At 35.7% G+C, this 134,532-nt stretch overlaps 1 protein-coding gene and 1 pseudogene across 2 annotated transcripts; one reads left to right on the top strand and one right to left on the bottom strand.

Annotated features, from left to right (window-relative positions):
* Positions 1-21,877: 21,877 nt before the first annotated feature.
* LOC145673773 (influenza virus NS1A-binding protein homolog) lies at positions 21,878-131,112 on the top strand. Of its 2 annotated transcripts, none has more exons than XM_081743530.1 (13): positions 21,878-22,115; positions 78,660-78,822; positions 95,871-96,058; positions 96,823-97,021; positions 99,669-99,851; positions 102,882-103,016; positions 105,167-105,287; positions 105,692-105,913; positions 114,648-114,893; positions 123,052-123,177; positions 123,920-124,093; positions 125,355-125,525; positions 127,092-131,112. In XM_081743530.1, the coding sequence occupies exons 2-13, from the start codon at positions 78,691-78,693 to the stop codon at positions 127,286-127,288; spliced, it is 2,094 nt and encodes a 697-aa protein (XP_081599656.1). In that variant the 5' UTR covers positions 21,878-22,115; positions 78,660-78,690; the 3' UTR covers positions 127,289-131,112. The 2 variants fall into 2 exon arrangements, with proteins under 2 accessions (XP_081599656.1, XP_081599663.1); XM_081743537.1 differs by lacking the exon at positions 21,878-22,115 and adding an exon at positions 59,158-59,309.
* LOC145679095 (protein GVQW3 pseudogene) lies at positions 48,322-48,807 on the bottom strand (annotated as a pseudogene).
* Positions 131,113-134,532: the final 3,420 nt, after the last annotated feature.

Here is a 134,532-nt window from a genome sequence, read left to right as displayed (position 1 = left end):
ACCATTTTTTCTAACGCATAGGAATAAGCACGAGTCAAGATTAAACTCGACTCGACTCGAATTCAAGTCGAGTTTCGAGTCAAGTCAAAGATAATATTCTCGAGTCGAGTTCCGAGCCGATTCAGTATTTCGCGTCGAGTTTCGAGTCCAGTCGAGCTTGATAAATGACTCATTCGTTTTAACTCGTCTTTAAATCATGGCCTGATTACACTGGAAAGCGAAAGCCATAAGAAATGTAAGCTAAGCGGTAATATGGAATACTTTTAGCGTTGCTCACTAGAGGGAACACCGCTCGCATCTCGTTTCGTCTCGATAGCGAGACCACAAGAGATTTTTTATAACAAGCTCAGTTCAGCTCGACTTAACTGAGAAGATGGCTCGAGCCGGCTCGCTTGGGGTGAACCATCGACTCGAGTTGGCTTGGTTGGAATGAGCCATCTGCTCGGTTCGGCTCAAATGAGCCGAGGACTCTAGCCGAGTCGGTTGGGTGAGCTGTTGGCTCGGCTCACTTCTCGGTTCGGGTCGATAGTGAATGAACTGTGAGCCGAGCTGCTCGAGTCGTTGACAATTCGAAACCCGGGCCGAGCAGTTTTGAAGATATTTGGCCAGTGCTCTATAACTTTTAACAGTGTTTGGCTCGAGCTCGAATACTCAACCTAGATCCTCAACCCAAATTCAGAAGCTCGTGAACAATGTCCTTGAATCCTAGACTTCACGACTACGGAGGTTGGCAATCAACTAGTTTCTTAGTATTCAAATACAAACCGCCTATCTTCCACGTTTATATACAGTGTTGTTATAATTATTATTATTATTATTATTATTATTATTATTATTAATAATAATAATAATAATAAAAGTTGCAGTAGTAGTAGTGTCATTGATAATAATTATATTGTCTATGTAATATACTTGAAGAGAGTACTAGAAACTACACACCGGATTTGGCACGACTCGACTCCAAACTCGACCGCAATTCGAGTCAAGTTGGAGGAAGTCTTTCGAGTCGAGTTCTCGGGTCAAGTTCAAAGATGAGCTCGAACTCGCTCCTGCCCATCCCTACGTGTAAGGCAGTATGGCATTTTATCAATGTTACATTATATAAAAATATTCGTATAACAAGTAAAAATTTGTCCTTGCAATTACATAAAGCCATTCAGAAGTGCAATAATAATAATAATAATAATAATAATAATAATAATAATAATAATAATAATAATAATAATAATACCGGTAGTAATAGTACTACGGAAAATTGAAGTATTTTTTTTCAAATATTTAAAGTTTCGGACCTAAAAGTAACGCGTTAGTAACGCGTTACTTTCGAAGTAAAGTAACAGTTATTTTTTGGGGGGGAAGTAACGCGTTACTAACGCGTTACATTTTAAGAGAAAGTAAAGTAACTTGTAACGCGTTACATTTTTACAAGTAACTTACCCAACACTGTTGAGCATCCACAATGAACAAGCTTAATTGTATGCGCCTTTAAACAGTTTAATGAAACACCTGTCAATGGGTTGAGTCTTATGAGTGGTATGAAAGGAGTACTGAGCAGTGAATACTGTAATCCTTCACATATTGAAACATTTTGAGTTCTTTATGGCTGCCATGCTCATAAACAATTAGCAAACTGAGTTCTGAGGGAAAGGATGACAGAACTTCACAAGCGTTGCAACCAAGTTAAAAAAGTATCACACGTTATCCAACCAGTACTTTCTGCTACAGTAATATTCTCGGGTGGAGCATCAACCATGTCTCTCACTCATTTTCTGATGCGGAAATATAAAGAGGGGTGGTACAAACTGACAGGGTAGCACTCATGTAGAACATCAACGTTATATTTCGACCTCTTTCACCTGACGTCAACTTGCCCACAACTCGTTTAACTTTTTCACGTATCACTTTGGGATGATACGACGATACACCAGTCTCATTCACTAAAATGTTTGTGATTGTGGAAATGAATATTTCTCCATCAGTGTGCACTAATTCGAAAAAAACTTTGCAACTTCTTCATTATTGAAAGTTGTTGTTCTCAATATACTTGTAGACACTGGAGTTCTAAGAAACAAATTTGGATGTCACTTCATAAACTCGAAGTAAAAATCTTTCACAGAACTTTGTTAATCTTTGTTGAACCTGTGATTCATTTTTAGTTATTCGGCTAAGTCAAACTAGCTTCAGGTATTATTTTCGTGATAATGGCATTAAGCAATCAGCTGTTTCACATGGCATTTCAGCTCTTCTTCATACATATCGGAAAAAATATTTTCGAATCTCCTAACTTACGTGCAACACGTAATTTCATTCCTTGCTTTCACTGTGACAGTCTGTCTTGCACTATACCTGGGACGGGCGGTCTGATAGTAGCAATTCAACAACAAATAAGAGACGTAGATGCCAAACCGTAGAATTTAACGAAAAGTGTCTCCTGTAAAAGTTGTTTCTTTTTCAATATTGCTTCCAAAGAAATCTAAATTGATACCACTTTCCATTTGAAATTTTAGAGTTGACCCCCCGTAGTAGTATTCCCGCTATGCCACTGGATATGGAAGCATCACCATTTGATTCTTCACATACGATTTGGTAATTCAATTTTTTGTTTGAAATGTCTACCTGCACTACGAGTCGAGAAAAATGCCTGGTACGGGTAGTCTGATACACCCTGTATATAGACATATGTACACAAGCTATATGTATAACAATGATTTGCAATTAGTTTTTCCAAATATGTTTATTGCTCTTTGTCTGTATTTAACACACCATATTTTTAGTTGTGAGGCTGAAAGAACATTCTCAAAATTGTCACTCACCAAAACCCCACTACGAACTGCGTTAAAGGAAGATAAATTAACCATTCTATTGTCAGAACATATGTAACTAGAGAACTCGAATTTTCTGAAACAATTTCAAAATTTAGTGCACTCTAAGCAAGGAAAAGCAATTCAGTGTATGAAAGTAGGCTTATTTTAACATACTTCTTCCTAAACTGAATGCAAGTTTTCCTATAACATGTAATTAGTGGTTCCAGATTTTTTTCTCGAAAAGACATTGGTTTATGGAAATGGAAGCGAAATGCCAGCAACTATGTTAGAGTTAATTTTAATGTGTACTGTATGTAATAAAAATGAATAAATCAAGGAAGATGAGTAATTCTCAATAGAAACAATAATATGACATGTCTCCTGTTCATGGAAACTAGGATAAGGTACGTTTATATTATATTATATTATATTATTATTATTATTATTATTATTATTATTATTATTATTATTATTATTATTATTATTATTATTATTACAAATGCGACTTTCCCTTCTATTATTTGTATTTTAAATGCAACCTAATATACAAACTAGAGTATACCTAGGTACTAGAGTTAGGTATTATATATCGTCGTCGGCATTGCATTACCCTATGTGGCATTTTTTCACTTTTTGATGTTTTGGTACCAGTTTATAGGTTTGTATATTGCGCGTACTTTAGAAAAGGCGTTATGTGGAATTAATTTTTATTTTTTGAGATATGACAATTTTTCAATACCAGTTATGTGATACAAGAACCATTTTGTGACACATAGCGGATTTTGCACTTTAATTTCATGAATGGCATCCTGATAAAAATTCATCACATAGGGTGTTTTGAAGCGGCATTTTTTATGCGGTTTCTCTATGAAACGTCTACTAGTGCAGTTTAACAATGTCTGTGCTGCTTAGCTCGTCCATAAGGTAAGAAAAATACTTACGCAACAATAACCTATAATATAGTAAAAGGAAATTGAACATTTTTAGCCTTAAGAACGGCTACACAGTTCGCAGTTTTTATCACGAGACTTCCAGAAATTGAAAGGAAATAAAGCTGCATTGTCATTTATCGTATTAAATTGTGTGTATATCAGGGATAAGGCCAGAGCCGTAGCTAAGGGGGGGCCAGAGCAAGGGGCGCCGAACGAACAAGGAGAAAGAAAAAGCAGTGTTCTACATGAGTAAGATGAGTCGCCCCCAGAAAGTATTGGCGCCCTATTAGATCAATATTGCTGTCAGTTATCGATGAAATACGTAGATTTCTTAAAAATTTTCTTGCTCGCTTCGCTCGCAATCCAAGAATTTAAATAAGTCAGAACAAGTTTTTACTTATTACTTAAAGAGTTATTATACATTATTTCTTAATGATATGTGGTATACAAGGTGCCGAATAATGACATAGTGTACGCAGGAGCATTTTTAAAATCAGAAACGAGCAAAGTCGTGTTCGGCGTTTGGACAGTGATGAGTTTGCTCAGTTCGAAACGTTTTCCTACCCAATCAGATTAATCACGACGCACAGTGGGGCCAAAGCACTGAATTCTTGGAAAAAATAAGAATTCGCATTATGAAGCAGAAAATTGAAAGAAAGCCAATTAGTTCGGTGTATGCAGTGCCTACAATAATGTTACTTCGACATTATTTCATCAAAAACATAGAGTTTTACATCATAAAAGGAAATATTGATTATATTCGCGCGTAAATTATATAACAGATTACATGATTGTCATAAACAAACGCGTGGGTAATATGCTTTGATTTGTCAATTTACGATTGGCTTACATTCTAACGCATGAAAGGAAAAAGTGTACTTATTCATTTTACAACTGAGGAGTAATAAAATTGAAGAAAAGTTTTTGCTTCTCAAAATTATTTCAAAGTTGTGGAGGATTCGTTATGACAATGAAGGTGCAAGGACGCTTCAATATAAAAATTATCTCATTGCAAGTTCTCGATATGAATATATTATCAGATATATTAAACATATTATCATTTACAAACATCAGTAACCTGTTCAGGTTGTTTCATATATTGCATTACGTGAGCTCATTTCAGTTGATTCCAAAGTCACTTCTGTGCACGAGTCCCAAAAAACACAATACTGAATTGATCAACACCATTTTTAATATGGTTCTACCTTATGGTCCATAGATTGTTTAGCAAACATTGGCATTTCAAAATGTGGCCACCATTAATCAAATATTTTTGACAAAAGTTTAGATCTATTGGTGAATGCCAGAGAAGTATGACTAGATATTGGAAACGAGATGGGTCCTGGGGACGAAGCCCCCAACGAGGCCTGGGGACAAAATTCCCAGAATCGACCTATATTCAACTTTGTCACTGCGTGCATGAGGATCACACGTCTAATAACCTAACACTTGTTCTCACACTCATCCCAGCTCAATTCAAAAGCAGCATTGTATCCAAAATGCGGTTTTCCTCAAACATTTTCATGCGCTATATTTCCCAAAAGTGCAAATATGTGTAGGGTTTCCCTTTGCATACTGTAAGAGAACAATGTTTCCGCTACGACATATTAAAAAATCACAGACATATTATGCTATATTTTCTACTAAAATGCCATTCTATCATTTGACCATAGTTATATGCTTTCAGTACCACAGCATTTTCCAAATATGATATTAAATAGGGGATTATCATAGGAATCTGATAGCTATTAGCATCATTTCAAATATGATTATTGACTACACATCACATCAACATTCTAAATATACAAAACGATACATATATATCGATTGTGTCACCATTTTTACCAGCCACTGAATATCTACACGTACTGTAGGAATAGTCGCATTCAAAGTCAATTTCCTATCTTCTGTCACTAAGCAGCGCCTCTCCGACTTCAGCGGATAACCAAATTTACACGTTCAATGAGCTCATTGTAAACTGCTATCACTTCTTTTCCTGCACACTATCTTATGTGTACACTACTAAGGTTTCTTTATAACAAATTATATCTAGTCAATCTTTTACTTCATTTCTCGAGTTTTTGCTAAGAATTGTCTGGTTTGGCCCCACTGTGCGACGATGCGAATGAAGGCATGAACGTGAGAAGAGTGAAGACACATATTCAACCTGCTGTTTGCGTGGGAATATTAAAAATGAAGATAAACGAGGGGAACAATAACATTTTTGAACTTCAAGCAGTTGTAGAATAGGGGCTTTAGGGATCAGAACTTAGCCCAACACAGTTCGACTTTTTCAGACACTAATCACTACCAATGATTTACTTTTACATTCCATTGACATATCAAATGCTTCCAATTTGGAGGAATTTGTTGGAGTCATTTTTCATCAACTTTTTGTATCGCCAGCATATTATTTTGTGCATACGTGTCTAGTTGTGCGACGTTTTTATCTAACTACATACATACAAAACATATGTTCACACAATCTTTATAGATGTACGTGTTAGTACATTTTAGTATGTTAATAAATAATAACTAACTTAAATTCAGAACTTTCATTCATTAAGAAATTAAGTAATTATTATAATTTCAGACATATATAGTAACCAAAGTATATTTTGGATTTTAAGTACAAACATTGAACATACTCTTCAACTCCATCGATCAATATTTAGAAATTCACAAAGAAGGCTCCTTCTGAATTTCCATTGCATTTCATAAAATATTTCTTACCGTAAAAAGATCTAAATTAAAATGCTATTGATGTGGTCACATACAGAATAAAATTAAAAATTTACAATCATTACTGGAAATTAATGCTGTCACCCATCTCGAACAATTTAAAGGCACATAGTTTCTAATATATTGAAATTTCATTTCTTATCGATAGTATGAAACGTAAACAGTTATAACTTTCCATAACCGTTCTCCTAGTGCATCTGTATACAACCTTAGGTGGTTATGTCAAATTTAACAAAAAAGTCCAAAATAAGATTCTTGAAAACAGCTCTTATTTGAAAAAGGATACATAATGATCGTTTTTAGTTGTTGCAATGGTCTTCCAAAAAAATTAATAAAAATTCAGCGTAGCATAACAACAAAAGCTTCTTTTCTTTTATATTATACGAGAATATATACATTATTAGTAAGGTGAGTGTAGGGGGCGCCGAATTCTACTTCGCCCCGGGCGCCAAAATCTCTAGCTACGGCTCTGGATAAGGCATAATATGGACAGTATTAAGCTACTGTATCTTTGCTGCTTTGACTTGTAGCTACTATAACAGAATGGAAGAAGGGTTATCAACCCAAGAAATACTTGCGTATTTACTTGAAGAGCATGACGATAACAGGGAAGATAGTGAAGTGCATGTTTCTGTTGAACTGCCAGTTATTTCTCAAAACCAGTTGTCATCTTTGATCAATGAATCCAGCCTTCCAGTGAAAGTATTTGAGACTGTATCTTCGCCCACCCTAGATGTTTGTGAAGTTGAGACGATCGCAGATCAAAGTGCTAAGATTATAAACAATGGTCGGACACCATTGAAAATGCGAGTGTTCCAGTGGAAGATTCTGAGTTTGTTGGTTTACTGTCTGAAAATGCAGAGAATTATTCGTATTATTAAACTAAGTAATACAGTGAAACCTCTCAAACGGACATCGGTGGAACAGTGGTAGAGCGTTCACCTCCAGTGCTTGGGGTTCCTGGTTCGATCCCAGCTCGCGCCGTGTGGACTTTTTCGTGGACAAACACTGTGCTCGTGAGTTTTCTCGGGGTTCTTCCGTTTCCTCCCACTTTCTTCATTCCACAATTTCATTCATTTCTCATAATCACCGTCTCCTTTAGCCTAATCGGCATAAAAGTGGGATGTAAACCTTAAAGATTTCATTTCATTTTCTCTCATAACACCACACCATACATACTTATGGCATGGAAGAATAAGAAAGTATGTCCTCTTACGAAGGTGTCCACTATTGAGAGATGCCCGTTAAGAGAAGTTTTACTGTATTAGAAATTAACCACCACTATTTTACCCAGCAATTACATATGAATTGATTACATACGAATTATTGTAATCTTTTGCAAAATTATGTCATTATTTCAATTTATTCACCCCCAGCAAGTTTTAGTGGGTGATTTTTTTTCAAGATATTAATTGGGAAAAAAATCCCTCGTCCCATGCTGAAATCACATTCGTTTAGTAATTAATACTGTACATAGTTGCAATTTCATTATTTTAATATTCTAACCCTGTTGTTAACGTTAATTGTTGTAATATTATTTGATCCCTTAATTTCCGCTCCTGGCCCTTCCTGGTTACGTTATTGGCTCTGAATATCTTTCATAAGAAAATTATTCATTGATTTGTTTTCCAGAAAGACAGTTTTTCAATTTACAAATATTTTATATCTTTCTGTTTTGTCTTTTTTAATGTAGCCTGATTTTAATAATTCACTCAATGAATTTACGTGAATATACAAAAAATTAAGCTAGCGAGAAATGCGTTCCTGCATAACACTAGACAGTCTAAAATAATAATTCTTACTTTGATCGATCTCTTCATTTCTAAAAACGTTTTGACTACACACTTCTAACTTCCGTCCGTTGATACACCACTTGATGAGTAGCACTTACCAACTTATTCTGATACAGGCTTATTACTATATTGTCATATTTTTCCTTATTGAGGAGGAGGTAGGTGAATGACAGTAGTAGTCCCCCCCGTTGGCGCGAATGACTCATCCTCACTCTCTTTTACGACCGGGATTTTTGAAATTCGTTCCCTTTTACGGCTAAGATGAGTGCTTTGGTACCTCGATTCTGATTGGCTGAGAGAGGTCACGTGACGTTAGGCCCCGCCCACGCGGGAAATTCAAACTTTCCAGGTCACGTGGTATGACGTCATGAGTCACCCGCAGGGAAAATCCCTCACCCGGGATTTTTAATGTTCGTTTCCTTTTACGGGTAAGATGTGTGTTTCTGATTGGTTGATAGCTGTCACGTGATTTTAGACCCTACGATATTTGAAATTCGTTCCCTTTTACGGATAAGATGAGTGTTTATGATTGGCTGATAGAGGTCACGTGATCTTAGACCATGCGATATTTGAAATTCGTTCCCTTTTTATGGGTAAGATGAATCCTTTGGTACCACGATGATAGAGGTCACGTGATCTTAAGCCCTGTGACTTTTGAAATTCGTTTCCTTTTTTACGAGTAAGATGAGTGCTTTGGTACCTCGATTCTGATTGGCCGACAGAGGTCACATGATCTTAGACCCACCACACACCCCATGAGTGAAATATAGAGCGATATGTCGGTGATCACCCTAGACCTGTATTTTAGAATTTTGTTCCCTTTTTATGGTTATCCTTAAAGTTCCCATGAAGGGTTCAACCTCCTCCTTAAATAACCCTTTTTGGTATCATGATATTGTACTGAAGTTTACATTAAATATTATCGTTCTCTTTGACAGATAAGATGATTACCAGCTTTCTTACCTTGATGGAGATCCTGTTCTTGAATTAGTAGCCTATGTATTTCAAGTGAACAATGGTGAAAAGGGCCCATTCTTGTCTCTTGTAGATTTCTTATAACACATTGTTGTGAGTTTAAGCGATTTATTGCTCAGTAAGCGATTCATTAATGGAAACAGTGTTGCCAGATTTGTCTTACCGAAACTGCTCCGATTCTTTTCGAAACGGTTCCGCAGAGTGCAAGAAATTTTAAACTAAAAATTTTTCGAACTAAAAAAAATTTCAAAACTAAAAAATTTTAAACAAAAATTTTCAAACAAAAAATTTTCGAACTAAAAATTTTGAAACAAAAAAAAGTTTCAAACAAAAAATTTTCGAACCCAAAAAAAAATTTCGAACTAAAATAATTGAAACAAAATTTTGTCGAACTAAAACATTTTTTAAAAACAAAAGTTTCGAACTAAAGATGTAAATCACATCTAAAAATTTTCAAATCAAACTTTTTATCGAACTAAACTTTTAAAATTTTCGAACTAGAAATTTAAACCAAGTTTTAGAAAAATCCTAAGAAATGTTTCTCCAGGAATCGAACTCAGGTCTTTCAAACCAAAGATGTGTATGCTAACCGCTTAAATGAATTCGGTTTTAATCGTGCTTGGTGGGTTTCGAACCATGGTTCTTGAAAATGTTAAATTTAACGTCCCCAGCGAAAAACGATGGTGATGGGAAATGATAGGACGAAACAGGAGAAAACATGTTCCCTTTTAGAGGTACAAAATTGCCAAATTTTAGTACAACCACATGTTTGGTTTTTGGCTCATTTTATTCCCTTGGATGAGGTCCTATTACCTTATATAGTTATATGGACGTATACAGTTGTTCATTACCTTTCATAAGATATGGGTATATTTGTGCACCCCTTTAAATTTGGGTGGAGTACTTTGGCCCACCCCTTCAAGTTTGGAAATTGCCCAATTTAAACATTTGGTAGAAAGTTTTAAAATCAAAATTTGAAACAAGTTTCGAATTTAAAATATTTTCGAACTACAATTATCAAACTCAAACTTTTCGAAAATCTTAACAGAGATTGAAAGTGATCACTCGTTTCGCGAGCCGTAACTTTTAGTAATGTAACATAGTTTACGGTTTAAGATTTATATTGTCTTGAGAACGATTGAGTTCGTTTATGTAATGAACCCGTTGGCCAGCCATAGCCTGATTTCACATCGTAGCTCATGAAAGCAATCTTGTTGTAGTTGTGTAGCCGTGACCATTTTTTCTGGACATAGCCTGTATGATCACCAGGAATGAAATACTACTTAGTTTAGCGATCATTAAGACGTGATTTAATAAATATTAGCCACATTAACACTTGAACTTGTATGAAACGGATAACAGCTTACTGATCAAAGCACAGAGCGAAAAAATGCTAAGATGGACAGAATTTCATTCATGTGACGTCAAGCACAGAAGTATTTTCTTACCTCTCATTCCTCTCACTTGAAGGTCAAGGTGCTAATCAGCATTTTCTAGGTTGAATGCATTACAATAAAAAAAATCTTTCCTTAAGACCATTTGAGATTTCAGAGGCTAAGTCCAGGTTCGATTTTTGGCGTTATTATTACGGGTTTAAGTACACAACCCACAGAAGTACGTTCAAGTCTTATACAGCCTAAGGTCATAAACGCTTTCCATCTTATACGTAAAATAGAAACAAATATTTGGTGTTTATAGCTACATTTATGATGATTCGAATTTCACTTTGAACTGTAGGTCCACGTCCTATACAGCCTCGATATTGTTAAGACAACATAAAACATGTATGGTGGTTCAAATTTTATCGTTCACGTCTTATGCAGTCTAGGAACACAAGATTTACGTCCTCGGTACTGTCAAGAGAACAAAAAACACTCGTGGTGATTCAGAGAAATGAAATTAAATCTTTGAGTTTTACGTCTTACGGTTATGTTAACTAGGCTAAAGAAGACGATGATGGATTAAATATAGTGGGAAGAACCCTGAGAAAACTCACGCACACGGCTTTTTTTTTTGATCACTACAAAGCAACTTGACGTTAGCTAAGATCGAAATAAAATTAAATGAAATCTTTGTTTTACGTCCCACGGTTATGCCTGTTAGGCAAAAGGAGACGGTTATAATGAGAAATGAGTGAAATGTTGGAATGAAGGAAGTGGAAAACTCCAAGAAAAGTCCACACGGCGCAAGCTGGGATCGAAACAGGGGCCCCCAAGCACCGGAGGTGAACGCTCTACCACTGAACCACCGCGCTCCTAGCTAAGATCGAACCAACGAACTTACACACTTCTGTCATTGAGTCATCACGACGTAAAAAACAGATAATGATATACTTAACATGAAACAAGCAAGGTCACTGAGTTGAGGAAGATCATTTTTGCAGGCCTCAGCTTTTCTCGGGGAGCAGATACCACAACAATAATTTAAAACCATTCATGAAAAAAGACTGTTGTTTTAGACTAACATCATGCACACACACACACACACACACACACACACACACACACACACACACACACACACACACACACACACACACACACACACAAGTACAGACCATTCATTGATATGAATCAAGCAAAAAGTCGATCAGCTGAAAGGATTAGTTACAAGTTTCAGTATATTCTTTAAGTTATTTCTGATTACTGTTCAACATTAGATCATTGTTGTGTAGCAGATTACTAGATTTAGAGAATCAAGTTCATAACTTCGTAATAGAAATAAACATTAACATTTAAAGTAAATCGTGATTTATTTATAAATAAACCGTATATTTTATAAATGAAACAAATAAAGGTACCCACTTAAAATTCAGAAAACACCCAGATTTAGAAAGCACTAACACAGTACACTGTATTATAATACATTACACTATATTTAAGACACTTAATTTCATTCACTTGTACATTATGAGTTTTCTTTACAGTTTGTGCTAATTTCTTGAAGCAGATGGATGTTGCTTAAAATTTAGTCTATGAGTGCCATTAACGAGGCCTTCGTAATATAATGTCACATCACTAGCGTTAAAAAACTTTAATAACTCTTCTTGCTTCGACGTATCTTCTGGGAAGAATCGTTTAGGTAAAATGATGTTTACATTTCTTTCCATGTGTAGTAAGAAACGTTCTCCAAACTTTGTTTTTATCTTTTCAGCATACAAAATCATATATGGTATGTGTGTCTCCAGATCACCAATTTTCGTAAATTTTAATGTATTCTTGCTATTTAAAAACTGTAAGCATGAAGCCATTTTGATACTTGTATGTATAGTTATTGATGTAGCTGTTGATGATGATGCTTTTGTAATGCTTTAAAGATGTTTGAAGTAAGTATTTATATTAAATCATAGGCATATTCATTTACTTAATTTATTGGATAAACTTAATTTCACAATGTATGACATCATTCTTAATCAATAAATCGTAAACTTGACAAATATATTACTGACGCATTAAGTTTATTTCCTCACAATGAAGTAATATAAATTCTGAACTTTGATATGAATAATGTAAGTGACTATTATTTATGTCATCACTATATCAGATAAAAAATATTGAAATTTGTTTGTCAGTACAATAAGAAATTCCTTTTATATGATTAAATCAATAAATATGCTAACTTCTTAACAAAGTAACTCATGTTTATAGGTAATCATTAATGAAAATTTCGTTTTCGTTTATTAAGGATTTTTTAAGCATAGCATTCACATATTTTAATTTGTCATAATTACAATAATGTTGATTTACACATAAATTGGTTGTAAGCACATATTTTGTTAGGACAGATAATGAATTCTTTAATTATGAGCTATTTACTAAAATATGCTAATTTGTACGAAATGTATGCATTAAAATGAAATATTGGCAAATATTTCTTAATCTAATATTTGAGTGTTACTGTTAAACGAAACTTTAATTTCGTAAAAGTATAAATCAGCATTAACATATAAGAAGCTTATACGATACTCATTATTCAACACATAGCTTGAAACTTCAAAAGGATGTTTTATATAAAATTTCAACGATAATCAGCATTTAGATCTGCTCAATACACAGTTTATTAAATTCATACAAAGGAAATACAGGATCCAATTACATGATTATAGAAAGCAAATTAATCATAAGCAGTGAACATGTCATCATATTTTCTTACCTTTAATGATAAAATTTCAAGAATGCCTGAAATTAGCATGATAGTCGAATAATCAGCTATTTGTTGTTTCATCTAAATTTAACATACGACACCGGATATTAGGTAAAATTAATTTTAATTAACTTATCTTTTAGTGTAATTTCATTTACAATATGTCGTGCCATGTGTATGATACATGTGTTTTAATCGCAAAAGCTAGTGAAAACGTAAGAGTGAAAAAATTTAAGAAGCATCGTTTTTTTAACTTCGAACAAATATTACCAAAGTGTGCACAAGGAAAAACAATTGTATATCACAGTTTTGATAGGAAATTAAAAAAAAAAGAGGTCCTGAAAGAATTTTAATTGGAAACAACGGTCATTACTATTACACTAGCGACCATTATAAAACATTCCATCTTCTGTATCCATCAAAACATTGTGTATTTTGTCATCAAAAATGTTATATGTTCAAAAAGTTTGAAAGCGAAATTAGAAAATAAGTAAGTATCCTAATTAAAATTTTTATTTATTTACTTTTAACATAACATTCGAAATAATAAAAAAAAGTTATTTTATTATGTTCTATAAGAATATAATATACTTTATAAGATTTTTTTCAAATTGAAAAGTTTGTTTTCAAAAAAATTCGGTTTGAAATCTTGAGTTTGAACATTTTTAAGTTTATAAGTTTAATTCGAAAAAGTTGTTTAACTTTCCAAAATATGATTAATTTTTTGATTAAATTTTCTTTCTAGTTTGAAAGTTTAAAACTTTAGTTTGAAAAAAAAATTTTTCGTTTCAAATCTTTTGAAAATTTTAGTTCGAATTTTTTTGAAAAGTTTAAATTTTGTTTGTTTAAAAATTTTTAGTTTTCAAAATTTTTAGTTTTGAAAATTCTTAAACTCAGTGGAACCGTTTCAAAAAGAATCGGAGCAATTTAGATTTTCAAAATCTGGCAACATCGGTTCCATCAATGAAGCGCTTACTGATCAACAAACGCAGAGCGTTTAAAAATCGCTCGAACAATGAACTAATCAGATTTAAGCAAAGAGTCATCTTTTTATTTAATCCATGAACGGAAACGAAAAGATACTAATTAGGTCCAAAATCACATCATCCCATCCCTTTTATTCATCTCAAAATAAATATATCCTTTCAATGTAAACCATTGGCAATTAAATACTGTATATGTTCAATATGCAATGATACTGACAACGAACACGTAAGCACATGTAACACAATATAGCTGACGTTTGCTTCTAAACATATGATTATAAGCCAATGCACGAAGAAGCTTTTTTTTTTCATCATTTTTATTTAATCTGCGAACAAAAACGATATAAATTAATGTTATTAACCAGACCCGAAATCGTTCCTCCTTTACACCTTTTAGAGATATTCAATAAACGAACTGACATTATACTCTTCGTAAAAGCAGATTCTGCAAGTTCACAACAATTCGTATGCGTAACAACGACCAGAAAAAGTGTTTAATGTAACATAACATGTCCATGTTTCTTTTCATAGGTAAAATTGTTCGCATTGAATGGAGTACGGCGGCTCAGTGCTTGTCTCTAACGAATGAGGTTCCTGCTTCAATCCACAACGAAGTAAGTTCATGTTTTCCTCCTACGTTTCAAGGGACGTTAACATTTCCTGAAACTAACACCAAGAATCAAACTCGGGACCATTGCATAGTAATCAACACACGTGTACGGTCGCTTAGCGCTTGTCTCTACTGTATGAGGTCCCTGCTTCAATCCTCAGTCAAGTAAGTTCATCTTTCGTCCTATCATTTCTCATCGTTTTCGCGGGGACGTTAAATTCAACATTTCCAAGAATCAAACTCGGGACGATTCCAAGGTATCCATGTTCACCCCTAAAGCGGAATAAAAAATGCCCCTAAAAGGGAACGAGGTGGACCACTGTATCCACGTTCACCCCTAAAGCGAAACAAAATGGCCCCTAAAAGGGAACAAGGTGAACCACCCAAATTTATAGTAATATATATTAGGGTCCAGTACTATGATACCAAATGTTTAAATTTGGCAATTTCTAAAACTTAAGGGGCGGGCCAAGGTACCATTCCCGGGGTTGCACATATGTACTTATGTTTCATAATAGGGAATGGACTCCTATACATGGCCATATAACCATATAAGGTAATAGGATCTCATCCAAGGAAATGAATTAGGTCAAAACCAAACACGTGGTACAACGTATTGCTTACGTTTATATTTTGGCAATTTTTATACACCTAAAAGGGAACGAAATAGACCACCGAAATTTTGTAGTAATATATATTAGGGTTCTATACTATTATACCAAATGTTTAAATTGGGCAATTTCCAAAATTTAAGGGGTGGGCCAAGGCACTCCTGCCGGGGTGCACAAATGTACCTATGTCTTACAATAGGAAATAAACACCTGTATACACCCATATAACTATATAAGGTAATAGGACCTCATCCAAGGGAATAAAATGAGCCAAAAACCCAAACATGTGGCTGTACTAAAATTTGGCAATTTTGTACCCCTAAAAGGGAACGAAGTGAACCACCCAAATTTATAGTAATACATACTAGGGTTCTATACTATTATACCAAAATGTTTAAATTGGGCAATTTCCAAAATTTAAGGGATGGGCCAAGGCACTCCTGCCAAATTTTTTAAAGGGGTGTACAAATGTACCTATGTCTTACAATAGGAAATAAACACCTGTATACGTCCATATAACTATATAAGGTAATAGGACCTCATCCAAGGGAATAAAATGAGCCAAAAACCAAACATGTGGTTGTACTAAAATTTGGCAATTTTGTACCTCTAAAAGGGAACATGTTTTCTCCTGTTTCGTCCTATCATTTCCCATCACCATCGTTTTTCGCTGGGGGACGTTAAATTTAACATTTTCAAGAACCATGGTTCGAAACCCACCAAGCACGATTAAAACCGAATTCATTTAAGCGGTTAGCATACACATCTTTGGTTTGAAAGACCTGAGTTCGATTCCTGGAGAAACATTTCTTAGGATTTTTCTAAAACTTGGTTTAAATTTCTAGTTCGAAAATTTTAAAAGTTTAGTTCGATAAAAAGTTTGATTTGAAAATTTTTAGATGTGATTTACATCTTTAGTTCGAAACTTTTGTTTTTAAAAATGTTTTAGTTCGACAAAATTTTGTTTCAATTATTTTAGTTCGAAATTTTTTTTGGGTTCGAAAATTTTTTGTTTGAAACTTTTTTTTTGTTTCAAAATTTTTAGTTCGAAAATTTTTTGTTTGAAAATTTTTGTTTAAAATTTTTTAGTTTTGAAATTTTTTTTAGTTCGAAAAATTTTTAGTTTAAAATTTCTTGCACTCTGCGGAACCGTTTCGAAAAGAATCGGAGCAGTTTAGGTAAGAAAAAAATCTGGCAACACTGTTTCCATTAATGAATCGCTTACTGAGCAATAAATCGCTTAAACTCACAACAATGTGTTATAAGAAATCTACAAGAGACACCTCTCTTTCACCATTGTTCACTTGAGAGACATAGGCTACTAATTCAAGAACAGGATCTCCATACGTAAACATATAAGGTCTCTCCATCAATGTAAGAAAGCGGGTAATCATCTTATCTGCCAAAGAGAACGATAATATTTAATGTAAACTTCAGTACAATATCATGATACCAAAAAGGTTATTTAAGAGGAGGTTGAACCCTTCATGGGAACTTTAAGGACCCATAACCATAACCCTAACATAACCATAAAAGAGAACAAAATTCTAAAATCCCGGTCGAGGGTGGATCGTCGTCATAGCACTCTGAATGTCTAGCATTGGGGTGGGGTGTAAGATTATGCGATTTCTATCAACCAATCAACATCGCGGTACCAAAACATTCATCTTACCCGTAAAATGAAACAAATGAGTGAGGGGTTTTCCCACGTATTCTGTTCACCGTGTGTCGGGTCTAAGATCATGTGACCTCTGTCGGTCAATCAGAATCGAGGTACCAAAGCACTCATCTTACTCGTAAAAAGGGAACGAATTTCAAAAGTCACAGGGCTTAAGATCACGTGACAAGTCACAGGGCTTAAGATCACGTGACCTCTATCAGCCAATCAGCATTGGGGTACCAAAAGGATTCATCTTACCCGTAAAAGGGAACGAATTTCAAATATCGCAGGGTCTAAAATCACGTGACAGCTATCAACCAATCAGAAACACACATCTTACCCGTAAAAGGGAACAAATTTCAAAAATCCAGGGTGAGGTCGGGGTGACTCATGACGTCATACCACGTGACCTGGAAAGTTTGAATTTCCCGCGTGGGCGGGGCCTAACGTCACGTGACTTCTCTCAGCCAATCAGAATCGAGGTACCAAAGCACTCATCTTAGCCGTAAAAGGGAACGAATTTCAAAAATCCCGGTCGTAAAAGAGAGTGAGGATGAGTCATTCGCGCCAACGGGGGGGACTACTACTATGACCGATCAAGACGTCGCCAATTTCAGTCATCCGCATCTGTCCATCAATCTCTTTTCTCGGAAACGGCCGCGGAGCCTAGGAGGGTAGGTATAAAGCGGGTCTGTTTTGTCAATTGTTTTGATCGAAACACCGCCCGAAAAATGAAGTCATGTGGTTATCGAATCCATACATGAGAACGAGGTCGCTTCGTATTTTGAAGCGAAATAAATAAGTAAGAATATTGCCTTCTTTCCTAAACGCTAAACCTTTTTTAACTTGATGAAATACTATATGATACTGATTGATATAATTGGATTTGGGGGAGTATTCCTTTCCCATCCAGGGTGTGTGTAAAGAAATTTGGGGGTGTAGATTACTCCCTGAAGGCCATGACTGCAATTTAAAGAATGACGAAGGAGTGAAAATCTTCGTGTGCCGTCAGTTCTTCTTACAAACTTTGGGAATCAAGAAGGACATGTTTCAGCATTGGGTACGGGATGAAACTGCATGAGAAAGTAGGTAACGAAAATGAAGATTTGAATGAAGAAAGTGAGAAAACATCGAAAAATGAAGCGACCTTAGCAAAGTATAAAAGCTCAGCCGTAAAAATATCTACTCTGGAAAAATGGTTGAATTTGCTTCCGAAAGTGCAGAGTCATTATTGCCGTTCTTTCTCAACAAAGGCCTATGTTGAAAGTACCTTTTACAGCATAGCACACATGTATAGAACGTATTGTCAATGATGTTTGGATACTATTAATAACAATGCAGCATGCAGTATTCGGATGTTTGGAAAAGTGCTGAACAATAAAAGCATTGCTATTTTTTAACCTAGAAAAGATCTCTGTGACACTTGCTACCAATATGAAGCGGAAATATGCCCCAAAAGGAATACGATGATCACAGACACAAGAAGGAAGAGGCTCAGGCAGCAAAAAAGAAACAAGCAAAGGAGTCTGCAAGTGAAAGTAAAATCGTCATTGAAGTTGATCTTGAAGCAACTCTTCTACGTCCTAGGTTGAAAGTCAGTGCTCAATATTATAAACAAAAGCTGCAGCTCCACAATTTTACAATTTACAGACTAAATTATAAGGCAGTTAATCTCTATGTATGGCATGAGGGAAATGGAGGAGTGACGAGTAACGAATTCACAAGTTGCCTTTATGATTATATTACTACACTTCCTGAGACGTGCAAACATCTGGTGATTATTTCAGATGGTTGCAACTACCAAAATCGCAATAAAACTCTTTTAAGTATGTTGTCTGAGTTGGCACAAAAGAGATCAATGAAAATAGAGCAATTATTTTTGGAAAAAGGACATACGTATATGGGAATAGATTCCGTTCATTCTTCTCTAAAGTATTACTTCCAGCCACCAGTTCTATCACCCAGTGATTACGTGTTCAGGATGAGATGATCAAGATTTGGGGGAAAATCATTCAGTCATCAAAAGCTTAGATTATACCTTCTTCAAAGATTTTGACTCTCTATCTTCTCTGCAGTCCATACGACCTGGCCGAAAATCAGGGGATCCAGTCGTGACAGAGTTAAGAGGTATTCTGTATGAAGTAGATGGTTCCATAAACTACAAACTTCGACACACCGACGACTGGGAGAGCCTTCCACAAAGAAAAATCCAGCCTAAGACATGACAACTAGCACAGTTGCACGTCAAACCAATTCCAATTTCACAAGGCAAATATCAGCAGCTACGGGAATTATGTGCTTCTCTTGATGATCAGGATATCCGGAATTTTATCAGACCTTTCCTTAGCACACTGACTTGTAAATTATTGTTGCATAAGTTTTGGAGGGAGACCAAAATGTACACAGTACACTAGTATACACTTTTATTGACAGTTTTAATTTTTGTGCATTTTGCTCATTTACTGGTGGTTATCTCAATATTCAAATCATTAATACCTTGATAAATAACGAGTTGATTCTGACCGCTGGACTCCCAAAGTTATGCAGTTGGATTAGGAAAGAATCAGTGTGAAGTAGTGTGATGACAAGTGGCATAAGACATAAAAAATCTCAACAGTTAATTACTACACTATTAATGATTTCGATATTGAGACAACACAAGTAACTAAGCAAATCGCACAACAAATTACACTGTTAATCAAAGTGTATACTGCTAGCAATGTTGCTACGCACTTTCCGATTATTGCGATTTAAATTCATCAATGTTTCGTTCCAAGGAGGATTAATTTTACTCTGAGCAATAACGAAGACAGAACAATCGGTTTGTTTACTATTTCATTACATCAGTGTCATTTTTATTGTATCTGGATAATAAAATTTCACATTAATCTTTCTTTAAAAATTCTTGATGTCACTGTTGCTTCAAAAAATCACTTTTTCATAATAAAATTCTGAAATATTGTAAATCACAATTTTTTTTTATTTAGAACAGTGGATCAGTTTTATTATGGTTATAAGAATACTGCCATTTCTTACAATGGTAAAGGGCTGTATCAAAACCAGCTATGTGGGACATTTCATAACCCACTAAGTGGCTTCCAGCATTTTATTTCATTTTTCCTTAATAAGAAAACTAATTGACTCTGTTGTGATTAGTCACGAAAAAAAACTTCTGAGCAGTTAATATTAGTGGCCCAAAATTGAATTTGTCAGAGCTAAATGGAAATCTTGTTCTTCCTGAAAAATTCACATTTTACCACATAGGAGGTAGTGCAATTCCAACGACGATATGTTTGTGTACCTATTATATGATCTTCGTGTTTTCCACATGACTATTCACAAAGGGCCCCCTTATCAGATTTCAGCCCCCCAGCCCTTAGTGCTCTTAAACGGGCCCTGCTTGTATGCATGCCGCTTTCTGGGCCCACGACATGGCTAATTTTAGTGTCACCACACAATGATTTTAGTTCGTTTTGTACAAAGCAACGTCGGACAGAGATGAAAGCTTTCAGTTTTACGTCCCACGATTATGCCTGCTAGGTCAAGTGAGACGGATAATTATGGCAAACGATGATGGAAGAGTTGGTGGAATGAAAATATGGGAGGAAATGGATGTACAGCGAAAAAACTCATGGACATGTTGTTGTCCACCACAAGCTTATTTGGGTGGGAATCGTACCGGGGGCCCTACGCACTAGAGGTAGGAACTCTAGGCTTTAGAGATTGGTGTATGTTTAACATACATGAGGTGAACGTGCCACATAGCTTTCAGTTAATCTAACGTGAATTTGGATAGTGTTGACGGCAGACTTCGCTCGGTGTGAAGCACGGCCTTAAGGACATAGCAGAGACATCTACTTGTAGATTTGTTATGCAGCGTTGCCAGATGTACGGTCCTGACCGTACAAATACGGTAATTTGATCTCGTACGGCACCGGTCCAAGTTCTTGACCGTACGTATTATGACGGTCATACTGAAATTTTGTATCAATATTTTATTTTTAAACAAAAATTGTAATTTTCTGTCATGTTTTCTACCTCTCAACGCCTATTGGTCCATGACTCATTGCAACACCCTTTCATCATTCAGTAAAATAAATTTAATGAAAGTAAAAAACAAAAACAAATTTATTACTTAAAAAGTATATGCATGTTTTGAAGATAGTCATTATGCGTAAATTTACATATGTATGACAGGTTGACACAAAAATAAGTTAAACTGCATGACAGGTTGCTTTCTTTATTGTTCGAGCACAAAGCTGCATCGTACAAAAAGTGATGACATTTCTTTTGAGGATGATGATAACTTCAGTTTTGACAATTAACAATTGATGAGATGTGTTTTCTGTGTGCTATTTTGCCATGCTGCAAATTAACATTAATATTATATTTCAAATTAATTTGCATGATGCTCAATTACGTTTAGTGCTTTATTACGCATAATTTCAAAATAATAAAATAAACGTGTCTGGATACAGTTAAAAAAAAAGCAACGTGTTTAAAAAGTTGCGATTTTATAACAAATGTTAGTGTAGGGTCATCCGGAGGATAAACTGGTCGATTCTTTTCTTGCTTACGGTTTTTACGTTTTGTGTGTCTGGCAACTCTGTTGAAATGTTAAGTCTTATGTAAACGACAGCGCGTGGCAGAACGATAGCTATATCGATCAATACAGACCACGAATTCTGGAGAGATCTGGTACAGCTCAAGGTGAGAGGAGGATATGTGAAGTGGGGGACTTATTGCGAGATACTGCTTTGAGGAGTTTAGAGGAGATAAACAACCGGTTGGCATCATGCATGTGATTGTGATAGACGCGTAACACATGGACTAGGGCAGCTCACATTCCGAGGTTCAGGGTAAGTGCATTGTTTATATTTGTTTACTAATTTGAGTTTTTAAAATTTTATTGTTGAAATTGCTGTATGGTAACTAAATTGATAAACAATTAATGAGACATGAAATACTATAGAGTGTTATTTTTAAAAAACGATACTTTCGGCTCAATAATAATAATTAAAAAGATACAAATGTTGCATGGCAAGCTTAAAGCGTAGGGCATTTTTATTCCATCGCTGTCATTAAAATTTCCGTGTATTACGTGCTTGTATAGTTGTGAGTGTGAACTCGGATAAATTGATGTGGTTATCTTAAGCACCGTGTGAAATTATGTATGTTGTGTTGTGATTTGATTAATAGTGGTTAATGTTAGCGGTTGCGACTCTTCTACGATAGATCAATATATGCGTACCGGTGTCAATTGTAGGCGTTAAGATCGAAATAGGTCTACCGACTTACGATGCAATATTAATATGAATGGAGGAGCATTAGTAGCATCAACACACATCAAATATTGCTTTACATAGTGTAAACTACGTTGAAAATTTGAAAAATAATATAAATTTTAGAGAATTTCTCGTTTTTACCTATCAATTCTACTTAATGGCTTAAATGACTTATAGATGTGAGTAGTGTCTAATTGTCTACAACTAAAAGGGGAAGTGATTTAGTAGTTTACCCTGGCGATCTTCAATTTTGGTAGCAAGGTAGGCTAACATAGAACGCGGAACAAGAATTGCAGCAACAATCCTCACTATATGAAGTCATTCACCACGACATTCAAAGGCAGTGTCTTAAAACAATCACCACCTACGTCGTAGGTTTGTTGTGAACAGACCTTTTACCTAGTGCCGTACCGTTCGAGGGGATGACACTTTAATATAAAATTTTTGTACTGTAGATCAGTGGTTCTCAACCGATGCATCGCGACACAGTCGTATGTCACGCACTCCCCTAACAGTTTAGAACTTAAAAGTCATGAAGAATTGAATAATTAGTTAAAATCGAGACGGACTGTACCAGTCAACAGCTCCAGCGGTAGCAATAATGCTCACTGCTATATAAAGTCACTATAAAAACTAATTGGCTTCACTATTATAATAAATATTATTATTATTTATAATAATAATAATAACAAACAAGTATATCACGATGTCCTGCACGTTGAGTAACGTGTGTCGTCAATCAAAAAAAAAAAAAAGGTTGAAAACCACTGCTCTAGATGATACTATACGAAAAATATATAGCCTTTGTGAGTGTAAATAAAGTATGGGTTGGGTTCATTACATTAAGAGAAAAAAAATGATCTGGGCCCATTTCGGTATTTTTTTTTTTTTTTTTTTTTTACTATTAGAACATCAAGAAAAAAATATATTTAACGTGTTCGCTTTAACTTGTGAAACATGGAATGGACTTACTGTACCACTTCCTAAAGAATGCTACTTAATCATCTGAGCAAAATATATTTCTCTAAGATGAGGGATAAACGTAATCTGGACCGTACTTTGCTAATTGGAGACCCTGAGAAACAATAAAAATGTTTATTAAGGTTTTAAATTCAAGAGCGGCACAAATACATGCTTTTGTGGGGACCAAATGTCAATACTTCGCTCTGTGAATAGTTCAAAGTTACGGCGCTGGCCCGGTATTTCAACCCCATCCAGAAGGAATATTTCATGTTACCGGAACTTCAGTTCTGTAGAGATGTGATTTTTTTGGGGGGAGGGGGAGTGGGAGATATTTATGGCAGTACATGTTTATTGCTTATCCATGTTTGAAAATCTTTGGAACAACAACACTTCTCTGAATCAGGGTTTTTTTCTTCTTTTCTCTTTCTCTCGGAAGTTTGAAATTGCGTGAATTTAAATGATATTGAGATTGATAATCAATGTTTATATCATAATGTTGCCTCTTATGGGATTGACTATGAATATTTGAAAGCAATTGAATTCAATCATGACAAAGGGTAAGTCAGTCACTATTCTTAAGACCAACTTCATTTGATTTTATTGTGTTCGTGCTTCTGCGTCCTTATGCAACATCTTCCTGTTGAGGTGAAATCGGAAATTTGAACTTTCTGCGCTAGTTTAATCTCACAGTAGGGCAGCGCATTCGATATTGTAAAACTTCTTTGTCCTTTAGGAGCGGAATTTTCAAACACTGCAACTTACATGTCATATATATTGATTATTTACTGAATTTCAGAGCTTTGAAGTTAAAAAGGAATCCTCACAATCGACATTTTTCTGAATTAAAAGATCTGAAAAGTAGACCCTTTGAGAGCGCAATTTTCGAAAGCACTTACACGTATTCCGTTATTCTGGTTTTACTTCCACAGACAGATCTACCAAATAGAAAATTTCAAGATGGAATTGGGTATTTGTGTGATTATTCAGCAAAGTGGGACGGAAATGTAAGTTTGTGTAGAAAATAGGAGTGTGTGTTAGTAAATATAGAAAGACCGTCCTACTCAAATCTAACCCAACCTAGCAACCAGCCATATTGTAGTAGTCAACAAGATAAAAATTTAGAGGAAATGATACATAACCTAACCTAAACTTAGTGAATGTATTCCAGCCAACATGTTAAAAAGGAAAATTTGGGCCGTAATCGGTAGAATTGTCAATGGAGGTAGTGCCCTTATTTTTAATTAGGAGTTTATATACAGAATTTTACACCTCCAACTTGAGTGAATCTTCACATTAGAGATTTTACAAATAAGGAATCCGAAATTGTACTATTATAAAGAATTGCCTTCTTTCTTTCCCCGTTTAGGAGAGGAATTTTCGAACTTGCTGAAACATGTATTTTCATATTTTTAATTAGGAGTTTATAAACTGAGTTTCCCAACCGATTTAACGGAATTTTTACATTAGTTTTTTTCTTTTCTGAGTAAAGAATCTAAATTCGAATATTGTAAGAATATTTTCCCTATAGGAACGGGATTTTCCAAAACCCAGAAACACATTTTCTTCCAGTTTTAGTTAAGAATTTATATACACCAGATTTGGCACCACCAAGTTAAGCGATTCTTAACATTGGATATTTTGCTGAATAAAGAATAGGAAATAATAATATTAAAAATTCTATACGTCACGAAAACTGACAGTGCGATCTCGATTCACTAAAAAAGAATTCGAGTTGTACGTGTAAGGGTAAAAGGTCATATTTCCGCCCGATTATATAAGCTTTCCATGACTCCTACGTGTCTCGAAACAGTCGACTTTGTTTTGAGTGCAATAATTTGTTGTATCATTTGTGTGCCTGCATGTTTGTTCCGTCTTGAGTTCATATGTCAGGTAGAGGAGCAAGAAGAAGGCGAAATGAAGTACTCTTAACAAGGTGAACGCGAAGCGTTATAAAAAAAAAAAAAAAAAAAAAAATCACATTGATCATACCAAATAAAAAGAGTGCTTGTTTTAAAGATACTTTACGCAAGAAATATGCTGATGTTACTTTTTTTAAAGTGCTCGTATTATACGTATGGAAATATTTGTAAAATAAATAAGGAAGTTATAATATGTATCTAGCAGCAAAAGGAGCCGAAGTATACTTAGTAAGTTACTATCCTGTGATAGATTACAGATTCAATTTCCCGTAAGAAGAAAGTATTAAACAAAAGCTTGAGTCCAAATCTACTCGTCCTAAACATTTTCTATTCGAATCTTATTGTAAAAATATTCACAATTGTTTTATATGGAAATATTTCGAAGTCTTTATCATGACAAATTGACATAGGAACATATACCCTCCATTTCAAAAGAAACCGAACTTTTGAAAACAAATAGTACCACTAGTATCATCTGTTGTAATATTTTACCGGTAGATGGCGTAGTCCCTCATTGACAACTGGTATGAATGTCATGACATTTGGATGCACGGCAACAAAGTTATTGCGTTTCAACTGTCAGTGTGTTGTGTACATCGGTTGGAAAATGAGTTTCAAATAACGAGTTGCAATTGAGTTTTGTGTTAAACTGGGTAAAACTTTTAGTGAAACGCACCAAATGCTACAAAATGCATATGGTGATGAGTGTCTATCCCGTACGCAAGTTTACGAGTGGTTCAGGCGATTCAAATCGGGTAGAGAGACGCTCGGATTATCGGAAGAAAACATCGAAAAAGTGCGTGAATTCATCAAACATAACAAAAAATCGTCGGTGAAAGTTATTAAAATGGAATTAGGCATTCCTCAAACAACCGCATACCGCATTTTGACCGAAGTTTTGGGCCTTAAGAAGGTTAATTCGCGGTTTGTACCACACAAGCTCACCGAAGACCAAAAAGTTGATCGAATTTCGCGTTGCAAAGACATCGTTAAAAGTGCTCGGCAGGATCGAAACTTCTTGAAATCGATTGTAACTGGTGACGAGACGTGGTGTTTTGAATATGAGCCCGAAACAAAGCGGCAAAGTGCTGAATGGAGAGCGCCGGATGAAGGAGCACCCAAAAAAAGTCGCTTGGTGAAGTCAAAAGTTAAGGTGATGCTGATTTGTTTTTACGATTCAAAAGGAATTATCCACAAAGAATTTGTTCAGCCCGGCCAGACAGTCACTGGAGAGTTTTACTTGGGCGTCATGAAGCGTTTGCTGGCAAGAATTCGTCGTATTCGGCCCGAATATCGCGAAATCGGCAGTTGGACTCTTTTGGACGATAATGCACCGTCACATCGTTCGCGACTTGTAACTGAATTTTTGGTCAAAAATCACATTATTCGGTTGCATCATCCGCCCTATTCACCAGATCTCGCTCCGTGCGATTTCTATCTGTTCCCGAAACTGCATTTGGCGATGAAAGGAAAGTGGCACGTATCGATTGATGCCATTGAGAAGGCGACGACCGCCGTTCTAAAGACCATTCCAATAAAGGACATGGAGAAGTCGTTTGACAACTTGTTGGAGCGTGCAAATATGTGTATCGATGCAGAAGGGGAATACATTGATTAATAAAAATGATTTGTTCCAAACTGTACAGTGCTTTTTTGTTTTTTTAAAACGTTCGGTTTCTTTTGGAATGGAGGGTGTATTGATAATTCATTTTTCCATTTACTAAAAAGAGCACTTAATATAGTATTACGACATTTCTAGGTAGCGCGTCTAATATTGACAGCTTTCATAGTAGTACGAAAAGTCAATATACCTATATCCTATCGCTTGCCGCAAATTGACGGTGGGGTGCTGACTGCCACGAGCCTGAGAGAAAGTTGCTAGACGTAACATCACCGGACGCCAAGAAGCATGAAAGAAACGTGATGAACCTTAGGATCGTGTTGTTCAGACCTGCTCCTAACAAAGGTAAACAGGTCTCTGTATATGCAGTACTTTCAGTTTTGTCAGGTAACGGTGCGTACAAAATTGGTACGATTTATGTGTCCTCACTTGAACTCCCCATGTCAGCATGAACTGTGTACAGTTGCGCAAATTGTTTCGAGCAGCTCTTGAAAGTTCCATCAAAAAAGCACTGCTGGCTGTCCCTGACAAGAGAAGTTCAGGAGAAAGCACTCGCCTGTAGAGAAACTAATCATGCCATTTGAAGCCCCAAGTCATGCTGATTACAACAAGCTAATAAAATTCCTGTACGGTTGAGAACGGTTCGAGATTTTCAACTTAAAGTTTATATGAGAAAATGAGGATATGCGCATTTATACGCGTTAAGTTCAACATAATTAGTAACGAATATTGACATACGAATTGAAAGCTACTGGGAGTAACAGAAAAGAAAGTGTTTCGCAATAACTAACGGGTTTGTTAGATACAATTAGTCATTACATTGTTCACAATAATCATAGGTTAGAGATGAAAATAGATCATTGTTGTTTTTCTATTTTATGAAGAAATGACGCAGGCAAAGGCTCCCTTGCACCATGAACATTTTATATGTGCAATTGCGTTGCATCCGTCAAGGGAACAGTTCGCAGAACCAAAGCAAAAAGCAAATTCGACAAGTGATTCAAAAGTTATAGGCCTATAATTTGTTCGTAACCTGCCTTGTAGAACGCAAACTGAAACAATCCAATGTATCGCGGTGATCGGGACACGAACTTTATTTGATTGGTTCGTTGGTACATTATAATTCCGGATGAAGAAGTTTCATACTATGTACAAATCTCCTGCCATAATCTTTGATTGATCGGAATCAAAACACATCAAATGGTTGCACAAATCGTGTGCAATTCTTTGGTATCTTCTCAACCATTACGTACGTCTTGCAACTTGTAATGGACAATTTGTCTGTGAATAAACCCCAGTGATCAAGCAATAGCAAGTTCAAACCATCAGGCTTCGCCATGGGAGAGAATACTTAATGCGTTGAAACGTGCATCCACTCATTTTCTCATAAACTTCCAAGCTGAATATCTCGAACAGCTCTCAACGTACTGGAGTTTTATTACCTGTTGTAATCAGCATGAATTCTGTGGGTGCATGCAAGAACCTGATATGACATTTTTGTGAAAAGTGAGTTATCGCCATTCATGAAGGCTCCAGAGGTCATTCAACTTTCTGTAAAAAATTCAGAGTTGTGGGTAGTTTACAAGTCCACCAAAAGCTGGTGTGCACATCATATTAGGAATTGGAATTAACGCTTGTAGCGTGCAAGAACCTGATACGTTCTCACCTCATTCTACTCTTTCCACTCTTGATACAAACGACATTGTAGTGGACTTTAATGATGTACAACACAATTTTTTCCGTTCCCTTGTCGTACTTTCCTATATTGTGACAGGAAGTTCGGAATTATTGAAAAGGAGAGGTCTACAGCAACAGTATATACTCCACATAAGAGTGTCGACATTATTAGAACATCAAAAAGAGCCAAACTTTTCCAAGTAACAAGTTCAAAGAACGTGTTCAAGGTGAATCAGTTACAGAAAGCTTCCAAAATTAGAAGTACCAAGGAGTAATCTAGTATTGTCCATATCGCTTACTCTGCGATATAAATAAGTGGCAAACAATCAACATCGCCGTGCGTGGCCAGCACCCACATCTCTATGAATTGCGTGCTCTGTTCTTCGGATGAAGAAACTTGTCTACTGCGAAAGTAAAGGATTTGCGAAAGCTTCTTTCTTATATTTCACCAGAATTGCGAGACTACTACGAATGTAAAATCAGCGCAACCAAATCATCTTCACAAGGCCTAAAAGGAAGCTTAACACCATTAAAGTAAGTCACATGTTTCCTTATTACATAAGAGAGATAAATCAACAAGTACTTTTAGTTGAGGATGATCTTTCGAATGAGGTGGTGGGAAAGAAGCAATGTTGCAATTCGATACATTAGGAAAATATAAATTTTTATGGTATAAGTTTAGCGATGGCAACAGCCCGTTCTATAGATATTACTCGTGCCGTTTATGGTTATTTATGAGCAGTTAGGATAAATGTTCTACTTGAGTGCAAAGGAAGTGTAAAAGAAACGAGAAAGGCATAGCAAGTGCGAGCAGATCTGTAAAGGAGAAATTAAAGTTTGTGGAATCGAGTTTTGACTTCAAAACTTTTGTCTATTTCGTACGGGAAAATGTGAAGAATTTGAGAAGTTTCGTATGAGAAGCCATAGGAAAATTCTTTCAGTTTAACGTACCCGTGATTATGCCTGTTAGGCTAGGCGGATTTAGACAAGTGAGTGATTGATGATGGAAAACGTAGGAAAATGTGGAAATTTAGTACTTGTAACGTTTGTAGAAAACTGCTGAGAGAAGTTGTTCTCTGATGGCAATAAAGGAACTTTTGATACATTTAAAAGAATAAGAAAATTATTTACAAAACAAAGCAAATAAATACAGATGAAAGACGAGAACAGATACGGAAATCGCATAATTGTAATGAAAGTACCTTTTAAAAGTCATGAACTAAGCTTGAAATTGTTAATCATTTTTAATAATGTCAGGTAGTTAAATCATAAGACATCAGCCTCAATAGGGGCACCGCAAAATGTGTCCACCTTATTATGCAGGAAGACTCAACTCTTACTTCACATTATTTTTTTAAGGGTGATTATTCAGTGACTTTTAGGCGCAGTATAAATCTCGATGCATCGAAGCACTTTCTTCCCATTGCTGAAAACTCTCCTCAAAGCAGTAACTAATTTTATTCCCGTAAGCGATTGTTTCACGGAAAGAAGCGAATCGGAATTGTTTTATATGAACCATGTGCATATACAGAATTTATTTGAATAGAGAAGGAGCCAATGTCGTCCGTAGGATATCTTTGAGGGAATCATATCTGAACTTTATGTACTAACTTAAATAGAGAGTACTATTTCTATCGTTGCGTGTGTGATAATGATTGCTGTATAGTAATCGTGGTGGCGTGACATGTCTAAATAATTACATTGCATGAGCCCTTGTCCTCTTTTTGTACACAACAGTGATATTAATGATAACACTACACAAACATTTTAAAAAGCTACATAAGCAAAATTTGTATTTTCACTTAGAAAACAGAAAGAAAGAAAGATAGACATATAACTATAGCTCTAGTAGTAGAGGTGGTTCGAGTGGAAAGGATGCGATTTCTTCAGTCGTCAAAAAACAAGAAATATTATAAAATTCATTCTTGAAAACATGTTTGAAGCTGAACAATGATCAGTAATTCATACAATATTTCGATTTTCCGGTAAAAGTGAGAAGTATCATGTAATTTGTTTTTAATTTTAAGGAAACTGAAAATAATTTCTGGAAAATGAGAAATCTTTATAGAAGTCTGACGCTGTTCGGTGGAAGATTTTCTGCTCTTTTAACCCTACAATGCATGATTTTGTAAAAAATTTTCTGTGAGAAAATAGTTTTACAAGAGAAAACAAGAATGAGTAGCGGAAGTACCGGTACGCTTAATAGTGTAATATATGCAGAAACTGTGGAATTACAACTAGGTTCGAACGTTCCGAATTTGGTTCAACATGCATTAGCAACTACACACCGATATATGTAGGAAAGAATAGATTATTTACCACTATGACCTATATCTGTCCCACTATGTATTGTATTGTTAAGTAAGTCTTTTTTAAAGAAAATAATCCTTTTTTGACAAAACAATTAAAAATATAACTGAAGGTGACGCACCATCTGCAATTTTTTTTCAAAACGGCATAGCACACATCGGTTAAGTAAAGACTTTTAGTATGTTGATGAGGAAGACACTTACAATAATCTTGTAAAGTATTTAAAAAAAATACTAATTACGTTCACGATCGACACCTAATTTGGCTGGCGTAATATATTTCATGATGTACGCATACACAAAAATATTGATCTGAAACGGGATGAAATTAATGGAAGTTTAATTTTGTCAGAGAACTTCATTTCAGCTTGCCTAGAAGTGGAATGAATTTTGAAAAACATTTTTTGTTTTTGAATATTTTTTTGTGTATTTCTGCTATATTCTTTCTTGTTAGTCACATCTGTTATTCTTATCACAAGTCGTGGGAGCGCAGATGTTGATATGTAATGACATTCTGGATAGAAATAGGCAAACAAGCATTGTTTTTGAAGGACTATGCATAATCTTCTTTTGTCCAAAGCATGGAGTTCTTTTAGTTTGTTCTTGATCCATATCTCTTCGCAGCACCTTGGACGAAAAATATTCTTATCAAGGTTATGTATCAACGTGAGGGGGGAAAACATTGTGAAAGCCTGAACAAGCGGAATATATACTTGTCTGATGGCTTGAAGACTGCTGTTATGTTCTCTGCATGCTTATCCCTCTTGTCTTTCCTCGTAATTCTATAGAAGACTTACATGATTGTGAAAGTAAATATTGTAGTGCTCTCCCATCGGGAATCGAATCGAGGACTACGTATACCAAAGACTCATGGTCTAGTCACTAGACAATCGGAGAGAGCAGCTATGAATGGATGCCCTTCTATTTGACCACCTAGAATATTAATAAAAGGAAAGAAAGATTCTGACCAAGGTATATGACTAATAAATAATATCGTTTCAGTTTCGGTGAAGTATCTTTGCAGGAACTGTAAAGATATTATTTATTAAATACCCACGTTTGGGGCGTTCAAAGCAAGATAATCAAGTCACAGTGCCAAAGTTGTGAGAAAACACATAAAGTTAATACTGAATGTATAATTACATGGAAAAGTTTATACCTATATATGTATATACCTTATAAGAGATATTTACGATATCTGGACATAAAAGGAGCTTCAGATCGAGATCTGAAAGATGAAATATGTCCGGAATGACGAAAAAGTAAAGTTGATATAGGGTTCCCAACTGGCCGGTTTTTCACTGACCTGACCGGAAATACTGTTATTTTGATTAAAGCCACTGACCGGTACAAACTTCTTACCATCCCTTTGTGACCGTTTTTTTTTTTTTTTTTCAAATTTGTATCTAGTTCGAAGTATAGTTTAAAAAGTAACTTTCATTCTGTAAATCCAAAACTGTGACCTTTCACCATCTATCAACGATTAATATATTTTGTTCATCTGTTTAGATTATTTTAGAGATGACAGGGACTGTATCAGGGAAAATTTGAAATTTACTTGTAAGGACTTTCTACATTTATTGAGAATGAAAAAGGACTTCTGAAAGCAATTTCCTGTAGTTGAAGTATGTGTTTAAAGAATAAATTTCATTTTCCAAATTCAGAATTGTCACGTAAAGATTAATATACTTTTGTTCATCTGTTTCGATAATTTTAAAGAAGTGGCAGTTACTGGTAAATACAATAAAATGATCAATGCCGATTTCAGTTTCTCACTTATAGCACAATATATCTATTAAGCTTATTAGTGAACGTACTAAGGATATGCAGAATACAAGTACTAATGCACTTTTGTTCACGATAGTATATTTCCTTCCCATGGATGGGTCCGAACAGAGATACTTCACACTTTAGACCTATATCACAGGGAATGTTGAAGGAGTGCCGGTTTATTTATTTTTTTTATTTTCCAGAGTTGACAACCCTAAGTTGATTCCCTTGTGCACATTTCCAACCATACGCCATAGGATTTGTGTATTTTTCTATGGTTTTTCGAGGATTGCAACGCGAAAAGGTTCGAGTCGATTTTAACATGCCTTTCAGCAGCGAGAGTATATGAGATGGGATTAACGTGCAATTCGAACCACATGAGCGCCCGCGGGAGTTAGGTTGATTTTATTTTGAGTTTAACGTCCCTTTCAGCAGCGAGGCTATATGAGACGGGACCTACTGATTAACGTGGAATCCGAACCGCATGAGTTCTCGACGGGAATCGAACCCGGGTCTCCCTCGCTAAAGCGCGTACGGCAACACGAAAAGAGTTTCCCTGTAAATGCTGCGAAAAATAGCGGAAATAAGAAAGTTGTTTATACAAGGTGAGTGTCCCTCTTCAGCACCAAGACTGTATGAGACGTGGACCTACAGTTTAAGATAAAATCCGAACCATCATAATGCGTTCAGTACTTGAAGCTGGGATCACATATACTGAAAACGTGCACGCTAGCCACGAGACTAACGTGGCGGAATAAGAAAAATGAGCCGGGCTTAGATTATATGGACCGTAAAAAAAAAAAAAAATGAGTCATCAATCTTTATTCTGTTTATCGTTATTCCTGATTTTATTTTTCAGCGTCAGTTCACAAGCGTCTCATTTATGGACTATAATTTTCTTCATTGTAATTCCAGTTGGCCTATGTCGGACGAAGTGAAATTCTAGTTTTACGTTTCACATTATGCCCTTTAGAATAAAGGAGGTGGATGATTAATAAATGTGAACGATTGTGAAAAAATAGAATGAGAATGTGAAAGAGCCCTGAAAAAATCCGTGAATACAGTGTTGTCTACCACAAACTCATGTGACATAGGATCTAACCATGGTTCCTTGCACCAGAGGTGAGCGCTCTAGCACTGAGTCACAATTCCCCCAAGTGTCAGTGGAATCTCAAGATATAAATAATATAGGAAAGACCTCGCACTAATTTGCATAAAACAATGAAGTAGTAGTTATGCGAATATTGGTAATCTCTGATCCCCTTGATGCGTGCTTGAGAGTATCTATGCCTCAGAGCAGAAGAAGAACAATTTTACCGAAGAGAGAATTACAGATTTGGAGTTGTTGAATTCCTTCAAGGGATACTCATGTCCAAAATGATTGTCGCATATCTATAACTGTCTTCTTGTAAGAATATAATTTTATAATGATTCTGCATGGTACTTTTAATACTGATACTATGTATATAATCGGGAAATGTATATTTATAGTAAATTTCATAGGAAAAGAATTATAAATACGAAAATTAGAATGAGTAAAACAAAATGCTGCTAAATGGACAAGAAAGTTTTATTTTCGTTTTATTATTCTTATTTACTGCCCTTTTGACACGAAATTTGCCACATTCATGTCTTTGCCGATTATACACATACTAACATTATAAGAAATACCGGGCGAATTCGTTATCAAATTATATTCGTACAATAACATATTTATAGTCATGCGACAATAATTTTGGACATGTGTGTACATCATTATTTCCTCTTCGAAGTGAGGCAGAGCAATTTTGCTTAGGTTCCACATGTGTCTGCATGAATCCAGTGTCGTGCATTCAACAATATATATCCAATATTCGTTGAGGATCAAGTTACTTCAATTGCTTGACTTGTAATACTATGAGCACACAATGAATTCTCTTCATTCCTGCGTGCCACATATTCCAAAGATAGGCCAATTTCGTATACACGTGTTAAATATAGAGAAATGATAGTTACGTAATAGTTCGGCTACATAGAATGGGTGTAGTAAAATTATATGGTTTGTTGAAGTTATAGCGTCCTTTTTCAGCACCGAGGCCATATGAGATATGGACCTACAGTTTGAGGAGGAATCTGAACCACCGTAATGCGCTCAAATTTAAATCCTCTCGCCGGGTTTGAGCCCGGGACAATAAAATTTGATAAGTGTTTTGAATATCTAAATAGAATATCTAGATGCAATTACGGAGAAGAGACCCCGTCAAAGTATAAAACAGCTCCTCCAGGGGAGAGGAAAAGTTTTAAAATTTCCATGTTGACCACCAATCTATGATTTAGGTGAGAAAAAAGAGGTGTTTTGAAGATAAACTTATATATAGCAGAAGTAGATCAAATGGGTTGAATTCTGACTTCCCCTGATTGAGAAAGCACAGGAAATAGGGATTTCCGCAGTAAGTGAGTATATATATATATATATATTGGTGATTCCACGAAAAAGGGAAATTTTCTGTCACAGGCATTTCTTCAAACTACTACTAAAGAGAATCACCTCATTTTTATTTTGTTTGGTAGTAACCGTCACAAAGTAGGTATGCCATGTATAACAGTTTGCAAATATAACACGAAACATACGTAAAAAATTAATTATTACCCAATTTCTCAACACCGTGGGCTGTCACAGACTACAGTTGACTGATTTTACTCAATAAATTACAACTGAAGTCGCAAATCAAACATCATTTAATGGTAATTAAATAGAAGAGAACACTTCAAAGTTTCGGTTTTGTGGAAAGTAAACCTTTATAACGATTATTTTCGAAAGCTTGACTATGCGTCGTTTCTGTCACCTCTATTTGGTCTCAACTCCATGGCATGAAAAAAAATTGTCATTGCTCTCAACAGATAGTATGGTCGTCCACATTGACAACACCCACAAGAAGACAAGGCAGATATGTTTAACTGAAGAACAGAAAAAGTTGTGTGCATGTGTTAAAAGCTATAGGAAAAATATTTTTGTGTGTGGAAAGCAGGTGCGTATATTAATTGATACTCAACACCATGGTATTTATTACTGAATGTATTTGTATGGTATATACCTTCTTTCCCTTGAGGAACCTGCGCCTTAAGGTAGGAAATTCGTACACAATTACTCACATGTACTGGTTAAAAAGTGGGCCGGTAAAGATAAATTATATTCGATTTTCTCAACTCCGTGTCCATCTGAAAACTAAGGAATCCACGGTGTTGAGACAAGTTCACGGAGTTGATAATCCTATAGTGTTTGTTATTCTCATGCTCTTCCAAATATTTGTTCTTTCAATATATTGATAGAAATAAAGCTCGTTCATGGTCTAGTGACTAGTATGCTCGCCTTTCGTGCGTGGTTCTGTGTTTGTTTCCCGGTGGAAGCTCAAAAATTAATGGTGTTTACTTCGCACAGTGAGGCAATTGAAAAACTCATTTGAGTAGAGATGTACTGAAACCTGATCGCGCAGACCATCGCAACGGTCGTAGGAGTCGACACGCTGACCACGTGTCATTCACACTCAAAGGCCGGCTGGTGGGTCCTAGCCCATTTAAGGAGTGTTTCGCGGAAGTTCAAATTTGGTGCTGTAAGGTAACCGGAGGTAAAACTTCAGTCAAGTCAAGATGGATGGTATCTGTTTTTAACTTATTGACGTCTCAATCTTATGATCAGCTAATTGTTTTCTTTTCAGGGATTGTCGAAGACTCTGAGAGCAATGTAATGTACGGACAGTCAATTTTATGACGCGGATCGGGAGGAATTTCTCCTGGCCTACTAAACCTGACGTTTAAAAAGCGTTGGCAGTTGTCATTCTGTGTAGACTAGAACAGCCCCTGCCTGTTTCCTCAATACATTTCCTTCATTGGAGTGGAAAATGAGGGCTACTTAACAAAGAACATCGAATTATCCAAAGAAAACAGAAATGATGAGTGCCTTACACTGTCATTTAGTGTGCATTATACAGGGCGTTTCAAAACAATACCGACAACGTTTGGGAGGTAATTCCTAACACCAACTGCACGGTGATTCCTAACACCAACGGTATTGCACTTTCGACGTGTTGACTTGATCACACAGAGAAGACAGACGGTTTACATAAGCTCAGAAAACAAATGAAGTAGACAATAAACAGGTTTAGTGACTACTTCATCTGTTTCGTAAGCTTATGTGAAAAGTTTGTCCTCTCCATATGATAGTCAACATATTGAAAGCGCAATAATTTTTCAATATTCGATAAGTGTATGTGTATTTCTTTTTTTCTTATTTACGTCACATATTCATATATATATGGGTGATTCCACGAAAAAGGGAAATTTTCACTTGGAAAATTTTTGTTCCGTTGATGGTCGCCTATTTCAATAAAAATATCACATGCACTTACTACTACTACTAAGTACATGTTAATTACGTGTTCAGCAGAGCTGAATCGTTATTGGTGTAGTAAATAAAAAATAATAAACTTTTCAGCACCCACGGAGTTGAGACCATAGGTCACGGAGTTGAGATTAGTTAACACGGAGTTGAAAATTGCTGTGGAGTTGAGAAACGTGATACATCTGGGTGATAAGTTTTGGTTTATAAGTGATTAAGCTTATAATTTACATAAAAATTGAAATAATTTTCCAATAGTTTTTGTAAGTTAGAATTATTCTCCTTATGTTGAATAAAATTCTAACAAACTAGATGACACGTAATTTGTTATACAAAAATACTCCAGAAAATACTGCAAACATATGAAAATATATCTCATGAAGGTTCCAAGATTGAGTACATATATATAATGTGACGTAAATAAGAAAAAAAGAAATACACATACACTTATCGAATATTGAAAAATTATTGCGCTTTCAATATGTTGACTATCATATGGAGAGGACAAACTTTTCACATAAGCTAAACCTGTCACTAAACCTGTCTATTGTCTACTTCATTTGTTTTTTGAGCTTATGTAAACCGTCTGTCTTCTCTGTGTGATCAAGTCAACACGTCGAAAGTGCAATACTTTTTCAACATTTGGTAAGTGTATTTGTATATTTGGTATATATACAAGGTGTTTCAAAACAATACACACATCCTTTGGGAGCTGATTCCTGACCCCAAGATAAGACGAAAAGTATAGACAACTGGGTGCACAAATGCTTCCTTTCGGAGTTACAGGATGCCGAAAACATGAAAAAAATGAACTTTAAAGGTCCATAGCTCCAAAACTATGAGACCTGCCGTAGTCGGGTCACGACTTCACTTAGGAACTAATATTTGCACTATCCAAAAATATGTTTCAGAATCCTGAGGTACTCACGAAGCAATTTTTATAGAGGGAGTTTGGCTACGGGCGTATAATCTGAAGTACTCACCAACTACTTCTATAAAAGTTGTTGTGGAAGTACCGCAAGATTCTTAAACGTGGATATTTGGATAGCGCACATACTAATTCCTAAGTGAAGTCTGACCCGACTACAGTAGGTCCCATAGTTTTATGCTATGGACCTTTAAAGTTCATTTTTTTCATGTTTTCGGCAGCCTATAACTGCGAAAGGAAGCATTTGTGCACCCAGATTGGTCTATACTTTTTATCTTATCTTGGTGTTAGGAATCACCTCGCAAACGTTGTCGGTATTGTTTTGAAACGCCCTGTATAATGCACACTAAATGACAGTGTAAGGCACTCATCATTTCTATTTCCTTTGGATAATTCGATGTTCTTTGTTAAGTAGCCCTCATTTTCCACTCCAATGAAGGAAATGTCTTGAGGAGACAGAGAAGGGCTGTTCTAGTCTACACAGAATGACAACTGCCAACGCTTTTTAAACGTCAGGTTTAGTAGGCCAGGAGAAATTCCTCCCGATCCGCGTCATAAAATTGACTGTCCGTACATTGCCCTAAGACTCTTCGACAATCCCTGAAAAGAAAACAATTAGCTGATCATAAGATTGAGACGTCAATAGGTTAAAAACAGATACCATCCATTTTGACTTGACTGAAGTTTTACCTCCGGCTACCTGACAGCTCCAAATCTGAACTTCCGCGAAACACTCCTTAAATTGGCTAGGACCCACCAGCCGGGTCCTAGAATGACACGTGGTCAGCGTGTCGGCTCCTACGGCCGTTGTGATGGTCTGCGCGATCAGGTTTCAGTACATCTCTACTTAAATGAGTTTTTCAATTGCCTTACTGTGCGAAGTAACCACCATTAATTTTTGAGCTTCCACCGGGAAACAAACCCAGAACCACGCACGAAAGGCGAGAATACTAGTCACTAGACAATAAACGAGCTTTATTTCTATCAATATATTGAAAGAACAAATATTTGAAAGAGCATGAGCATAACAAACACTATAGGATTATCAACTCCGTGAACTTGTCTCAACACCGTGGATTCCTTAATTTTCAGATAGACATGGAGTTGAGAACCATGGAGTTGAGAAAATCGAATATAATTTATCTTTACCGGCCCACTTTTTAACCAGTACATGTGAGTAATTGTGTCCGAATTTTCTACGTTAAGGCGTAGGTTCCTCAAGGGAAAGAAGGTATATACCATACAAATACAGTCAGTAATAAATACCATGGTGTTGAGTATCAATTAATATACGCACCTGTTTTCCACACACAAAAATATTTTTCCTATAGCTTTTAACACATGCACACAACTTTTTCTGTTCTTCAGTCAAACATGTCTGCCTTGTCTTCTTGTGGGTGTTGCCAATGTGGACGACCATGCTATCTGTTGAGAGCAATGATAATTTTTTCTATTGCCATGGAGTTGAGACGAAATAGAGGTGACAGAAACGAAGCATAGTCAAGCTTTCCAAAATAATCGTTATAAAGGTTTACTTTCCAAAAAACCGAAACATTGTAGTGTTCTCTTCCATTTAATTACCATTAAATGATGTTTGATTTGCGACTTCAGTTGTAATTTATTGATTAAAATCAGTCAACTGTAGTCTGTGACAGCCCACGGTGTTGAGAAATTGGGTAATAATTAATTTTTTATGTATGTTTCGTGTTATATTTGCAAACTGTTATACATGGCATACCTACTTTGTGACTGTTACTACCAAACAAAATAAAAATGAGGTGATTCTTTCTAGTAGTAGTTTGAAGAAATGCCCGTGACAGAAAATTTCCCTTTTTCGTGGAATCACCCATATATATATATATATATATATATATATATATATATATATATATATATATACTCAATTTTGGAACCTTCATTAGATATATTTTCATATGTTTGCAGTATTGTCTGGAGTATTTTTGTAAAACAAATTACGTGTCATCTAGTTTGTTAGAATTTTATTCAGCATAAGGAGAATAATTCTAACTTACAAAAACTATTGGAAAATTATTTAAATTTTTATGTAAATTATAAGCTTAATCACTTATAAACTAAAAGTTATCACCCAGATGTATCACGTTTCTCAACTCCACAGCAGTTTTCAACTCCGTGTTAACTAATCTCAACTCCGTGACCTATGGTCTCAACTCCGTGGCTGCTGAAAAGTTTATTATTTTTTATTTACTAGACCAATAACGATTCAGCTCTGCTGAATACCTAATTAACATGTACTTAGTAGTAGTAGTAAGTGCATGTGATATTTTTATTGAAATAGGCGACCATCAACGGAACAAAAATTTTCCAAGTGAAAATTTCCCTTTTTCGTGGAATCACCCATATATATATATATATATATATATATATATATATATATATATATATATATATATATATATATATATATATATATAAGCACTGCATTGTAATTCCTATATAGTTTCCGTGTGGATTATCATACTCTTCTTACTCTTAAAATATTTGTGCCGTATGGAGAGAAAAAGATAACCTGCATTAGGGTCGAGTCGAGAACTTGGTAACGGCTAGATCTATCTGATCTTTTTCTGTCAGTTGGTGCTTTGCTTCGCACATTTTACATTTATCGTTATCAAATTTGTGAAGCTAGTACTGGTAGAAAACACGGAGAGAATTAAGTTTAATAAACACTACTTTACACTCTCACGTGCAGAGGTGACCACTTTGACCTGACCTCACGCTCACAAACTCATTGCGACCTCACGCTCACCTCACCAGTCTGACCGCACGCTCATTCAACCTCACGCTTACCTCACTAGTCTGACTTCACACTCACTCAACCTTACGCTCACTTCGTGAGGTTGAGGTCGAGTGAGCGTGAGTTCCGAACTCATGAGCACCGATTTCGTGAGTTTGGGCACAGCTCCTCCCGCTAGCCTATTGGCTAGCACGCGAACCTTTGGTGCACAGAGTCGTGGGTAGGACTTGGCGATATTTCGATGTATCGATCGATAGTTTGAAATGTCGAGATTTTTCGATGTCGATTTTTCGATTGTTTTCAGTATTTGGATAGTTTTCGATGTTTTCTTGTTTTCAGTATCAAGGTATACCGGTACCACTTTCTCAACATAACGAAAACTATTCATATAACACGACCTAGACTTTCAATACTTCAACGTTCTCTGTTCCACAGGATTACTACCTAATACAGCCAAATATGACAAACACACGTCGATTTATCAGGATCACCCAAGTGGGATTTACAATATTGTAATATTAGTTCGTACGCCTGTACAATATTGTAATATTAGTTTTGCTTCACACGCGAACTACTATTGAATTCCGTCTCCTGGGATCGATAGCAAAAATAATTATTTCGAAAAGTTCGTTAATGAAGATGATTTACCAATGGGTAGAGGTAAGAATTAACCATTTTCGGTTTAACATTGATTACTATAGGGCAAAGACAGTGACATATAGCGAGACATGGTTTCTTGCAATTGATCCAGCGTCCCAAGAAGACCTTTCATCTCCATCTTTAACGATGTACTAAAATCGGAAGTGATATAAATTACTACAACTTCCAGTCTCAGTATTGATCTACATAGATCAAAAACTATATATATAAAAAAAGATAGTGAGTTAAAAAAAAGAATCGATTTAATTTTCTAAGAAAAGTTCTCACATTCACTCTTAACCTTCTATTCAAACCGAAAATGGCAAAAATCAACCACGTCCGGTTCTAACGTTGATCACTATAAAGTAAAAACTGTAATAGAGATAAGTTTTGCAATTAATTAAACATCCCAAGAATACCTTTAGTTATCATCCTTATCTTTCCACCGAAATCGGAAATGATGGAAGTACATTACAACTTGCGGATTCAATACATATTGAAAAAAAAAAAGTAAGAACTAGCGAGAAGTAGGTTTTGGAATCTGGTTAGGCATCTGAGAATAGTTGTCATCTCTCGTAATCCTTCATTCTAAATAAAATCTTTGAGTTTAACGTCCCACGGTTACGCCGGTTAGGCCAAAGGAGACGGTGATCATGAAATAATGGATGAAATAGTGGGAGAACCCAGAGAAAACTCACGTACACGATATTTTACCATCACAAAGTCCACTTGGCGGGGGCGAGGGCTGGGATCGAACCCAGGACCCCAAGCACCAGAGGTGAACGCTCTACCACTGAGCCACCGCGGCCCCCAAAATGTCAAAGTTTAATAATAATAATAATAATAATTAATTAAATAAAAAAGTAAAAATGAATCTCTCCAAGAAATAATTGATTTTGCAAATCTGGCATGAATCATTGGTCGAGGTTAAGTGAAATTTTAACCTTATACTTGCAGTAGACATTTGCAAAGAGGCCGGTCCGTATGATGCGCTTTGCCCCTTTCCCTAAGTTCTCTTTCGCATGTGACCCTCGACACTGCCACCTTACCAATCTCTATCTAGATAAATTTCAACAGTCCAAACAGTTATTCTGGTCATTTTAGGGACATTCTTGGTAGTTTCAATATTAAAACTATTACGTACAGTCGAAAATTCGAAACGAATTTCTTGTATTATTGAACTAGCTCGTATTGTAAAACTCAAATTAATCATTCTCTGTAAATTTACTTTAAAAAATGGATTTGTAACAATTCAAATCTTTCTTTACAGATTACAAAGTGAAAATGCATTAAAATTTCTACAAAAACAAAGATATTTATAAAAATAAGTTTTTTTCTATATGATTATTTTGTATTGTTAAAATTTTGTACATCGACGGAGGAAGGAGTGCTTTTGGGCCTAGGGGCGGCAAAACATTAAATGCGGCTCTGGTCGAACACTAAAAATAAATCAATCATCGGTGTTTGTCCCGACTAATGTTACATAAATGGTATAAGTTATCTCAGTTTTGAATAAAATATAGGTGAATTATAGCTTTAGGAACACACGTGAGTTAGTTGCATCCTCCTAAGTTGTCCCCTTCTCTGAACAACAATTATAGGATTATACGAAAATGAGTTAAGTGGTCGAAGACTGGCACATTTACCCTAGTAGTACAAAACGTTTATTTATGGCTGTTCTGCGTAGTTATATTTATACAAAAACAACTACTTGCTAACTATATGAATTTTATTTCCAAGTAAATAATAGATGTAAATGAAATTCTATATACTTATCAAGATGTAATAATGTCTCTGAAATACTCGCCCAAAAAATATGTAAATTCTATTTTCTGTTTGGAGCAGGCAGGGGTGTCCATAGGCTGGTTTTAGGGCGTTGGTTGCACCCATTAGACTTTTTATTTTGGGGTTAAGGGCATATTTTCTTTCAAAATGACAGAATTGACTTTTAATTATACTATAATTTTTCTTTTAAGAACGGCAACTGTGAAGGTGAATGAATGTATTCTCTGTGGCTTGAAAGGATAAAATTATGACGGAAGGTGGAAGAAAATACTGTATAGGCTGATCCTGTTTAGAAAGAATGGACAAGGGCTACTAAGTGATGTAGCCTGCAGTGTATTCGACATGCAAACCAGTGTGGAGACTCATTGGGGAGGGGGAATCTCGCTAAGAATTTAAGCACTCTGTTTTGGGGTGAAGAGTATATTTAGGAATGCACGCGAGACGCGAGAAGTCTCGTCTCGTCTCGCATTTGCGAGACGAGACACTAAACGAGAGTGAACATTTTATGCGAGACGCGAGATGAGACTCGGTTAAGTTTCGCACGAGAAGTCTCGCGAGACTTCTCGCAGTCTCGTAACATTTATGAATTACATGTAATTGTATATTTAGTGATTTTACATTTATTGAGTTTTCTAATTTGAGCGTTAATGCCTACAGGAACAAAAAAAAAAAAAAAAAGATTGGGGCAATAGACATTTTATGAGATTTATTATTATTCAAGGTTGATTTTCAGAACTAAAGCCTTCTTTAGTTTCTAAACGTCATTAAAAAAGAAAAGCTTTGTAAATTGGAAATTTATTACAGCATCGATTTAGGACTTTATTTTGCGACACAAACATACACGCGGGCGCGCACGAATACATGAACTTCTGTTTTTGGTCTGAAAAGCGAATAAGACTCCCTATTGCTGCAAAATGTGATATTTCTGTTTGTCTTTTTCACATTACTACTAGCGATTAATGTTGGGGGATGGCGGGGAAATCCCCTCTCGTCAAAAGTTTATCCCCGGCCCGGGTCGCAGAAATAACATATTTTTACATGGAATAAGTATTTTCTTTCTATATATTTATCAAAAACATCTCCCTTTAGTTCGGAAGTTTAATTCAAACACTGGTTTGTTAGGATGGCCCTGTAAGTTTGGTGCGAGATCGTAGGAATGGCCTATATCTGTCAGTAATTTTATTTTCTAGATCTGGCAACACTATAAGTTGAAAACGAAAGTTGATAAAATGCGATAATGCAGCATTGCTACAAGCACCATTGTCTGGATGCTTTCAACTACCGGCATATAATATTCTGATGGACTGCAGGGTATTCCTGCTTTCTGTTGATTGAATTGCACAAAATTAAAATGCAGGAATTCGGGCATTTTTACTTAGACGCATACCAGTGTCCATAAAATATTCTGGCTACATGTCTTGTTAACCGTGGCGACGCTAGAAGGGGCGAGAATGCAGGTGCCCCAGTCATGTTATATTGTAATGTAGGTGAAGTAATTTAAAACTGTTACTTTTTGGTATACTATAAACTAGTTTTCCCTCAAATTTCTGCCCCTCAACTTGCCCCGTCCCCAGGAACTTAAAAGCTTGCGCCGTCACTGCTTATTAATATCATACGAAAGCTTATATTTAAGAGTGTAGATATATACGTCTTAAGAAATATATCTGTGCATTCGTCTATTTTCATGCCTGAATGGATAGGAAGCCGAACTAATTCGCACAGTCAAATTACTTCAGCGTAACGATTTACAGTGTATATTTGGTCGCAGAGAACCCAAACAATTCAAAACATTATTGGAAGTGAGGGTTAAATTAAAACTATGAGCGAACATATACAGTGGAAGGTTGGTTCCGAAAATTCTGTCTTACATGACTTAAGGTTGAAGAATAAGGGAGATCAGTAGTGTCGTTCGATTAATGGGGACTATGAGTTAACGCTGATCCTCAAAGCAGATTGGAAAAAGTCACGAAAGATTGCAGAGAACTTAGACATTAATCATTCGGCTGTAGCACGGCATTTGGAGAAACTAGAAAAGGCGGAAAGATTAACAAATTGACGAAGAACCAAAGAAATCGACACTTTGAATCTGTTCTACACTGCTGCTACTTCCACGCTATGAAAGTGATCCATTTTTCGAACATTTTCCCATGCACAAAGAAAACTTAATCTTGCATCCCAACCGACTTATTGTATGTGTTTGGATGAAGTCATACTTACATGACCAGTAGACTTTCATTTGGGGTTACCAATTCTCCATAAACTTTTTTTCTGTCTTAGAGACTATACTACGTAGTAATCTGTAAATGTTGCGTATTTCAAGTTACAAATTTATATCAGTTTTACAGTGCTATTATTCAAATTACTTCTCGTGTCTATCCACTGAACATTTAACCGAATTCTATAAGTAATTATTTTTGAACTTGCATTTACAATTCAGGTATAATTACACATATTAAATATTCGAAAAAAAAAATATTCTGACCTAGGCGTCAGTTCTGAAAACAAAGCGTCATAATAATACAAATCAAATTTTATATTGACCTACATGTTGTGGCTGCGCTCGTCATGGCGACCTAGCACCCGGGAGTTTTCGAGCCCTGGTTCCAACACCAACGCAAATAACATTTTGTTAATTCACAAGCAAGGAAATGTCATTCTACTCCTACTAGAAACTGAGCTCCCTCGTGGCAAAGTAGTTAGTGTATGTGTCTTTGACGTGGGAGATCCGGGTTCGATTCCTAGTGGGAGCTCATGTGGTTCGGATTCCATGTTGCGCTGTAGGCTCATGTCTCATATAGCCTCGCTGCTGAAAGGGATGCTAGACTAAAAATCAAATCAAATCAATCCTACTAATAACTCATATGTACTTACGGTACAGATGTAATGTAGCGCACGTAACGACTGTAGTCGTAGTGCAGAACTGAAGAAACGAATATTTTTTTCAGGCGATCAATTATAGATTAAACAGTATATTCAATCATATTAGGGGGCTGCGATTGCTCAGTGGTAGAGCGTTCACATCTGGTGCGTGGGGTCCCTGGTTCAATCTCAGATTGCGCCAAGTACGCTTTGTGATGGACAAACACCGTGTGCGTGGGTTTTCTCAGGGTTCAACAGTTTCCTCCCACTTTCTTCATTCCTCGATTTCATTCACATCTCATGATCACTGTCTCCCTTTAGCCTCGGTGCATAATCGTGAGACGTTAAACTAAATATTTTATTTAATTTCAATCATATTAGGGGGAGAAAGAAACTTAACAAGCAAAATATTTACGTATTTTTCTTCTGTTCATTGGATATTCGATTAGTTTCGAAATTCTAAATAGCGTTGTCGTGTTGTGTCTAGTGTACAGACCAATTTTTGAATTTAAAAAATGATATATATATTTTTTTGTTAAGAATCTAGACTATATATATATATATATATATATATATATATATATATATACACTTCACTCAGCATCGTTCGTAGTCAGCACAACGAAGTTGTCCCGCGTAGCGTAGTCTCTTATGCTCTCGCCTTTGGTGTGAGCGATCCCGGTTTTGGTTCCTGCTAAGGGCACTCAGTCCAAAAAGTGTTAAAGCTTTTTCAGGTCAGCCTTTCTGACTAAGGATTTCCTGAGCTTTCCTTATTCACACAGGCAAATGCCGGGATGGTTCCTAACATAATGGTCCCAAGCCACCTCCTTCCTTCCTCTGCAGTTCCCCGGATAGTGTGATCTGTCATGTGTGACGGGCTAACATGGGCTTAGATGGTGAAAGCCCAGAAATCTAAGTCCTAATCCTTTTCCACACCGAAATTCTGTGAACCAATTTATACAATTTTAGAGAAAGAAATATTTAAGTGATGTATGTAGGGCTCCCAGAAATTACTCTAAAAACTGGAACACCCTATGAAAATTTGTGGTCATAGTTATGGACTTGTTTTTCTGATGAAATATCAGAATTAGTGAACTCAATATTTACCAAAAGTGAGTGAGAAAGAGTACCACACTTAACTTTATACTTGGAGGATTCCTCTTGTTGCTTCCGAGTTTCGAAAAAAAAAAAAAAAAAAGAAAGAAAAAAATCTTGTCTATGCAACAATTGTGATGCTAATCATACGGATTGCATTTTCACGATAATTATTTTTCATTCCTCTTCTGTTAAATTGTCGGCCCAGTGGCGTCGCCTTTTGCAGTTTATAAGATCCCTTGAACCACCAAATGTGCATTTTTATGTTCCTTAAAATTTATATATACTATTTAGAATATTATATTATTGTGTCGTTTATCCAGAAATTACAGGAAGGAAAAAAGAATAAATGAGAAAGGATACAAAAATATAGTATTTTAAATAGTATTATATAAATCTTAAGGAACATAAAAATGCACGATATTTGGTGGTACGATATATACGAGGTTTGTCCGGAAAATACGTATAAAAGTTGAATAAGAACTTTCTTTTACAATTATTCAGGTATTACGAGATGGTCTCCTTCAAAGTACTCTCCCTTAGACAAGATACACTTCTGCCAACGCCGTTTCCACTGTTGATAACATTGCTGAAACTCTTCAGTTGGGATTCTGTTCAGTTGCCGTGTCGTTTCATCTCCCAAGTGCCGCCCCCGAAGCACCATTTTGCATTTCGGGAATAGAAAGAAGTCACAAGAGGCTAAATCGGGTGAATAAGGCGGGTGGTCTCACGGTGATTGAGCTTTGGGCCAAAAACTCACGCACAACGAGCGACGTGTCAGTGGGTGCATTGTCGTGATGAAGGATTTACCTGCCCCCTTGTGCCAAATCCGGTCGAAATCGGGCCACACGAGCTCTGAGACGTCTCAAAACTTCCACGTAAAACTGCCCGTTCACACACTGGCCGGGAGGGACAAATTCCTTGTGAACAATGCCCCTAGAATCAAAGAAAACAATCAACATTGTCTTCACATTGGATCTTGCTTTTCGCGACTTTTTTGTTCTCGGTTCTCCTGGTAGCTTCCATTCCTTGCTTTGAGACTTGAGCTCCACATCGAATTCGTAAAATCAGTACTCGTCTCCAGTGATGACTCGGTTCAGAAAGTCCCCTCTTTCCTCTGCTTCCAACCAATCCTCACAGCACTCAACCTTCTTTGCTTTCTGTTCTGGAGTCAAGAGCTTCGGTACGATTTTCGCACACAATTTCTTCATTTCAAGTTTTTGTGTCAGAATTTCGTGAACGATTGTTTTGGGAATTGACAGCTCGTCAGCAATCATTCTGACTGTCAATCTACGGTCTTTAAGAACACAAGTCCAAATTCGTTCAACATTTTCATCAGAACTCGATGTCGACGGGCGTCCTGGGCGAGGGTCTCCTTTCACGTCTTCTCGGCCTTCCCGAAACCTTTTTAACCAGTTGTTCACGGTTGGTTCCTTCAGAGAATTATCTCCGTACACTTGTTTCAAACACTCAAGAATCTCACGGCCATTCTTACCTAGCTTTGCAAGAAACTTGATGTTGATGCGCTGTTCCTCAATCAGAGAGAGCTCCATGCCGACGGCAGGTGAAACAGGGTAACTTTCAACAAGCAGCCACACACTCCTACTGACACGCAGAGCGCTCTGACTCGAACTGAGCGTTGATGGGATTGGCTACAGCAGTAGTGCCACCTGGCGGTGACTGCAACCTGTAAAGTTATTATTCAACATTTATACGTATTTTCCGGACAAACCTCGTATACTAGCTGAATCTGCGCTCTCTACACAGCGCATGATTTACTTGAGCATGAATTTCCTTGTCATTCCTAACAACATCTGTACATGTCCCTTTACAGACACAAGTGAAACACGTCTTGATAAAAATCGGCAAGGGGTACCATAAAGGGGAGATTTTTTTTTTCGATTAATTTTTCAATATCTCGCACCGTGCGCAAGATTGAGCCTACTTCCAGTTGAAGTTTCTAATTCATGTATGATCAGTGTTTTCTTTCTTCTTGCATGCAGTATGTAATACGCAAATACATTACATACACGATTAATTATGTCAGTGATAGATTCATCTTAGACTGGAGAAGTGGTCATCCTTCGTTTTTCATTATTATTTGGCCATGAAACAAACGGCTGAGAGAATTACAGCCCCTTTATACAACTATGTTGTGTTGGAATGTATAACTCGAAGGATATAATTTATCTTTTTTTAAATTTCAACACTTCTATTGTATCTCTAAAAATGTGGTAAAGAAATAATGGACACTTTTTTTTAAATGTTCAATTAGAACTGGACAATCTACACAAAATTTGGAATCGACCAGCGAAAACGTCACGTTTCTAGCACTTGTAGTTTTCGAGATCTCATTGTCGAAAGGATTGGAGACAAACATAAACTTTTCTTTGGGGACAAACATATAAACCTAGCATTTTAATATAAAAGCACTAGCTGAACCTGCACCATCTACTCAGGGCATCGTTCTGTTATGACCATGAATCTCCTACCCACTGTGCATATCTCCCTAGTCACACAAGTAAAGGATAGGAGACTGAAAAAGTAAAAAAATTGCTGTGTGTAGATGTTGGAGTGAGTTTGTAGCAAATTTGTAGAAGTAACATGATATCAGAATGGATTTTTTTTTTTCTAAGAAATCCATATCCGTCCGAGTACGCCTCATTTTGTCTCTTGAAGCCTTTAATGTTGCCAGCATGCAATAGGTTTTGCCATTCAGATTTAAGCAAAGCGCCTGCAATGTCCGTCAACCTGCCATATGTAACTTCTCTACTGGTTGCCTAACACCGTAGTTTCGACCTGCAACAATGTTAATCTTATGGGCTCAAAACGGCCCCTAAAATGTTGAATAGAGCAATAACAACACGGTTTTTGAAAATTTGATTGAGAACTGGACAAACTACATAAAATTTGCAGGGTGTCTACTGGTCATGAAAGTCATGAAAAAGTCATATTTTGCTTAGTGGTCATGAAAGCCATGAAAAAGTCCTTTATTTACCCAACTGGTCATGAAAATCTGAAATCTCAGAGTATATTTTTATACTTCATACTTTTATACCTCATACTGCATGTACTGAAACAGTTGTATCAGGTCAGTAATTGTGAGAATTTCCCCCACCAGTTAGTGCTGGCTGACTGGTACTTTACTGTCTTCCTAGCTGCTCCCCATTTCATCTTCTAGTCTCTGTAATATAGTAACAACTTTTTACTGTCCAACTTTCTGATCTGCTATTTCTTTACTTCTAAGAAATGTAAATTGTGTATTTTTGGGCCTTTAGACTTATGCAAATAATATTATTCGTTTGAGTTTGCAGATTTTAAATTTGATGATCAATTTTTTTAAAACGAATTTCTTTTATAATTTGTTTTGTCTTTGGGCAGTTCTCTATGTGCTTAATTTCAGACAAATTTCTGCTAGATGGATAATTATACTCAGAATTAAAACTTCAAATACAGTATAGAGTGATTCACTGGTAAGAGCAGGCCCGTATTTAGGTAAGTGCTATTCTGTGCTCGAGCACAAGGTGGCAGAATTTTAGATTCTTTCTTTAAGATTCACAATAAGTGATATTTAAGAACCGCAATTAAAAATTTGTTTACCGCCTTTTAAATTGCTCTTGCATTTTAAAATTAGTTGTCTGCTAATCGACATTATGTACATTAGACAAATAAGAACATAATGTGATCTTCATCTTAACCGATGCACCACTGATGGTAGGGGTTTATTATTACTAATGGTAAATTTTTATCGCCATGGTCATGAAAATTTGAACAAAAAGGTCATGAAAAGTCATGAAAAAGTCATGAATTTATTTTCTGGTATTCCAGTAGACACCCTGATTTGGAATCGACCAGTGAAAACGGTACGTTTCTAGCACTTGTGGTTTTCAAGATCTCATTGTCGAAAGGATTGGAGACAAACATATAAACCTAGCATTTTAATATATAGACTAGCTGAACCTGCGCTCTCTACACAGCGCATCATTCATATATGAGCATGAATCTCCTTGTCATTCCTCACAAGTCTCTTTACAGACACAAATGAAAGACGTCTTGATAAAAATCGGCAAAGGATGATACTATAAAGGGGAGATTTTTTCTATTATTTTTTCAATATCTCGCACAGTTTGCAAGATTTGAGCCTACTCCCCTTTGAAGTTTCTAATTCATCTATGATCAGTGTTTTCTTTCTTGTATGAAGTATGTAATAAGCAGATATGTTATATTCACAATTAATTATAATGTCAGTTATATATGGTGTTCATTGGGCAAAACACTCCAAAAATAAAGATTCATCTTAGACTGGAGAAATGGTTATCCTTCTTTTTTCATTATTATTTGTCCATGAAACAAACGCCTTAGACACATACAACCCCTATATACAAATATATGTTGTTGGAATGTATAATACATAGGATATGATGCTTTAGTTTTTTTTTTAATTTCAACACTTCCAGTGTACCCGTAAAAATGTAATAAAGAAATAATGATCATTGTTTTTTAAATATTCAATTAGAACTGGACAATGTATGCAAAATTTGCAGTCGATCAGTGAAAACGTCATCTTTCTAGGTCCTGTAGTTTCCGAGATCTCATTGTCGAAAGGATTGGCCACAAATACATAAACGTCCAGAAACATATAGTTTAAAAGAACTCCAAAGATGGCAGTACAATTCATTTACATTGATTTGGGAGAAGACTTATTAAAATACAAAGGCTTTGAACAATGATTTTAAAATCTAAACTTTATTTTTTTTTTTTAAAAAAAAAAGGTATTTAAATAGTTTATTTAAAGTACAGATACTTTAAAAATTTGTGTTTATTAAAGTGAAATCACAAATAACCGTAAATCAAAGGTTTGAAATCCAATTTAAAAACTTTGAGTTCAGGCGCTTTTATTGCTGTTGTAACATTTTGATAAATAGAATAGATCTTGGAAGAACAATAATAATGCACAATATTTGGTGGTTCCTGTATATTACAGTCACCAGAAGTTTTCTTTAAATACTACACACACTATCGTGTCCTTAACCCCTTGCTTATATAGTTTCTTTTATCACATCATGTTCAGAACAGGGGTGCGAATAATGAGCTACTCTGCGTGTAGTACAGAAGGGTAGCAGGACAGTGGAACATCAGTTTCCCGATGTTCAAAAGAGGGTCTGAACGTGCAGTGTTGACAACTGTTGTGGACTGATTTCCCGTAATGTGATGCTTTATACAGAATCATAGAAAACTTGTTTTGCAACTGAAAATAGCGGGATATAATAGTATATAACTCACTTCCCCCAATCAGTTATCTGCGTTTCTTTTTGTTTCAATTTTTTCTTGTAATAAAAGTAAACTAAGGGACAAACAAAATTACAGCTTTCCAAGGTCGTATCGAGTAGGTCTCCCAAGTTTCTCAAGTTAACGTAGGATTAAATTGTATTTCAATTTATTGTCAAATTTTATTATTATTATTATTATTATTATTATTATTATTATTATTATTATTATTATTATATTTCGATTTTATTTCATTTAGGTTTCCGTGCGCAAAAAATTAAAGTACTTATGAGAAAAGCAAGTATCTTATGAAAGAGTGCTGTACTTTGTGACATTGCTGCAAGGGTAAAATTTTATCTTCTGTATTGTGAAAACCTGAAGGAAATTTCGAAACTGATTTTCCTACTTCAACATTTGCGAAATAGGAAAAGACGCGTACTAGTGTTTGTAGTAATGTACGTTTAGCTGTAACACTCGTGAAAAAAGAAAGAAAAAAAAAAAACACACACACACACATTAACTTACTGTTTTGTTTTTATGGCGTAACTTACGTCAGCCTAGAGATGGTATTTTATGCACTGAGACATGATTCTCTCATTGTATCTCAAAGTGGCAAAGTGAAAGCGTTTTGTATAGTGGTATATTAGTTAATTTATAAGTATATATATATCCTAGTATTTATTATATCTTTTACATAGGTTCGTAGTGTTAGATTTCCTAAAATTCTCTCAATATTAGTGAGTCTTAGCTGTAATCATGAATTCTTTTGAGTAGTTGCAAACTATCGTGCGTCATTTATTGCATTGACAGAATGTGATACATTAAAAAGAAGTAGGATCTCATCAGCCAAACTGAAGTATCATCATAAAGTGAAAACTAAAGCATGTAGATCATACATACAATCGAAATTTTAAAGCCGTTTTTACGAAAGCAATGAATTGCTGACAAATTATGAAATTAAAATTTCTTTGTTTTACTTTCCTTGCTTGTTATTTGGAGGTGATTCTCAGTGCACCTCAACAGGTGTAATCAAGGTTGGCTGGTTTAAACCAAACCAACTGTTTTTTTTTTTTAAAAAAAAAAAACCAACTGGTTTAAACCAAAAAACGAAAAATGTTCGTAAAATTTTGATACAGGGGTTATCACGTTTCACTCCCGTATATTCTTAGTATTATATTCAGACCTGAATTCCCCATTCGTAACTCAGGTATTATACTACAAAAGCAACTTATATATATATATAATAAGTTTATGAATGTTTCGTTTGTGATTTTTTTTTATAGTTTATTATTGTTATGCAATTGCAATCAAAGAAAAATTCTAAATATTGTTTCATTTTAATGTTTACTATTGACAAAATACATCGAAATGCCGTAATTGGGGGTGGGGAGTCATACAAACCCCACGAGAGGCATTTATTGAAATCAGAAGTATCTTTGGTATCTATGTATAAATAGGTCAGAGCCAAAGTGGACTCAAATAATTCGTATCTTTATTCACTTTTCTTATTGATATGCAAATTAAGTCGTCGTATTTGTTTAACTAGGGGAGGCGCGGTGGCTCAGTGGTAGAGCGTTCACCTCTGGCGCTTGGGGTCCCGGGTTCGATCCCAGCCCCCGCCAAGTGAACTTTGTGGTGGACAAACATCGTGCTCGTGGGTTTTCTCGGGGTTCTCCCGTTTCCTCCCACTTTCTTCATTCCACCATTTCACTCATCTCTCATCATCACCGTCTCCTTTAGCCTAACCGGCATAACTGTGGGACGTAAAACTCAAAGATTTCATTTCATTTCATTTTGTTTAACTAGGACTAATAAAAGTCGTAATGAACTAACTTGGACTAAATTAGTTCTTCTGTACTCTGCAGTATTTTAAAATTGTCCATACTGAATAAGGGTTTCACTTGTGCAACTGTTTATCTTTTTGTCCTTCTGAAATGACTCCTGAGAGTTATATTAACAAATATGTAAAGATCAGTACTGTTTTAAAAAAAAATCAGGAGTCCTTCATGAGTGAGTCGGCAGACGTATCGCATTTGTAGCCAATCAGTCCTGCTTTCGAGTTCAAACAGAGGACAATTTCTCTCGGATGTAAGCCGAGGAGCGGTTTGGGTTCCGCTTTAAGCTTATGTGACCCCTTCCAGCATAACCTGGTTGTTGTATAATAACATTAAGGCAAAACAAACTTATTTTTGTCCATATGTGATATAAATACATAGAGCATATTATTTAACCCAAAGAAACCTGGTTTAAACAAAAAAAAAAAAAAAAAAAAAAAAGGTTTAAACCAAAAGTTTTTTTCCCAATAAAAACCATGGTTTTTGCCAACCCTGGGTGTAATAGACCTAGGATGTTTTAGTGAAACAGTAAAGAAGCATGAGAATTGTAAGAAACACATTGCCGCTATGGTAAATTTAACTGTTACGCCAAATATTGTATCACAACCCAATCATAATTGTTACATTTCTATTAAGACTAATGTTGAAACTTGTAGGGAAACTCACATTCGCTTGCTTTAGACTGATTACATTAAATTTTGGGTACGTTTACACTTGCTCTATATCTCTAGTACAGCGTTTCCCAACCGGTGTGCCGCGGCACACTGCCATGCCGTGAATGGGCCGCTGATGTGCCGCTAGAAATCGAAACAAAATTATTAATTTTATAGCAATCAAATTCCAAAACGTAGGGGAAAATGTGTATTTGTATATCACATTACTATGAACCTCAAGTTTCATACCGGGTTACTGTTTTGTACATTTCAATGTTGAAAAAAGTATTTGTTATCATTGTTATGACCATTATTGCTTCTTTATTATTGCAGACTATTTCGTAACTTGAAAATTTAAAATATCGTTAAATCCTTTCGACAAATTACCGACATTTGTGTTTTAAAAGTAAAAGAGATTTGTTTGTTCGTTCGTTATTTAGTGAACTTCCTTCTTAGTAAAAGGTTGGATACAGTTTTTAAAAAGAAAGCTTTTTTTTTTTTTTTTTTTTTTAATCTGAGTCCAATATTTCATTGCAATTGTTTCCTATTTTTAAATTAGAATGAAAAATAAGCATAATGATTTCACGGGGAAAAAACCAGTGATAGAGCTTTCTTCTCTGTGAGAAGGAGATCAATAATCACAGGAAAAATACCGCTGTTTTTTATATTTACAAACAATAATATCCATAAGTGTGCCGCGAGAATCCAAGGAACACCCGTAGTGTGCCGCAAGTTGAAAAAGGTTGGGAAATGCTGCTCTAGTATGAACCCGAAGATGCAGATAACTGTGGTGTTTTCCATGATTTGATTGACTTCATGATATGTCTTGCTCGTCTAGCTGATCTAGTGGCTAGTATAGGTGCCTTTGGTTTACTAGAACCCGGTTTCGATTCCCGGTGGAATAATATCGAACATACTACGGTAGTCCAGATCCCGCTCTTAAATTGTAAGTCTCGTCCTATATAGCCTAACTGCCGACAATGCCGTAAATACAAAGCAAAATTCAGGAAATGTTTTGACAGCAATGCCAGAACACATGGACAATGCCACCGTAATTAGACACCTCGGCATAATAATTGGCTGAATTGCATTTTGCATGTATGTATAATTCCGAGCTTAATGCATATTCCATTAGTGTACCATCGTGAAATTGGTGTGAATACATAGAAAGATATTAAGGCTTTATGATACTACCAGGGCAACAAACTTATTGAAAATCATAGTATTTCGCTGTCCACTTCAGAAACTGAAAGGTGTTTTACCATATTAAAGGGTATAAAAGCATTCAAAGAATTGCCTCAGAATCGTACATTGGCTATAGTATCAATAAAAAAAAAAAAAAAAAAAAAAAGTATAGAATATACTGGACTTCAAAAAAATTATAAGACAGGTTTGCTGCCCAGAACAGGAGAATTGCTTTCATATATAAAGAAAATTGAATGAATGCTTTTTACTATGCATGAGTAGACTATATATGATTACTTTCAGTGACTTTATTGTTTTACTTGGTTAGAGTATTGAAATACCAATCGGCAATAGAAATTACATTTTATAATGGCTGTGAACTACCGAAATATTATGTCACGAGACGCTGCTGCCATAACATTCTACTCTTGGCTACGCCGCTGAATATTTCTAAATGTTTTCTACTTCGTATAAGTAAACAATACCAACGTCGCGTCGTTAACGCGCCTAGACGCGTTGAATATCCATAAGGCTCGGTGGTTAATGAGTCCTCATTCGTATAGTCCACCCAATATTATAGCTCTTGCTCCAAGTGGACGGTGTTAATGCTGCGTTGTTGACTCCGCATATTTAGCGTCCGTATAGTCCAGACATGGCCGGCCTTAAGCTGATTGGACCGATTGCTCCCAATCGGGCCCCGCGCTTGTGCCGTCTACTGTGGTCTCCAGTGCGTTTTAACAACATATTAGGGCCCAGAGCAAACAAGTGTATTGTAGTCGTTATGACTAAATTTTGGTCCTAATACATGTAATTAATACATGCCATTCTGCTCGCGAGGCCCCCAATTCTTGCGGGACCCCCGGCCAAGTGGCTATGGTATCGTTAAGATGACTGCTACACTTGGTTGTCAAGTACAACAACATTGCAATACAGGTACATCCATGGACTCCACAAAGGAGGGTATGGCCTCTTCCTAACAAGTAAATGGTCAGTTTGTATTAAGTTTCCCGGCATAAGCATTTTTTTTTTAATGCTTACAACTTTTGTTGTAAAACTAAATATTATGTCCAGGAAGTATTCTGTACACCCCCAACACTCCTCCAAATTTCTTACACGCACACCCCTAGGCGTATTTTTTTCTGTGTAAAAATGTATATCATCATTCTGGGTGCACTCTCTTTTATTTTGAACACCCCACTAACACGCAAGTTCCTGGCATTCTTACTGAATATGTCATGTGACACTACCGTGAATACCGAGATGCGACTTCTTTGCATATCCTTTCTCTTATTGTAGCTATATTAAAAATATAAAACTAGAGGACAAACGTTGCCCTCTCCTACGAAAAATCCCGTCAAGTCAGGAAAATCGAATGGAAAATATGCCATCCGTTTTCCATCATTTCCTTAAGGTTTGTGATTTTCTTATTTCGTTTTGTCTGCAATCGATAACGATTTCAAGCTGATTATATCTTTCATGTTCTCACTAGCGTACATTAGGTTTTCCTGACTTGAATTCTTTTCAAAAACCTGCAGCTGTTAAGAAATCTTTGAACCAGTGAATTCATATCCGTGTGCATTTCAATATGTCTTACAAATATAAACTTATGGAAACGTAGACTTCATTATATTTTTCGTAAAATTCTAGCCCAGTTTATTACATTACATAACCCTCTTCCTATTTAAAAAAGTCGAGCGAGATACAAGAAGGCCGACTTCAAGATGGCGGCCATGATAAGCATACCTCAAATAGATGTCTACTTCCTCCTGGTGTGGGTTAATGGTTTTTTTTTTTTTTCATTCGTTTACCCGTTTTACAAGTAAAATGAAATTTTCAAACTTGAAACATATTGTAATGGCTCATTCTGATCAATCAGGTTTTTGGCCACTGCGGCCTCTTTATGGACGGAAGCACTTTAAATTTTGCTTACTCTCGTTTCTTGATACACTTCTCTGCCAAGTTTGGTCAAGAAACTAGATTTCAACATCAATAGGTTTACTTGCAAGAGAAGAAAATTATGAAATACTGGTACAGAATCTTCGTGAAAAATTGCGAGGTACAAGGGTGAAATATGTATTTTAAAATTCATGCACTGTCTGCACTTCCATTTGAGTTATTTCTCTGAAAAATTAGCTGAAATAAGCAATGGACAGAGTGAGAGTTTTCACCAGAATATTTTCAATTTTGCAGATTGCAAGAAATGATTATAAAATTAAATTTTGTGTGCTTTCCAACCGGAAATCGGGCTCAAGACTATGTACACCACAGGAGCACGCGCTAACCACTAGACCAACAAGGAGAGCATTATATATATATATATATATATATATATATATATATATATATATATATATATATATATATATATATATAATGGTTCTGCAGACCTTGGCTCAAGTTAGTTGTAAACTTGGGGCCCCGCAAATTGTTCCCAATCGGTCCCCGCACCACCTAAGGCCGGCCTTGAGTCCAGACCTTTGTAATACTCCGAAAGATTGTACATTTCATTTAGTATTAGAAACTAGGGCTGACCAAATTATGAATGTGGGCGTAATTAATAAATATCAGTATCATCAGACTAATCAAAGCTAATAATAATTCCACGTCAACATTAATAAGAAATTGCACTCTACTTATGCTGTGCTTAGAGCATTCATAGTATGAAGTGAAACACAGCTTTATATACTTGTATGTGTAGGTTTACATCATAACTCTGTTCCCTTTAAATGTGATAATTTAGCCTATCGCGTTTCCTCCATCTGTTTTGTCTATTGAAGTGTGTTTATATTGCGCAGATAATAGAATGTGTATAGCTTCTAGTAGTTTCTTGAGTAGGCTAACAGGAGTTCTTGTATACTTAAAATATTAGCAGAGCTAGTGAGTAAACGCCTTCTTTGCCATAGTTAAATACAATAGCGAGAGTATCTGATGGAACATTGGACATTCGAACTTTTTTTTTCTAGTAATCTCTATTGGTTTTCTCAATTACTCATACAGCAGACAAACGTGATCATTCCTTCACGTGTCAGCGTTGGAGAAGCCTTGGGAAGTTGTGCTCTGTGTATCAGTGTATATGTGGAAGTGTAGACGTTTCCGAAAAATCCTTAGCTTCTGGTAAGTGTTCTGTAAAACAGAAGAAGAAAAAAAAAAAAGAAATTAGTGGTGCCACGTACTCTAGTAGTTGTCGTTTCCAAGGTAAACAAGTATAATATAGAGGAAATACACGCGAACGCTTGTCTTGATTACATTGTTCATTTACGTCATGCGAACTCATCCCCGTGACAGCAGTGAGGACGAATGTGGTGCAGTTCAAGCAATCGACGTTCCTTGTAGGAAAAAAAAAAGAAAAAAGAAAAAAAGAGAGAATTAGTTGTAGCTTAGAATATGATCCATATACAGGATGTTCGGAAACAATATCAAGTAACTTTCGGTAATGAATCATTACGCGAAATCAGGAATCTTCTAATATAAATAAAATAAAGAGTTTTGTGTGTCTTTGTGTCTGTCTGTCTGTGTGTGCGGCCTGGGGACTAGACGAGTGGACCGAGAGTTACCAAATTTTGGTCACGGGTACCTTCGTCCAGGCCCCAGACCAAGACGAAGAGGTTTTTTTCTTTCAAAATTCGAACTGGGGGGGGGGGACGTTTACCGGGATATGTAATAGTAGTAGAAAATGACCGATATTAGTGTCACATTGATAGTTTTCGCGGTCGCTGAGATCAATGGTGAATCTCCGATCGAATTAACTTCCACCTTCACCCCATTCGGCTGCGGGCCGGGGGTCACCGGGGTCACCGAGACATGTAAAAATAATCCAAAATGACCGATATCAGTGTCAAATCCATTAGTAAAATAAGTGTTTTTTCTTTTCTTGTTCAGTTTGTTTACATAGATATTTTATCTAACCCGTGCAAAGTACGGGCATTTTAGCTAGAATAGTAATACAGGATATAATATGAAATAGCCTATATAAATGCGTGACGGTTACTCCTCTGCACCACTGGACTCATTTTGGTACATGGGTGGACCCTGGCCTAACTTAAGTTTTTGTGACATTAGTGCCTAAAAGTGGTTCAAAAATAGTTTCTCACGAGCCGGTCTACTTAGAAAGATGAAACTCGGTGTATATAAACTTCTCATTAAAAGAATAACTACCCAACTTGCAATATAGTGTACTTGACAAGCCGAGAAACTTTAGCGCGGGGTTCACTTGGGAGAAATCGGCTTAAGTAAGGGCAAGTGTCCACTGATACATTAATAAAATTTTCCTACCAATTTTCGGCAAACTATGGTTCCGAAATGACGGATTTGTGCACCAATGTTGGTCCATAATTTTGTTCATGTTTTCACATGATTCATTTATGAAAGCTTTTGTTGTTTGCGAACATCCTGTTACGTATGTGTATATAATGTGTTCCAGCATAACTGAAACGCCTCAGTAGTTTCAACTAAACTCGGTATTTACTTGACTTACAATCTGGAAAAAATACTGTGGTGGTGGTAACGGGTGACAAGTAAAAATAATCGAAAACGACCGATATTAATATCGAATCCATGGTTTTTTGGAAAATTTCACCTGGGAGAGGGAGTAATTTCTAAAATATCTGACTTCCCGTTTTCCGTTCATAACCGAGAAAATGTATCAGCCGTTTGAAATGAATTTTTGAACACATAGAACATGGATCAACCAGGAATTTTGTGATTTCACTTTGATTAAAGTGCGTATCCTAAGGGAGGAGGGGTTCAAATTTTTCGCAAAAAAATAATTCCATAAATGTATTTTTGCTGTGCAAAGAATGGCTGGAGCTTTCGGTTCCATATTATATTTTTTTCAAAATTATTTATTTCGTTCTAGGATTAAATCCACGTTTTGCTGTACGCTAGTGTACATAGATGGTCTACATAGGAATCGATGCGTCTGCACATCCAACCAGTTACACAAAATTACCGAATTCCCGTTATTGTAGTTATTCATATAGTGTGTGGTGTGCCTTTTGTTAATAGATTAATGGAAAATAGTGAAACAGATTAAGCTCTTTGGCTTCCGGCTCTGCAAAATCACGAAACTCACTGGATCTCTTGATCCCCTATCAGCTGTGGTTTATGATATTTCCGTTCATAGATAGTGAAAGTCCTCCTCGCAAGTCTAGTGCGTGCGCCTTAGGTTCAGGTGGTCCCGGATTGGACTCTTCATTGAGGGAGCATTACAAAATCTGAACTCATTATGGTAGTATGGATTCCACCTTAAACGGTAAGTCCACGTCGCATGTAGCCTCAGTGCTGGAAAGGGATGTTAAACTTCAAGATACAAGTAAACAAACAGAAGTAAAAGTAATATTAGAGAAATACTGGTACCTCATGTAGAGCACGATCGAAGGCACGCCTCCGGTGATTGGAATTTCTTAGCTCTGAGGGAATTTCGTCGTGGGCTATCCCTTTATATATATTCCAAGTCTGGGAGAACGTATTCCAAGGCTCAATTAAAGGAACTTAGTACATTGAGTCTTCTAAATTATATTAGGGAAATGTAATAGTACAAATATAAATAAGCAGGCTTGCGTTCAAAACTGAATTTTCTTGATAGAAATGATCCTCTGCGGAAGTTAATCTTCTGTTTATTTTGGGCCTTACAATGTGCCAATTCATAAATGTACACTCATGTCCAAAATTATTGTCGCATATCTATAACTGTCTTCTTGTAAGAATATAATTTGATAATGATTTTGCAGGGTACTTTTAATACTGATACTATATGTAGAGTCGAGAAGTGTATATTTGTGGTAAATTTCATAGGAAAAGAATTATAAATACGAAAATTAGCATGAGTAAAACAAAATGTTGCTAAATGGATAAGAACATTTTATTTTCGTTTTATTGTTCTTATTTACTGCTCTTTTGACATGAAATTTGCCACATACATGTCTTTGCCGATTATACACATACTAACATTATAAGAAATACCAGGCGAATTCGTTATCGAATTATATTCCTACAATAACATATTTATAGACATGCGACAAAAATTTTGGACATGAGTGTACATTTCACATAACTAACACTAATATGCAACCCTCGAAACATTTAAGAATTAAAGTTTGCGTAAACACATAGGCAAACGTGTTTAGATATTCTTAATCCTTATTATAAACTCACTCATTAATTTATGAATGTACGTTTTCATGATTTTCTTAATTGTCTTTGCAGAGCTTATTTATGAGTAAAACCAATAGTTGGTCTTCGCCATTTTGAGTAACAAATCAGTTTTGTTTCACATCGTGAGATTGAAGTAGACTTCCAAGCTATGCGGTTTCAATCCTGAAACCAGAGAAATAATGTGAGAGGGAGAACCAGTTTTAGGACGCTGAAGTCATGTCAAAATCAGTTTCTTGCTATACTTTTCAATTACTACTACATAGGTATATGGGAATGAATATTGAAACCGAAAGTGTACTAGTTTTTACTACTTCCGGTTTCAATAGAAAAATAAGAGATGAAATAAAATAGAGGTTCGGGGTCTATATCAAAAACTACTTGTCACTTTCTATTACCGTTTTTCTTAATTATAATATTGTAACCGGAAGTTTCAATGAGATTCTATCACTTCCGGTTTTAGTAGAGATAAAGAGTGGAGACAGAATCTACTTTTCGCTACCTATTACTATTTTGCACTATGTCGACCAACGTTAAAACCGGAAGTGGTCTATTTCTACCACTTCCGCTTGAAATAGAGGATTAAGGGAAGCGATAGAACCTATTCTTGAAATGCTGAATCGATTCGAGAAAGCAGTTTCTCGCTGTCTCTTATCGTTTCTGCTTTGATACCCGTCGATAAACGGACGGACATACTATAAGACTTCCTATGTTCACACATAACAATTTGGAAATCTAATATAACAAAGTTAGCTCATATTCTTCTTTAATGCATGATCATAGTATTCGATTTTTGATGTAGTCCCCTTCCTAACATAAAGAGTGTAAGGTGGGACATAAGTTAAATAAGCAACAAGGCACCAGTCTTACCTTTATAGAACTACCAATTTGTATTTTGGTATCTTAGAACCATTCAGTAAATGAGAATGTGGTAAAGTGTTTTGACCTACTGTCTTGCATTAAGTGTAGGGTGATGAACCATTTGGATTATTGTATTATCATTGAGGCTTTTATTCTTGTCATTGAATATCTATTGAAAGCATTCAATAAAACGAAGTATTGTTTGTACAGGATTTATAACAATAGAGGAAAACCAGTAACGTCAAATCTAGCAATGAGTCAGTAAAACTTGATTGTCACTTCTTTGATATCAAGAGGACAGATTAGTTAAATAGTAGAATGCAACTAAAGTCAGTCGCACCTGAGATTGAAATTTAAAAGCATTTAATTGTTGACCTAATTAGCAACCTCTTTGCGCAATTCTTATCAAATGATATAAAGTTAATTGCTCGCCTGATTTCATATACAGAGTGTCTCAGGAGGAAGAGACAATACTTTAGGAAATGGTAGTATGGGTGATTCTAAGCAAAAAGGTTCATATGAACATGGGTCATAATCTCAGCTGTTTAAGAGCTACAGACTGTGAACCATTTTTGACTTTATATTGCGTATTGCTCACCTTGTATTTTTTTTTTTGTCCTACAGAGGTGAGATATAGTGGATTTGGAAGGTGATGGAATGGCCTTTCCAAATGTATGCAACATGTGGTAGGTGGCAGTGTTGTCTTTAGAAGGGGAGCTATTGAGTGAAATTGAGAAAGTTGAAGTTATTTAAAGAAATTGGATGGCAACACTGATTCTCAAATATCCCTCAATAAATTCTCTTCCAGTGACACCACTGTCACTTGTTGCATACCGTTGAAAAGACAATTCCATCACATTTTAAATCCGCTATGTCTCACCTCTATAGAATAAATACAGGGTGAGTAATAAGCAACAAGTCAAAAATGGTTCACAACCTGTAGCTCTCAAACCGTTGAGATTAGGACCCATGTTCATGTGAACTTTTTTGTTTAGAATCACCCATACTACCATTTTCCAAAGTATTGCCCCTTCCCCTGGGACACCCTGTATACTGTTCCTTTTTCTCTCCCCCTTTTTTTTCAAAGCTCCTGGCGTAAGCACATTGACATAATGGTCACTTACAGTTCCACTCGAGTTGTATATATATATATATATATATATATATAATGTGTGTGTAGGGGGATACTTTATTTCTCGGTAACTACTGGCGGGATCTCAACGATTCAATAGGCCTGTCACCTAGGAACTAAAGATTGCCATATTTGTTGGTCAAGCTTGGTCAGGGACACACTAGCTCGACAACATAAACTATGTTCCACAGCTTTTAATGCCGGGAGTTCTGAGTTTGGTTCACTTTGCCTTATCTTAAGAGTAAAATTACTGAGAAATAGATCAATCACCGTCCTACATTTGATTCAATCATGGGTCGAATATGGAATTTTAATTCTAAAAATGAAATTTTAGATTCCTAAAATAGGCGCACTCAGTATATAAACTCGGTACTAAAATGCAAAAATAGACTCTAAAAAAGCTGGAAGAAAAGTGTGTATTGGATGATTGATACTTGTGTTATAAAAAAAATAATTTCTAAATTGCTGTATTTTATTATTGTAGAATGTTAAAATACTTGTAGTTCCATACAATAATTTCTACACTTGGTGAAAGAAAAGGTATAATATAGAGTTTAACTTCCTAATTGAGGGATCCTAGCTTCGGATTTCATGATCTTCTTTTAGATTTTCATCAGATGATGCCAAAATGGTACTATTAAATGTTGTGACCTCTTCCAAATTCCACCCTAATTCTTCTTTACATATACAGTTATTAATGTTTCCGGTTAGTATAGCGTAACTAACTATATCTGAAATTCCGTTACTAAGTAAGTTCAAGCACCAAGTAGAAATCTTAGGTGTTTAAATGATAAAATTGGTAAAGAAAACTATATTAAAAAACGTTATTAATATTTACTTTCTATGCGTAATATTCTAAACGTGCAATAATATGCATTACTATCCAACAAAGAATGGTGACTGAAGCAAATTTTTAGGGGTGTGACGAGACATAAATTGAAACTGCGTCGTCTCCAAAATGTGTCATGTCTCCATAGGCACCAAAACACACTGAAACTGGAATCCAATGCAATTGGAGGGTGCACATAACATTATGCAAGATCAATTTACATAGAACGGACCCTTTCCCATGACATTATCTCGACTCTGATTTTGTTGGATTACTGAATCACGTCATAGGTCTCAACATGAAGTTGTAATAAATATATACATTATTACAAATCCCGTGTAAGTGTAAAGAGAAATTTGATTCCTTGCTCATCAACATCTTAAAATTCTGCCTGGAAAATTGTTTGATCAGAATTATTTAATAACAAATTTGCAAAGCATATAAATGGAAAGGACAATATTAATCATAGTAATGAATAATGAGGCTTGTTTCGTAGAAGTTACATTGAAACTGGGATTAATGCATAACTTTATTTTTAATTCCATACATGCTATTAAATGTATGTTATTACTCTTAGAAAATGAAAGACAGTGAATACTACAAGCATATGCTACATTAAAAAGAAAAAAAAAAAATTGCAGCTTCCCGAAACATGTTCTTTGCCATTAGGTGCAGTTTTCACTTTTTTTTTTTTTTTGACCACATCAAAACATGACAATATTAGAATCACTCCACACTCCAGTTATACAAAATAATTCTAAAACCTAGAATTATGTTGAATTCACTAGATTTAATTGTATATAACTCGTACACGCCTAAACACACCACTTCACTCGTATGCTACACTGCAAAATAAGGTAAAAGCAGGTTGTTTCATATTACTCTCTTTTTAATCGATATTCCTTACTATTAGAAGAAAAGACATTTTAGGAACTGTCAATTTCTGTGCAATTAAAGAATAACTTGTGAAAAATTTATTTTTTGCGAAATGTTCTCTCAATTAGTTTCAAAGCGGCTAACATATCCAGCCCTTGTAAGAAGTGAAAGTATGCTGGAATTGTTGTGCTCCAAAAGGTTAATTTTTGGGTTATTTTCGGTGGCAATTAAAACCCAGTTCTTGTTGCTTTCTTAACTCCACGGGAAGACAACCGACGTACTTACGCAACGGCAAATATTATATGGCACCATTTTTTCTATGAACCAGTAATACATACAAAAACCTTATATTTCTAAATGAAACTATATAACTTAATGGGTTACTTCAAAAAAGTGGGGGGCAACTGCCCCCCTTTGTCCCCCCCTAATCGCCGCCCATGGATATAGTGAAGGCTTGGGTCCTGAAAAAACTCAAGATTTCAACGGATTTGCGTGTTTTGTGACCACACATAGCGAGGGGAAAAATGCTTTTTGGATGTTTGTCCGTTTGTTGCACAGGTGACTGTTCAAAACCAAATTTTTAGACTTGTATCGGGATATGAGAGATTCCGGGGGGTAAGTTTGTATTTTCTACTTACATGCAAAGTAGTAGCTGACCAGACGAAAAAAATCAAATTGCCAGTTTCTGAAACTGTTCTAATGATTTTAACATTTAATACTTCATATCATAGGATAAATAAATATTCTATTATTTCTCCTGTTGTATTACTTAACCCTGTTTTATAGCATTATTAGTTTTTCTAACAAAAACAAATGAAAAGTATCGTAGATTAGTAAGAAAGTTGAGTTTTGTGTGTGTGTGTTTGTGTGACGGTTTTCTAGAAAACTGTTTTGACAATTTTACCAATATCTTGAAATTTTCGTGAATAATTCTGCAATATATTAACTCATTTCTCTCAGAAAAAGACAAACGTTTACTTATGGTTGTTGAGTTTTTCTTCTTCAAATTTTACTGTAACAATTTATATTTCGTCAACAATCCTACAGAGTGGGTTAATTCATTTTTTTTTATTAATAAAGTTAATAACCAAATAAATGAATGAGAAAGTACGGTAGTCTGCACTTTATTATTTTATCTGAATACGACGACAATGAAGAAAATGATTATAAATTGTGAATGTTATCATTTACGATTATCATATCAACAGAAGAATGTCTTAATCGCTACTTTGATTGCTTTAGTGATTAACGATTATGTAACTGGCTTTTCAGACTTCCTATATATGTATTATGAATGGAAATATTTAATATTATCAATCTATAGGTGAACTGTAAAATAGATTATTATTTCTGAACATTCTTGCGGTATTCAGGAAATATCGCATGCTTGCCCATGTTTGGCTGGTAGCCCAAAATTTCGGAATAATTAGATGAAAAATATGAGTTCGAATATTGTGAGAAAATGAGGCTACCGAAAATCGTAATTTTATCCATACTGTATCTGGAAATTTCCGGTTTATTCCTTATATGAAAATTCCAAAATGCAGAGTATAAACACAAAGATGACTTAGAAGAGCGAGAGAATAGTCATAGGATTATGTTAAGGGCTAAACAGTTGTTGCTGCAGATTAGAGGGGTCTCACAGAATATATCAGAAGACATTCACCAAATGTATTAGGAGTATGAGGGAATACAAATGACGTAAATGTCTCATCATACTCTAAAGAACATCGAAATTGTACTAGAGAAATACTATAAGTGCCAACTGGGATAGATATAGGACGTAACTTTAGTTGAATGATCTGGGGCGGATATTGCTGGGTGGCACTGGAATCCTAAGTGAATGAATATAATTGTCAATCATAACAATTGTTCATGCAGTTTGCTTTCTTTTTGTTGTGCGGCTGGCATTCATGTTCAAGGACATTGTAGTGAATTCATCGTCACGTAGACAGTAGCATGCCATTTCCTGATTTCAGTGTAATTGATTAAATTTAAAAGGGTTAATTAATTAATTCAATTGAATTGAGAATCTATGCCATGCGAGGGACCTGTGTGCAACTGTTCCATGATTATTTTGTTCAAGAACTGATCTAAATGAATTGCAACATGCTAATTTGTTTCGATAGTATGAGATTTTGCGTAAGTGCTATTGTAAGTCTTAGTTTCTCAATACTAATCAAAGAATCCGGCTAATATTGACGTCCGGACGCGCACGACAGCTGTTAGGTAGAATCTAATAAAATAATCAGACAGTATGTATTAGCTAACTGTAAAACGAAGAAATATTTTGCGTATGAGACTTGTGATTTTAGATTATCTATGTAGAAGGGTTGTTAGGTGTACTAACAACTATGTTTTGAAACTACTTAGTAGTTATCATGTGTCATTTTCATTCGGTCAGAAAGTACTCGTTGAGTTATGTATCATGTGTTATGTCATATCCGGGCATTGAGTAAGCATAAATTCTACACGCGAATATTAAATTCATTTTCAAACTTATGATTTTATGCATGCCATCTACAACGGAAATGGCCACTAAGCCCGGTTCATAGGTATTACAAGTTAATTTGATTTTAGAATTAGAGTATGAAAATGAATATTGTATTATGACACTATATAATCGTCTACATGCATAAATTCTAAAGTGCAAATTTTACTTTACGTACAGTTTCACTCAAGGATATACTGATGATGATTTCGAGTTTAACGTCCCTTTCAGCAGCGAGGCTATATGAGACGTGAACCTACTGATTAACGTGGAATCCGAACCACATAAGCTCCCGCTGGGAATCGAACCCGGGTCTCCCATGTCAAGGATGTACTGAGAGGGAGTTAAGAGTTAGAACTCCCCCTCTCCAGAAATTCTCAAGTTTACAGTGAATAAAATGTTTTAAATCTTTTTTAGGTCGACTAATATGCGATTTCTGTGCATATCCCCTGATTTTTTTTTTTTCACCGATAGGAAACTTAGAATAAATTTTTAGCTTCCGGCGTAATTATATGGGATTGTATAGTTTCACTCCAGGTGTATGTATGTGGTATTTTATTTCTCAGTAACTTATAGCTGGATCTGAAAGAAATTTGGTGGGCAAGTAGCCCATTGTCTGAGGAATAAAGCTCACTATATTTGGTGGCCGACCTCGGTTCGGCAACGGTTCCACAGCTTTGCACGACAGGAGCTTCTGAGTTCGGTTCAATTCCGCTTGTTTAAAACTATAATTATCAAGATAATAATAATAAAAAAAAATCAGTATTACTTCTTATCCACATCTAAGAGAATCACGAACTTCAATATCCACTTACAGTTGAGGTTTAGTAACGGGCAGGGAAAAATCAGGATACTGAGGAATGTCCGTAAGTTGATTTATCAAAACTAGGAAAGAAAAAAATCTGAAAGCTTTAAAATTTGTGTGTTTTAAAAAGATCCAATATTTGGAACAGCCTTCTTCGAAACTCATTTTAAAAAATGGTGGCAGGGAGAGGAAATTCACTTCCTCATTCTAGTCAGATTTCAGCCGTAAGCAACGGAATGGCTAGACAGGGTTGTTAATCTCAACGAAACAAAAAATGTTCGGTGTGCTTCAAGAACTAGAAGAAAATCGAAATACATTTTGATATAATCATTTGCAAATCATTAGCTATAGATCATTACAAGTCGCAAACAATGTTGAGGAACTGTGAAATGATCCACTTGTAGCGGTTTCATTACAAAACCTGTGGGAGCCCCGGGTTCGATTCCCGGCGGGAGCTCATGTGGTTCGGATTCCACGTTAATCAGTAGGTCCATGACTCATGTAGCCTCGCTGCTGATAGGGACGCTAAACTAAAATCAACTCAACTCATTACAAAACCTACAGTACTTCTTTCTCTGTAATTTCGCTTCCACTTTCAATATCGGTTTCGGTTCCAGAACAGAAGAAAAATTCCAATTTCTGGGCCTTCGGTACCGAGTGCGTATATATATATATATAAATTAGAAAATCTATTTAAGTTCCACGCCCGAAATCGTAGTATTCCGCACTCAGGTGCGCAAACCCACTTGAATCCATTTATGCTTATCTGTTGTCTTACTGTTAACAATCCTGGGTTGAAAAAACATGAAAAAAAAAAAATATTGCATTAAAAATTTTTATGGAGGTCACTATTAAAATTATTATTTTGTAACTGTGTGCGTGTGTGAGAACCTAGAAATTGGGATCAGTTTCCCCTTTTACTCCTTATCATTGACCAGTTCCAGTTCCAAGGAAAGGATGATTGTAAAGCCTCCAAGAAAATATATATATTATGTCAAAATTGACTTTTAAAGCGAAGTTAGAGTGTGAAATTGTTATGTTTATCACATTTTTTATGAAAACTTGCAATATGAAGTTGATTCTACCCCATTGTTCTGCAAATAATATGTTTATTTCTTAAGGTTGGACGAAAGCACGTGGGAACTTTAATTAAAATATAATAAATATCATGAAAGTACCGTGGAGAAGACAGATTGTCAGAGTATAAACCCTCTTGTTGCACTAAAAGTACGTTCTTTATATACCTAGGTATAAAGCGCAATCTAATCAAGTGTTGAAATTCTGATTCTATTCTATTCATCTCCCTCGCGGGAGATTTTATAATTAAAAAGTCACAGCACTAAGGCCAAGTTGACTGCTTCACTAGAATTGTTTTAAATCTTTTTGTTGTTATTATAATATTGTAGAAGATGGCCCGTTCCAAAATGGACGAATTGGCCTGTTTCAAATAGTTCTGTTTCCACACTAGTTTGTGAATTAAAGAGGAAGGCAGAAGCGTAGAACATACAAAAAATTATGTAAAGCACTATCAAAATTGTAATACACTAAATTATGTCCAAAATTGAAATTGTTGTTAAAAATGAAATTGAAATAATTGAAGAGCATGACGCTCCATTGTGTAGAACATTCTACGCCATCTTGTCAACCTTCTGATTCTCATACCCGAATAATGTTACCATGCTCTTCTAACAATGGATAAACTTCATTGGGTCTAGCCACGAGCATTTATTGTAATTTTAAGCTTCAAAGCAGTAAGAAAATTGCGTTATACACGTTCAAGATATAATTCTACCCAGAGATATAGGACATTAGCAAACATATGTCGAGAGCAGAGTAAAGCTTATCAAGATTAAGGAGATTAAAGAAATAGCTTTATGATGTTTCTGAAATGTTAATAAAAGCGATTTTCGCCAATTGCTGCACTTTGTTTATAAAATGAAATGTTTTATGACCCACGATTATGAGCTTTAGGAGACGGATGGTTAATGGAAGTGGATGATTATAAAATACTTGGTGGAATGAGAATGTGGAAGGAAACGGGAGAACCTACGTACATGACCACAAATTCATATGGCCTAGAATCGAACCAATGGCCAAAGGTGAGCGATCTACGATTGAGCCGCCTCACTGATTGTTTTTCCTATCTTTGAAACCTCTCTACATTTTTTTTCTTGAGCACCAGAAGCATAGAACAGGATATGTTTCGACATCCTTCTCGTTCTCTCTCTGCATATTTAGTGTGTATTTTGTTGTTAAAGATAAATCATGTATTATTACTGTATTACATACTATTTAATTTAATTGTATTATTTGTTGGAATGCTCCCCTCTATTTCGTGACACCCTAAATTCGGATATTCTCCCCAAAAGCAATACTTGCCTTTAAGGATATGCATGAGAAAAAGTTAAATTATCTTGTCTCGAAAATGTGTCGTTATAGTGTTGTCTCGTACCGAAAAATATATCTGTTTCTGTTGGGAAAGCTCTACTTTATCACGAAATTTTTCTTTTCACTCTCGTGCTTAATTCCAGTTGCTTTCCAACTTAAATCACGATTCTGATTTCTGTTACTCATTTTCCTGGGTACGACTATGATTAAAAACCTGTTCCATATAAGATTATATATAATATACCCTAAAATTTTAATAACGCACTTCGTTCATGAACCTTCCTTATCGGAACTCTTGTTTACAGAGATAACCGATCCCCCAAGTGCTTGGGCGCAATCCACCCCAAATTTACAATTCTTTTCTTCCCGCCAATGAAAATAGTAGAGGAGACAGGATTTTGTTGAGACAAAAATCAAGATATTCATCACTTGTTTTGTAGACTAAAATTTATTCAATTTCGGAATTTTTTCCGTTTCTAAAAGTATCATTTTGTTCATAAACTGTTTATGCTAAATTACAGACGTATAATTGTTTTTTGTATATTGAAATTTTCTTTAAAGAAGGTCGGATTGAAGAAATTAAAATATGAATCGGCGTTGAGTTTCACCCGGACTGTACAACCTTTAAAAATATATATCTTTATCAATTGGGATCGTCATGTAAACATAACAAGATCTACGTCATTCAAGGTCGTTAACGATTTGCGATGTACGGAGTGGGGGAGGTACTAACGGCGAACTCCTTTGGCTTTGACTACATCGGCTTGAACGCATTTTCGTATTCACCTGTCCTTCCTCTATGTATGAATCGAAATACTTCTTTCGTTATGCCTGACAGATTATCCATGACGTAAAATCCTTTGCTTTATTTTTGTTTCTTAGTTGGCTTCTATTACCTAACCGAAGCAGTGCGTTGCAGCTAAGTGTGAATAATAAGCCAAATATTCATTCATTTCTCTACTAATTTTTCACTTCCCGTTTGAGTCAATATAATGTTACCAATGGCAACATTGAATTACTAATAAAAACTGTAACACACAGTATCGATTAACAACAGTGAATCATAATTGGAAAGAACATTGAATTCGTTGATTAATGCGTCGTACTCTATTAACCATTGACAGGTGTTATGTGTAGTTTAGTTGAATTTAGTGTTCAAATTTTAGTTGTGGGACTATTGATTGATGGAAAAGTAATAGTATTTCAAATAGTAGAATCAAATTTAGTACGAATGATTTGTTAATAAATTACCTTTGCACTGCCGTAGCTAATTTAGATATTTCCCACCAGGCGCGCACCGAGAATTTTTTTGTTGGGGAGGTATCCAAGCTTTGCGGGAGGTTTCAATACTACAAGCTACTCGGTCTATGTAGTATTGAACGGGTAAAATTCTGATCCCGAAAAGACGATAAGTAATTGTAAAATACTTCCACCTATACTTTCAGAAGAAAAAAAAATGATAGAACTAGATTGTTTTTATAAGAAAAATTATACAGGTGAAGTGTAAGATCAAAGTTTCAAGATACATCAGTCATTTCTCTGTTAAACAAGTATAGTTTTATTGAGAAAATTTACAAATGTATGTTAAGAGTTTTGGGGAGAGTCTGGACCCGGTGCGTCCTTGGCTCCCACTTTGTCATATTGCATGAAACATAAGTGCAATCATAAAGACCACAATTACTACTAGCATGTATCAATTTACTCTATGCACAAAGTGTACGGAATAAATACACTTTTTTACTTTTACACCACACACATGTTCTAAGTTTGAATTATGTAAATTTTGTATTGTAAATTCTCGTGAAATCAACCTAATTCGCGAATCAAACAAAAATATATTTATCCTTACGTATGTATTACTACATTCAAAAGTCAAAAAAAAAAAAAAAAAAAAATCTTGCAGTTACGTCCCATTGTTATAACGTATGGGCTAAAGCAGACGGTGATGATGAGAAATAAGTGGAATGTAAATTATGGGAGGAAATAAATCCGAGAAAAGCCATGTACACGGTGTTTGTCCACCACTATAGAAATTCGAAATAAGATCGATAATAACGTGTATTTGAGGTTGTCTTTGAACAAATTTTCTACTAGGTAGCTAGTTCACATATCTTTTCGTGAAAAACTAAATAAAATTAGTTTAACGTCCCACTTTTAGTGCCTTTTAGGCTAAAGAAGACTGATAATTACTGAAAGTGAATAACGACAAAATTAATTTTTTGTGCTTCCAGGTGGAACCTGGATCCACGTGCACTATAAGCATACGTGCTAGCCACTGGAGCACCCGTGAGGGCTTACCTCTTAGTCTTTTAGTTCAATTCACTTCAGTTGATTCCCGCTCATTGTGAGAGATTCTTAGTGTGGGTCAAGAACCCAATTCACCTGAGTGCTCTTCGTATTTTCTTCTTTCATTTAAGCTCCGAGTAATCGATATTGCGATGAATCAATCTTCAGAAATTCGTCTTTCCTAACTATATAGATATCCGTTGTCTGCAGTATCGTATAGATATATGTTTATGTAGTTTCCCACACAATACTGGGCAAAGGCAGATGTCGAGTCGACTGCTGGATACAACTAATGGGTGGTTGTTCTGCCAAGGAATTCCCGACTATACTTATTAAGAGATGTATCAGAGTAGTTCTTGCTTACACCATTTCCGGACACTCTCTCTTTTACTGTGGTGGCCATATCTGCAAAGATATCAAGTTACTTTATGATATTATCATCAGACTTTGAAGCATATTCGTAATCACATGTCACTACAAAACTCCTCGAAAGGAATAAAATGGAAACATACTAGTAGGCAATAAGATAAGTTTTCTTGAACCTCACTTTAAATATTCCATCGTAAAAGATTTAAGAAGGCAGTTTTTGATTCTGGAACTCTTCCACAGTATTAAAACAATTAACATGATACCCGATTTCTAGAGATGTTATCTTGTCGTTGAGCGGTACTCAGTTTAAAGTAAATGCGTATATTACATGGTTGAAAGGAAGAACAAATATGCAATGGTATTTGTGTTGAGACAAAAATATACTTTAAAAAAGTTACATTATGGGAGTGGATGCTATCAGAAGTGTCAAAACAATACTTGACCATTTTGTCCCCATTAACTTAGCATGTTGTATCCAGTTTCATGGCAACCTTTTAGTAACCTTTTAGAACAGAGCTAGTACTGTAAACTTCAATTCATATCTTTCTGAATATACTGTTCATCGACAATGGTATGGGTTGATTAAAAAAAAAAAATCCAGCACTTGTTAAATTGTTTAATAAAACTGTATGTGGCGCATTTCAATTGGTAAGAGTCCAGATCTAGTAAGTTACATGATGTCCCACGTCAGGGACGTAGCCAAGGGGAAGGGTCCGGGGGATCCGGATCCCCCCTTCGAGACCAGAAATGAAAAAAAAATTAAGGAAGGATGAAACAAAATAAAATGAGAAAAAGAAGGATCAGCGTTGAAAATGAACTAAAGGAAGCTTTTGGTTACTCTTTCTTATGAGGAAATTTGTATTACTTGCTATACATGGTTGCGAGAGGTGAGCGATATATCCTGGAAGAGTCAGGGAATTTGAAATTTCTAGAAAAGTTGCGGAGTTCTCAGAATTTCTGCTACTAGTCAGGGAGATTTCAAGCTTCCGAAAGCATAGTGCCGTTGTGTAACAGCGTGGACATTTATTATCATGATTTTTCGTCATCGCATGCTTGCAATATCAAACATGTTATTTCAAAAACAATTTTCTACTGCTCCTTTCAACTACTACTTGAAACAGATAATAGTTGACGTAATAATAAAAACAAAAATATATGTGGAATGAAAGTTCTGTTAACATTTGATTCAACAGAAAAAGGAACGCAGATATTGCAAAATATTTTACAAGACATTATTGAGTATGTACTTTTTATAATAGTGAATATCTACTTTTTATAATAGTTGAGGTCATAATGAAAGGAAAATTATTATATTTGAATAAACAGAGGAAGGATGTAAATATTGTATAATCTTTTTCAATACTTTTTTTTTTTAACTCGAGATTTCTTCATACTTACCAACATATTCTCACAAACCAATATATGTTGATAGTAAAGTAGTTTAGATTGATCGAGCTCCTGGGCCTTCAGAATTTCATGTCACGTACCCCCTCCGTTACAAAATCCTGGCTAAACGAACCAATATATGGTCCAGTAAAATTGCTTAGAATGATCGAGCCCCTGGTGTGATGACTACAGTATTTCATGTCACGGACCCTCTCCCCTTCACGAAATCCTGGCTACTTGCCTGCCCACGTATATTTATACTATATTGACCATCGTATTATATCAGTAGTCGATAAAAGTATTAAGCCTTTTGCATTAGAGATGACGTTAGTGTCCTAAATCTCAGTATATTAGTCATAGCGGGTCAGGCCTAACGTCATTTGGCAGCTGACAGTTTAAGCTATTAGATGTGCAAAAAGTGTTGGGAGTCCCTATAATCAGACGTAAATTATTGCGCCGTGGAGATGAGTGGACTACATTTTACAATTTTATTTCGATAAAGGTACGAATCCTTCACAAGATTGTTAATAAGTGGGTGTTATTTATGGGCAAGATATGTTATGGAAAGCAACAACCAAAAGATGGTTCAGTCGCTTTCATTCTGGAAATACCAATATCCAAAATGCTTCTCATAGCGGGTGACCAACAACAGCTAAAGTGGATAATACTCTGGCAAAAGTTGAACAAGATCGACGTGTGAGAAGTCATGACATCGCCAATGACTTTGACATCCATTAACAAACATTGTTAAACCACTTGGAGAAAGCTAGTTACAGAAAGAAGTTCGACGTTTGGGTGTCACGTGATCTGACTCGAAAACATTTACTCGATCGAATTTGTGTCTGCGAATCTCTGCTGAAACGTAACAAACTTGAGCCTTTTCTAAAGCGGTTGATCATGAGTGACGTATAATCTGTGACAAGAATGTGAAAAAAAAAAAAAAAAAAAAGTTGGTCGAACCGAGAAGCTCCACAGCTTGTGGCAGAGTCCACATTTACTCCCAAGAAGGTTATGCTGTGTGTTTGGTGAGATTAGAAGGGCATCGTGCATCACGAGTTGCTGTCGCTGGGCAGAACGATACATTCGGACAGATGCTGTCGACAATTAGTGTGAGTGTATCTAACAATTCAAAAGAAACGGGCAGAACCAGTCGATAGAAAGGGTGTCATATACCACGCTAAAAACGCCAGACTGGACACATTTTTAACGGCTCTCACAAATTGAGATAATTTTGCTAGAATGTTTTAATGCATCTACCATGTAGCGTAAGCCTGGCACCATCAGACTATCATTTGTTTTGGTCTCAGCAAAACTCCCTGTATGGTGTTAAATTAGTTCCAAAAGAGGCCTGTGCGAACGACGTATCACACTTTTTTTGACCAGAAACCACAGAAGTTCTGTAGCGACGAGGGTATGTGATGTTGCCAGAAAAATGGCAGAAGAAGGTCCTTTAACAAAATGGTGCATATATGTTTCCATAATATTTTCAAATCACAATAGACATATTCTCAAATTTGACCTCCGCAGGCTCAATACTTCTTAGATTCTTGATAAATAAATAAATAACTTGTAAGAAGAAATGTGTTTCGCACTTAAGATGTAATAAGCGTTCAGCAAATTCATTAATAAGCATTTAAATAGACTTAATATTGGAATGAAGCGCTGTTTTAAAAGTCTATGTATTCATTTTATTTTAACCTATTTTCCATTCGTCTTAAAACCAAGGATGTATTTAAAATTCTCAGCCAAAATTACAAGCACATAATCAAAGCTGATACCTGCTGATCATGCGGTAAATATTTAAATGTTTCGGTATTTATTTATTCCTTTATTCTTTCATCGGCATGGAGGTTAGGAAAGGTAAAAAATGTTTAGAGAAGGTTAGAAAAGGTAAATGTTCAAAATCAACATTATCATGTCTTTGAGGTCGCATTATGGGAAATGGCTGACCCGTTTGAAATAAATTTTGAAAGATAGATAGATACATCATGCTGGATTCTTATATCATTGTAATTAAACATTTATGCCAAAAATAATCTTATTGATTTTTTATCATTACCCTTTCATTGAAATGCATATCTTAAGAGAAGGGAGGGTTTCAAAAATATTATATAAACTTATTCTCCCCGTGGATAGGCATTCAACAAGTATAGAATAGGAATAAAATCCCGTATTATATCAGGATTCAAATCTGTGGGTCAGCCGTCGAGGATTCCTGTAGTTTTCCTAAAAGCATGCCAAGCAAATACTGAAATATTACCGCAAGATAATCACTATCCAAATGTAGAGAAAATAGAGGTGTATCTTTAGTATTTTTTCTTAAGTGAAGCTTTTTCGATTCATAATTAACTGACACATGAAGAAAGATTTTATTTGTTTGAGCTAATACTCAAGTATGTATTACAAAAACAAAGTGAATGTAGTATGTTGTTTGTTCATATTACAATGAACACCGTTACAACGAATTTAATCGAGCGCGAACAAAATTCATGACTGTCAAACATATTTGTTTTTTCAATGGTGTTCTGCTCTGGAAATCTCTTGATAAATACATATTTTAGGCCAATTCTGAAATTAGAAACGATTGAAGAAAGTAGTTATAATCACATTCAAGTTATCATTTCAATTTATGTTTCGAAGTATATTTTTGGAGGTGTGCTTTTTTGGATTTAACAATCCCCCTTCCCCTCCCCCCAAAATGTGTGTTTTAGGACTAGGAAAAATTCCAACAACCCTGGGTCTACTTGTACATAACCTCGGTCCTGAACGGGACGCTAAACTCTGAATCAACCAATTAACGAATTTTATAGTTTTGATGCAAAACAGATAATCCATATTTATTTGAAATATGTAATTCATAAGAAGTGTAATATACAGTTATTTCATTTCAGGATTAGCAGTGAAATTAATTAAACCAGAACCATGGTGGAACAACAAAAGGACCAAGCCCAAGTCAGTGATCTCGTTTACGAGGATGAGAACCATCATTACAAGGTTCTCCAGGCCCTTAACATGATGAGGAAAAACAAACACTTTTGTGACGTTGTGCTTAACGTAAGTGTTATAATAGTAACTGTATATATAAGCAAAACGAGAAAGTTTTAATATATACAGTTTCAGTGTTTGAAAATGTTCAACAAAATATAGTACCTTTCAGTAGAATTATAAACACCGTAGATTTATTATCTCAGTGGCACATACATAATTTTAAGTCTACATCATATATTCAAACGCTAGTTTGTATTTGTTTTAATGCAGTTAGCAGTTTTTTTCTTTTAGCGATCACATAGTAGCTTGTGGTTGACAGCTTCAATAGTTTTGTCAGGTCTCTCGTTTGCTTTCACTGTATTCATCCAGAAATTATTTCATAATTTGCTTCCATTTATGTATCCATCTTTGAGTTGCATGGTCCAACCACTGGACGTTAATTTTTCATTTTCTGTCTTCAGACACTAAGAGATGTACACCTTGTCTCAAAAAGGTTGAGCGCATTCTTTATTGGTGTTTTGAGGCAAAAATTTTCAAAGTCCAACTTCGGGTATCTTCGGGAAATAGTAAACCAGGTTCGAACCTCCAAGCCAGCCTTTGTAATCGGGAAAAAGTTTACAGATGTGTTTTTCTTCTTTTAAATATAATAAGACTTGTTACCAAGTGTAGAAAAAAAGCAACATTGATTGAAATATTTAATGATACAATATTTCGAAACTTTGTATTAATGTCAGCAAATGTTTGTTTGTCATTTAGCTCTCCATACGTGATGGAACATTTAGATACGTAAACGAATCTTTCCATATGTAAAAGAATGCTCAAAGTTAATACATAGAATATAATTATCACCTGAGTACTAAAATAAAAGTTAAAGTAGAACAGAAACAGCGTTTGTAATGGATATGAATGTCATAATTGTCTTGAGAATATTTATACATCGCTAAAAGTACCTTAGCAGAAGTCCTTGTGTTAGCTCACTGGTAAGTTGTCGGACCTTAAATCATAAGGTTATGAGTTCGAATCTTCTCTGGGTCAATGCCTTTTTTTTTAAATTATATTTTCCGCAATGCATGAAAAATTATATAAAATAATTACATTAAAATATATCAGTTGTATATATATAACATAATCATTGCAGAATGTAGTAATTATTATGTTTAAAATATAAAATCTGAGATAATTTTTACAGTAGGTGGGTATTATATATGAGAATGTTAAATGCAAGTTAGGAAAATCGTTTAATAGCAATAAATAAATTATGTAGTGTATTTATTTGCAGCTATTTGTCATACAGATGTAACTTCTCAATATTCTCAATACAGCATGTCATTTACATTCGTGAAATACAGTATATTCCTACGAATATAGAAAGTGTGTAAACAGAGTATTCAAAGTCGGATCCTGCTTCAAGACACATAACTTTTCCCGATCCCCTTAACGTCACGGGAAGAAACACAAATTCTCTTTAGAACGGAATATCGTTACTTAGAGTCTCATTCGAATACGTTGAATATGCTTTTGTATATTCATTTCTCTCTCTCTCTCTCTCTTTTTCGCTTTGTTTATGTGTTGCGGAATATCCCAAGTTGAATACAACATTTGCAAAGTATATGACCATCAGTGTAATGGAATACCGGAAATTGAAAGTCGTGTTTCTTCAGGTTGGATTTGCGTGTTCATGTTAGCTCACTGGTAGAGTACGGGCTTGTTAATGAGGTCGTCTTGAGTTCAAAGCCTGCAGAGAATTATCTTTTTTTTTTTTTTTTTTTTGTTAGTAGAATTGCACAGAAATCGGATTCAAGGAGTGGTTTACTTCTAGAAATATTTTCAGAACCGTTTAGGTAGCCCTGAAAAGGACTGTTTTCGGGAGTTAAGGCGGGGACATTGTGTCCAATACTTATTTTATTTATTTAAATCCGCTGACTCCAACAAGAGAATCCCAATTACAGGAGTCTTACATAAAATATTACATCTATGTTATCAATTTAAAACAAACACTAGAATAAAAAAAATTCACCCTTCTGAATTTATTACACGCCCTATTCTTCTGGGCATGGAATCTATTAAATGGGTGACAAATTTATCTCCTTCCCCTACCTCCAGCTATGCTTCGGAAACAAGATGCCACAGGTCATCTTGGGTTCTGGTGGATCTACCTCAGGCCAACTATCCCTTAGAGTACTCTTCACTTCTGCCCACATATTTTCCATGAGATTGAGGTCTACTCCACGAGGCGGCCAGTCAATTAAATCAATCTCAGGCTGCCCTGCGAACCATTCCTAAACCACACGGGAAGTATGTATTGGCGACTGGTCTTGCTGGAACTGAATTACACCATCAGGCTGAAATACTCGTACAGATGGCACCATGATATTACTCATAATATCTAAGTATTGAGCACTGTCCAGGTGTCCTTCAATTCTGTAAAGCTGTTCTGCTCCGCGCCTGAAAATCCAACCCCAACATGAAATAGATACATGGCCACTGCGATTTCAAGCAGCAACACATCCAGGGTCATATCGGGTGCCTCTCGGGCGATACACAAAACGGCGTCCCTCATTTAATGTTGTGAATATGGATTCATCTGAGAAAAACACGTTTTCCCAATTGCGACCCACATTCGCCTGTGCAAACGCGAGACGGTAAATTTTGTGGTCGTCTGAGAGTTTCTCAACCTGGGAGTCGTGGCCCTTAGGAGGTCGCGAAGATAAGCGGAAGAGATAAATATAGTTAGAATCTAATACCGGAAATTATTTTGAATTTTGTTCTGATAGGCATACTTTTATTTTTTATACATACTGTACAGAACAATAAAAAATAAGTCTACTGAACATTGTCAAAGGGTGCAGAGTTGTTTAAAAATGAATTTAAATGAAAGACGTATGATATGATACTAATGAGAATTGTATATAGAAATACTAGAAAAATACACATGGAACAAAACCTGCACATTGAAATACAATTAAAATTGAAACCTAATGAGATACCTAAGCATGGTGTAATTTCACTAGTGCAGCAATGCCCGGTTCAATCTTCGTGACGAACATTATGAAGCCATTTTCAACTGATAAGCGATTTATTGTCTTTGTTTTAATGTTTACCATGAAAAAAAAAAACTTTCGCACAAGTACGATGTAGCAAATGGAATTTTTACTTTAAAGCAGCAGATACCAGACCAGGATATTCTTCTCTCCTCATCAGGCAGAACTTGTCCAAGTCTTTGTTACAGAAAACCAGTTGCAAAGACTTGTAGCATGATCATTCTATTATTTGGTTAAGAAGTTGTGGGCTTAGATCAGATACGTTAATGGCCTCTTCAAAGAAGGAGTTTAACATCCATCTTGAACCAGCACCTTCGTCGTTGGGAATATACGTAGATAGTACAGTTACTGTATCCACTGTCAATGCCGGGCGCCGAAAAAAGGGGGCACAAATTTCGTAGGAAGTGTGTTACTCATGTTAGGAAAGTAGGGATGCACGCGAGACAAGACGAGACGAGACATGGAAAAGTCTCGTCTCGTCTCGCAACCTCAAGCGTTGGTCTCGTCTCGCGTAAGGTCTCGTCTCGCAAATGTGAAGTCTCGTCTTGCATAAAATTTTGAGTCTCATCTCGCGTCTCGCGCCAGACTTTCTTGCATGGTCTCGCATATATTCTAGGTCAAAATTTTGCAATGTGTTATTCTATGGCTGTTAATGAATGATGATGTGATATTCTGTCCGAAGGCAGGTATTTGACCTAAAAGTCCCTTGGCAAGGTGAATGGTGGTTTGCCATTGCTTTCCATGGGATGAATGTTCATAACATCCTAAGGAGACGGAACCTAGAGTTCAATATGGTATCCGAACTTGTGTCCCCTCCGCTCCAAATTAAAAGAAAAGTTGTGCTGGAATTTGATCGCTGGACCATTAATTTTCGTCAAATTAATAGCATAATTTACAGCAAAACCAGCATAAATTGTTGCTGGATCTAACATTGTTTTCCAGCTTAGAGGTGTCCAGCAATATTTGGCTCTTCTAAAATATCGTCGCCACTATCAACATTTATACGTTTTGGTCGTTTCCTTGAAGGGTGATTTTCCAGTATAAAGATGTTTTTATATCACCAAAAGTGCTTGTACACAACAGAAGAACTCCTCACAACACAATACGACCCAATTCTTTTGGTTCGTTCGGGCTTGTAGCAATGTTGGATTATCGCATTTTATCAACTTTCGCTTTCAACTTATACTGCCAGATCTAGAAAATAAAATTACTGACAGATATAGGGCCATTCCTACCATCTCCCACGAAACCTATAGGGACATCCTGCCAAACCAGTATTTGAATTAAACTTCCGAACTAAAGGGGGATGTTTTTGATAAATATATAGAAAGAAAATACTTATTCCATGTAAAAAATATCATGTTATTTCTGCGAGCCGGGCCAGGGATAAACTTTGACGAGAGGGGATTTCCCCGCCATTCCCCAACATTAATCGTTAGTGAATGTAAAAAAAAAAGAGTTAAAGTAATGTGAAAAAGACAGAAACAACAGAAATATCATATTTCGCAGCAATAGGGAGTCTTATTCGCTTTTCAGACCAAAAATAGAAGTTCATGTATTCGTGCGCGCCCGCGTGTATATGTTTGTGTCGCAAAATAAAGTCCTAAATCGATGCTGTAATAAATTTCCAATTTACAAAGCTTTTCTTTTTTAGAAACTAAAGAAGGCTTTAATCCTGAAAATTAACCTTGATTAATAATAAATCTCATAAAATGTCTATTGCCCCAATCACTTTTTTGTTCCTGGAGGCATTAACGCTCAACTTAGAAAACTCAATAAATGTAAAATTACTAAATATACAATTAAATGTAATTCATAAATGTTGCGAGACTGCGAGAAGTCTCGCGAGACTTCTCGTGCGAGACTTAACCGAGTCTCGTCTAGCGTCTCGTCTCGCATGGTTTAGTCTCGTCTCGCGTCTCGCATAAAATTTTCACTCTCGTCTCGTGTCTCGTATCGCAAATGCGAGACGAGACGAGACTTCTCGCGTCTCGCGTGCATCCCTATAGGAAAGTGCATGTGCACATGTATAAAATAGAAGGAAAAACGTAATAAAATGTGCTCAAAATCAAGAAAAGGCAGAGTTTACTTTTGAAAATTTTATTGAGCTTCGTGCCAACCATGGTGGTGCTTCGCAGCTAGTCTGTCGACCTCACTCATATATACGGAGACATCGTATACTCTCGCCCCGAGCGCTGATTTTCCATGCCACGGCACTGTTCACTATAAACAAGAAATGGATTCTACTATTATAGAAATAGGTATGTTAAAAATCTCACACAAGCTTATTATAAAACACAAATTATAAAAGGGTCGCTGGCAAGAGGATGTGATAAAAGGAGATCGTGATAGGAATTAGATTGAGAACCACTGGCCTAGAGTAATTTTAACCAAATTTCTTATAGTCTGAAAAAGAGTGCTGTCGGGTTACCTATGGTGAATGGGAGGGGGATACATATAAAAGATTGCTAGAAAATGATCGGTATTAGTGTCGACTTCATAGTTTTCGGGGTCGCTTAGATAAATAGTGTGACTTTCGATTTCGCTTAACTCCGATTAAGCTCTCATTAGTAGGGATGGGCACGAGCGACTTTTCTTTGAAACTCGACTCGACTCGAAACAAACATCTTTGAGGTCTACTCTAGGACTCGGCGCGAAAAATATCCTCCAACTCGACTCGGATTAGAGTCGAGTCAAACTAAAACGAGCCAAACCTAGACAATACATAGACAATATAATTATTCTCTTATCAATTATACTACTATTACTACAAATAATAATAATAATAATAATAATAATAATAATAATAATAATAATAATTATTATTATTATTATTATTATTATTATTATTATTATTATTATTATTATTATTATTATTATTATTACAACACCGTGTATAAACATGAACGATAGATGGTTAGTAAAGGAATACTAAAAGCTAGTTGACTGCCGACGTCGGTAGTCATGACGTCTACAAGGCAAAGACATCGTTCATTACCCTAAGCTGTAAGCGTCGGTGGACTACAGATGGTCAACTATTGACCTCTCGCCAAAAATTGGTGGCCCCGCAGCGACAATCCGCTGTGGCTCCAGTTCCATTTTGAAAACTTTACTACCAGCGGCAGAGACGCGATGAAACGACAACGAACCACAAAATTACTCTCCCAAAATATGTTAAAATGCCTATATGTGTGATTTGTTTATATTTAGGTGAGTCAAAAAAAACACAAAACAAATACCCCGGGGAGGACGCGAACTATCAATATTACGATTACTAAGCACGTGTTCTTCTGATTTCCCTACGGAAACGATCATAAAAAGCTTGCTTGTTGATGGATAAATCATTGACGTCTTAATTTAGCCAATCAGACAAACCCCTACATCTCGAGTTCTAGGAGGTGATACCGTGAACCGTTTCAGATTTATTGCTTTCTGGTGGGGTACTATCTATGTGCAAAATTTGAGCATAATAGCCGACATGCATCTTCGGTGCCTCTTATCTTTAGTACAATTTTAACCAGAGATGGTGTGGGTCAATGAAAATTTGATCCACGACCCACCATGATCCAGTATCACCCACCACCCAAATGACCCATTGGCCCACTCTGACCCATCATCCATCGTGATCTACTCTGACCCACCACCAACTGTGAACCACTCTGAACCATTGCGACCAACTCCGACCCATCGACATCAACTCTGACCCATGATCCACGTCCTCATCTCCGTTGACTAAAGAGGCTACACTTGTAATAAAACAAGACTGTGAAATTATCACTTACCGGAGTTTGAATTTCTACCGTCAATTTCTCAAGCACCTCTCTGTTACTATGCTGGTGGATCTGACCTTTACGATATATAATGGCAAAGTGTTTCTCAACTTCCGAATTAAAATGAATTTAAATTTATCATATATAATTATTTCTTTGTTGCCTTACAGACACATTTCAGTAGAAAATAGGATGAAATTTGAAAGTCTCAAATCAAGGAAAAGTAGACCAACGTAAAAAAAAGAAAGAAAAACTAATTTTCTATATCATTAAGCACCTGGAGTGCCACTCTTTATCTAATCCACCTCGAAAATTATGGATTCGACACTAATGTCGGTCTTTTATATATATATATATATATATATATATATATATAATTTTGATGTCAGCCCCTGTCATTTCTCCTAGGAGAACAAACGGATACTGCCACCGTTAGGACTAAATTTGGTCTTAAATGACATTAAAATTTCTACCAATTAATTTAGCGACCAGTGTTGCATTTAAAAGCTCGGCGCCTCTACGCTCGAATATGCTTAATTAGTGAATCTATTACATTTAAATACCACTCACTACATGCTACAGCTAGAACTACGTAACAAAAAATAACAAATGTGAAACGTGTTCTGAATTATTTTTAGATTTCTTACGCTATTATTATACATATTAGAACAGTAAAAGAGGATTGTTCATGAAATAGTATATTTGCTCTTGATTTTTAACTTTTTCATACGGAAAAAATTAAAATATTATTCAAGTTTTAAACTTTGCACTCTGCAAATATATTGCCCTCTAGGCAATGGGACTAATGTGAAATGCGGACTAATGTGGACTAATGGGAAATGCGGCAGTTAGCGGCGCTGAAAATTTACGATTCGATTCTAATATCGGTTGATTTCGATATTTTTATGTCGCTACGTAACCACCCTGGGCGCTAATGGGAACTTAATTGGACTTGAATTGAAAGTAGAACTATTCACCTAAGCGACCACGAAGCTATGGATTCGAGACTAATATCGACCAGTTTCTAGCATTTTTGATATGTATCCCAACAGTACTCTTTTCCAGACTGTAAGAAATATAGTTATAATTGCGCTAGATATATCAGAATTATGTTGAAACACACACATCCATCCACTTTTATATTCTGTATAAATAGAGAGTGAGCGAGCGAGCGAGAGCGAGCGACTAAAGGCATCACCACTTCCACATTGCAAAAGCATATATCAGGAATAGAATTGAAAATCTATGTAAAGACTTTCTGCTGTGGCGTGCTTCATAAGGACAATTCCAGTCTGCTCACGTGACCTTTGGGGTTCATGAATTTCTTGCGAGCGTTGCGACTTTGGATTCTCTGTTTAAACCTTCGGTTTATGCATCGAATAAGTTTTCAAGAACATAAATGACATGCTGTATTATGAATGTTGAGAATTACCCTCTATATGACAAATAGCTGCAAATAAATACACTACATGATTTATTTATTGCTAGTGAACGAGTTTCTTAACTTGTATTTAACATTCTCATATATATAATACAGACCTACTGTGGACACCTACCTATTTCAGATGTTATATTTTAAACATAATAATTACTACATTCTGCAATGATTATGTTATATATATATACAACTGATGTATTTAATGTCATTATTTTATATAATTTTTCATGCATTGCGGAAAATATAATTTTTTAAAAAGGCATTGCCCCAGAAGAGATTCGAACTCACAATCTTATGATTTGAAATCCAACAGCTTACCAGTGAGCTAACACAAGGACTTCTGCTAAGGTACTTTTAGCGATGTATAACGGTTCTCAAGAAAACTATGACATTCATACCCACTAGAAACGCTGTTTTTGTTCTACTTTGACTATTATTTTAGTACTTAGGCGATAATTATGTTCTATGTCTTAACTTTGAGCATTCTTTTACATATGGAAAGATTCGTTTACATATCTAAATGTTTCATTACGTATGGAGAGCTAAATGACAAACAAGCATGTGGTGACATTAATACAAAGTTTCGAAATATTGTATCGTTAAGTATTTCAATCAATGTTGCTTTTTTTCAACACTTGATAACAAGTCTTATTATATTTAAAAGAAGAAAAACACATCTGCAAACTTTTTCCCGATTACAAAGGCTGGCTTGGAGGTTCGAACCTGGTTTACTATTTCCCGAAGATACCCGAAGTTGGACTTTGAAAATTTTTGCCTCAAAACACCAATAAAGAATGCGCTCAACCTTTTTGAGACAAGGTGTACATGATCTAATTAAAAAATTCCAAATTTCAGTATAATTTTGAAGACAGTAATGTGGAAGAAATTTTCACAAATTATTATAGTATAGTTAGTCAAATTTAGCAGTTTCGAATGCTTATCATTTCATTGTCCTTGTAAAAAAAAAAAAAAAAAAAAAAAAAAAAAGGGGGGGGGGAGGCATTAAAGAGAATTAATGTGACAAGCATATTAGGAGAGAAAAGTTGCATTAATGCGTTCCGTTCGACATGATTTTTGTCAATTTTTTTATCAATCTCCTTTTCGAAATTCAATAGAATAAAAAGTGAACAGCAACCTGTTAAATTACTTTTACCTATTTATACTACACTTTGAGGTGTAAACTTGCGGGAAAAGCTCCAAATTGAAGAATAATATTTATTTTTACTAAATCCCAGCTGTAAACAAAACTACAGAGCTTGTAAGAGTTTATATTATTATTTATTTATTTATTTAAATGATTGTACAATTTATCATCAAAAATTGAACTCTTCACCTGTACAGTAAGTCCATGAACTCACACATGTGCACGTGAGTCTTTAGGGAAACAACACTTATGTAAGAAATAATAGCCTATTACAGATATATGTCGTTTAAAATTTTGTGTTCGCCTGATGATCGTTTTGCAAGTTTATTTCTAGTATCTTAAGGAATAATAATATACCAGGCTGTCAAAAATTTCTGACAGTTTTTATACTTACATCATGAAAGTTTCAATAAGAACTTAGAAATATATATTTTGATTGTAGAGATTAAATTATGTCTGAATTAGGGATTGACAAAATGGACAGATAATGAACTATCAGAAATCTTTTCCAGTGAACAAGTAATCCGAATATTGGACCGAATGACAACTTCTAAGTGGGTAATTCGTATTGTATGGCAGATAATATTTGGATATATATCATCCGGATATTGCTACACTAATCATTTTTGTTATCTTTTATCCGAATAATTTTGGTATGTCCATCCTTTCTAAAGGGCTTATAGAATGTAACGAAATGTATTGTTGGTTATTGAGAATTCTAAATGAATATCATAAAGCTCTGATAAACTTTGGATCTTGAATATGTAACTATGGAACAATCATTTACTACTTCTGCTCTTTCGCTTTATACATAGGTTAATGATAAAATAATTATAACCTTGGTTGTATGTTTCATCATGCAGCCTCGTTAATTCACTCCCGTATGGTAATAACTTTGTTTTACACACTAGAAAAAATGATATGAAACAAGACTTATTCTTCTGAACACAATTCTTAAATTCTCTTTTGTTCTGTGCTTAAATGATGATTTAACCTGTTGAGAAAGGTAATAGTAAAATACATGAAACCGTTCAGGTAAACTCAATAAACGGGGTAGATCCATGCTGCAACTTTTTAAATAGAGCTAAAGTAATTTTCGAATGTTTCTGGTACAACAATAATTTTGTATATCTTTAAGAATTTTCTCATTATTTTGTTAAATACGAACAGTTTGTCTCGAAACTTGTCGGGCATTTTCTTCTGTTTAAATTTGTCCTCAATCAACAATGCTGTAAGAAGATTAAGGATTCACCTATAACAAAATGATGTATAATTTATCTTTCTTTACGATATTATTTTTTAAAAAGTGCAAAATTCGTTGACAGTTGCAGAATGTCGTTGGTTCTTCGAGAATTTTGTAAAAAAAAATATTTTATGGACTTCTACTAATGATAATAATGTTGTGAAAGAAGAAAACAGATGTACTAGTGAGTTGGTGAGGTCGGGTCTTAATAGATGTCTTCGCGTGCTTTGCGACATTAACAGCGCGAGTATCGATTGTGTCTTGTATTGTAACTAGTACCAGCATCGTCATGTAGAAGACTTCATAAAAGTAAATTTATTGCAAATCATATATGCCCCCTCTCCCTTTCCCCTCAAACTGTGTTCTGCACTATCTAAAACTAAGAATTCCGCAGTCTTCCCCGCTAGTCTAGTGGTTAGTGCGCGCGCCTTTGATGAATGGAGCCCCAGGTTTGATTCATGATCGGATTCCACCTTAAACTGTAGATCCACGTGTCATAGCCTCGGTCCCGAAAGGAACCGATCAACCAACCAACTGAATATTTTGTACTTTCGCAGTTTAATGGCTAAAATGATACAGAACCAAGTTAATTGAATTATGTAGTTCTAGATAATGTCACTTTTCAACTCTCGGCGTAAGGATAGGGAGCTTATAGTTTCACCCCAAGTAAGAATAATTTCATTCCAAGTAGAAAAGAAAGGGAAAGAGACTGTGTGTTTGCATTTTACTTAATTTCTTGGTAACTAATGGCTGAATCTAAATGAAATTCCGTGAGCAAGTGGCCTATTGTCTAAGTAAGGATTAATGATCACTATATTTGGTAACTGAGCTCTGTCAGGCACCGGCTCGGATCGGATCGGCTCGTATTGTATGTGGTACTTTATCTCACGGTAACTACTAACCGGATCTGGACCAAATTTGCTGGGCAAATAACCCATGGCCAAGAAAGTGAAAATTGCTATAGTTGGTGCCGGGATGCGCTAGGGACATGGTAGAATCGGTTCGGCTCGACTCGCCTTGTATGTGGTATATTATTTCTCGGTAACTATTGGTTGGATCTGAACGAAATTTGATCCATTGTTTAAGGTAATATTCCGCAACCTTTTTATACTCGTGGCACAGTATATATTTTCCATGACTCAAGACGGCACACTGCAACGTTATTCCCTTCAGAAATATATTATATGACAGTATTAATATAAATGCAAATTGTAATCAACGTATTATTATATTTTTAAACAAATCGAATCGTGCATTTATTAATAATTTATGAACATGAATTAAAGTTTATTATGGTATATAAGTGCAAATGAATTTAGGATCCATATAAGAAATTATTCTAGTGTAGAATTATAAGAAAATAAATGTTTCTGTTACTATTAAACAGTTACACTCATACCCTAAATCTGATACTTGTGCATGCTTAACTACACACAGGCAGCTGGTCCGTGGAAGAATGTTGGCCATTCAAGTCTTATTTCTTTATCGGTGGTTTTGAGTCCTTTTCTCTTTGGAGTTTTAATTTCAGTCAATCGGAAAGCTCACTCCACCCAAACATACAATTGAAAATGAACTCGCCTGCTGATTCTAACAGCAAAGAGGAAGTTTTGAAATGTCACTAGTAGCTAATGAGCCCGGGAATACTTTCACTATTTCTTTCAAAGTGTCTTAACAACGCTTCAGCTTTTGTGTATTTTCTTGACCTTTACCTTATGACTAGGTACCAGTATTTTTTGTTTCATAACACGTACTGTAACACTTATGAACTATTTTTTTTCAACTACCGGACAGAAATGGACGGAGTTATGGGGGGGGGGCTTGAGGGGCATTACTTTTTGGAAAAAAAAATGCCACCTATAAAATAGCCACCTACCAAGACCTCCGAGACCGACCAAAAAGTCTGCCCCTCCAGAAGACAATACCTAGCTCCGCCTATGCGTACAGACAATAAAAATACTGCTCAGACATATGAAACAAAGTAACTGGGATAAAATAACTAATAAAAATACAGATTTAACGTTTTATTTCTCACAGTTGGTAAAAATTCGCGTCACACATTTTACTTTGCTATGGGACACTGGTTGCGGACATCATTCTAAGGAATAGTTAACAATACTTGCTAGCCGGACTCGGCCGGGGACAGGCTCGTCTCATCTCGCTTTGTCTTGTATGTTGTATGTTACCTCTCGGTAACTGCTAGTCGGACCGAAACGAAATTCATTGGACAAAAAGCCCAGTTGTCTGAGCAATAAAGAGCGCTAGATGTGGTGGCTGCGTTAGGCTTGGCACGTGTCGGCTATATGTGGTACTTTCTTTCGCGGCAGCTACTAGATCTGAACGAAATTCGGCATCCAAGAAGCCTATCGTCTAGGAACTAAAGATACCTATATTTGGTGGCCAGGCCAGGCTTGGCGAAGGGCGGGCTCGGCTCGACAACAGAGGCTGTGTTCCACAGCTTTGCACGTCGGGAGCTTCTGACAAGATATCCACGTGATACACACCAAATTTTAATGAAACTTACACAGTGGACATTAGAGAGAAAATAAAGAGACCTGTATTTGTTATATCGGCAACCGTTGGGCTTAAGGGGGACAATCCTGCTCCAGTTTCAACATTGCACCTGCATTGTGGCTCAGTGGTAGAGTATTTACCTGGTTAGATCCCTGGCCGAGTAAGTTAGTGGTAGACAGCACTGTCCATGGGTTTTCTCGGGATACTCCCACATTCTCATTCTACCGATTCTTCCATCCATTGATTTGTCTTAATCATCTGTCTCCTTTAGGCTAAAGGGCATAATCGTGGGATGTTAAACTGAAAGATTTCATTTCATTTTCTCAATATTGCTCCCTTTTTGTGGCCGCGAAAATCACACAAATACATCTCTCCGATTTTAATGAAACTTATACAGTAGACACTAGAGATAATAGTCCCATATTTTGTTATATCGGCAACCGTGGGTCCCTTCTCCAATTCAACACTTCGTAAAGCATTACCCATGATTTATTGAAAGAAGTTGTTGTAATGATGGTGGTCGTAGAAAAACAAGTAACGCTTGCACCAACCGCACCTTATGACTCCAACTTCACCACATATGTCACACGTTACTTTTTCGGTTTTATTGAAACAAAAATTAACAGGCATTTTCAATTATAGTGGCTGGTCTACAGCGTGCCCTGATTTGTACCATGCATATTGAGATACACTTTGAGATTGTAGGGAAGTAATTTGATTCTGCACGAATGAATATAATTTTATAATGTTGTTACTAGCTGAACCTGCGCCCTCTACACAGCGCATCATTCACATATGAGCATGAATCTCCTTGTTATTCCTCGCATCTGTACATGTCCCTTTACAGACACAAATGAAAGACGTCGTGATAAAAATTGTCAAGAGATACCATAAAGGAGAGATTTTTTTTTTCGATTACTTGTTCAATATCTCGCACCGTCTGCAAGATTTGAGTCTACTTCCGGTTGAGTTTTTAATTAATGTATGATCAGTGTTTTTTTTTCTTCTTGCATACAGTATGTAATAAGCAAATACATTAGACAATTAATTATAGAGTGGAGAAGTGGTCATCCTTCGTTTTTTCATTATCATTTGGCCATGAAACAAACGCCTGAGAGGTATGCAACATCTGTGTGCAATTATTTGGTGTTGGAATGTATAATGCGTAGGATATGATGCTTTAGTTTTTTCTTTTTTAATTTCAGCGCTTCCTGTGTACCAGTAAAAATGTAATAAAGAAATAATGACCATTTTTTTAATATTCAATTAGAACTGGACAATCTACACAAAATTTGCAATCGATCAGTGAAAACATCGTCTTTCTAGAGCCTGTAGTTTCCGAGATGTCATTGTCGAAAGGATTGGCCACAAACCTATAAACTTCCACAAATGTATAGAGTAAAAGAACTCCAAAGATGGCAGCACAATTCATTTGCATTGATTTTGGAAAAGGCTTATTAAAATACAAAGGCTTTGAACAATAATTTAAACACATAAACTTTATGAAAAAGGTCTATTTAAATAATTTATTTAAAAGTACACATATTTTAAAATATTTGTTTTGGTTAAATGTGAAATCACAAATAACCGTAAATCAAAGGTTTGAAATCAGTTTATAGGTTGGAGCTCAGGCGCTTTTGTTGCTGTTGTAGCATTTTAATAGATAGATGCACATGGAATCTAATATCAGATCCCTCTAACATCACAGTGTCTGAAAATCTACATACAAACTGTTTCCACAGTCAGAAACGATACATATCCAAATGTTGTAACTGAATTCTTTCGGATCGTCAGCAGTGTCATGGATATTCGTTCTGGGATAAGTTCTTGCAAGTCCCTTTTATAGTGACCTGTCCAAGAATCTAGGAGGAGCACACTAGTGTTCGTGTTAAGGAAATACACATTCTGTACCAAGTGTTTCTTGGTAAGCTTCTCTGAACATGATGCAGCCAAATATGCATTTGCGGGACAGAACAATGTTTCTTTCAGTTGTGGGTCAAAGTCCCCACGAGATTGCTGAAGAACAATGAATAAGGACGAAAGTAACTTCGCCCGCCTGCAGAAACAATTAGTTCAATTGTGTAACTGTGTGTTGTAGAACTTACTGATTGCCTCCACATGTTTCATGTTGGAGGGCTAAAGTTCGACCCACTCTCCAGTTGAAATTCACTCTGACCCGAATTATTGGAATGTTCTGCTCCAACATTAACAATATTTTCCTGCATTAGTTCAGTGAAGTCTGCAATTGTTACTTTTATCTTCTGTGCTTTGTTCCAGACGCGCCATCTTAATTAACTTCGTCATCTTTTGTTATGGATACGTTTAAATGTCAATGACCACTTTCTGGATGCAGTGAATGTTGGGAGATTGTTCCCGACTTGCTTGTAAAGCCCAATGTTGGAGGTCAAGGTCATGAACCTGAAAATGTGCAGCAAGAGAAGTTTTCAAAGATTGAAGCACAACACGTGACATCTCACGCAGTTTGTCTCAGTGTGCACCACCAGAAATAAGTTGTTTCTCCCAGTGGTACAACTGACTTCTCAACCTAACCTTCTTGTACTTTGTCATGACGTTGCTTAATGACATTAACTTAGGTTTTCTACTCTTCCAGTAGTTTACAGCACTTCATTCGTATTCCAAATTCACTAGTTCCGTCCCTTCCACAGGTCCCGGTATCTTCCATTCTGTTATCATGTTCGTAGTCTTGTTTGCAAAATTCTCCAGTCTTCAATAGTGTGAGACTCTTGGATGTCATCAGCCCCATGAACTGTGGTAACTTCTTCATTCGTTACCAGAAACTATCATACCTGTGGCTGTCGTGTCGTGGATGTGATTGGTGAGTTTCATCGCTTATGGTACGAGTTTCCCGCAGGTCCATCATATTGGCAAAGTACGCCGACACTAGTCCTATAACATTAGCTGGATTAATTCGCAGTTACCAATGTTCAATTGGCCCAGTGCAATTAATTGTTTGTACTGTAGGCAGAATCCGAATTTATATTGAATGTAAGGACAAGCAACTATGTTTGCCCTTAGTTTGGAATCGTTGATCAAAGACACTACTACAAACATTGACGCAATTCATATGAGTGTGAAAATGACAAACGTCATTGTAACACCAATTATCATTTATTGTTTCAAGTGATCACTGTTGTTTAATTTAAAAATCTTTCATTTCCAATCAAGAAGAATGGATTTTCATATTCATTATCATTGCCAGATCTATTTTTATAATGGTGTAAAGTGACTCTTGCAATACAACAATTATTGACACTTTATCAATTAACCATGTCCAAACTTCTTGTGCCACACGTTCTTGATAACTTGTATGTATACATTAATCTCTTCAGCCATGTCAAATGTATAAGTCTTCCAATATTCGTATCAGACATAATTGATATAAGTGTTGCCTTCCTTTCCCTCCACATCTTTGCACCTTTAGATTCCACGGTTGCCGATATAAGAAAATACGAGTATCTTAATTTTGTTTCTAGTATCTACTGTATAAGTTTAATCAAAATAGAAGATGTGTTTGTGTGGTTTTCACTAGCACAAAAAGGCTGTGACATTGGAGGAGAGTTTTGCTCCCTTGAACCCCACGGTTGCCGATATAAGAAAATATGGCTCTCTTTATTTTGTGTCTGGTGTCTTCTGTATAAGTTCCATTAAAATACGTATCACCTGGGTACCTTACCTTTGAAGTTCGCTTTTTTTTTTTTTTTTTTTTTTTTTTTTTTTTTTTAAATATGCAATTACAAAATCGTAACCAACAAACATGTGTTGGATATATATTCAATCTAACCAACTAATAAAAAAAAGAACAACAACTCGGGGATGCAATAAAAGATGATGAGAAACTGATAGAGCAGCTGCAATGTATTTCAAATAAGTTTAAATTACACTTTTTAAACATACTAGTGTGTACTCGTGAGAGTCCTGGTTATGTAAAATACTTCTATTTTTCTAGGTTGGAAACCACGAAATACCAGCACATCGCGCAGTTCTTGCCAGTTGCAGCCCCTATTTGTTTGAATTATTTACTACTGATGACGAAAATAAAGGAAATAAACGAGAAAATATAATAACGTATAAATTGAATGGTGGTTTCGAGAAAAGTGCATTTGAAAAATTGGTTCATTACGCATACACCTCAAGGTAAGGATTCTTTTCTTCTCCAAGGTACAGAGATAGAAAGTTTTTCTTTAAATATACATTGTTACTTTTCTGGTAGAAACAATGTTTTAAAGCAGATATTGGTGTCAAACTTAATATGATGCAGTAACAGATTATTTTATTAATTTGAATACAGGAAAGCATAATAGCTTACTCGTAAACTAGTCGCTTCTGATGCAGAGGGTCCATGATTTAAGCCATGCTGTGTGAAGTTGTGGTAAACAAAAATAATGTCTACTTGAGTCTCTTCAGTTTATCACATTGCCTTCTGCAATCTTAATTCTGTAACTTCTTCCATTATCATGCGCTTACATTATTACCGGTCTCGGCTAGCTCTCAGTGAATAATGGCTGGATATTAATCTGAAGTTCTGATTTCGTTCGTAATTAGAAAATATTCAGTTACCAGTGAGGTATTTTCCTTAATTTTTGTGATTGTTTAGTTGTACCAGATTGTTACGTCAAGAGGTTCGTAATCACTTTCCTTTCTATGGGAAAATAATATGATTTGGGACTTAGAAAAGGGCCACCTATAGTCTTGTTTTAATAATCCTAAAATATGACAAATTCACTTTTTCTTTTTAAATAATGGATGAATTTCTTGTATTTTTTTAGAAAAAGCAAAAAATAATGTCATCTGCATAGTCTCACTGCTTACTAAATAGATAGCATTTTATGTATGTATTTATTATATAAACCATTCTATATACATACATTTGACAAAAATTTGTTATGTTATTTTTCAAGGTTGGAAATTCCACATCACCAAGTAAAATCAGTGTACCTGGCTGCCAGCTTCTTGAAAATGGATAAAGTAAAAGAAGAATGTAGCAGATATCTCGTTGATCATTTGAATGTAAATAATTGTTTTGAGATACGATCACTCCCTGGAATGAGTAAACATAAGAGCTTTCTTGACCAAGTGGACAAATTTATAGCAAAGGAGGTATGTATTTTGTCAATACGTACAATGGTTTTCATACATACTAAAGCGAGTATAATTCTCTGGGAAAATACGTTTAGAATTATTCACTTGGGCTGATCTTGTTATATGTCTTGTATTCAGTAATTGCCGAAAGTTTCAATGGAAACTCCCATCTTCTGCAGCGGCGTTTTCTCAAAGGATCTGCATCAGACTTACAATATCACAGGGCATATATATCTGATAATGAAAGTGTACACAAATCATCAATAATATCAGCAACAAATATTGTAGTCTTCAAAAATTTAAACTTACACAGAACCACTCTAAAACTTTCTTTCTTTCTTTATATATATATATATATATATATATATATATAAAAATTCTAAACTCCGTACTGTGCAGATGTACTTTCTTCAACTTGAATGGGTGCATAGCTTTGTCATGGAGGACGCGCCACATACTCATATAAATGGCGTGTAGTGTCTGAGCTATACCGCGTGTGTTGGATTGAAAACGGGCCTGAATTACCGCAACAGCGTCCTCTTCAAACCTAATAGTTTGCAAATCTCGAATTTGTCCAATATCCATTTGGAGTCTCAGAGATCCTGTTTCTCGAAGACGAAGATCGAGCCGTAGAGAAAAAAAAGACGCGTGATGGTACTCATCGATTAGGGAACCTATCACTATACAACCGTGCGTTCACCTCCGATGCGTTGGGTCCCTTATTCGATCCCAGCTCGTGCCCTGTGAACTTTGTGGTGGACAAACACCGTGCTCGTGGGTTTTCTCGGGGTTCTCCCGTTTCCTCCCACTTTCTTCATTCCACAATTTCCTTCATTTCTCATCAACACCGTCTCCTTTAGCCTAACCGCATAACAATGGGACGTAAAACTTAAATATTTCATATATATATATATATATATATATATATATATATATATATATATATATATATATATATATATATATATATATATATATATATAATATTACTATTACCCCTTGCCTCTCCATAAATGAGATGCATATCAGCCAACTCGGATAGTGACAAATGTGCCATCCTGGCCACAACTTATCACATACAAACAACTGCCTAAGGCACTGTCTTCCAGTTGCTGTATTCTTTCCAAGCACACGTTCTACAACTTCCCACTTTAACTCAAGAACGTAATTTGATTTAACTTGCAATCTACCGTATAAACATTGCCTGCAAAACTAAGCACTGTAAGCGTCACAGAAAACTAGCTTGTTAAGACCTCAAGCGGATTGCCTACAAACCTTCTGTACCTGTGGTGTGCTTTCTACAAGTGAGAAACTTTGTACTTACTGCTCTTTGTTTCTTCTGTTCGGTGCTCGTCTACAGGAGATTTGTATGTGGGTTGGTAGCAGTATAATTCGTGCATTAAAAATGATGGTGTTCCTTCAAGCATGTTCGTCTTATAGCTGATGAAGTTAGCTGACATCATGCATATGTCCCGTTATTCACCCACAAGCTGGCTATGAAAAGTGCTGGTAGGCCGCCCTCATTTATGACATTACAGCAGATTTGATGATACGGGCTAGGGAAGGAGACAGGGATGCAGGAAAGATGTCGTCCTGGAATTGCCTAGTGTGACTGATGAGAAACCCTGGTCAGGATGGCCGCCGCAAGATATCGAACGCCGGCGTACCGACTTTGAAAATGTTCTTACCCAACTGATAATATTATTGTTATTGCAGTCAGCATACCATAATGTGCAATATTTGTAATGCCATCACTGCGAATGTGGTTAATTACATATTCCATGTACACATGTACTTCTGCCTGCATGTGGGTATGCAAACCCGCACGTCATGTTTTGTCCGCCATCTTGAATCGGCTTATGCTATCAACATCTATCACAGCATGCCGTATGTATTGGAGCCAAGCCGTACATTTCTCCTATTTTGTTCCATGTATCCTACAGACAATTGCTGGGAATCCCTCTCTTCCTTTGGGGAATCCTTTGCGCCCTTAGTGTATACAACCGATTAACTGCACATTTGGATTCTCTGCGTACTGTTTGTGAGCCTCCTGTCGCCGCAGTTCTATGACTCGTCATCTTGCCACAATTCCAAGTGGACGTTCATTTCTTCACACTTTCGGATGCAAGAAACTCCGGATAGATGGGGTATGACTTGTTACATACACTTTTCCTTGTTTTCATATCTAGAATCATCTCTGCTGTTACACCCTGTATGTATATTTAAAGAAAAAATACTACAGGGATATAGTTATGTATATAGTTATTACTTTGGTAATAAATGATTGGTAACATATTCTTTGCAAACGCTAAGTAGTTATTTCCAGTTCAGAATAACTGCAAACAATAATTATTGTTTACATATTAAACGTTATTATATTAACTTAAAACACATTTCAAGTAAACAGCATGGTTAGAATCAAATAAAAGTTAGTAATACCGGTAATCATTGGCTATGCTGTAACATGGTTGCTCTTGAGGGTTGTCACATTGGTTAAAATACAATTTTTATAAGCTAAGAGAAGAAAGCTTCATACTGCTTCAGAAAGCTGTATACACATACTAATACATTAGGTAAGATTTCTTCCTAAATATAAATTTTTAATGTAAATATTACTAAGTATAATGTCTGAATACTTCAACATACAATTTTTTTCTTTGCAAAGATCGAAGCAATCTCCAAATCCAATATTCTGTTAACTTTGCCGTGTATAAAAGTGGAGGTACTGAATCAGACACGAGAAGAAATGTCACTCGTTCGAGGAGATTCTTTATGTCAATTAGTTCTTGACTGGATTAAACGTCAATGGGAAGAGGAAGAGTTGAACATGGATGGTCTCACAGAGAAGGTAAGAGAACTTCGAAAATGAACACAGAATGAAGGTAAGAGAACCTTGCAAAATGGAATGCTTATTGTGTGTTTCAAATGACAAGCGGCATGGCCTTGAGTTGGCTTTGAGCGGTGTTGACAATTCGCGACAAGCACTTCTGCACGCTGACTTGTGCTACTGCGAATCTTGACAATACCAGAGGCGCTTATTAGAAATATTGTATTAGCACATGAACTGCTCACTTTACGAAGTAGAGAAAAGAATTACGAACACGTACGTGAAAACTACATCTTTTTATGCCAACTGGTTGTTATGATACACGCTTTTAAAGGTTTCCATATAAAACAATTAGTAAAACGAGCGATGAGTCCCGCGTCCAGTGGATTTTCCTTCAATTCGGAAATAAAACTCAACTTTTATTACAGGATAATCAGGGGCGTAACCAGCAGGATGTTCTAGGGGAACATTACTTTCAGGGGGAGGAAAGCTTTTCACATATTTAAAAGAGAACAAATGAAGGGTAAGGGGAAAAAAGGAGGAATGTCACAAAACTGGATTTTCGAGAAAACGGCGTTTTTATATTTTAAACCGCGTAATAAAGAATAGGGTAGTCAAATCTTTTGCCCCATTTTACATGGGCGTTTCGACATTTAGGCATGCATGGCATATACTGTCAAATAGTACTAAGAGTCACCAACAGATAGGACAAAGCACCCAATAAAGCACACACATGGACATTCCGTGTTTTTTCCCCTTACCCTTCAAATGATCTCTTTCAGAATATGAAAGCATTTTAACTCACCATACATATTATACACATATTATATTTTCACGATGCTACCTTATCAAAAGACGGATCTTGACAGTACTGAAGTTGAAAACCGGATTATAGGAGATGAATCAATAAGCTATTCATAAGAAAATAAATGCTGTTTATAGCAGTCTGTTTGACTTTGTGTTTATGTGGGTTAAAATAGTAAAGAAAAAAAAAAAAAAAAAACTCGAAAAATATCAACGCAGATATTATTATGCAATAATATAGTAGAGAGTTCATACGGTGTGCGCCCAGTTAGGGAAATGAGAATATAAAGCGTATGATTAATTTTAGTTCTTTTAATTAGGTACAGAAACCGTATTGGTTTTTTAATTTTCATATTTTATTATAAACGTCCCTCATTTGTATTAACTATTAAATAAGTTTATTAAACATATACCAGACAAACCTCATTTTGGAGTTGGAAATAGTTTGGAAAGTTTGGAAATAATATATGCATATAATATGCATGCCTAACATCGTAAGAACAAAGTATGGGAAGTTCGTAATATTGTTTTGAAATTTACTTCAAGAAAGATTCTTCCTTATTCGACAGAAGAAACGCAGTATGTTTTCTGTTTCTTTTTTCTTTGACGTTTCACTACCTTATTATGTGCGACTTTTATTCCTTCTCTTCTCTGCTACAAGGGATTCAAAAGCACCAGGCGTATGAATGGTGTCATAAATTATCGTAACCCAAAACAAACTCGAGTATATCGAGTTGCTTAGGAATCAGACGGATTGCTTTTGTGACACCTACACCAAGTCCAAGAGTGTTACTTGTTATGAAAACTGATAAGAAAACAATGGGGCTAGTTGTGTAAGAACGTATAAACAGAATTCATAAGTGTCTGGATTGCTTTCTTTCGTGGTAGTTCGTTTGTTCTCCAAAATTATAGTTGACAATGTCTTTAAGCAAACCGAGTACAAGTGCAGCTTTCTTTTTTTTTTAAGTCAGGTTCGAAGAATTATTTTTTGTGTTTACAATTTTTTTAGCCCATGATAGTAAATTTACAAGACTCAGATTTAGACAATGAAGAAATACTGACATAGACGATAGTGAAGGTAGTGTTGAAGACGAGTGTTTAGCATGTCCACTAGAAAAGTTAATAGGTAAGTAATTTAGTTGCTATGTATACTTTTAGGATGCACAGTCAAAATTCTTGAGTTTGCTGGAATAGTATATTTACATTGTGAATAATGTTGCTAACTGGAGGAAGAGCGAGAAGGGAAAGGGGAGTCCGCAATCCGGTAACACCGCGCGGAATATCACGCACCATTGGCTACTGTCGGTGATGCTTTACATCTGAAACACACAGTAGTGCAATGAACCGGTAAAAATTCCTTATCTTGATCATCATTACATAGGCTAACACAACGTAGAAATATAACTTTTCAGTGAAAACTCAAATTGTGTGTGAGCTCTAAAACTTTGATTATATATACACAGAAATTGTTGAGAATTGTTAAAATACTTAAAGAACAGTAATTCATGTAGGAGTTTTTGCTTGAGCTTTGAAACCAGATTAATATTATTATTTTAATAAGGAAATTTGCTAAAAGTAAATAATGGCTGAAGATTAAATGGTAAAGAGAAATAAATGTAATTTTTGTTACAATCCTTCGGTTTTTTTTTTTTTTTTTTTTCAGTAAACATTCCTTTTGCAGTTTTCTGGGGAGAGGAATCAAGTATTCTGGCTCCAAAGCTACAAGAGTATTAACTTACATTAAAGCTACTTGAATGAGAGGTTTTAACATTAGAACTAATTAGTGTCTTACGTTTGGGCAGTGACACGATAATGGAATTTTAAAATATTAATAATAATAATAATAATAATAATGATTATTCTGCCATTATGAGCAGGTGCTAGTTTCAAATTAAAAAGTTATCGTACACTAGTTTCCCCATCAATTTCTTTGTCTTGACGAAAGAGTTATTACTTACCTTAGTACTAATTCTAACTGTAATTTCTTGTTCTTACCCGCTGTACTTCCCCCCATCATTCTTCTATCGCATTTCGATGTTAAAATTTCGTTTCAAACTGTCCTAACTAGCCCTTGTGGTTTAAATTATTTTCAGCAGAATTCTCTTCTCTACTTCTCCCAAACTTCCTCAGCTTTCCTTTTCCATTGAGCTAATCCTTATTGAAATCTAACGTTTATGGTAAACGAATTATATATATACATAATGACAATCAAATGTACGTTAATGATGTTTCATATTTTTCTTTTAGACTCATCTGCTGTATTTGGCAATGGACAATTCTCTTCAGGACTGTGCCGAACTCCCAAGTGGAGATGTCAGTGAAACAGATATTGTCCAAGACTACAAGAAGTTGTCCAAACGACATTCACAGGGTAATCCAAAGGTAATAAAATGTGTTAATATAGTATCGGTATTTTAGCAGTTAATTATGATTCATCTTTATATAGTTAATCTTCTACCTTTTCAAATCTGTCTTAGAAAATGTTCTATTTCTACAATGTTAACGTAATACAATTACCTCAGTGAGTAGTTCCAGTTATTACACTTCGTAACAACAATAATCATTGTTAGTTTTGCTTTATTTAAGCATATTCGCGGTATCAAACAAAATTATTTTCTGAAAGACATGGTGCGATTCTTACTCTAAGCGTGCGTTCACATTATCCATCGTTTGACCTTTCGACTAAATCCTCGGACGAATGCTCCCTTCTTGTTTATCTGGGCTTCTGCGAATGAAAAATGTTTACGAGCAGTGGTACTACTACTAGTAAATCATTTATCCATGTAATCACTACATAATACTATGCGCTTCAATTTTATGAAATACAGAAAATTCCTGTTGGGACATGTTGATTGGCATCAGTTTTTCAATGTGCTTACAATAGACGGATACAAATTATTCTGCTTGCTTTGTTGAGACATGATTCGAACACGCAAGAGACATAATAACTCATTTTCATGGGCTAACAATATGAAATTCCAACAATATGTAACGTTATGTTCTCTTACGCGTCTCGGTAAAAGGACGAATTGCTTCCATCGAAATCAGTAAATGCTATTTTGCAGGCCTTTTAGCGTTTGTGTTACAGATTTCTGTCGTTCCCTTTACCTAAAGAACCGAATTTGCAATTATCATTAGTTTAATGCTCCTTAAAACAAACATGTCTTTGTAGTTTTCCCTGTTATTAACTTTTCTCCAACATTTTTTCATGTTCTTATTCAATTGGAAGATTCAAGGACTTGCCTCAGAGCACTATGAAACTCCACTATGAAGATGCCGATATGGATATTGTACCAAAATATTTCTTGATCCAAGACTGAGTGATATACCACTTATCCATATTTATTATTTAAAATCTTGTTAAGTTCGCTTATAATTTCTTTTTTTGTACATCGGTTCATGTGAAGCATTATTGCCCTATTTCCGCCGCAATTTTATATATACGTAAGTAAATGAGATATTCATATTATGTATATCAAATATACCAAATTTTATGCCTTTGTCACGATTTTAAAAACTTTCTGTGTCCCTTCGTCCGATACTCTCTTATTCGCTTCCCATCATTTGGAGTGGACTTTCCGATTAGCAGTGAACACTATCTTATTGTGTCAAAAGCTTCCATATACCCAATTTCGAGTTTTTAAGGCAAAAACAATTTTATAAACGCCTTTTTTTCTCATTCATTCAATATATTAAATGATCCTTCTGCCTCTTCGTGGTTCATTTTCCGGAATTAAGCAACAAATGGTATATTCCTTGTAACAATAAAGCTAGCTCACAAATTCCCAAATTTTGTTGATTTGTGTCCAGCAGTTTAGGAATGTTATTTTTTCCTTGTATCTGCAATATTAATTTTACTTTTCTCCCTCCACATCAAAGGATTGGAATTCCCACAAATCGTATAAACGAATATGGTGTTCGGTTGCTGTGTGTTGTAATGGCCCAAGCCGAAATAAACACACTTGTTTTCCTATAATTAAATCAGTAAGTTACACTCCATTTTTTCGTATTGTGGCTGTTACTGAGCAGATACAGTATTAGCAACTGCTACAACGCGAAAGTGCATTGGTTGCTGTAAGTCGTCGCATCGCTTAGACAGCAGCGCTAACGTCAGTGTAGTCATTAATCACCCACTTACGGAACGTAGATTGGTTATTGCTACTTACAAACGAGGAAACTAATTTTCGTAAAGTTTAAACAAAAATGTTTATTTGTATGCACTTGCCTGTGCTTTTTCCTACTCAATGTCGAATATTCTTTCTCTCTACAATACGACACACACGCAACTCCTGCAACTTGCATTTAACATAAACGGAAATAATAGAATCCATCGCTAAAACCCAATCTCATACAGACATCAGAATATAAATTTGTGTTTACAGATCCACGTTACTAATCTAAACGAAGCATTAACAATATTTAATCAATAGTGTAACCAATTAAGGTATATAAATTTATAATAATTGTTAGTAAACGATACATTTTATATAAATTACTGTTAAGAGATTGTATAATATGCATTGGTATTACAGGGTAGACGTAAAGGGTCTTTACAGCCCGCGAAGCCTCGTGTTCTAATATACTCTCGAGAATACATTGATGCCATGGATAAAGATGTGGGTTGGAATTTGATAGCCTCATCAAAAGTTGCAGGTAAGATGTTGCTGATCTTCTAAAGAAATAACACTTACAATTTAGAGAAACGACTGTTGATTAGACAATTCGTAGAATTTTAACATGTGTTTTCAGTTTTTCAAAACATTGCAGAAAGAAAGATTTCGCAACGTAACTTTTCTTTATTCTTTTCAAAGTAATAATCAAAATAACATGTGCTTTGTAGAATTTCCTTATTGTGAAAACTGCGTCACCAATTTATTTGACGTTTAGTTAACTTAAAATACGTACTGCCCTTCTGCAGTATTTTCTACTAAAAGTTAAAATAATCGTATGTATGAAATTAATATTAGATATCGAAGGAAGAAATTATATTTTCTATATTACATCTTTAGCACTCTGTCACACTAGAATAATAATTCTGCCTTTGATTTATATTGTAGATCACAGTTTCTTGGCAGTGGTGACAGTTAATGGTTCTTTAACTACTATGTCGGTAATGTTGAGATTGAATCAACTTTCAACCCCGTCACCTGTAACTACGCCTGTTTCTAGCCGTCCACCTAGTATGGAAAAACCTGATACGTATTGTGTCTTACCTAGCATGAGCTCAGTCAAGTGTGCAGTGGGATGTGCCAACCTTAATGAAAAATTACTTGTATGTGGTAAGTTAATTGTTAAATCTCCAGGTGGGACTGGTAATTTGTATCTTGTCACTTTTCAGTGCCTATTATATGTGCGGCAAATAGAATGTGTCCGAAAAAGTAAGTCCGACGTTTCCTAATTATTTTATTACATCTTGAATCCTAAAATGTATGATATCAAAAGTTTCATTACCTGTTTGTGTAACTCAGCTCTGTGTGTGCATGATTTCCTTCAAGACATCAAACCGATAATCCATTTCAGTCCACACCCGGGTGTGCATCAGTGTTGGGCAAATTTCAATTGAATTAACAATTAACAATTAATCTGTAAATTTAATTGTTAATTGCAATTAACAATTGAAATAAGTAATGGTTAATTGTTAATTGCAGTTGGCCATTGAAAAAGGAGAATCAATTGCAATTGATCAATTGATTGAAAGTAATTGCAGTGGAAAGTAATTGCAATTGAATTCTGTAATTCAATTGCAATTGAAATTAATTGGCAATTGATTCAATTGCAATTGATTTCCACAGCAATTACTTTCAATTGATTGATCAATTGCAATTGATTTTCACTGATTAATTTTCAACACAGTAGTTCAGAGAGGGCGTGGGGCAATGAAAACTTTAGCCACGACCAATTGACTCACCACCCGTCGTGACCCACGACCCACCGTGACCCACTCTGACCCACCACCCACCATGAACCACTCTTACCCACTGTGACCCACAGACCCACCAAAACCGATTGTCATCAACTCTGACCCATGATTCACGACCTCTCCTCTACTGACTAAAGAGTTTAAACTTGTAATAAAACAAGCCTATAAAATTATCACTCATCAGAGTTTGAATTTCTACGATTAATCGCTCAAGCACCGGACTAATACAATAACGGCGGATCTGACCTTTCTAATATAAATAAAATAGAGTTTGTTCGTGTGTCTGTCTGTCTATCTTTGTGCGGCCTGTGGACGGTACGAGTGGACCCAAACTTTTCAAAATTTGGTCACGGGTTGCTTGGTCTAGGCCCCAGACCAAGACGAAGAGTTTTTTTTTAATTCCTTACTAGGGGGTCTCCAGGGGACGCTTACCGGGACCGGCCTGGGGACCAGAAAAGTCGACCGAGAGTTACCAAATTTTGGTCAAAGATACCTTGGTCCAGGTCCCACACCAAGGCAAAACGTTTTCAACAAAATTCGAACCAGGGGTTCTCAGGGGGACGTTTATCGGGACATGTAAAAGTAGAACGATATCAGTGTCGATTTCATAGTTTTCGCGGTCGCTGAGATCCATGGTGAAACTCCGATCGCATTAACTTCCAAATTCACCGTGATCGGCTGCGGGCCGTGGGTCAACGGGGGGATACCGAAACGTAAAAGTAATCCAAAATGACCGATATTAGTGTCAAATCCATAGTTTTCGCGGTTGCTGATATCAATGACGACACTACCATTAGCGATGACTTTCAAATTCATCCACCGTTGTATGCGGGCCTTGGGTCACCAGAGGGGGGAATTCCGAGACATGTAAAAATAATCGAAAATGACCGATATTAATGTCAAATCCATAGTTTTCGGGATAGCTGAGCTCAATGGTGAAACTCAAGACCACGTTTACTTTCATATTTAGCCCCCATCAGCTAAGAAAGGGGGGCATTATAAAGGGGATCACGAGACATGTAAAAATAATCCACAATGACCGATGTCAAATCCGTAGTTTTCGCGGTGGCTGAGATCAATGGTGATACTTTCATTAGCGATGAGTTTCAAATTTAGCCACCATTGTATGCGGGCCGGGAGTCACCGGGGGTGGGGAATTGCGAGACATGTAAAAATAATAGAAAGTGACCGATATTAGTGTCAAATCCATAGTTTTCGCTGTCGCTGAGATGAATGGTGATACTTCCACAGGCGTTGACTTCCAAATGCAGCCCCCATCGGCTGTGGGCCAGAGGCATTGTTTTTTTTTTTATTTGGAACCAGAGGATTATAGGGACTTTTACTGGCATATGTAAAAAGTAGTAGAAAATGGCAAATGCTAGTGTCATATTCATAGTTTTCGCGGTATTGGTTGGGGGTTGGTGGGGGCCAGAGGAGATTTTTTCACAATACGAACCAAGGGGGTCTGAGGGGTGGTTCACCGGGACATGTAAAAGTAGTAGAATTTGTGTCGAATCCATATTTATTGGGGTTGCTCAGACGTATAGTGACACCCCCGATAGTGTATACGTTCAAATTCAACCCCCATCGGCCTTCCCAATGAAAACACATGTACGTTGTTGGATATATATTCACACAAAATATATCCAATTTTAGAAATGTTTCTTAATTGTTCTCCCGTTGTTCAGTTCGTTTACATTGATATTTTATCTGATCCATGCGAAGAACGGGCATACCAGCTGGTACGAAATGGTAAAGTGTTTGTTATGAAACAAATTACAATGAATTCAATTATATATATAATAATTATAATTAATAATTATTTCCTTGTTGAATTATAGATACTTTTTAATGGAAAACTGAATAAAATTTAAAAGTCCCAAATCAACGTAAAGTAGACCAACGTGAAGGAAAAATGTATAAAATTTTCCATATAATTAAGCTTACAAACTTAAATGGAAATTTAGCTTAATTACATGTAAATTTTTGTGTCGTTTTGTGCGCCTATTTCCTCGTTTTCTGCGTCACCGGAAATGGGTCAATGTTATCCTACAAATATGGTGAAACAAGTTAATGCTGTTCCGTCAGGAACGATTTCGAGGTCGTTTCCTTCACATCATCTTATGCGTGTTTTCTACTGTTTTGTAAACCTATTTCCACGTTTTGCGAATCAATGGTAGTGGGTCAAAATGGGGATTCAATGTGGGAAGAAAAATGATCCACTCTCCCACCAGTATCGAATTTCAAGGTCGCTTTTTCGCATTATTTAGTGCATGTTTTTACCGTAACTGCGCATATTTTCACGTTTTGTAGGCCAACGAAAGTGGGTCAAAGACGACCTACAATTATGGCAGAAAAAGACATATCCATTCCACTTCCAAGGTCCATTTTGACCCTCTCCCACTGATGCACAAAGCGACACAAATCATGCAAAAAAAATGTGAAGAAAACGACCTCGACATTTGATGGTGACGGAACAGCATTAAGTTATTCCGCTGTACTTGTAGGCCATTTTGACCCATTTTCGTTGTCGCACTAAAGTGGAAATAGGAGCACAAAACAGTACAAAGCAGGCACTATACGATGCGAAAGAAACGACCTCCAAATTCGATAGTGGCGGAACAATAGCTCTATTTCCTCACACATTGATCGACCATTTTGACGCATTTCTGGTGATGCTCAAAACGTGGAAGTAGGCGAACAGAACAGAACAGAAAATACACACTAAACGATGCGAAAGAACCAACCCCGAAATTCGATAGTGGCGGAACAGTGAGCCATTTAACTCCCACTTTAAAGCCCCGTTTAACTCACCTCGGGTGATGCACAAGACGAGAAATAGGCGCAGAAAACTTTAAAAAAAAAGGCACTAAACGATGCGAAAATAACGATCTGGAAATTCGATAGTGTCGGAACAGTGGGTCATTTTCGTCACACCTTGGAGGCTCATCTTGACACACTTCTAGTGACGAACAAAACGTGGAAATAGGGGCAAAACGTAACAAAACAGGCACTAGTCAATGCGAAAGGAAGGACCTCGAAATTCGGTAGTGGCGGAGGAGTGAGTCATTTTAGTCACACTTTGGAGGCCCATTTTGACACACTTCTGGTGACGCGCAAAACGTGGAAATAAGGGCACAAAACGGCACGAAACATTCACTAGTCGATGCGGAAGGAAGGACCACGAAATTCGGTAGTGACGGAGAAGTGGGTCATTTTCGTCACACTTTGGAAGCCCATTTTGACACACATCTGGTGACGCACAAAACGTACAAAACAGGCACTAAACGATGCGAAAGAACCGACTCCGAAATTCGATAGTGGCGGAACAGTGAGTCATTTAACTCCCTCTGTAAAGGCCTGTTTAACTCACTTCCGGTGACGCACAAGACGCACAAGTAGGTACAGAAAACTTTTTTTAAAAAAATAGGCACTAAACGATGCAAAAGAAACGACCTAGAAATTCGAAAGTGTCGGAACAATGGGTCATTTTGGTCACACTTTGGAGGCCCATTTTGACACACTTCTGGTGACGCGCAAAACGTGGAAATGGGGGCACGAAACAGCACGAAAATTCAGTAGTCGATGCAAAAGGAAGGACCTCGAAATTCGGTAGTGGCGGAGAAGTGGGTCATTTTCGTCCCACCTTCGAGGCCCATTTTGACCGTCTTCCAGTGACGCACAAAACGTCGAAATAGGCGCACGAAAGGGTACGCGGTGTGAAATTAACGACCTCGAAATTCGATAGTGGCGGAACAGTGGGTCATTTTCGTCCCATCTTGGAAGCCCATTTTGACCCACTTCTGGTGACACACAAAACGTGGAAATGGGGGCACGAAACAGCACGAAAATTCAGTAGTCAATGCAAAAGGAAGTACCTCGAGATTCGGTAGTGGCGGAGAAGTGGGTCATTTTCGTCCCACATTCGAGGCCCATTTTGACCGTCTTCCAGTGACGCACAAAACGTCGAAATAGGCGCACAAAAGGGTACGCGGTGTGAAATTAACGACCTCGAAATTCGATAGTAGCGGAACTCTTGGTCATTTTCGTCCCATCTTGGAAGCCCATTTTGACCCACTTCTGGTGACGCACAAAACGGAAGTATACGCACAAAACGGCACAAAACGATGTGAAGGAAACGACCTCGAAATTCATTGGTGGCGGAAGAGCAATAATTTGTTCCGTCATATTTGTAGGCCCATTTTGACCCACTTCCGGTGATGCACAAAATGTGGGAATAGGCGCACAAAGCGACACAAAACACGCACAAAAGATGCAAAACAAAGTATCTCGAAATTCGTTGGTGGTGGACCAAGTTAATGACGCCGTGAGCACCAATATAAGTATATACTGTATTTCTTACGAGGGGGCGCGGTGGGTCAGTGGTAGAACGTTCACCTCCGGTGCTTGAGGTCCCTGGTTCGATCCCAGCTCGCGCAGTTTGGACTTTGTGGTGGACAAACACCGTGCTCGTGGATTTTCTCGGGGTTCTCCCGTTTCCTCCCACTTTCTTCATTTCATTCATTTCCCATCATCACCGTCTCCTTTAGCCTAACCGGCATAAGCGTGGGACGTAAAACTAAAGATTTCATATATTTTTTTGTAGTTCTTACCATCAAAGCTGAGAACTGCACGGTCCAATTTTTTAGCCAAAGTAGAAGCCCAACCGGAATAGTGATGTCAACCAGCCCGGCTCGGTTCAACTGAGCGTACAGCTTGAGCTGGCTTGGTTGGGATTACCCATCGACTGGGCTCAATTGAGCCAATGGCTTGAACCGGCTCGGTAAAGGCGAGTTATCGACTCGGCTCGATTGGAGTCAATGGCTCGAACCAGTTCCGTTGAAACGAGTCCATAGGCTGGGTTCGAGTTAGCTTAACTGAGCCAATGGCTCGAACCGGCTCGGTTGGGGTAAGCAATCAGCTCGGTTCGGTTAGGCTCGTGTGAGCCTTCGGCTCGAGTTGGCTCTGTTGGATGAGCTGTTGGTTCGGCTCACTTCTCGGTTCGCCTCGATAAGTGAATGAGCTGTGAGCAAGCCGCTTGAGTCGTTGACAACCCTAAACCCGGGTCGAGCAGTTTTAAACATGTTTGGCTGGAGTCCCATAACTTCTAACAATTTTTGGCTCGAGCCCGAATACTTGCTCCTCCTGAACTCAAGCGAAGAACCTCGTGACCGATGTCCTTGCCTCCTGAAGATTTCTTGACTACCGAGATCGACAGTTAACTAATTTTTAGTATTCCGATACAAACCGCCTATATTCCATGTTTATACAGGTACACGGTGTTATAATAATAATTAGCTATAGTAGTAGTAGTAGTAGTAGTAGTATCATTGATAATTATATTGTCTATGTAGGATACTTGAAGATAGTAGTACTTGAAACTACACAAAGGATTTAGCTCGAATTGGCTCGACTCGACTGGAAACTCGATCCGAATTCGAGTCGAGTTGGGGGAAATTTTTCGAGCCGAGATGTCGAGTCGAACTCAAAGATGTCTGCTTCGAGTCGAGTCGAGTTTTAAAGAAAACTCGCTCGAACTCGCTCGTGCTCATTCCTATTGTATGCATGACGGGCATATAGAGTTCTTTCGAGGGGGATAGAACCATAAACATAATATATTTAAAAAATACTTAGTTTCACGGCTTTCTTCCCAGGGGGGAAAGGGATGGTAGGTATCCAGCATTTCTTATAAGTACCTTATTTGAAATATGTAAAACAGTTACAAGTTGACAATACAATATACACACATCTTCTTATCTTCAGTTTTAATTGCTGATTTCAATTGCAATTAACAATTACAATTAACAATTACAAGTTTCAATTGTCAATTGCAATTAACAATTGAATGTTTCAATTGCACCCTTTGCAATTGACAATTAACAATTAAAAGTTTCAATTGCCTGGTGACCAATTAACAATTAACAATTGACAAAAATTTAATTGCAAAATTTTATGATTGAATTCAATTGCAATTGAAATTAATTGCCAATTACAAATTGAAATCAATTGCAATTGAAATCAATTGCAATTGATTTTCAGAGCAATTACTTTCAATTGATTGATCAATTGCAATTGATTTCAATTGATTTTGCCCAACACTGGTGTGCATGCCTATAGTAATTGCTTCTGTTTTTGTCCATAGGGTCATTCAGTAGCACAGATGGTCAAGTGATTGTCCTTTTTTTATATACAGTGTATTTTACGTTCCCGAAAAGAAAGGAAAGAAATAGAAAAAAAATATATTGGTGCTAAATCTGGTTTTAGCAGTTGCTAATCAATGGAACTTTCTCTGAGAATCTGTTACTGAACTACTATGTGTATCGTGTGACGTTTTGGTAGTATCTTCTGACGAATACCCAATAAATATAATCAATTAATGAATTCGGTGTTTGTATATTTGCTGTAATACATTCCCGTTTTAAAAGTCTGAAAACAAACACGTAGGCTGAAACTTTGGATTTAAATATTCATTGCTTTTAATACTTTCTTGAGCATGAATTATTGTAATCACAATGTTGCCCTTCGTAAGTGAAAGTGCATATGGTAGTGACAAGTAAATGTATGTGACATAAAAAAATATAAGAGCTGTCTTGCGATTTAATTGCTAACTTTCTTATTGTATTGAAAACGGTTCTGTTTCTAGTGAAGGGGGAGGGGGATGAATCATATGTTAAATTATGAGAGGATTGAATTGGACTGTTTCAAAAGTTGGTTTTCAAGAATGGACAGGTGTATTCTTGTAAACTGGAAGTGGGGGTTGGGTAGAAGCGACTTTGAACCTTGGAATTTTGAATCACTTAACCTTCTTAAGTACTGTCATATCACCGAGAAAGATACAGGAACCCTTAGTTCTGTAGATAAACAGTAATATTGAAAAGCTTAAAAAGATCTTAATCGCTCAAGTTCCTCATGTACTGCCAAGGAAAAATGGAAGAGTAAAAGGCTTTGAGTCGTATACTTCAATGATGAATTATAATTACAATAGAAAACAAAAATAACCTAACCGCTGGCGTCGATATTATCCAGCCCTCTCCGCTGGTCTAGTGGCTGGCGCGTGTCTTTGGCGCTTATAGTCCCGGGTTCGCTTCCCGATGGGAAAGCACAAAAAAAAAAAGTTAAATTTCCTAATCATTCACTTCCATTAAAATCAACCTTCTCCATTAGCGTAAAGGGCATAACAATGGAACGCTAAGCTATATATATATATATATATATATATTGCGTCGTCTTAATATGGATTAATGTAAAGCTGTATCTCTTCTTAAGTTACAGAAGAACGTGCTGAAATACTTGTCTCGGTTTCGAAATTCTTGAGTTATAGAGATCGTTTAGGCGCTATTCACTTGTGTTTTCGATTGTGCAGCAAACTTAATCTGTTAGCAGTTTAAATACAGATAATTTAAGTGTTCAGAAACTTCTATAAATATATAATTCGTTTCGGCTCTGAATAAGTTCGTCTCCTATTATTATTACTATTATTATCTAGAGGCCATTTATGTAGCCTGGAAATAAGCATATTATTTACGTGGATGGCTGAAAAAAAAAAAAAAAGAAAACACTATTCCTGATTTTTTAAATTTTATCGTCATTCAATAATGTTAACTTGTTGAGTTATTCACAGTATAGTTTCTGTCGAACACTACCAAATGCCTCCACGTGTTAATGTGGGGAATATTTTGCGTTCTTCCTTCTGCAGCTTTCGTATAGATTTAGTTTAAATTCTAAGTTCCGTATGAAATTCTAACTCATCGTCTGGATATCTTAGTGGAAGACCCTACCCCTTTTTTCTTCCATTCTGTCAGGGAAAAAAAAAAAACACTCTAAAACCATGTTTTATTTATTTTAAATGAAAGCTCAAATTCCAAGTTTTGTTTCTTTAATTTTAAGAGATTCCAAGATAACCCCCTATCCCCTTCACGAATTTCCAAGTCTTTCCTTAGTGGTATCCTACGTTACAAATTCTATGTAGTTTTCAAATTTCAAGTGTCTAGCTTAAACAGTTTGACCTAGGCGCTGGTCAGTCAGTCAATCAGATATTAGAACTCAGGACATTTACTTTTATCCGTGAGTTATTGTGTGTTTGTTTTACGTAGGTGGCTATGATCGAGGCGAGTGCTTGAAAACCGTGGAGAGTTACGACCCTAGTGACAATACATGGACCACATTAACCTCAATGAAGGAAGCTAGGGGTCGTTTCGATATTGCGGTTGTGAAGGGCAAGGTCTTTGCAATAGGCGGCAGCAATGGCACTACTGAGCTCTCAACAGTTGAAGTATTTGATCCAGAACAGAAGACTTGGTCACGTGTAACATCCTTGCCACTTGCTCGATCTAACACTGGTATGTGAAATTCCTTTGCTTGTTTGAAACGTGTTTGATTCGTATTTGTTGGGATTTGTGTATTTAGTAATAGTGCTTATAAATTGCTATTTTAAAATTTTCTTGATTTTTTTCTGACTTTCAGGATGTTTTTTTACAGTTTTGTGAGGTTTTCACCTTGATTTTCTTTTTAAACTTTATTCCCAGATTACAATGTTAGTTTCATGTCTTGCGGATGTGGATTTTTGGAAGAAGAGGTAATGTATAAAATATATACATATAATTCATCAAATCGCAAGTGTTTGAAGTTGTTAACTGTCATAACATTAAACACAATCAAGGAAGCAAGTCAGCTTAAATTTCAGATTATTATTTCCATGGGTGTATTCTAAATACAGAGACAGGTGCAGGTTGTTGAGCAAACACTGTTATGTACGTGGATGGCTGTATTTCTGATTTGGAGACTTTATCCAATGCACCTTGGAATTGGATGATACTTTCAGTGCATGCCTTCCCTATTTGTTCTTTAGTTGTTATGAGGTAAGCCTTCAACCGATTTGCATAAGTAGTAGTAAAACTCTTTCTTTCCTGTTTCATTTGCAGCAATCACTCTTTGGGATCATGACCTTGGCCATGGAGCGGTACGAAGATGATGAGCTGTTGATGTCATTATGCATCTTAATGATGTGTGTCACCCTAAACAACATTAGCAGATTTCTTTTACAGAAAATATGCCTAAGTGGCCAGATTTACAAGACAGTAAAAATAAAAAACTACATTTTTAAATATAAAGAATATAATTCTGTGTTGACTAGGGTTACACTCATCATTATTTGGTAGACAAGGAAGTTTCATTCTAGCCAGTAAATATCTTCCATCTTGGTGAGTATGGTTGTTTTATACTTTAGCAACGGAAAATGTTTTTTGATGGATTCACTACATGCTGGCTCCAGACGGTAGGAAGCAGAGACTTCGGAGTCTTCAGTAGTATTAATTATTATTTTACTTCAATGCGAAGGAATCTTGCTTCTAGCAAACAATAACTGACCAACCTTGCCGTAATTAACAATTGGTGACAAGAGGGGAGGCTCAACATCTAGAAGAAAATACCAGTGAAGATGGAGATATATATATATATTATTGTGACGAATACTTTATTGTTTCGACTTGTATATAAAACACTCCTAAATGCATCAATAGTATATAAACTATAATTGCATTTCTTTCTTCCGCGTGCTTTGTTTATGAATATAATTTCTAACAACAAATGGTTGTAGAATTCAAATTATCTGGGTGTACTGCGTATCCCGTCGGCTCTGAATATAGGTAAGAAAACCGTAAAATACCTAGTGGTAGTTTTTCTTATAGATAACTGCAGAGTTTTTCCGCTATTGATCACCACACATTTGCTAAATACAATTATGTTTATTTAATTTAATAATTTATTACAAGGAGTTTATTTACTGTTGATTTCGCTACATTCATCGTGTGATCGTAGAGAGACCCGACACGGGTTATCAAACCACATAATAAGACTTGACTGCACTCTGTGTTCAGATGCAGTTTCATATGGAAATGTAATTTCAAAGTACATAGTATTAGAAACTTCATCGTGTATTAAGGAATCATTCGCCTTCGATATTCACATCTCAACACTAATAATCACTACTCTTCTTAAAAACACTGTATAGTAGTTTTATAATAATTTTTGGAATTGTCAGTCTTGCAAATTATTTTACTGAAGGACCATATTATTATATTTGGCGCGGCAGACCCGAATTCGATTCCGGTGGAAGCTTATACAGGGTGTAACATAAATGCGTGGCCAAAAGTGACGAGGTGATTGCCGACATCAAAACAAGTAATAATGTTCTTATAAACATGGTTCCCATGTTAATTCGTTTCCGAGATACAGGGTGTTCAAATGTCGAGTCCCTCCAATGTCTCACTATGGGAAAGTGAATGGAAATGTTCAATATTACAGGAATAATACTATCAAATGGAATTATGCCTGCGCAAATACATTTACACTAACATGGAGTATGAAACTAATCAACTTTAGAGGTTATTGGGTTGTCAGTGTTGCCAACCTGGTACAAAGTGTTATGTTTTCAAATAGCACTAGAGGTTCACATGTTAGCAAATCTTTGTTGATATCAAAACGTTTCTAAACATGGGGCAGATTTCGCTTCGTTTTCGAAAGGCAAGGCGTACAAGTGTGAAGTCAATTAACAACTCACAGTAATAAACAACGGTTCATAGATCACAACTATTGCATGTTTCCAAAGGTAAGTAACTGAGAACGGTATTTGATGGGAGGACACAGCGTTTGTTTATGCCACACATAAACTTCGCAAGACAGTGTCCCATATTTAGGAACGTTTTGATGTTAGCAATCACATGCTAAATTGTGGTTGTCTAGTGCTGTTTGAACATGACACTTTGTACCAGGTTGGCAACACTGACAACCCAATAAACTCAAATGTTAATTAGTTTAATTCTCTATGTTAGTGTAAATTTATTTGCACAGGCATAATTCCACTTGATTGTATTATTCCTGTAATATTGAACATTTTCATTCACTTTCCCGTAGTGAGCCATTGTAGGGATTCGATATTTAAACACCCTATATCTCGGAAACGAGCGACATCGGACCCATGTTTATAGGAACATTTTTACTTATTTGGATGTCCGCAATCACCTCGTCACTTTTGGCCATGCATTTATGTTACACCCTGTATAATCCAAATCCCGTATTAAACTGTAGATCCACATTTCGTATAGGTACCGAATGGGATGCGAAACTAAAACTCAGCCAACTATATTTTATGAGAAACGATGCCGCCACCACTGGTTGTGTTCTGCCGGACCACCAGCATTATTGGCTGTCGCTCGATATTGCAGCAGACTACGTTGGAGTACAGACATAGGAATCTCATTCGTATCCTCTCGTTAGGTTTTCGATAGTCCAGTAAGGGTGTCATAAATAATTTTAACAGTCCAATGTTCATAAATCTATAAGGAGTTTTGGGATGATTTGGCGGAATGGCTGGAAGTATTGTCTACGTGGATACGTACCTTGCGTACATAATTTTTATTGGCTACTCAAACGAGGGTTAGAATGGGGTCATGATGGATTCCTGAAAGTAAGAAGCATTTACCTTTACGTTTTTGTCCAGCTTAACGTACCTTCAACTTCTCGTAACCGTTGCAGCTTGATACCTCCTTGTCAAGAGGTACGTAATTGCTTGAACGTTGCCATTACATGTGAGATAAATATAGGTATCATCCAATGTTACAACTATCTTTCATTTCACTGCGCCAAGTGCCTTCGTACAGTCTATCTTACGTTCAGCAATGTGGCGTAGGAGAAAGTTGTGAATCCGGGCTTTTATATACACCGAATTCTAAGACTGTGTTTAATGACATGGCGAACAGATTGGGATGGTGCATTCCCGTAGTCTGCTAGTCGACGAAGCTCAGGGGACATTTCCGCTGATTAACCTTGAACGGGCCCCCATTTGTGTTTTCAGGCCATGATATCATTAGCTGAGTTCACTTGGATAATTAAACCACTTTTCGGATCATTAGGTTATTCGAAAATTGTGCGTGGATAAAATGTATAAAAGGTAGGATAAAAAATTCCCAACAGTTCACGCATTTTATTACCATCAACACGACACTTCGGCACTTACAAGTGGAGATACAACACTAATAAAAATGCCGGTTTCATGTTCCTGGCGCAACTGTACAGAAAGGAGCGCGGCATTGCGAAATGAGTCAGATCAACCATCTGTATACTGTCCAGATTCCTCTATGGACTTTCCACAGAAAGTTGTTTCATCCTCGCGTTAAATTGTGTTGTACTGAAATACAAGGAGATTTTATCCAAATGATAATTATATCTTGTAAATTAAAGTTCCGATCACCAATAAACAGTAGAATTATATTGTATCATCTCAAGTATTATGCTTATTATTGCGTTAATTGAAGAAAGTAAAACTTCATTCGTGTGAATCCTTAATTAAATAAAAATAGAAATTGATTGAGTATTGGTTATCGAAAGCGGACATCACTTCTGCAGGTTAATTTTCAAACAAGGAAGTTTTCCTTTACCTTGAAGAACGCAAGGGAAAAATAAAGAAATGTATTTAATTGCACATCTAAAATAGTAGTGTACAGAATGTCCATTATAAAATTCCGTTAACTAAATTTGTTGCTTGACATTCCGTAGTTCGTGGAAACACTATTTACAAATTACCTTCATAATCTCTATCGTGATTAATAATTGTGGAAACATCTGGAAGTTTGAACTTACAGGTTATAATGTGATTATCAGATTAATACTTCTTTCTTCACTGGTAAACTTTAGAACAGTTAAATTTCAGCTATTTTTCAGTGATACTTATTTCAGAATGATCCATGCGCTGTTAGGAAATGGTGACAGGTTGGTAATCGTGCCGGAGTTTCGGCTTGGTTTTTTCTTGGGACTACAGAGGTTCCAAAGGATGTTATCTCTAGGGATGAGGAGTTATTGTTGGCTGTGATTTCACTCTTTTCTCTCTCTAGAGCCAACCGTCTTTCCTCATTATAGCAATTGCTTGACACCTGCAACCTGTCAATACATACTTTCGTAATGCTTGAGTATGCCTCATTCATAATATAAGTTCTGGCTATAGCATCATTTACCATAACAAGTTGACGTGATAGACATAAGTGTAACTATTCTGTTTAAAGTACATACTTATTTTACTGAGGCATTTTTTTTTTATGTAAGGATAAATTTGGCATGTGTTATGATTATTGTTCGTTTCACATAAATCATGTTACGTATTTGTTGTGTTGTCTCAGTATGTCTTACACGTGGCTTCTTAATCATTTTGAAAGGCAGCGTACAAAGACGTAAAATTATTATAAACATTCTACGCCTCATGTTAAAGAAGCAGAATTATAAATATTATATATTTTTCTTCTAAACATTTCTATATTTTGAAATCTGAGTAACTCCGAAACATCAGGAAAACTCAGATGGTGGTAGTGAGGTAAAATACAATTAAGAGGTGTGATTGGTAAATTACTCTAGTAGTGGTAATTTTAATTATTCAAGACTTAATGAGAGAACTAATTGAAATAATTTTAGTTGTAACGTATTTCGTTTTCACTGAGGATATAAATAGTTACAAGTATAAAACACCCAATGCTTATAAAGGATTAAACAGAAATGTGGGAACTAACTTTACAAACTAATTCCATACTAAAGGGGAGTTTCTGTATGCAACTCGTGTAAAAGGTTTAGTAATGATAAAACGTTGAGTAGGTCAAACTGTTATTCAAACTTCAAAAGAATGTAAACATAGTAGTTACACAAGATTAAGAGAAGTGCAGGGACTAACTTTGGGGTGTGATTCCGTATCAAAAGGGAATTAAGGTGTTTGGACATATTGGTCATTTACAAGTTTGTGTAGTGAGAAAATAGTAGCAATTTAAAAATACTGTGATCTGAAAAGATATCTTTATGGAGATTTAAAAAGAGATAAGTATGTTTTGAATACGGAAGTGTACGTGATGCATTGTGGTGTTTATTGAATTCTGAGTTAGAATAAAAGTTTTTATTATATAATTCTCCCTAGGGGTAAAATTTCATAGACTAAAAATCCAGGTAGGAGAACACTTTTCGTATTCTTGAAAAGCATAGCAAAGGCGGCTAGCATGAAGTAAATTAAAAGCATAACTGAAAGGAGTGGGCATTTCAATAAATGTTTTTTCTTTATGACTACAAAATAGTATGAACATAATAAGTATTTGGTATTGAGTTATCCAATAATGGAAGTTTAATAATGGAAGTTGCAGCTACATATTGATCTCATTATAATACATTTATTTCATTAATTAGATAATGAAGAATTTCTAATTTGTTCTTAATACAAATGAACCATCCTGCTTCCTACACTACTAACACTGCTAGCTGTTTATGTAAATATTGTAGAGTGATTATAAGTGATTCATAGAGTTTGAAAGGTCTGTATATACAGAAACTATCCAAGTTTTAAGACATACTGCAACAAATGTTCGGTATGGCTTTCTTTCGTTACACATCTGTGCTTTACTTTAGTTCACCCCCACACGCGCTGTAGCATATTCCTACTAATGGTCGTAAAGGTAGCTATAACGCGATCCTGGAGCTCACCTACAATTGTTGGTAGTAGAGGCACATCTTTCCGGTACCCCCAAAGGGGAAAAAAATCACAAATTGTCAGATCAGAGATCTAGGAGACCATAGGAAAAGCGCTAAATCATCTTCAGTACATCGCCCAATCCAATGACATGGGAGTTTTTCAGTCAGGGCCTATTACTCAGAGCTACTAATCTTGTGCTTCCAACAGTTTTTACAAGTCATAAAATACCATGAAGCAGAAATATTAAAATAATAGAAACGTTATTTCTAAATACTAATGTGTCATGATTTTATGGTACGGTATAGGCAATTATAAAATGTTCGATTTCGATAAGTTTCACACTAGTATTACAAGACTAGTAGTTTTGAGAAATAGACCCCTTGCAGCGACGCACTTCAATTTGCTAATGAAACAATGACCCCATCAAATTGGAATATGAAGTGATTGGAATCCTCTTTCGCTTGTGAGAACAACCACAACTGTAGCATATCGAGGAATGACATACTGCTCACAATATTCGCCGCGAAGAAAAACTGACCGTACATCTTGGAATTTGACGCTGCAGCGAACACTACTTTTTTAATATATATATGCAAATGCACACTGTGCAGTAACAACGGTAAAACACTTCTTATATACCAAAATACAGAATGCTTTCTGTGCGTAGATGCCGTTTTGGAAACTAGGCTTATGCTGCTATCTGTCTCCACGAGCCACGATTACGAATATGAGAAATGAAACTTTCAAATATATTCTTCCGTTTCATTATTACCGCAAACGTATTATAGTTCCGACTTATTCACTTTAAAACCCGATGAATCATTTATAATTACTCAGTATATAGTAGAGTATAAACGCTAAGACAAGGTACTAAACTTGCTCTGGTTTATAGAACATGAGAGTTGCACTTTCATTTTGTCATAGTGTAGCTAAAACTGCGGGATAAAATTCTTTAGTACTGACAGTTCGTAAACAACATAACAACGAAGCATGTCAGCGAATTATGAAGTCCATCTTATACAGATGGAAGGGATCATAGTTGTTAGAAATAGGCTCACATGGGCATAACTGGTGTCTCTAACACTCTGGTTTATCACATGGAATGTAAGTTGCTAGTAGTAAAGAAACTTCTCCCGCAGTATATTTGTTATTTTAACAGTATGATTCCAGATATTCTAATCAATTTTGTTCTGTATTACAAGAAAGTAATGCGATTATATACTGTATATTTTAAATACTAACACAATAGAACTCTATATTGCTGTCGATATTTTCTTTCTTTCTTTTTTTCTTTTCTTTTGAAGTATTGGATAGCGAGAGTGTAATGCAAGCAGCACCTTTAGAGCGAAGAAAGTAGGTTTCGTTATAGTGGATATAGGAAAGAAAATCTTCAATTATAATTCCTTAATATTAAGACAATTTCAAAAATAAGTGAGGCAGTTATTTAAGTATTATTATATATAAACTGCTAATAGCTTAGTAGCTTTTAGCAAAATCTATATATCCAGTTTTTCCGCAAATCACATTCAGAGTGAATGGAGGATAGTTGCGAAAATTGATGTTCCAAGATAATGAACGAAGAGTTAGCGCTTAAGAGCCCTGGCTGTGAACTGAAAGCTAAACAGAAGGAAGTGCAAAGGACGTTGTAAGTTCGGGAGCATGCGTAAAATAAGCAGCTGAAGTTGATCATGAAAAACATTATCTTTCGTAACTTCCAGGTGTCTTGTTTTGTCTTGGTTTGTTTAGTGTGCTGTTGCATACACTCCTTTTTACTAAAGTGTACGTACAATCAAAGATACCTTGATTTAGAGTAAAAGCCTCATAATCATAAGATTTCTTACTGTAGCAGTATAGTAGCCAGATATATATATATATGATAAGAAACGAGAGTCCGATATTCAGAAGTAAATGTATAGTCTCCAGTCTTTAATCTATTATCAAGTATTTTTGTTTAGAAGCGCGAAATTTACGCGATGTTGTGCATTATTTTCCTATACTCGTAGGTGTATGCAGCTTAAATGAAAAAGTGTACTGTATTGGAGGGTGGAATGGCCAAGTTGGTATTAAGCAGTGTGATGTTTATGATCCAGACACATGTGAATGGACGAGTATTGCACCTTTAAATACAGGTAAGCTTATGGAATTTTGTTTCTGTGATGAATCTATTCAGCTTTTAAATATAATTTTTACAGTATAAGTAGACTCATGACACTCATTAAGACTACCTAGACTACTTTATTTAAGAAATGTTTAGGTTTCAGTTCTTGAAGTCAGAAAGCTTCGCCGCTATCTTGTCCACCATTAATTAGAGAAATATTGGGCTCAAATCATCTGATTTTTTTTTTTTTTTTTTTTTCATTGCTAAAGCTGAAGAAATTAATTTTTAAAAAATGGTACTTCAATGCCTGCCGGAAATATTAATCGGACATAAAAGTACTTTTTGTAGTCTTTGGTGCAACCAAAGATGTTTGGAATACTTAAAAACAGTGAAATGGTTAAAGGTACCAGAGTTTCGAAAAAATAAAATGAAATCTTCTAGTTTAACGTCCCACAATTATGTCTGTTATGCTAAGGGAGACGACGATTAAAGTAAGTGAATAATGATGGAAGAATAGGTGAAATTAGTAAGTGAGAAGAAACAGGAGTACCCTGAGAAAACCCACGAGCACGATGTTGTCCATCACAAACTTACTTGGCTGGGGATCGAGGGACTCACGCACCAGAGGTAAGCTTTCTACTATTGAGCCACCGTGTCCCTAGAGTTACGAACTGTTGCAAATCAGGCACTGTACATAATTGCGTATAAGGGATGGTAGAAAGTAATGAGCAATCCAATTAATATGTTTTTGCTTATATCTTCTCTGGATATAGGAAGATACCAGGCGGGAGTATGTGCTATGGATGGCTATGTCTTCGCTGTTGGCGGTTGTGATGCATGGAATTGTTTGAACTCAGTTGAAGTATATGATCCACAGACCAATACGTGGACCTTCACAAAAGGCATGATAACTGCGAGGCGAGGTTGCGGAGTAGCTGTTTTTAAAGGTAACTACTCGTTCGTTTTTACTACAAATAGTTGATCTGAGATAACATCATAGTAAACTAAAAGATTAATTTTGAGAAACAGGTTAGAGTAAATTTAGCCAAAACATGTTAAAAAATGTTTTCCAGATTTATAATAGCTTAATACTCAATAAAAGTGATATTTGAAAAGGAAAACTGCGTAGGACGAATTTCAGATTGGAATAATACTAAACTCATAGCACTATGTTTAAGATATACTGAACTACTTGCCGGGTATACTTAAATTATTCGGTGAGGCTGACAGGATGTCTATCGGTCACGAAAGTCACGAAATCAGAAAACGGTCATGAAAGTCAAGAAAAAGTCACAAAATCAGAAAACGGTCGTGAAAGTCAAGAAAAAGTCACGAAACGTAGCTTTTGGGTCACGAATTTTTTTATCTGTACAAATATAAGTACAGACTGGAAAATTTTGTTCTATAAAACGTCAAAAGTCACCAACAAAAATGTCTATGGTCGGCTTTAGACGCTACCAAATCGCAAGCAAAGCATGCTTCTATCTCATGCATGAAAATTCGGCCTAATTCAAACCCAAATTCGCACTTGAGAATGTTACGAAATTTTATGGTTCGGTAAATTTCATTCTGAAATTTTAGGAGACACCCTAGGCTGAGTTTTCTGTGATATTACACTATGTAGTTAATAGGTAAAACGGTGATGTGTTTTTGCTTTTATGTTTTGTAAGAAAAACTTCCAAGGCACAACGAAGGGACATTTTAGTTTTTCAACCTGCTTTGAAAAAGGGGAACAAGAAGAACATTTTCCTTTCCTCAGTTGAATTACTTTTTCTTTACTTTTTTCTTTTCTCCCCTAAATAAGGGGATGAAAGAACGTGGGGTGAACATTCCCTATATGTTCTCTGCTTCTTCCTTTTAATTTCCACAGCCGTACAGCGTATTTTAATATGTTTAGTTTATTGTGTGAACAGTCTAGAAGTAATAACCAGTTCAAGATTTTGGGAAATAAATTCGAACTTATTTTCACCAAACGGTATATTGATATAAGTTCTCCGACTGGCAAAAACCCCAGCCTAGGCACTTTATACGACTAGCTACTACTATTACTTTGTTTAAGAGAATTTTATTTTGAGGAAAGAATTGATAGATAAGTTACGTTTTATGCATTTTGTTGTTCAAAAAGAAGCAAGCGAAATAAGTGTTAACAGTTTTCTGATAATAGTGTTGTCTTCTTCAGTGTGTTTGAAATATTATCAATTCCCACAGGGAAATTATATGCTGTTGGAGGTTCTGATGGTACACATTCGTTATGTTCAACCGAAATATATGATCCTCAGAATAAAACCTGGGCACCAGGACCAAATATGACAACTTCCAGGGCTAATGTAGGTGTTTGCGTTATTGGAGACAGATTATATGCCGTTGGTGGCTTTTCAGGTAATGTAAAGTCGTTTATATAGTAATATTAAAAAAAAAAAAAAAAAAAAAAAAAAAAAAAAAAAAAAAAAAAAAAAAAAAAGCAGAATGATTTATGATTAATTTTTAAAACTCTAAAACTCATTTTGCCTGTCCTCCTTTCAAATTTAATTTTCATTTTATATGGGTTTACGTTCATGGATGCCCAAGGAAATCAAACTAATAGTTTTTTAATGCGCAAATAGTCTTAGGGACATTTAAAATAATACACCTTTGGTGGAGTAAACAGAAACAAAACTGTTTGGTCGTGTGCAATTTGTCACTCATATAAATTTTTACAGTTCTTTAGAAACTCGACTAAAATGAGCTATCTATCAAGTCTTGGAAATCCATGTACAGTAACCTACTGGAATTCAGTCACTTGTAGTATATAATAATATTTAGCCTCAGAAATCCTTCAGATATGCTAAGACAAAAGATAAAATGTACCAGCATTTTTTTAAATTAAATTTAATTTAATTTAAATAAAGGTGATAGTTACGTCTAGCAATGCAAGTAGATTCATTGACCGTAAAATCGAAATTGTATGTCACTTGTAAGCTTCATTTATCAGTCTGATTGAAATATTGTTCTACACTGTAAGAAGTAAGGTGCAGCAAAACAAATGAGTATTTGTAAAGTAGGCTTAACCTGTGCTTTTTTCGTGTCATGTTACTGATTACCCAGCATATTTGCTGCTTTGTTACATAATGGCTCAGTATAATAATAGGAAGTTAATTTGATACGATTAGTTACCCTGCCGGGCATTTTACATGAAACTTCTGCGATTACGTTAGACATTTCGTAAGGCTGATGAAATAAAATCTCAGTTTCTCCCATACTGTCACATTGTCTTAAAGGATGTATTGTTGTAGAATTTGTAAACGTTCTTATTTACTGTATTATTAACTGTACTATTTCGGTGTCCCGTGGAATAGTATGGAATAGTAAATTCAATATTAGACGTAATAAATAAGAATACGTTTACAAATTATTATAAAATTGCGTCAATTCATATTCTTAAATAATTGTATAGTTCTGTGTTTATTGATTTTTAATTCTTAAGTGAAATATAACGCGAAAGACATATATCATTCAATTAAGTATGAAACCTTCAAGAATACAATACAGAATATGCTTTAAATTTTAGTCTTAATAGCCTTCTGCGATCGATTCATCTTTCTGATGGAAGCTTACGTGTTTCGGATCCCACGTTAAACTGTATGTTTACGTCTCATATAGTCTCGCTGCAGAAAGGGACGCTAAAAACAAATCAACTTGATTGATTCATGTTAGTTCCACGGTATGCGACAGTGCTTATTATTAACTGAAGATCAGTACAGAGTCTACATGGGGAAGTGATCATTACTTGAATGAAGTTCAAAAAGCATGGATAAATTTAATAATTAATTAATATTCCTTAGATCCAAAAATAGTAAGTTCTGTTTTAATTTTGTGTGTGTATGTGTGTGTGTGTGAGTAAGTATGTATATTGTATATACTTGGTGATAATTCCATGTTAATTTTCGGTGTTGCTTTCCATAATAGGTAAAGCATTTCTAAACAGTATTGAGTATCTCGATGAGAAGACTGATGAGTGGACGACATTCGTTCCCAGGATCGCCACTGAACACCAGAATGGCCACGAAACTCCAGCAGGTATCAACAAAGAACAAGCTTTCGATAAACTAATTTACCCAATTGAAGAAGTTGAACCCCTCTCAGAGATAAATGACAATCAGTGAACTTTTATTTTGCTCTCAAAATCTTGACTCAGAATTTTTCGAATCTTTATTGACTGTAAAGAGTCCTTTCCTCCCTCGCCTCCCATCTGAAACGAACTTAACGATGAATTGACCATTTCTCTATTTTAAGTGAAAGGCTAATGTTTTCTGACTACAATGGTATTTAACGACAAATCCGTTACAAATGGAGAAAGAATGGCAATTTATATTTTGTGATACATGTATATTGTTTTTTGATGCTGGAGATTTTCTGTGAAATTAACTACATAGATATATATATACCTATAAATATACCTCTACTGGGAAAGAAATTGCGATGCATTCATCATTAAAATGTTTGATGTAAATGATCGTGATTTTCTGTTGAGCATTTTTTTAAAGGGGCCATATGATTTTTAAGAGGGGAAAAGTAAGAAAAATACGAGAAAAAAACCCTGTAAGTGTTTGATAGGAAGTTTTTTAAAGGAAATAAAAATGAGTATGTTTTCCTTGCTTAGTTTTGTGTGTGCGTATTAGTGATATGAGCTACATTATTGGTTCAGTGACATATGAGTTTAAAAGAAAGCCTTCTTTTGTGTATAATAAGTCCTTTGGTTGCTTCATGATGATGTGGGCTTGTTAAATAAGGGATTATGCTGAAGTATTACAAGCCTGGGTTATTTCAAGGTTATCTCATTCATTTGGAAAAGAAGTAAGTTTTATTTTATAGTGTTATATGTTAACGACGTATTAGTAATATATATACATATATATTAGACATAGTTATTTAGTTAGTTGCCTTGTTAAGAGAAGCTTCTTTACGAAGTTTTGCAGTCACCCAAGACATTAAATACACTGTAAAGTATATTCTGAAAACGTATAAACTTTACACATAATGTATTCTTAACAGTGTATTATTGCATATCAGACAGAACACTTTCAATGTAACTTCATTTCTTACATTTTCATTTTTCTTAATTTCCTTCGATTGTTATGAATAACTCTACGTATATAAATGCTCAAACTTGTATTTTCTTTGTTTTAACTCATTGAACGCAATGTAGGTTTTTCTTTTCCCCTACAAAGTATGAACTAAAACTGTAATATTTATAAACAGAAATGTCAAACATACATGTACACAATTTTCTTAAAAGACAAAATAATCCATCCAAGCACTAGAAGAATGCAGCCACAAAAAATATTTGCAACTGTTTGAATTCTTCGTAGTTTTATAAGTTGACGATATCCAGAAAACTTTCCTTATGTGCATGAAATATATTTCGTAGTTAATTTTAATTCTTGTCTTCAGTAAATAAGACACTTTTGAGTTTGAAATATAAGAATTTGTACTACTGGTATTTATGTTAGTTTTATGCCTTTGCTGTAGGCATGACTTCAAAGATATTCAGGTGATAAATTTTCCTTTGTAGAAATCCAAACCAAATTTTCCCAAAATTATTTGCTATGAATTTAGGTTCCATGACAGTTATCCTTTTTAGAACCTTACTTACTAATCAGGGTAGATACTGTATATTCCAGTTTTTTTCGAATATTCCGTACATTTGTGTTTTTTATTGATCTTTTTCCTTTCTTCAGTGGTATATTGTCTGCGTTAATCTTCCATTTGGTTAATGTGCATTAATCAGAATGCTCATATTAGTAGAAAACACTGAACAAGCAATCGAACAAAGAAACGCTTGAAGTAACTTCAATAAAAGACATAATGATATCACTTCTTTACTTGAAAACGTATTTTCAAATTGACCACAAATAGGATGCATGTAATTTTATATGTAAGGTGTTTTCATTCTTGTGTGATGTTTACATTAAATTTCATACACGTGGCCTATATATTTATGTACCTTGTTTCGTTAATGATGCATTTTGTTTTTTCAATTGCAAATTTGTTCTTTAAACAATTTGATTTATGTGTATTCATTTCCACAAAAGTCAACGGCTTAGATTCCATATTCGAAGTTACTATGTAAAAGCGTTGTGTAACTAGTGCTTATGTACAGTATGAACACTAATATCATCAAAATAGAATGACAAAAACATTCTTGCCTGAGGAGTACATTATAAATAAAATTATTCTATTATTTTCATAGAGTAAAATAATGTAAATACTTGCCTGTAACTATGATTTATTATTATTATTATCATTATTATTAGTAGTATGTAAAGTAAGACAACGTTCATATTCGAACGGCAATTGGTATTAATATGAAGATAGATCATTTAATTATTTTGTAACATGTACGATTCTTATTAGGATATAAGATTTCTTTGTGAATGGCATTACCTGAAGATTATGTGAAAGATTAATCACTTTCTTCTAGTGTGTGTGTATCTCCATGAATGAGGTAACCGTGGCTGTTGTAAGCTTCGAAGATTACCAGTTCTAATTTTGTTGGAAAGGGGCTAGGGCGTTATTATGATAAACTTCTATGTAAGTAAAAGGAAAAACATACTTCGTATTAATGGTTAATCAAGTTAAGAAATTCTGCACTAGATGTGAATATTTGTATCGTTGTGTGTAGATTTGCATTCCTCTAACAGACTTAGTTGTCTACTTGTTAAATCTCGAGTATGGTATGCTCACGTTTTGCCTACTGTACCTTCATACTTAAGCTATGCGATATTTAAACGGAGCAAATTTACCTTTCACTTAATTCTATTAAAAAAACATGTCAGTAGTGAAGGATAATATCAACATTATGTAAATGATGCTCAGAGAAGTGCAAAATTGACACTGTAAACATGTGGTAAAGTACAATCATACGAAATCTGTTACAGTTTAATTCTTTTTTTATTTTTCTTGGTAACAGCTATGAGGTTCTAACACCAAAGTAGCAAAATATTAAACCATCATAGCAAAATGATGATCTAGATCCTTGTACTGTATACTTACCCACAAAAATCGATCACCATGTAATTGATATTCTTCCGATTATTCATTTCCGTGGAATATAACTCATCAAATATGAGGAAAAAACCGATCATATAACGATTAAAAAAAAAAAAAAAAAAAAAAAAAAAAAAAAAAAAGCAAATTTTCGGTTACACATTGTTGATTTCCTTCACAACAGTGGTCAGTAATAAATACAACAAACCACACAGACAGTTTCTACTAATCAAACTGTGCTTGCAGACTCACTGGGAAAGCAGCTAGTTTTGAGTTAATTGTTGAATGTATTGTAGAATAGTAGTAGTAGAAAGAGTGAGAAGAGACATTCTATGATCACTACATACTACATATATCAATCGTATTGTGTAAATGAAAAAAGAGAATATAAAGAAAAAAATGGAAATAAGTGAAAAGTGAAATATAGTCCTGAAAATTTCGCATAGTTGTTGGGAAATATTCCATATCGACATTTATAGAATAAAAGGAAAATATGTTTTTCAGAGACAGTTACATTTGATAAATGAGACTGGCATTTTTCATTTTTATTTTATATTGGAAGACTGGATTGTATATCTTGTTACTAAAAGAAATTTTCATTATTTTATAACCAACTTTGCTACTATTCATAAACTTAAGGATTTTATTTTTTACTTTCATAACGAGGTACTTTTCAAAGATAAATTGGCCGCAACGACGGGATTTTACAGTCTTTGTTACTAATAAACTTCTTGAGAAAGTTAGTTTTCTTTTTAGTCACAAGGATGTAATTTTGAGAGTTCAAATTGGCCAAAATTAATACAAAATAAAAGTTATTGAAAGTTTGTAAGATATTATTAAGAATTTAATTCACAAAATTTATAACAGATTGTTCAGCTGTTTGTAATCTTTTTGAATGTATTGTCTTTTGTATGGAAAATTTATTAAAAATGACTTTGAACTTCTGATTTTTCTTTTACAACCTAGTAGAGAATTTTAGGTCTCGATAGATATACACTCGTATGGATTGAATCATGCACATATACTGTAACTGACGATTTTTCGCCATTTTAAATTACATTTTAGATTTCCATACTGTACTATCCATAAGTATCGGAAGTCTTATATAATTGCTTTGTCCGTCTGTCTGTTGACACGGTAAGAGACATTCAGAAACTGCTTTCTTGGAATCGATTCAGTGTCAGTTACATCTCTTCAGTTAATCCTACGTTCAAACAGAAGTGGCAACCAATTTTCAGTTTCAACGTTGATTGCCATAGAACGATGGTGAGAAGCGTTTTCTGCAATCGATTAAGCAGCCTAAGAATAGATTCCATCTCCTCTATTAAAACAGGATATGGTAGAAATCTACTACGTCGGATTCAAAATTAATTTTCATAGAGCAAAAACAGTAGGAAATAGCGAGAATTGGCTTTCTGTACCCAAAAATTCAGTTTCTCCTCTGACTTATCCATCTATTACAACTGAAAGTTATAGACTACTACTTCCAGTTTCACTGTGGAGTTCGTATAATTTGGAAGCCTACTGTAGTTTTACAATATGAAACGAAACTCACTTGTTTCCTTCCGTGTTTGGTTAAAATTGAGTGATTTTTAACTGTGGATGGTAGGAATTTGAATTAAAAATATTACAAAATAATAAAAGTATAAACAAAATTAAACTCTGCTGAGTATTCTGACAACCATACCACAATAATTTCCTGCTCATATTAGTTATATTATATAGTTGGATAAACATTGAAACCGGAAGTTCAACTAGTTTTTACTCCCGGTTTGGGGAGAAAAATAGGATCTGTGATGAAATCTATATTCTGAATCCACATCTTTTTGTGGCTTCTATTATCTTCGCTCTATGGGAATCAACATTTAAACTGGAGTTGCAAAGCAAAGGGAAATTGGAGAGAAATCTATTCGTGCGGTATTATATCCACATCAAAACACTGCTTCTCGCTATCTGTGAGATTCCTTTTTCTTCACCTCGAAAAAATGGCTTGCATCGCTTGCATGGCGAATGTTTCAACGTCAATGCTCGAGACTTCATTCTGGACTAACTGCATCCTCAGCAGCCGACTTTTATACAAAGGGTATATGGAAGTTTGTGCCACGCTCCCAGAAATGTCTGATCATGATGACTACGTCGAAAAATAGCCAAGACATATACTTGTATATCACTCGCAATAAAGGTTTTTTTTTGGGGGGGGGGGGGGGTAAATAAGCGCCTCGTATATAGATTTCATTTCTTGTCCGGCCCCCCACGGAAAGAAGAAATGTTCTCATGTGTTACTGTGTGCAACATTTTGCGTTATTCCTTTTGCACCTATAGAATCCGTCTGAACTCGGAAGTCTCGCACGGAAAAAACTGGAATGTCTCGCATGAGCATCTAAGTGAACTACCCCTTTTTATTCCATTCTAGATCGAATATCAAGAGATGTTGAAACATGGTTATTGTAAATGAAACCAAATTTCATGTTTCTAACCTTATCGGATTTTGGGATGTGCACATTATAATAATTGCACCTTTTCTCGCCTTCTAGGTCAAATGTCTACGTATTAAATAAATTCTGTAACCTTAAAGGGTTCCGAGATATGGACATCTTATTACAATAATTGCAACACTGACCCTTTTAGGTCAAATATTTAGAACAAGGACAAATAAATGTTTAATCCTAGAAAGACCAAGGGGATTTGGGTGTCAATTTCCCCCCCCCCCCCCGAGGAGTTCTTTATTTAGTTTATATGGATTAATATGTATTCAGGATTCTCGGTTTTTATTATTATTCTTTTTGATGAAAGGTTCATTTTCGCGTTTTTTTTCCAACTGGAATAGTGTGCATTATTTTTTGTAAATATATAGGCCGATTTGACTCCCCATGGTCATAGATGCTACCCTTGTTTTCCTCCAAAAATCCTTTCATTTGTTTTTTTTATCTAAAACTTGTATTACTTTTTAAGAATGCTACTTTTTTTTCCTTTTTCATAAACGGCTAGGCTTTCATAGAACTTGTCCAGTGTTAGTTATAATCCTGGTTTCCTGCATACTATTATAAAAGTGGCCCAAAAGAAGGTATACAGTTCCGTACTGATCAGCTCACTGTATTTTATATAATTTCTTATTGCTATCAAACAGGTAGATCTAGCTTTATTATTTGTTCTTTAATGTCTTTTTACTTATACCTTAATCCCGGAATACCGGAAGCAAATAAACCCATAAGGTGGAATGTTATACTTGATCAATGCAGGTGTATACCTATAAGCACTTTTGCGCACTGTATTTATCCCCCCCCCCTTTTTTTTTTTTTTTTACAAATAAAAAACACAATTCTTTGAAAAGTTTCTATTTTGAAATTTAGTTCAACACGTTAACTCAAATTGAAGAAACCTACTTAAAAAAAGCGCGGGCAAATTTGATTTCCCCTTCCCCTTTGCTCCTTCACGTAGCAGATGCTAGCACGGTATTTCTAGAGTTAGAATTTTTTGTTCAAAAGAAAAAACTTCTTAAATTACCATATATTACACTTCATTTGATACAACCTGTCCCTTCTGACAGTTGTTTTCCTGGTTTTTCCTTCCTGCACGTGGTCAAAACAATCAGGCAAGAACCGTTTCTATGGCAACAGCACGTTCAGCTAATTATAGTGGCTCATTTCTCGCTCTGCAATGGTAAAACCTTACACTATTTCCTCCCGTTGCTAATTTGAATAGAAACAAATATACATTGTTTTAGTCGTATGTCAACTTGAGTAGTGGACTTGCTGGTTATTGAGAACATTCTTTTTAGTTCTCTTTTGTGTCATATAATTTTATAAAACTGAGATTTACTTGCAGTGAATAATTTCGTGTTTCAAAACCCGACGAAAAACCTGGCAACACAGCATTGAGCACCACGTGCGCGCAGCGAGCTGTCATAAAGGGCAAGTAGTATCAATTACAGTGTAACACTTTAGTGTTAAGCACGAATGATTCAATCGGAAATTGTCCAAAATAAAGCTCATCTTTCGTAGGTTCCTATCTCATGAAAAGAAATGTATATAAAAATCATAAATGGAGTATATCAGATATTTTAGTGGTTCGTCTAATCGTACTTTTTCATTATTATTATTATTTGCATTCGCATATTCTTTTCATATGCAAGTTAGTTAATTTTGAAGTCTTTCCCGTTGACTTTTGTTGAACTTCAGGTAATTAAGATAAACCTCCTTTTCTTACTGTTACAATATTATTATTACTAGTGGTAGTATTGGAATTCTTATTGTTTTATCCGTAGTGTTCGGTTTACTAATGAAACAAAGGAGTTCATACACACACACACACACACACACGGACACAACCACTACGCAGGCACAGTTTCTTACATCTGATT

Source organism: Thermobia domestica, chromosome 2 (genome assembly GCF_964235325.1).
Source record: "Thermobia domestica chromosome 2, izTheDome1.hap1.1, whole genome shotgun sequence".
Classification (NCBI taxonomy): domain Eukaryota; kingdom Metazoa; phylum Arthropoda; class Insecta; order Zygentoma; family Lepismatidae; genus Thermobia; species Thermobia domestica.
This window is presented reverse-complemented; position numbering and strand designations above follow the sequence as displayed.

Bases quoted from the DNA above. Each gene is read 5' to 3' on its own strand.
- LOC145673773 (XM_081743530.1), top strand. From the start codon at position 78,691: ATGGTGGAACAACAAAAGGACCAAGCCCAAGTCAGTGATCTCGTTTAC. The intron at 103,017-105,166 runs GTAATAAAATGT...TTGGTATTACAG, and splicing joins ATTCACAGGGTAATCCAAAG to GGTAGACGTAAAGGGTCTTT. The intron at 125,526-127,091 runs GTAATGTAAAGT...TTTCCATAATAG, and splicing joins TGCCGTTGGTGGCTTTTCAG to GTAAAGCATTTCTAAACAGT.